Source organism: Manis pentadactyla, chromosome 11, assembly GCF_030020395.1.
Source record: "Manis pentadactyla isolate mManPen7 chromosome 11, mManPen7.hap1, whole genome shotgun sequence".
NCBI classification, from domain to species: Eukaryota; Metazoa; Chordata; class Mammalia; order Pholidota; family Manidae; genus Manis; species Manis pentadactyla.
The window spans coordinates 96,848,982-96,993,160 of record NC_080029.1 but is presented as its reverse complement, the minus strand read 5'-3'; the positions used below and the strand labels follow the sequence as shown (position 1 = coordinate 96,993,160).

The following is a 144,179-nucleotide window of genomic DNA, read 5'->3' as shown; positions in this document are numbered from 1 at the left end:
AGATGCCTGTGGGGAGACCAGAAAAAGGCCCCCGAGACTCCCCTGGAGACCCCAAGTGGATCTGACTGGGATTGGAGGGTCTGTGTGAACAGGTGGGTGCGAGAGCAGGGTAATCAGTTTATGAAAGTTAATACAATTTCACCTCAATCCATAACTGATGAGGCCTAGAACCTTGATAGTTTTGCTGAGAAACTTATTACCCTGCAAGTTAGCAGCACAAACAACCACTGTATTGTGCTTGCATGTTCCATGGGTCAGGAATGCAGAGACAGAGCAGAGGCTGGGGCCTCAGCTGGGAAGATTCAAATCACCAAAGCTGGCGACTTGTGAGCTGGGGGCTGAAATCATCTGGAAGTGTCTTCACTTACATGTCAGCCTGTTGATGTTGGTTGTCATTAAGAAGGAAAGCAAGGTGCAGAATGACCAGCCATCTGCAGAACACGGGCTGGTGGCAGAATGTGCCAAGTGGATGCCACGGACTGCACCCACAGAGGGCACCACACTGTGGGCAGGCGAGTCAGACGCATGAGCAGATCCAGGCTGAAAATGACCATGATGTGCTGCAACCACATGCCAAAACCCAACAGATGAGCTTTCTTATTCCTCTTTCTGGGGCTCTGCCTTTCCTCAGGTCCACTTGGTAGCAGCCTCCAGGTCAAGCAGGATATGGTCTGAATCCCTGATCATTCCTAAATGCTTTGGGAAATAGTTGTGAGACTCTCACAAGATCGAAGTGCATTACTGCTGGAAGGGACTTTGGAAACTACCTTGGTCATTTAAAAATTTTTAAAAATTACTTTAGCCTCCTTTTTCCAAACAAAATGAAAGGTCCAGGCCCAATGTTTAAGGCAGATAAAAGCACAGTCGATCTGATTGAAACAGGGATAGGACAGGTTCAAAAAGCCTTCCCTCTCAACCTCTCCTTCAACACCTGTGTGCAACTTGGAGCTCTTTCTAATGAGGGACATTGAGTCCCAGAGTAGTGAAATGACTTACCCAGGGTCACACAACTTACTGTGGTTGGACATACAGACAGAGCTCAGGATTCTGACTCTCGGAGCTCTTTTTACTTTATAATTAACGTTTTTCATTTAGATCACATAATTAACATACTCATTATAGAAAATATAAAAAGTGCCAACATATGCAAGAAGATAAAATTACCCTTAATCTCTTGACAAAGCATTAAACATTTTTAGTATTGTCATATATGTCATTCCAATCTTTTATCTTCATGTATATACAAATGGTAACCTAGCATTAACATTGTTTTACAACCTGGTTCTTTCTCTTCATAATTTCATGTGAAGATTTCCCATGTCATTAATTTTTTATAACATCATTTTAATGGTTGCATAGCACTCAGTTATAAAGAGGTACCATGATGTATTGAATGGATCTCCTGTTACAAGATCTTTTGTCTATTTAATTTCCTTCTTCCCTTTTGCAACAATAAACAAAATTGTAATATACATCCTTGCACACACATCTTCATGGACATCTGCGATAATGTGATTATAACACATTCCTAGAGGTACCTTTCTGGGTAAAAGTATATATGTGGTTATTGAAGTCTTTTGATACCTTCTGCCATATTGGCTAAGGTTCCTTCTCTACAGCCCCAGGTGCCTTCTCCTAGAAGACCACTCTGCATTGTGTGGTACAGAGGTTCACTCTTGGGAAGGGTGGTGCTCATTGTTTCAAGTTCTCTTTTTGAGATATTATCATAGCAACAATGAGCTGGAAAGAACCTCAGAAGCGGAATGGATCATCTCTCCCCCTCTTCTAACTTACACAGTTTAACCTGAGAGTGAGTGAAGTGAGAAGAAAAGCACTGACAGGAAAATTTCAAAATGCTACCACTCCAGGGTCATTTACAGAAGTAATATGACATACTCATAAAGATGTACAAATGAGGATTCCTTGCTTTAGCTGAAGCTGGGATTTAGGTATATCTGGTTATGTTCAGAGGAAGGGTGGGGCATGTGTGATAAGGAACCTAAGGAAACATAGTTACTTCAAGAATGTGGGAAGGAATGGGAGATTCTGAATACAAGGATGATCATGTCCTGGCCTGTGTTAGCTTCTTGTTGCCACTGCAGGAAATTACCACAAATTTAGGGGCTTAAAACAACAATGTACTCTTATGTATCTGGAGGCCAGAAGTCTGAAATGAGTCTACTGGGGCTAAAATCAAGATGTAGGCAGGGCTGGCTCCTCCTAAGTCTCCTGCGGGAAACCCATTCCTCACTTCATCCAGCTTTTGGTGGCTGCTGGCATTCCCTGGGTTGGGGCCACATCACTCCAATCTCTGCTTTCACTATCATATCACCTTTTCTTCTTCCGTAATCATATCTCCCTCTGCTCCTTCTTAAAAGGACATTTGCACTTACATTTAGGACCCACCAAAATAATCCAGAAATTTTCCCCTCTCAGAATCCTGAATGTAAGTATATCTGCAACATCTCTTTTGCCATACAAGTCACCATTCACAGGGGTCAGGGGTTAGGGCCTGGATATCTTGGGGGGTCACCACATGGCCTACCACAAGGCTAATTGCAAAGAACCCACGTCTAAATTTTAGGTCAAGGAATCTGTGATAAGATTGTCAGGGATAAAATACCCTGACAAGGTTATTTCATCCAAAACTAGATGGTGGAGACCAACATAAGGAACTAGGATCAAAATAGGCTCAAGAGCACGTCAGCAGCACCAGTGCGGCCTCAGTGCTGGTCACTGAAGTCACTGGTACCCACAATATAAGCGCTGTGGCTTAAATACAATACCCTTGGCCTCTGACTCAGTACCTGGACCTGGGGGACTGTAGTAGAACCATATGCTTTCATGGTGGTCCCTTGGCCTAGCCTACTTCCACTTTGTTATACCACAGCAATCTGGAGCAGGAAAGACAAGAACCTTTTAGAAATGTAGCCATGAGGACTAATACTGAGAGCCTGCAGAGGTTGTAGCTATAAAAACCATTTGAGGGTTTGAAGGGAGACCACAGAATAAGTGTGGTAAGGTTGGGCCAGATAAATCCTATGCTGAGTTTCTCACTATTGGCCATTCATATCTGCAGATTGGTGGGCCTGGGGAATGTGGGTTATGCAAACATGCCAGAGCTCACTTGTCTACAGAGGAGCCTCAAAGTAGACATCTGAAAGACTGCCCTGATCCCCCAGATGCGGCCACTGCTTCAACATTTGGCCAGTCTTTCTGGGGAAATTCTTCAAGATCTTTGGCTCATTCTTTTTAGAGAGTCCTGTTGATCACAGATGTTCATCACTCCTTGAAAAAGAATTTATTTATTTCGAAACATCCAAGAATCTTTCAAAAACAAGTTTACTGAATAAGGTATTTGATTAGGTTCTTTTCCTTTTCTTTTATCCTTCCTCTTTTTTTTTAATCAAAAGGAAGTGTGACTGTAAAACAGGGGTAAGCAAACTATGACCCATGGACCAAATTTGGCCTGCTGCATGTTTTTATAAATACACTTTTATTGGTACACAGCCATGGTCATTCATTTACATATCATCTACACTACTTTTAGTTCCTACAACAGAGGTGAGCAATTTTAGCTGTGATTATATGGCCAGAATATTTACTATCTGGTTTTTTATAGAAAAATTTTACTGACCCTGCTTTGGAGCCACATACAATCTATGTTGTCCCTCCCTCCTTCCTTCCCTCTTTCCTTCCTTCCCTCCTTCCCTCCTTCCTTCTCTCTCTCTCTCTCTCTCTCCCCCTTTGTCCCTTTCTTTCTTCCTTTCTGTTACAATTCTTTACAAAGGTAAAAATCATTCTTAACTGTGGAGCTATACAAAAAACAGATTTCTGGCTATAGTTTGCCAGTCTTTGTTCTCATCTAGTTTGACTCTAATTACATCACCTAAGACTATTTTAATTATAGGTAATAAAAAACTCAGGCCAAAATGGCCTAAGCAAGAAAAATTCAGAAGTTTCTCTAATCATCAATGAGGCTTGATCCAGAGATTTGCACTTCATCCTCATCTATTCTCTGTGCTTCTCTCAGCTCTGCCCTCTCCGTAGGTGGGCTGTGTCCTCATGTGGGTCTGTTCATTACAACAGAAATACAATTCCAGTCCCCATACCCTTGTGCCACATCAAAAAAAGAGGACTCTTCCAGTAGTTTTCTTGGAGGGTGAAAAAGCTTCTCTCTCAGTAGCTCCCAGCAAACATCTCACACCTCATTGGCTCATTTGAGTGGCATAGCCATCTGTGAACCAATACCTATAGCCCAAGAATGAACTTCTCTTACAGTCTTTAGGTAACTTCACCTAAATATTACAAAGTACGGGATGGGACTGGTTTTCACAATGGGAGTCCAGACCCGTGTTATGCAAAGCGTGGTCCTTGGAGCAGCAGCAGACAGAAATGCCCTCTCAGGTCCACCCAGACTTATATGTCAGGATCTGTATTTTCACAAGACCCCTAGATGATTCACCTGCACATTCAGTTTTGAGAAGCATGGATTACTCTGCTAGGAAAAGGGAACGATGCTGAGGGAACAGTTGACTGCTGCACAGATTTCCTTGTGATGGTGTTAAATCGATTCTGACAGCATTTTCCACAGAGGAGATCATAAAATGAGTTGAGTAGTTATCGTTTATCAGTTTGAATGTTTTCAGTGACAAAAAAGAAATCTCCAACTCAACCGGCTTAAAGAATACAGAGAGAATACCCTGCATAATGAAATGAGAGCAAGGTCGTTCTTGGCTTGTTTATCCTTTTTAAAGCCTTTTCTTGAAGTCGTCCAATGGGCCTTGCCCCACATGTCATTGTCCAGGACTGGCTTCCATGCCCACCTCTAAGTCAAGGAAAATGGTATCTCCATCACTGGTGTGGGCACTTCTGGATGTGTCTGTGATTCGTGAAAGGAAGCACTGGGTGCCACATCCAAATCAGGCCCCTCAGCAAGGAGGAAGGGCCATTGAGAGCCCGGGGTCAGCCACAGCATCTTCAGTGGGCATGTGGAACTTCCTAGGATTGCTGTAATGTATGCCAGTATTGATGTCAGTATGCTCCATTTCCTGTTAATCTGTTATTATTTTAAAGCTCCCCCTTAAAATAATGAACTTTGTTTCTACATCTTTTCTTTAAAAAATGAAGGGAGGAACATGTTTAATCAGAAAAAGAAAACAGACCAGGAACAGCAGGAACAATTTTCTTATTCAGGCTTCTGATTGAGGGTGACAAAGGCAAAATAAATAAAAAGACACTTGACAGATCCTTTATGAAAAAGGTCTTATTTGTTTCGTGTTTGGGCAGCACTGCTTCCTTTCCAAGGCCTGCAGTTGGGGGTCGGGCTGTCTTTATCAGCCAGCATCACCAGAGGTTTTGACATCATGCTACTTAATCCCTGGGGTACACATTTAATTATCATATTTGGCCTGCCTCAAAATGACATTCTATAGCAAAGAAAGAAAACAGAGTATGTGGCTAGTGTGAAAGAATAAAGCCTGATGCACTTGCCAGTCACACAAGAAAGTCGGGGTGTTTTTCACACTTAGACTTGTTTTCCTTCACTAAGGCAAAATACCAAATTCACTGTCAGTTTGCTAAGAACAAGGCCCGGCACTGGGGTGAATTAGAAGGCAGTTCATTATGCCCAGTGCTGTGTCAATCCTCCATTGATGACATGAGTGTTTGGTAGGAAAGGGAGGACAATCCCGAGCCCCCAGGGGCTGCAGCCAGTGAATGGATGCCCTCTCTTCAGGGCTTTGTTTAATAAGGGGCTCTCCAGCTGCCCTCGGCCCCCTGCCTGTGGCCTGCCAGTCTGTTGTGGTAGAGGGGCCATGGGGGGTTTTGCACTGGCTTTATCTGGTGGCTGAATGGATAGATCCCTCAAGATTTCTTTTGTTCCCATTTTATTAGCAATCTCCCTGGGCAAAGGAGTTTTGGAGAAATGTGGATGTTGGAAGGAGGTTGTAGTACAGATTTCACAGGCATCAGTGTGGTCCTGCTGGCCCTTCTCCGGGCTCCAGTAAGTTTTCATCTTTAAGTCTGGTTGTTTTGGACATTGTTCTTGGATTTTACAACAGAAAAAGCATCTGCTATAATTGAGGATCCTGGAGCTGCCAAGCCCTATTTGGTCTCTTTAAATGCAATAGCTCATTTAATGCGTTCAATTATCCTTTGCAATATGTAGTATTACCACCATTTAAAATATGAGGAACTGAGGCTCAGAGAGAGACTAGTTGAGTAGGTGGTAGATCCAGAGTTCACACCCAGCTTTAATTTACACCAGAGCCTGTGTTCTTTACTGCCCAGGGCTCCCCCCCACCATGCCCCATTCCTTGAGATATGTTTGCAGCCTCCTAAGGAAGGAAGACATTGGAGAGAGTGCAGTCTGGCTTCAGAGGCTAAAGGCTTGGAAGCTACAGACTGCCCTTCAGGTGGTTGTCCCAGTGGTAAACCAAAAACACAGACTTCCCTTCAATACCTCACATCAGCATGTGAAGTGGGATCTTCCTGCTCCAGGATGGAGACATTTATTTATTTATCTTCTATTCCTCGAACCTAATAGTGCCTAACATATGAGCAAAAAACATCAAAGTATGTTTCAGTGGATGGAGAGGAGCGATGAAGGACACAGCAGAGTAGGTCCTGCTTCTTCTTTCTTTTTTTTTTTTAAAAAAAGAGCCACAAATATTGCTTTTAGCTTGAGTCTCAAAATCTAAATTGGTGCTGTGTGACATTGGACAAGGCACTACACATCTCTGAGTTTTAAAGGTAATACTATTGACCATGTAAGTTTGTTGAGAGAATTAAGTAAAATGAGACAAGGAATACAAAGACTTTAGCTCAGTCTCTGGATGGGGCAGGATTTTGATAAATGCTGGCTATCATCAGCATCACCATCACTGGTATGGTATTTTGGCAATGCTGGGGATAATAGTCGCAGGTGTGTTTTTAAAAGAGTGAGGCTGTTGGCTGCCTGGCTGCAGGAACCTTGGTCTGTTTTCTTAAAGCAAGACCACTTGTTGTGTTTCATGAGTCCCAAGAAAGGAGTTTCTTGTCTCTGGGCCACATTGTTCTGCAAGCAGTGGGCTGGAATTCTGACCATGGTGGGCACCGCTTCCATGGATTTCTGTTTTCCACAGCATTTGCCTCTTTCCCAACTCTGTTCCCTGAGGGTTGGCTGCTCTCCCATTCCTGCCCTACCAGAGCCCCATCATTTCAAGAATCAAACATCAGAATATTCCCCTCCCAGGTAATACAGAACCTAACTAGTGTTTTCCCCAATGAGTATTTTGAAACTAGAGATTTGTATGGCTCATTCAGAACCATTTTACCAGAAGAGGCAGCCACAGGGAAAATGACTTAAAAGGACATGTGAAAGATGGACTCAGCCTGTCTTTGTGGTAACAGAAATAGTGCTATTATTAATATCATGCACTTAGAGTGTGCTGCTTTTCCAAGGAGCTCAAAGCATTGCACATATATTATCTTATTTCTCCTTGCCACATGCAAGGGAAGTAAAAGAGAGGAACAGGCAATCTTCAGGAAAAAACAAAACAAGACACTGCTTACTGAAGTGCATTTGGGTTGAACTGGAATGAGACCAAATCATCCCCATCTGATAGGAAGGAAGCTAATGGGTCATATTCGCAGGAGCAGCGGACTTCCTGAATGCCAGGAGAGGTGAGAGCTCCCTCTGAGGGAGACTCTTGCACCTACACCTTAGAAGAGACAGTTCGCTGAGTCTTGGAGACCCCCCTTCCCTCTGGAGCTCTGCGGTCTCCTGGACGAGAGGCTGAGTCCGTGCCTACCCCTTGGCATTTTGTTGATTTCGGCTTCTGACCTTCTCCAAGGGCATTTGTGGAATTCTGCAGGTAGAGTCAAGAGTGTTCCCCATTCCACACGGCCATTCTCGCTGAAGGATATTGGATATGTTTAGGATTCAGCTGCAGAAGAGGCACTGCATGGAGTTCTCCCATTACCCTCATTGGGGGAGATGCTCTGCGGTGTTGTACATCTAAGAAGGTGCCTGCAAGTTCAGGCATTTATTTCTTGTTCTGCGCCCTTAGCTCTAATCTGAAGCATGTCACACTGAAGTGCATCCTAAGTGAAATTTGATTTAACAGAGAGCTAGCAGTCAAGGGTTACAGGCCCACATTTAGATACATATTTTGTTGCATCTGAACTGGAGCCTCGTGCAGGCCTCATTCCCATCTTTGGAGGTGATGGGAACTTTGGCTCAAGTTGGAGGCATCTGAGAAGAAGAGCCACTCTCAAGGCTACTTCAGGACTGTGTGGTGGAGAAATCTGTACATGTCAGATTCTGACAGACTGGAATTCCAATCCCTGATCCATATGGATTTATCCATATGTTTTTGGAAAGTTCTTTCATCTTTGGTGCTGTGTGACATTGGGCAAGGCACTACATATCTCTGAGTTTTAAAGGTAATCTGTCTATGGAGAGGGAATCACGTCTATCGAGAGGGGTGGTTATAAAGGCACAGATGGACTCTTCCTCATGAAGGGGAGCTTGGGATCAGACTGTGGGAAACTGTCTTCTTTTGCTTTCAGGAACAGGGAACTTGGAGCCTTTGGTGTTTTCAGGAAATGGTAAAATCCCTCTAGGAAAATTCCAGGAAAATACTGGCATTTCATAACTATTTGTTATAAGAACATATGTTCATTTGTTTATTCAGTCAGTGAGGCAACAAATATTTCATAAACTTTGAGCCCCGGGGTGAATATTACAGACACGGACATGGGAAAGGACAGAATCCCTGCCCTCAGGAAGTGGTGGCTACTGCGTGTGGCTGATTTTTTTCCCTTGGTGGTGATATAGAAACCCCAAGTGGCCTGAGTAGAGTGCTGTCCACAGTGAAAGCAAACAGCATCCACTCCTCTAAGTTGATGTAGCCCTGGGACTCAGCAATTCCAACTGCACCAATTACAGTGTTTCCTGTCAGGGTTGACCTTTGAGGAGATTGCCTCAATTATAAAAGGTCAACATCTCCTGGTTCTGGCACAAGCAAGTCCTGAGCAAGGTGGTAAATTATAGCCAAATAATCCCATGGAGGTTCTTTGCCTTCACCGTTCAGGAGTGACCCAAGGCTATCAGACACCTTTGTAACATAGTGGTTAAATAGCTCTGACATGCAAGGTATACACTAGAATATTAGCACTTGTCTCTTAATATAAGTAAGCTGTATGGGCTTTTTTATTAGCAATTCAAAATGTGCTTTCATAGCAAGTTGGTGATTGCTCCTAGACGAATCAATTCCAAAGGCCATGTACTTCTCCACACAAAAGTTAAGGTGTATTAGGTGAGGTAATCTTAGGTAGCTTTTAGAGAACTTATTCCTACAGGTAGGAGGGAAAGTGGGCAAAAACATTCAGTATCAAATCCTTGTTTTTCATCTTGCTACTGTGACACAAACTCCGAGAAGAGAAATTACACCCCCTGATGTTATCTCTAAGGATAACAGTGACTCTTGACCCAGATGATCTACCTTGACCATAATAGACCCTATTGATATTTTGGACTACAAGACTCTGTCTCCCAGCACCCAAAGAGCAGAAGGCAGACCAGGCTGGATATTCTCTTGAGAGTGACGAAACAAGGAACCAAAGTTCAGGGAGAACAGTGAGCAGTGAGTTGGGTCAGACCCACAGTGATTCAGTGGAGTTGACTTCCTACCTGCATAGCTTCTTCTGTGAACCAAACCCAGCCCTGTGGTCACACCAGCTATGGAGAGATGTTCCTTGTGTCTCCAGGCAGGACCCTGGTTTATCCTCAGGCTGGAGGCACAAAAGCAGGCTGGGGAATTAATTTTGAGGCACGTTTTCATATAGCTTAGATTTCCTTGCCAGGAATGGGGCTGGAATTTATAACTCTTGCACCCTAGACATTTGGTTTGTTTTTTAACTGTAGTTATCCGCAAAAGATCTTTTGATAAAGTGCTATTATCAGACATCTTTGCTTATTTTTGTCAGAGTAATGCTGGTAGCAGGACCCTTTTGACATAGTTAAATATTTGTGTTGCCTGTTGATTAGCCTTCCAATTTATAAAACTTGGACTTTATAGAACATAGGAAATAGCCTTCAACTTTTGGGCAACAAGGTCTATGGATGAGACAGAATCCTTATGATTACATGCAAGCAAATTTGGATATGTTTATATTTCTGGGGGAAAGAGTTGATGCTCTTAGCAGATTCTCAAAGCAGTTAGTGACCTAGAACATACTAAAAACCACTGATCTAAACAAAGTTTCCTTAACTCTGGTAGTTGACAAGTCACTGATCAAGACTAAAGGTCAATTGCAACCAGAGAGAGAAGCAGGAAGGGAAGATCTGTCAACAGGAGATGTTGATTATCAGACCCTTTGAAAGCAGAGCATATAATCATGGGCTTGGGGCCTGGCTCAGATGGAGAAATGCTGGTTTCTGTGTTGGAGTTCTGTCAACCAATAGACTTCATCCCTCCATTCTGGGTTGAGTTTCTTATAACAATATTTGTCCAGAGAAGCACCTCACTTTGATCACATGTCAACTGTACTTTCACAGAGTTCTCATGGCCAGCAAATCAAAGGAAAGCCTTGCAAATTTGAATTGTGTTGTGTCTTAGCAAGATTTTGAATTTACTTTCACAATATCAGAGGAACACCATCCATGTTACTCAATCTTCTGTGTAGCTAGTAGTGGACAGATAAAAAGCACAAAGCCAATGAGGAGAACTACCAGAACACAAATAATCTAACAAAAGGCTATGGAGAAAAGAAATAACTCACAAAATGAAAGAAAACTGCTTAAAATCTTCCTCAGTAGTAAACTCAGAGAGTTAATAAAATATACTTATAATACAAGACTTGAATGCTACAAAAAAAAAAACAAGAAAAAACAAGAAAAAAGAAAAGGCTCCTAATAATTAAAACACAAATGCGAAAAGAGGGAAAAAAATCAGTAAAAGGATTAGGTCTCAAGAATTTCTTAGAAAATAGAGGAAAAAGGCAGGTGGGGGTGGGGAATGCAATAAGAGATGTAGGGAAAGGAAACATCCAGGGAGTTCATATTGGATTAATAAGCTTCCTAAAAAGAATTGAGAAAACAAAGGGAAGCAAATGACCAACAAGAAAAGAGATTTTTCCAGAGCCAAAATACTAGATCTTCCAATCAAAAGAGCACACCAAGTGCTGCCTCAAAGTAATGGACAGAGATCCCTTCCTAGACACAGCCTTGCGAATTCAGAACACCAGGGATAAAGAAAAGACCCCTAAACTTCTCAGAAAAAAAAAGTTTAAACTTATAAAGGGAACAAGAATGTGACATATCTTCTCAAAAGCAACTTTGGATGTCGGAAGACAATGGAGCAAGCAACTTCCAAGTTTTGAGGAAAAGGATGTTCAACCTAGAATTTTATGCCCACTCAAGTCATAGGTCAGAATAGAAACATTTTAGATATCAAGGACTTAGAAAATGTATATCTCATGGCTGGCAAGTTTGAAGTATCAGACTGAGAAAAGTGGAAGAGAAAGGGTGGCTAAAGAGCAACCGAAGTTGCCAAAATTAGGCTGGTGGGACACCAGTGCCACCTCCGCAGAAGCCTGACCACGCAGCTTGCCTCACTGCTGCTGCCCGCCCTCGACACTGGACGCTCACACTATTGTCTTGACTCAGCAATCTGATCACTGCCGCCAACACCACCATCCCATCCAGAGCAATCATCCTTATTTCTTTGAGTCACTCGTTCTCAATTCAAGTCCTGTGTAGGGAAATCTGACAGGTAAATCCTAGGTGACTTGACCATGGCCTAAACACAGAGGAGACTAGGAAAGTGGGTAGTAGGTATTTTGAGCTTCCAAAATAGTTCTTCCAAGAGGAACTGAGGCTTTGACCCCCAAAGACTCATTCAGTAAAATTCTCCATATATTAGAAAAAAGAATACAGATTCTGAATAGAAACATTGACAAATTTCTTCATAAGAAATTGGACATACTTGGTGATACCTTAAAAACCAAAATACACACTGAAGTAAAAAACAAAATTGGAAACTCCAAGAAAAAGAAACAAACAAAAGTAAAGGAGCATAATGGTCTTATGAAGCCAAGTAAAATGTTGTTTGATTTTATGTAATCGAGTGAATATAATGGAATAAGATACTTGTAACTTTGATGCCAAAACTGTTCCTACGAATGGCTTGGATCCTGAGCTGAGACTTGCAAGAAAAGAAATGTAATCCTGGCTGTGCTGTTCAACACAGCAATGAACAAAATTTACATAACATAATAATGTTACAGGTTTTTCTTGTTGTTTTAGATGTTTACTATCAATTTGTGGAGAAAGTACATTTGCTTGTGGGTGCAGGACAGCATGTAAACGGAAACAACCTCGAAGGCGCCAACATGTAGGTTACTGATGGGAGAATGTACAGAATAGGAGGAAAGGTAGGACACAAATATTTTCATTTACAACGTATCAAGAAATATACTGACAGTCAATGGAACAAGAAGAGCATTGAAATCTACATAGAGGAACATTAGAAAGTTTTACAAAAGAAATTTAAGTATCAAATACTGGAATCATAGCAAGAAAAGAGGGCAGTGTAAGTGACCCAGATCTTCACCTTTCGTATTTGGAAGTCAATAGAAAAGTTTCTGAAGTTTAACAAATCAAGACACAGTGCTACCAGCACACTTTTAGAGCTGTGGTGATAACCTCAGAACAACTGAAAGCGGAGCAGAGTTGAGATGGCTTTTGGGCAGTCGGGGGGGGACTTGAGAGGAGATGCAAGACAAGGGGTGCTGGTTTCCATCATTCTCTCTGGAGTTGTTATATGTATCTATAGCTTTGATAAACATTAAGTTAAAAGCGAATAAATAAACATCTTTGACAAATAACCAAAATGGCATTTATTTCTTTTGCTTCATGAGAAGAAAAAAAAGTCTTATTAGATTAAAAATAGATTAGAAACCAAGATTATTTAAAAAATAGCTTTTTTGCGTTTTCCCTTTTTAATTTTTTTTAACCCAACTAAAGAGCAGATATTTGTGTGTTTTAATTTTACTGAAAATTATTCCAATAAAGATGTTTCAGAAACATTTTAAATGTGTTATATTGAGCTCAATGTGGAATATAAAAGTATAAATTTTCAGACTCTTTCTGGCAAATATGGATTACATGGAGTCAGGGTTTTTTTTCCTTTTTTTTGGTGTTGTTAATCCCTGAATTTCAATTTTAGAAGCTATCAGCAAAGACCTACAACAGAAAACTATATTTTCAAACTAAGAACCTGACTTTGACAGAAGTTGTTTAGTTCCACAATTAATTCTCATCTGTAGATCAGTAGATTGCATAAATGGCAGGTCAACCTTGACAAGATGGAACAAATACAATCATTAGTGAAATCCTAACAATACAGAACAATTGACTGTGAATTTAGGTCAGTTTGTCTCCTTTGAATCACTTTTCCTCTGTGCTTTTTCATACTTGACTAGTGCTTATTGTGATCTTGACATGTTTGTAATTGCTTATAGGCAATTTGGAATCTTCATTTGTTAAAAAAATATTTATTTATTTAAGAGATATGAATGCACAGAGGATAGATAGCATGGTTAACTTGAGATTTTACTATAGTGGAGGACACAAAACAGCATACATATTTTGAAATAACACTTATGGCCAGAATATGGGGTAGGTGGTTGGGAGGGGGGTTGGCAGAGTGGGGAGAGGATCCGGTCTGCTAGAAGAATGGGGGTGGAGTGACTTTCTGTCTCCAAAAGACATGAAAATCTAGATTTGGGGTGAGCATCTCACTAAAAAATTTGAGGAAGGACAAAAGCAGAGAGGAATCCAAGTGTTTCGTTGGGGCATCATTACAACTGGAACTTGGGATTGGCAGGCCATAAAATGTGCCTACAAAGGGGACCCCCTTATGCATACAGGGTGGTACATGCCTTTTTAATCATTAAAGGTCTTCTGTCAACCACCACCTGATTGAGTTCTTGTGCAGCTTCCTTCTTCCCACGGAGCAATCTTTGTTCTCTAACAGAGACACACAGGCTTAGACATACTAGGTTTTCTGGGAAGTTGGTAGACTTGTTCTAATTTCCTTGGGTGTCCTTTATGCCCAACAGTATAAGCGATTACATAGGTTTCCATGTGTGCCTGGTCAGGAATTCATTCTTTCCAGCTAGAAAGCACAAAATAAGCTTGTTTTTGTTTTTTTTTTTAAGCTTTCCAGGAGGCTTATGCTTACAAGTAAGATGGTTTTCTAGTATTCTCACTTTCACCTAATGCTTTCTCTTCAATGTTAAGTTCAGAATTCCTAACCATTTTTTATAAGCACCTGAGGAGAAACTCTGAAGGCAAATACAAAGCCTGCTGGATGGTGTCAGTGCCTCCAGATTTAATGCTCTTGCATTCTGGTGAGCACGTGTTCCTTCGGTCGTAAAGACAGGCAGTCCTCCTCGGAAGGACTGCTCCCTCCTATCTGCAAGGAGGGTCGTTGCTATTACTAGCTACTTCTCACCCACCCTTAACCTCCACCCCATCCCTGGCACTTTTTCTTCATAGTAGGCACAACTTGCTAAGAGTTCTTGGACTTCCTGAATGTCAGTCTCAATCCTTCTCTCTAAGGCTCCTTCATCTTCCCACGTGCTGAAGCCAGAGACCAGTGAGCAATCCCTGATCTCTATCTTTTCATCACACACTAGTCCAAGTTCTACAGGTTTTCTTTTGAGTTCATCCACTGTCTGCATCCCCATTCCCTCAAGCCAAACACCCACATCTCTTTCCTTGTCAACATAGCCTCACTAGTCTCCCTCCTTCCTTCTGGGACCCTGACCGCCCGTTCTGCATGAGGCTGTTAGAATAATCTATAAAAAACAAAAAAAACACGGATTTCATCATGTCACTTGAGCTTAAAATCCTTCAACTGTCAGTCAGTATAATTAAAGTCCAAATTTCTGAATCTGTTTGCAGGACCCTTTGGTGTGGCTCCCGATTCCTTCCCTAGCCTCATCTTGGCCATTCTCCTCCCGATCTCTACACTTTGATGACATTGGTCTTCTTGCACTTAGTTGAATGTGGCCTTCACACATAAAGCTCTTTCTCACATTGGGGCCTTCACCCAGCTGAAAAATTCTCTCCCAGTTTCCATTTGGATAATTCCCTACCATCCACATCTTTCCTGTAATGCCACTTCTTAAAGACATTCTCTATGACTTTCTCTATAAACTGACATATGTGGCTAGCACAGTTTTTCTACAGGACAGCGCTGCTCTTAAGGGTGTGACAAACACAAGGCTAGCCTGGCCCCTGCCTTATACTTGCCCCTCTGTCTTTTCCCAATCCTATCAGCTCATGTCCTTTGCTCTCTGCATAAGCCTCCTGGAAAGCTTAAAAAAGAAAAACAAAAACAAGCTTATTTTGTGCTTTCTAGCTGGAAAGAATGAATTCCTGACCAGGCACACATGGAAACCTATGTAATCGCCTATAATGTTGGGCATAAAGGACACCCAAGGAAATTAGAACAAGTCTACCAACTTCCCAGAAAACCAAGTATGTCTAAGCTTGTGTGTCTCTGTTAGAGAACAAAGATTGCTCCGTGGGAAGAAGGAAGCTGCACAAGAACTCAATCAGGTGGTGGTTGACAGAAGACCTTTAATGATTAAAAAGGCAGGTACCACCCTGTATGCATAAGGGGGTCCCCTTTGTAGGCCCATTTTGTAGCCTGTCTTGGCTTCATCCTCACTAATGTCCACTCAAATCTCAAATTTTTATATTGCTTCTCAGTTGAATCCTCAGAACTCAGAATGGCATGTTTGGGGACTCTAATGATGCTGAAATTGGCCCTAGATATGCTCCGTTTGTTGAAACATTCAACAAAATTATTTTATAGCTACGGAGTGCTAGGTACTGTGGTAAGTATTGAGAATAAAAAATGAATGAGGTGGAGTCCCCTTCTGCATGAAGCACCTACTTGACAAGAGATACAAATATCAGACAGATGAATATATAAACATGCACATTCCATGCACGCATGCGCACACACGGTAACATTGGTACAAACTGCAGTAAGTTTTATGGTGAAAGTATGACTGGACAATCTATGATTTTAAATTCTCTAGTAACTACATTAAAAACGGTTTTAAAAACTAGTGAAATTAACTTTAATAAACATGTTTTATTCAATGTATTACTTCTCAACATATAATCAATATGAGATATTAGTGAAATATTTTCCTTTTATTCCATACAAGTCTTCAAGATCTGCTGCATACTTTACACATACAGCACATCTCAGTTTAGACCTGCCATGTTTCAAGTGCTAACAACCACATTTGGCTAATGGCCACCCAGTTGGATGAGGCAGCCTTAGAAGTTCTCAATGGCTTATTGGTGCTGACCATGAACTTGCCCTAATTTTCTCAAAAAGGGATATTATCATGTAGGTAGGATATGACTGCTTAAAAGCACACCCTCAGCAACTTTAATTCCACTCAAGGCTGAAGGTGGTGGGTTAAGCTGATATGTAAAAGAGGAAGTTTTGTGTAGCTCCAATATATAGAACTAGACCTGAATTTTAAGGAGGCAGATTAAACTCAAAACTTTAAACAATGAGAACATTCAGGAAACAAATGAGATGCCCTATCTTGTTTTTCTTGTCATTCGAAGAGCCGCCTAGTGGCTGATGCCCACTTGGACTGGGATTCAATAATTCAGGGAAGACTTCTATCAGATGATCTCTCAAGTTCCTTTGAATCATGAGATTCTGTAATTGAATTAAACTTGAAACATTCTTCCCACAAAACATAGTTTTTTTTTCTTTCTTGCCTTCATTTAGAAAGCAAAAAAAAAAAATGCTTTTGAAAGCATTTTATTTTCAGACAAAGCACATTTTTATCTATAGTTACACATACAGGGAGACTTTAAGAATTTAGGCAGCTATTCAAATAATTTTAGAGAAAAAAATGATGAAAATGCTTTTTTGGTGAAGAAATAATCTTTAACCTCCCATTTTTTCATTAGAAACCAGGCCTAATAGTAAAACTATTTGTTAGTATAAAGTAGACCTAATGAATTTTTATGCACCACAGCATGGTGGCATCATCGACAATCCTATTTGACAGAATGATCTATGTTAATGATGGTGGTTCACTTTGTAAATGAAATTATAACTACACACTTGTACATGAAATTACAAATTGCAGATAGACAGATTTCCTATACTGTGGAATTCAGTAGACCTGGGAAGTGCTGACTTCTTAGAGTCACTTCTCCCAGAGCATTATATCAGCACATTTTGTTTCCTGTTTGCTGCCAGAACCGCCTTAATGAAGTCTGGTTCCGGTTAGTGCTGAGCACTTGGCCCCCTCGTGCCAGGAAGACAGAACTCAGCCCAGCCAGACAGCGAGGGGTTCTCCCTGCCTTTCATGTGGGAGACAAAAATTTGGCATTTAAAAAAAATGAAAGCATATGAAGAAATAAAGTTGATAATATGGAGAAGAGTGAGATAATGTTGTATGTTGCAATCATAAGCACTCATTTTTATTTTTTTAAATGACTGAGGTTAAAGTTATTTCTAGAAATCTGCAAACTTTCTTTAATTTTGAGATTTTTGTTATGACAGTTTTCAGTGTGAAAGTGCTTTCTATATTTGTGGGTAGTCTGTTATTAACTCTAGGTACTCAAATCCACCTCCGTGTGCTCTACGCTTCTCATTCATGACCCGCCTCCTACTCCATCTGTACATGTTTCCCTCACATATGCATGGGTCCTTCATGTGTGCATGTCCACTCCCTGCACCCCCTACACACACACACACACACACACACACACACACACACACATACACACAGCAGAAAAGTCTGCTCTGTTAAGGCAGCAAATTTGCTCTGTTCCCCAGTGAGGTAGCAGTGTGCCATTGGTGCTATTTATCCCTTTGGACTCTTTCTGTCCTATTGGTTACCAGATTCCTCTACAACTAAATTCAAAACTTCTCATCTTATGCTCAAAGTATAATTTAGGCCATGGAAGAATCTACAGAGTGCTAAATGGTATCCTTGCCCTATTTAGAAATGTTTCACTCAGGTGGAAATGGAGAGAGCCCTTGCCTGTTTTACCCTTACTGTTTAATTCACTTAGCTTTTCACCCACCCATTCATTCACTCATTCAGTACAAATGATTTCTGAACACCTAATTCATGCCATCCACTATAGGAGGAGCATAAACACATTCCATACCCTTATTTAGTTCACAAGTGATCAGGGGACACAGTCATCAAAACACTGACTTTCCTACCATATGACAAACCAGGTAGTGGACGAGTGGCTGAGGAGGGAGTGACAAGCTCTGCCCACGTCCCAGAAGAGATGGCACTTGAGCCAGCCCCTCAAGAATGCTGTGCCCTTCTGGTGCTGGGCAGAGGGTGGGGGCTGGGCACTGGGAGCGCACCGAGTGAACAAAGCAGGCAACCACAGGGCATGTGCGGGAGCGACAGGTGCTGTAGTTGGAGTAAAGGCCTCAAAGCCAAGAGTGGGCAGACTGTGAAGAGCATAAGGGCTGGATCTGTCCTGGGAACTTTCATACTTTTTTTTTCTCTTCACCTTCAGAATACTTTTTAACTTGAGGTTAGAAAGAAGAAGATTAAAGAGTCGTCCAGAATGCTAGACTGGAAAACAGGAGGAACTATCCGGCTACGTTTTGGCAACAGTGACAGCAGGATGGTGGTTGCTTCCTCCTCTGCCTTCTCCCTCTGTAAAATAGCAAGAATGCATCTTTTTGGGATACTTTTGCAAACAATAGTGCATCCAGTGACTAGACATGGGGAAATTCGGGTGCCACTCTGTACTAGTTTTCTACTCAAAACTAAAACGTCCTTAACTCATAGACATAAAGTGTTCATGAGCTGAGCCTCTGTGCCCACAGGGAACCACCCATGTGCCAGCTATGCCACAGCGAGCTCTGGAGATGGCTGCATAGTTTGTCAGAATTCAAGTGACCTCAAAGCCTTATTGTGACCAAATGGCCCTTAGATGAATGAGGATGTTCACACTCAGGCCTATGGCCACAGAAAAAGAAGCCAGTCTACCATCTTTAGACGATTATGTAGTATTTGCAAACTAGCATGCTCATAGGTTTTCCCCTAAAATAAAGTTGTACATGCCATGGGAAAATAGGAAAATCTAATGTGAAATCTGTGCCCTGCACAGGTGGTGATATCTGAAAAACACCACAATGGAAAATGACTGATTAATCCTGTTGACTCTGGAGAGCTAGTATCAGACCTTAAGAGCCAAGCCCACGTGAATATGGCTGTCAGACTAGACCAATCATAGTAGCCATGCTATTTTGTGCATACAGACGCAGCCTGGATCACCACAATAAATGACACCTTTTTAGAAGGCAGCCTGACTTTTGATAAAGCACTTCTTGTACATAGGGTTAATTCTAAACCTTTGTTGCTGACCTAAGCACCCTACTCCTCCAGCCTTTAAAAGACCAGGGGAGCAGGCATCCCGACTTGCAAGCTCACAGCCATAAACATGTTTTTGAGTTCACATAAGCCCATCCCAGAATTATCTTTATGCATTTCAGACAGGAAAGTAAAAGATCAATGAATTGAATTTTGGCAACCTTAAGCTTCTTAAACTAATTTCTCTAAGATCTCCAAAATCTGTCTCAACTTTTCTCCTATCCTTAGATCCCCCATTATTGATCCCTACCCTGCCCCCACCACTCATCCACAAAATTGGTTGCTTTTCTATTTGTTCCGTCTTTTCTCCCTTCCTTAAAAAGTCAAACTCAAACTCTTTTTCTCTTACCTAAGTCCTTATCTCTCTGACTCTTGGCGACTTTGGCTTATTTCTCATATTATTATGGAGGACTTTTTCCCCAATAAGCTCTAAAAAACACAAATAACTGCCCTTCTTTTATGTTCCTTTCAGTAAATGTTTATTGAGTGCCTACTTTATGTCAATATTATGCGCTGAGAAGAATATATAAGGTGGGTTCTGTTCCCTGTCCTCAAAAGCTTACAGTTTAAAAAGAAAACAGTTAGTGAAGTTGATAAGCATACTGAGAAGGCATGGTGAAATCAGTGCTAACTCAAGGTGGAAGCCCTGTGACTTGGGAACCCTGAGGAAAATGGGGTTGACAGTGACTAGGGAGATGAGAGAGCAAAGAGGCTGCCTTTGAACGGAGTCTTGCTGAATGTGAATGAGCTTTGATTGCTGAGTGTTTACAGCACTTGTGTTTTGCACTGCAGCATTTAATTAAACACAATGGGACAGTCTTAAAATATATGATTTGTTTCATGCCCAGTTTTGTGGACTGTGGGTAGGTGTGGTCTTCCTGACAGAACAAACTTCAGTGCAAGTCCTGTTCTCTCTCTCTCTCTTGTACTCCTCAGGCATGCAGCATGTGCTCGGGTAACCCTGGCTGGGTCAGGAGCACATCATTGTCATGACAAGTATCAATAGATTAAGTTACTTCAAACAATTCAGGGTGAAGAAACTGAGACCTCCTTTAAAACAGGGCATGTTGTTTAGCATCATAATAGGCAATGTGATGCATTCCAAAATACTACCGTCCTCTTTAAAGCTGTTTCACCACTAGAGTGTTTAATGCCCCCGAAGAACTCTGTAGGGGCCTCTTTAAACATCAAGATCTTAGTACTTCAGTTTAGAACCAAAGTGACTGGACGTCGGTGGCTGCATTACCAACCTCATCTAGAGACAGCCAACTCTGCCCTGTGGGCTAGTATGGTCAAAGGGAAGGAGCTCCAGAGCAAGTGGGCAAAGCCCATATGGGAAATATGGGCAGCCCTTGCTGCCTCCTATTCCAAACTGAAGCAGACTTTAGCACAGAAGCATTTTTCTTTATTCCATGAACTTGGTACTCAGTAGATGCTTGTTCTCTTACATGGTAAACTGTTCATGGCCTCAGGAAACTCTGGCTTCTTGACTGATGATTTTTCCTAGGAATTGTAACAGCCAATCTTCTTGCTTGACTGAATTGTTGGACAGGATGGATGAACCATTTATGGGCAATCACAAGGGGGAGTCAGGCAGTACTGCAGTCAGCTCGCTCTGCACCATCAGGGCCACATTAGTCTCCGGCCAGACGCGGTATCTTCACAGGTGGCTCCTTGTCCCTGTCACCTCCCTCAACTTTTAGAAGGCAGCACAGCCAGATCTTTGTTTATCAGGCATCTGTACATGACAATTCCCTCTGCCTCTTCCTCTTGCACAATAGGACAGAATCAAGGGTTGTCCACTTGAATGTTTCCTTGTCATATTGCTTTCAAGATTTCAGCTATCACTGTCATAAGCAGTGACCTTTGGATCAGGAAAGTCTCATTATCTAAGGACTTGATTTTCTGAACTGCCAGCTAATGTTCAAGGAGGTTCCTTTCCCGAGCATGGCACTAAGCAGTTTCAGCAAATGGTGGTACAACTGTCGCAATTTTCCCCAATCTGTCCCTAACAAAGAGCTCTCTTCAAAACTGAGTTGGCTTCTTTTCTTTTGTTCAAAAATGCCGGTAAACACAATTAGCCTCATTAACCTCAGTTTCTGTTTCATAACTGAAAATTAGCCTACAATCACTGGTTTGCTGGAAAGCACAGTTGTAATTAGTCTTTGACTGATATGAAAAATCTGCCTCTACTTTAATTTCTCTGACATCTCGGTGCATATGAAAACATGTCTGAACTCTCCCATACTCCCATAAATAAATCAGGGATTTAAATCAAGGTTCTCAAGCTGCAACATGAAAACTGATATTCTTGAGCATAGAAATTGGAGATAAGGAGACATTTGTTGAAGAGGCAATGATGATAGGTAGATGATACTGAAGTCGATTCCCAACACTGTGTGGAATATGCCCATAGAAAGTTGCTAGTATGCTGATGAATCTGGTGTCCATAGGCAAAGCCAAACGATAATTTGCAAAATACGATTGGGGGAAAATGTAGTTACTTCCTTGGCACAGGTGAAGAATCACTATCTCAGTCCTTGAAATCCATACGCTCACCCGGTTTTACAATGCCTTTTCTGTGGGCAAGAGAAGAAATCACATTTCACGAGCAGTACTGGCACCTGTCCCTTTTCCAGGCTAGCACCTGAAGACTGGGCCTGCAGGCCTTATGATCAGACATCTGGGATTATGTATCTCTATTAAGAAACACTCTGGCCATCATCCCCCCAGCAGCTGGTAGCCTTAAGAAACTACCCAGTGCAGGAAGGGTGAGAATGTTCACTTTCTTTCGAGCAACAGACAATCTGCTGAGATAGAGGGAAAGTAATTTGAAGTAGTTCAATCAAGTCTTTGAGTCTGAGTTTAGTAGTGTGGGGTCGGGGGAACCAGGCCACGATGGGCATCTGTTTGGTGAAGCCCATCAATCTGGTTTCGTCACTGAGGTGGCCACTCAAGCACTCATACTAATGTGTGTCCTTTGGGTTGTTGGCTTTGGGGATGGCATGATAGAGATGAATGGCTCAGTGTTCAGAAATCTGAGGCCTGTGGGACCTTGTGTGTGCATACGCAGGGGTGTGTGGTGAAGGGCAGGTCCCTAGGCTGGAGCATGGGTGATTCCAGGTAAAACTCATAGTGTAGTCATCCTCAAGTGGAAGATGAAAGATCTATATATGGCAAACATCTTTGCCTTTATTGGCCTCAGTTTCCCCTTGGTGGAATGAGGAGTTTGGAGGTTTTAATTCCTAAGACTATCTAGCTTTGGTACTCTCTGAGCAGATACTAAGCAAAACCATAATCTCTAGCCTGTACAAACCAGATTCTTTAACATAGACATAATTCCTTTCTTTGTTCCCTTCACTTGCTCCCTACACTACTTTGTTTTCTTAACTCCCACTAAAGGTTAATTTTTGAGTTGTTTCTCAAAAGCCTTCTACAATGTCCCCTGGCACACACATGCTCAAGAACCCTGAATTGTCTCCCTGCCATCATGGACTCTGGCTGGAGGGCTATGAAATGGGGTCGAGCTGCTCTGTCTCAGTGCCCAGACGGCAAATGAGAAATCTTATGATTCAAATCGACGTTCTGTGTCACTCCCTGCACCTCTTATCAAGCCCCATAAGAGTGAAATAAAATAGTCACTAAGTCAGGAAATAATACAGGGAAGTAAAGTAGCTTTTATTAGACACCTAAGGCATCAGATGCAAATAAAGTAATGAGAGAGGAAATTAATATCATCTTCTCTGTGCTCACAGGAGAAAGTGGTATGTGACACTTGACTGAGTAGCATTATCTTTGAAACATCTTCCTTATTCTCTTTGGCATTGTTTATGCAAGAGGCTCTGTCTATGCAATAACCAGGTTGGAAATGGTCATGTAGTTGGGCAAGATAATGGGATCTAATTACTGGGAGCTCCCAGATAGAAGACTCCAAGTTGAGAATTCTGTCTGAAGGATTCCCAGGAAGGTACTGTTTAGGAACAACTGCACTCCAAAGAGTGACTCAGAAGACTGAGGCTCTTATTTGCAGAGACATGTTTTTTGCTTAGTTGCCTCTGACCCTATTCCACCTTCTCTGGCTGCACAGCCACATGCTTTCTCCATTTCATTTTCTGTTCCCTGCAAACAAGGCTCACATAACCCACAGAAAGAGGAAAGAGCTTGGGGTGACAAGACATTCAGGAATACGGACTTCCCTCTTCCTCTGACATTCATTTCTTACATGTTTCTTTTGGGGTAATTAAACACAGAAAGGTCACCTCGCCTCCTGGCAATTACGTGAAGTGGGAGGGGGAATATAAAGTAAAGGCAAACAATCAATATGAGGAAGTCAACACTGTATTTTTGTTTTTCTTCCAGTTTCTTGAGAAAAGGATTAGTTATTTATTGATTATTCACATGCAACCTACTTCCCCAAGGATTTTTGAGGCAGTCCAGTGTGATAACATCTCAGTAACACCTACATGCTACTGAATTCATTTTCTTGGCAAAATAACAAGCCAATACAAAAATTTAATTTGAATGCTTCTAAGTTCCAGTGAAATAAAAAATTTATCTCAGAGAAAATATCTGTATTCACTTGTTTCAATTCTCTATTCCACCATCCAGTCATGTCATATTCATTTCATGACTATATTTGCTTCCTTGTCCTGCTCAGATGCATGTGTAAAGTAGGTGCAATGGTAAGATTTGACTCTTTCCATTTCTTGCACTTTTTTGGTCCAGCCCAGTGAGGGGTGCAAATTATATTCCGTAGCCCCAGCATCTAAGAGGCCTGTGTCCGAACAAACTCTCTGTCAATAGGGCTTCTTGTCTAGAGGACAGCCACCCCTCCAGATCAGCTCCTACGGTTGACATCATGAAACTCTGAGCCCTTTTCGTTTAACCGGGCTGTTGCCTTTCCATGAACTTATCTTGGGCTTTCTCACTCCATGGTTTTATTCACGCAGTTCCTTTGACCTGAAATCCTCCCTTTTGATCACTGCCTGTCACAGTCCTCCTCATTCTTCATGGTTCTGTTGAAAGTCCACTACCTCATGAAAACCTTGGTGTCAATTAACAATTGTCACATGAAAGCCGAGTAACCAATAACCAAACTGTAGTAGATTCTATGCTAAATATTTAGTGTCTTCTCAATTCTACAGGTCAACTGAGTGGTTCCTATGGGATCAACTGGGGTTGCCCATGTTTCCGCAGACAGCTATGTGACGACAGAAAGGTCTGCTAATCTTGGCTGGGCTCTGTTACACGCAAGGGGGTTTGCTCGCCATGAGGTGGCTTATGACAGCCTTAGATGAGACAACTGTGCTTACCTCCACATGTTGCTCTCTCATTCTCCAGCATGTTAGATTGGCCTGGGTCTCATGCTGGTGACAGAGTTATGAGAGAAAGAGGAAATGTGCAAGACCTCTTGAGGTTTGGGCTCAGAACTGGTACACTATCACTTCTGCTTCTTTCTGTGGGCCAGTGCCACAGGGTCAACTCAGTTTCAAGAGGTGGGGAACTAGACTTTGTTATAGAAAGAGCTGCAAAATTACACTGCAAAGGGCATGGACAGGAAGAATAATCAGGGGAAATTTTGGCAATCAATAGACTAGAACTTTTCTGATAGGTATGAAGTGATTTTTGATTGTGGTTTATTTTTACTGTTTTGATATCAGTTTAAAAACAGAGTATTATTTGGGCATTTGCTTTATCTCTTTTTATGAGTCACTTAAATTCAGAGGCTATGTTCTCCTTCCCTTTGGGCCCCAAGATGTTTAATTCAGTGACTTGTCCCTCTTAAGCATTTGGCATATTTAAGAATAGAAATAGTCTACAAATAATGCAAGATGGAGAACATAATCACACAAAATTTTAAATCTGGATGACCTTCAAATGTTTATTCCATCATCCTGTCTTGCAGCAGTATAGAAGTTGTTCTAAAAAGAAAGCCAAAAATAAAAACTGTCTCAAAATGCAGGGAAGCCCTGCCTCAGTTAAACAATGCCTGTTGCAGACTATGCACTATCCATGCAGCCCAACACTCTCGCCTGAATTTTCCACTTTCTTAGCAGAGAATAGCTATTTCCCCGTTTTCATCTCAGCCTTCACTGCCTGCCTTTCTCTTCTCAGCCACGATCAGCCAACACTTCATTGTTGACACTGCACTTGCTTAGCTTTCCAAGTTGGAAACAGAGCCTGAGTGTCAAGAAAAGAGCTTCATGCATAGTGGGTGCTCAATAATTGCTTTTTGAACATAGAGATGCAAAATATTCCTTCCACTTTAGGGTCTCGAGGTCCCATCTAATCAAAGGTTTTCCATGAGAACGACTACATGACCCTGTGGGAATTCTGGCTTCTCTGTTGTCTTTCTTGTCTTCCTTCTGGAAACAGGGCTCCCAAGGGAGTCGTCTATTCAGAACTTCTGATCACACTGAGGCCCCATCCTCTCAGCATGTCCCATCCAGCCTTTTGGCCAGAGCTATATTTGAGGAGGCAAAGCCAATCCAATGTGTATAAGGCTGGAGGGGCGGTAAACTCTCTCTAAAAAGAAAGAAAAGGTTTGAGTTCTACACTGATTCATTCACCTTGAGAGCACTCCACTCTGCAGAATGGAATTAAATTAATATTTCAGGTTTTCATTGAAACTTGTTCACACTGTGACTTTCCCTGTCACCATTTATTTGAATTCTGGGTTTGTAAAACTCAGTACCAGAGAAGGTATTTGAAAATCAGTGTATTCCATAGTTTTCCTGGTTTGCTTTAATTCTCTAGCTAAATCACTGAGAAAGAAGAGCCTGGGGAATAAATAGTTTTTAAAGAAAACTATTTCTATCTTTCACTTGGATATAGTTTTTTTTTTTTAAATAAAAAACCTTAATCTATAATTCTGTGCCCTTTATTGTTAGTTATAAATTAGAATGTTTTTGACCTCAGTTTACAATGCGAGTTATCTTTCAAATTCACCCTGAATCATTTTCTTTGAATCAGTCCCCAGGATGGTTAAATGTACATGTCACCTTGACAGGATCACAGGGAGCCCAGGTATTGGGTAAAGATTGTTTCCAGGTGGGTCTGTGAGAGTGTTTCCAGATGAGATTAGCATTTAACTCTGCAGACTGAGTAAAGCAGCTTGTCCTCCTCAATGCTGGTGGGCATTACCCAATCTGCTGAGGGTCTGAATAGAACAAAAAGGGGAGGAGAGGAGAAGTCACTCACTTTCTCCGCCCTCCTGCTGGTCTTCTGCCCTCAGCCTGGGACTTACAGTGCTCCTGCTTTCTCAGACCTGTCGACTCAGATGGAATTTACACCACTAGCTTCTTATGTCTCCAGCTTGCAGACTATGGGACTTTTCAGTCAGTGCCTTAAAATAAATCTCTTTGTATACATTGGATTGGTTCTAGAGAACCCTGACTTATCACAGTCCCTTATTATGATATGACCGTGGCTTTGTGACTTTAGGACAACTTGATGTCTGGTCCCTTCTGACCATTTATCCTCAACCGAGAGCATTTCTCCATCAGTGGAGGTCAATGGAAGTAATTAAATTGACAGCCCTGCCTGCTGCCTTACCTTTCAAAATGGCTTACCATTCTTTATGATTTTCAAGATTCTATCTTCCCTAAATTCAAGTCTTCCTTGAAACTTAGTCTTTCCTATCAGAAGATGACACCTTTCCATTTTACATTTTTAAAAAGGAAAACATTCTACCCTCTCCAGAATTATTTTTATTCTTTTCTGTAGTCAGGGTCTATTTGAAATTTTACATGGTACTTTCTTAATACTGGCTAGCAATGGTTACCAGACCTGTAATTTAGAGTGATAAATTACTGGCAAAAATCTGGTTTCAAAATGTCTTAAAATAAATGGTTTCAAAACGTCTTAAAATAAAATCAGAAAAGTAGCCTCAATTTCGTTCTGTAATTACTTATTCCTGTTATTTTACAGAGATTTCACCTAACAAAACAGACCTCTCCATTTTTCTTTGTTTGCTTTTACCCTTTGAGAGAAACCTTTATTTGCCAGAGAGTAAAACATTTACTGAGCAATTGCTAAGTGGCTGGCACTTGTATCAGGTACCCAAGATGCTAACATGACTGTCCTCAGGCTGTGGAGGAAACCTTTCGTGCGCCTTCCCGCCCATCAGACCAGAAGCCTGAAGTTCCAGACTAGGAATAATGAGTGAGCCTTTTCTCTCTCCTCTGCTTCCTCTGATTCTAGAATGATGTAACATACTAAACAGGTTTCCTACTTGCCCTTAGGATGCAATTTTAAAGGGAGATCTCTCTCTCTCTCTCTCTTTTTTCCTGCCACTTGTGAATACTAGGCTGTGGTCATTCAAACTTCATGCCTTATCACATTACAGGTAGTATAATCTTTATACATCAACTATGTATGTATGCTCTCTTATTTTTTTCTGCCTGTGCTTTTTCCTCCTCTTAAAATTTGTATTTCTGCCTCCTATCCAACAGCCTTTCCCATGAACTCTCAGGCACAAAAATGCTTTCAATTTTCTATAAGCTCACTTTCTAACACCAATAAATAATCCACCTATCTTTAGGAGGTCTTGCTGACCTTTTGCTTCTTATCAAGGTATCACATTTTGATGCTTTGTCTTTAGTTTTTATATATTTTTGCTTCAGTTCTCTACTCTGGCTTCTTTTTGCCCCATTTTGCTCCCTGGCTGTCTAATTTTGGCTTCTCAGATGCCCGCCTCCTCCTTCTTTTCCTATGCAAAGGCTCCTGCACCCACCCCACTGCAGGGCACTTGGTCACTGCTTACTGCCCCCTCTTGCCTTTCTCCCCAGGACTCTCCTGTCTGCTTGGCTGCTGCTGTCACAGCTTCCCCTGGATACCGGTCATGTACCTCTGTGCCTGCCTGTTTGTCCTCTTGCTCTTCTCTCACCTGCCTGTGCTAAGAAGACTTTTGGGAAATTGGAAAGCCCCTTCACCCACCCCACGTTGTCCTCAGTCCTCACCACCCACTCACTGCAGCAGAACCGTGGGAGTTCACGTGAGGCTGACTTTGTTAGCAATACTGAAATCTGGATGATGCCCTGTGGTCTCTCCCAGGCACTGTATCCTCTGCACTCACCACTCCCTGCCTTCTCTTTATCAGTTACTGGGAACCTATTGCGCCATGCACACAGGCAATTCCAAACTTACAGAAAATTTGCAAGAATTGTAGAAAATCCTCCCATAACTTCTTGACCCAGAGCCCGATTCAAGTTCTGCTAAATGTCTTTGCAACTTCCCTTATAGCAGAAGGGCCACACTAGGACCATCCACGGAGCCTGTTGTCAGTGCCTCTAGTTTTTCAACCTGGTATGTTCCTGAGTCTTCCTGATATCCATGAACTTGCTATTTTCAAAGATTGTAGACCAGTCACTCTGTGGAAAGTTCTTTAGTTTGGGTTTTCCAATGCTTCCTCATGATTGGGTCCCAAATACATATTCTGTGGAGGGAATATCACAGACGCTGTCCTTCCCCCACATGCACCCTGTTCAGTGGCACATTGCTCTTTGCAGTGGCCCAGAGCTGTTCGTCCTGTAACTGGTGTTTGCTTTGATTCCTTTGATTGAGATGGTGTCTGTCAGGTTTCTCCATTATAAAGTAACCCTTTTTTTCTTTGTGATTAATAAATGTATTGTGAGGTGATATTTTGAGACAAAGAAAAATCCTATTCTTCATCCAATTTTTGCCCACAAGTTTTAGCACCTCTTGGTATATTTCTTGCCTGGATTAGTTATTACCATGATGGAGAAGAGGGTTTTCTAGTACCATCATTCCTTCTACATTTTTATTAGTTGATTTCCTATCGGTAGAAAGAGCTTCCTCTCTCCATTCATTAATCTGTTCATTCATTTACTTATATCAATGTGGACTCATGGTTTCCTCTTTTATTTAACATATTGTAATACATTCTAATATTAGTTATTTTGAATGCTTATATGGTCCAAGTTTGGCCAGTGGGAGCTGCTACATATGTGAACTTTTGGCACGCTGCCATCATTCTTCGATCATTTCTTTACTATCACAAAAAAAGATGGTCCAGACTCACCTTGTTCTTTGCTTGACCCAGCCCTGGGAATCATTTATCTATATGTACATATGTACATGTATGTATATTGGTATGTGCATGTGTGTATTTATGCATGTGTATATACACACATACACATATATATCCTATATTTATTTCCACTCTTCTAACTATATTGAAAACCATGATTGCTCACTGATATTTTCAATTCCAATCCAACACCACAGGGTTTATTCTAGCTTCTCCCTTTCCATATTTGTACTTCGCTTCCCCAACAGTGAGAAACCTTGCCCCCAAAATCTCCATTTCCTTACACATAACTGTTCTCCTGACCCCACCTGTCTATCACCCTCCTTGTGGCAAGCCCAGCCCTGGCTTTTGATAAAGAAAAGAAAGAAACCAATAAATATTTTTAAAAGAAGGGAGAGAAAGAGCAAAAAATAGTGTTGAGTTTTTACCCAAACTACATGTGTTAATTCCCTCTCTCTGTGAACTTAGACAATTACTTTTTTACCATTTATGTAATTATTATAGATAAAAATATATATCTGTAGCTATTTTACCCTAATATTTTAATTTTGTTGACAGTATGTTTTATTTCTACCATTTAATCATCTTTGAGAATGGATAGGAACATAAGAAGCCCAGTTTGGTGCTAAGAAGAGAATAATTTCTGTTTTGACCAAAATGGGTTGTTAGGCTTGCAAACAAACATTACCCAAATCTCAGTGGCTTAACCCAGTGAAAGCTTTGTTCTTTTTCATGCTACATGCCGAAAGCAGGTCCAAAGATGGGGACCTCAGGGACCTACACTTACAGAGGCTTCATTCCTACATGAGCTACCAGGATTTCTAGTTGGAGAAAAAGACTATGACTGATGGCACTCTGGCTTTAAAATTTTTCTACCTGGAAGTGAAGCTTATTATTTCTGCTCACATTTCATTGGCCAAAGCAAATCAAATGACTATACTTCTCAGGAGGTGAAGAAGAGCATTCCTACCACAGGTCTTAAAAGAAGAAAGTATGACTAGTCAAGAGGAGCATTTATGGCTCCCCTGGTGGCCTTTGACAAGGGTCAGTCAAGTCCCAACTCTGACTTTGGCTTGGCCTTTTACCACCAGTCTAATCTTGTTTGTTTCTATTTCTTTATCTACAAGGCAAGAAAACCTAACTCATGTAGTTATTATTTAAAAAAATACTAACAGTGCTTGGAAAAATTTAAATATATCAGAAGCATGAGCGCATCGTACTTACCATTTCTAATAGTAATGTCCCCATGTGGCAGATAATCTTCCTGGGAGCTGTGTGACCCAGTGTAGTCCATATTCCAGGTACTGAGGACAATCTTTTTTTCTGAGAATAAAAGTAATAGGTGCTCAGTGTTGATCATTGGCCCAATACAAAAACATACAAATTAGAAAATATAAAAACCCATAATTTCAAAACAGAACAATGTTTACCTTTCATTAATCACTATTTCAATTTTTCCCATGTATAGCTTAAATAGTTGAAATCACAATAATATCTTTTGCATTTATTCAAATCTTGATTTGAACTTATAAGCAATATTTTTATATTTTTATTTAATCTTTAAATATTTTCTCAGATAATCACAAATTCTTTTTAATACTGTTTTTCAAAGCCCACATAATATTTCATAATCAGCTGAACATATATCCATTGTGGGCATTTAGGTTGTTTTTACACACATGATATTCATGGTCACTTACCTCTGCTGAAGGTGAGAGAAGAATTCCTTGTTTCCACATCGTACCAGTGTCGGGCCTCGGATCTACATCGCCTCCTCCTCTCTGCTGCACAGTCCAGGTCCCGGGGTCAGCAGGCTGCGGCCGACTTCACTGGTGGAAGGCACCCCCAGAAGGCTGCAGGACGGGGAAGGAAAATGCCCAGCTGTTTCCCCCTTCCACTCTGCCTTGGCTGCTTTCTCTGGCTGCAGCCATCCTCCTCCTTGGCTCCAGCTGTCGCCAGACAGGACCCCAGACGTGACCCAACCCCTTGGCTGAGTAACACTCCTTCTTACCAGTTCCCTGTGCCGAATTCTCTCTGTTTCAAATACTTGAAGAGGTTTGTGTTTTCCTGGCTAACCTCCCTGTTTATTTACACGGGGGGCCACAACAGTTTCTATCACATATGCTTTCTCCCTGACCCTGCCTTGTGTTCATCAGGGATACTGAAGGATTCAAGAAGAAACCCGTTAAAACTAGTTCAAACAAACAAACAAGAGACAGCCATTGGAAGGATAAGTAAGCAAATTACCCATAGGCAAGGAGTACAGCTGGGAATCACAAGGGAATAAAAGTAGAACTGCTCCCATTCATCCTTCCTCTCTGCAGAACCAAGTAAACATGAAAGAAAGTGGTACCCACGGTCCCGATTCTGCATAAGCTCTCAAACCCAGTGGCTCACGTGAACCCAGGAGATCTCCGTTTCTCCACTGCTTATTATCAAACCTTGCTTATTTCAGGTGTCTGAGACGCCTTGAGTCCCACTAACAGGAGAGGAGCGTGGACGAGGTCACGTGCTCCGCGGCTTACTCAGCTGGAGGTGGTGGGCGGAGTCTCTGAGAAAGGCCCCGGGGACGGCCAGCGCCTCCTCTAGCACCTCTGCCTTAAGCCTGTATTTAGTGGGTACTAAAAAACTATGGACTTTCCGTTTCTGGAAATGTGGCGTATCAGTTTTACCAAAAAACCTCTCTTGTTGCAGGACACATAAAACTGCAGGATACATTATAAAATAACGATAACATCTTTTTGGTTCATGGCTGAGCAGGCAGTAAAGTTAGGAAGCCGCTGGGGCCTGAAATGAAGAAAAGTTTCCTCTGTGAGTGGAGAAAGTGAGGGAAATGGATCGAGAGATGGATACCAGGTTGACACTGGTTATGTTTTATTGTGGAAGCTTGATGGTCAGTATAAGGGAATTCATTATTACTATTCAAACTAAGATAAATATGTATGTTCGCATATATGATATAGTTCATGAAATGAATAAAATTAGTCTGCTATATATAAACTAGAAATACCTTAATCTCAGTGCAGAACTGGCCAAAGCTTGATTTTGAAAGAATAAAGATTTTAAAATATGATTCCCTTGCTCTGTCTCTATTATTGCTGCTACAGAAAACCATGCACAGCTGCAAATCCGCAGGATTTTTTCTGCTCTAATGTAAATATTCTTTGTAGAATGATTGTTATGAAATGCCTCCTTCTGCTTACTGCTATGGGAGGAGGTTACTATAAATTTTCTTATCTTTTAAATGAAAAGAAAGTAATAATCTCTGAGACTCTTATGACTCAAAGGTCTAGAGTCCATAGCCATTTCCTGTGTCACAACCTCAAGTATACTACCTGGCCGTAGCACCTGTGGATGGAACATGTTCATTTACTGTCTCAGTGGGCCTTTGCTATTTAATGTTTAATTCCTACTCCAGTGAACTCACTAGGCAAGATGTGTGCCTGGACCTGGGTCTCTCCAAGAATTGCTCCCTGTTGATTTCTATTCTGCTCCTTTTTTCTAGAGTCTAAATGTCCATTCTCCAGCCCTACAGAGTCCTCTAACCTCTCATCCCATCTCTTTTTAGTATTTTCAGGGAGAAGTTCTCTCTGATCACTCCCAAAATTGGAATAACAGGAGAGCCTCTGCTTTTTATACTTATTTGCCAGGACAGTGTGTTCCTCATGTGAAGCATTTATTTTTTTCTCTCTCACATCTCTCCTATCTGTGCTTCTGGTTATATCGGCCACAACTGGAAGCCATGCCAGGCTCTGCTGTCAGTCATGGCCACTCACCCCCAGTTTGGGTGGCCAGGTGTCCTTCAGACAGGGCATATTCCCAATGTTCCTGGGAACAGCCCTTCCCCAAAGGTTTACCTCTTGCCACTAGTTTTCATGGGACATCTGCAGGTGGTATGCAGGACGGAACCATAAAGGCTGGTGAGAGCCAATTGTTAAATATTCAGGAACTTTGTAAGCTGGTTGTTAAACCATTGGCAGCTTGAAGTCAGTCATGGTGGGAGTATTTACACTATGGAAATTGGCAAACACTATAAATCAGGGCTTCTCCTGCCCTGCAGAAAGCCAGTCTACTGGCACTCCACTGCATTTGTGTAATTACAATAGTGAAATAATAATTTTGTGAATGTGGATAATCAGGAAATTTTGTTATTGAAAACATGTAGAAAATGTTCTTTAGAAAGTTTCAGTCAAAAAGTCACCCAAACAGGTATACAAAGATTCTCTAGAGTAAACAAAAATGCTAAACAGAGAAGAAAAGAGCTGATAAACTGAGGTGTATCAAAATTTAAAACTTCTTATTGAAAAACTCTTTTAAGAAAATGCAAAGGTAAGCCACAGACTAGAGAACACATTCACTATAAAACAAAGAGCTTGTATCTAGAATATATAAATATTTCTACAAATAAATAATAAAAAGACAAATAGCTCAATAATGAAATGGAACAAATATTCAAATAGAAACTTCACAAAAGATATGCAAATGACCACTAATCACCTTAAAAAAGGATCAATATCATTATCATCAGGGAAATGAGATTAAAACCATAACGAAATGCCATTTTACATGGGATGTGGAATAACCAGAGCTCTCCAACACTGTTGGTGGAAATGAAAAATGTTCTAACCACTTTGGAAAATTGTTTGGCAGTTCTTTATAATGTTGAACATACACTTACCCTTTGATCTTGCCGTTTTACTCCTACCCAAGAGAAATGAAAACATACTCACAGAAAGACCTGCACAAGAATCTTTATTGCAACTTTACTCACAATATCTCCAAATGGGAAACTACCCAGATGTTCATCAACAGGAGAGAGAATCTACAAATTGTGATATTTATATAATGGAATATGACTCAGCAATAAAACGAATAAACCATTTATACATGCGACAACATGGATGTGTATTAAAACTTGTTAGGCAAAAGAATCAGACACCAAAAACTAGGTAGTATGCTTCTATTTGTGTGAAGTTCAAGGACAAACAAACTTAACCTTTGAAATCAGAACAGTGGTTTCCCTGGAGGGGATGGAGGTGGTTGGGAGTAACTGAAAAGGGACATAAGGCAACTTTCTGCGCTGATGAAGATAGTCTATGTCTTGATTAAGGAAGTGGTTACACAGGTACACACATTTACCAAAACTCATTGTATATAAATTCAGCTCAGTAATAATATATATAAAAAATAGAAAAAAAAATCTACTCCAAAACAGCAACTTAATCAATATGAAGTGATTTCATCAAGTCTCAGGACAATGAAGAAGTAACATTTTCTCTGGTTTAATGATGAAAAATATATATAGTCAGATGATATCATACAGAGTGTCAGACCATAAGACAAAAATAGCAGAGAGCAGAAAGCAATTTAACCTTACACCATTACACATTTTGCATGAGACTATATTAACACTCTCTACCAATCATTTTATTTCAGCTTAATGGTACCTCAGGAGTAGCAGTTTTATTCCCGGGCTTAAAAAAAAACAAGAAGTTTAGCCTGTTTACTCATATTGGTGGAAATAATAAATCCAATAAATCATCGCAGCCTCCCACACTCCTTGGCTGACATGAAGCTGTTGACTGACAGTGTAGCCACTAGGCTTGGCAGGCCCTGCACTACTAGGCCTGCTAATTGCTGCACGGCCATGGAGATTTGAAGAGAAGATTAGAGGAGAGGAGTTAGGGAGCTGAGGAAGTCTGTGTAGGAATTACAGGTATGGCAGAAGCAACTACGTCAGCATTTTTTAAACTAGATATAGTTAGTCCTCCCTGTGGTGCACTGTTGGGGTTGGGGTACCACTGTGCTCACAGAAAGAAATGGTTTCTGTGTCGCCCATCGCTAATAGTGCTCAGTGGTCATGGGGACAAGGAATCCTCCAGTCCTAGATTTCTGTGTTCCCTTTGGTTTTACTATTAAAGTAAGATAAGCTCCAGCCCATTCCTCCTCATCTTGACAGCCACACCTCCAGTGCCTTCCTGGACATTTCTGAGAACTGAACTGTCACCTGTGAGCACGACCTTCAAACCTGGCTCACTTTCTCAGTCCCCCTTGGCCCCTGAGGTCCTGGGACCTGCAGTGTAAGCACAGCCTACCCAAAGTGGCATGGTCACCAGGTGGACTCTAAACTCAATGATCCGTCATGCTCCCTTGAAGACTTGGGGAACTGTGGGGAGGGGTTGTAGCACATACTAGAAACAGAGGTATTGGCTGTGGAACATCAGAGTTGCTGAACTTTGGGTATTGGTCTCCCTATCACTGAGAATCCTCTCCTGGGAGCCCTGGCTTCCTCATCTCATCGCTGGAAACTATGCTCACCTTATTGAACCCTTTGGTCCCACTCGTCCTTCTTCTGTTACTGAGGGGGGCACAGAGGAAGTGAGAACCTCAATTCACATGAGAGCAAGTTCTCAGTCTCATGATTGCCTTACTGTGCCCAGTAAATTTGGCTCTTTTGTCTCAACAACACTATTCCAGGTCATGTCCTTGCCTCCCTAACCAAAACCACTTTAAATAAAACAGTAGCACCTGCTGCCCTTTCTCATGATTTCTGCACACATCAAACACCTGAAAGCTGAGCATTGCACAGAACACAGTATAACCCAGGGTTCTCTGGTCAGGAAGGAGGGTACACAGCTAATCCGTGTGCTTCTTGCATGCCTCTTGGCTGGGCACTGAGCTGAGCTGAGCTAATGTCTGCCTCTGGCACTCAGGACCCTTCCCTCAGGCTGGCCCATGAGATATGAGCCCAGCTGGGGGGCAGCAGCCCTACACCACAGAGCCCCCCCAATTCAAGGAGCCCATGCATTTGCATTAAGTGCTTTGCTGCTGGTCGATGGCTTTCAGGAGGGCTCTCCTCTCTGATCCTTTGCGAGAGGACTGATAGAGGTATCAAAGTTCCCCTTGCTGCTAAATTTAGCCTCATCTTATGCTTGCTGACCACTGCTTTCTGAGCCCTGGTCTCCTAAAACAGTTTTGGAAGATGCTTTGCCAAACCTTTCCAAGTAAAATAAGAGAATCCCAGGCCATTTGCTCTCAGCTCCAGTATCAACTGCCTTAGCTTTACATTGTGGCGAACTCTTCCCCAAGACCTCTGACCCACAGATGAGGCTGCAACCTGGCTGTCTGGCCGCAGGCTGAGGCCAGCTATAAACAAAAGTGGATCAGCATTTTCAAACAGGCTTAACAAAAAGAATAACTATTTGTAATAGAAGAAAACACTACTGGATGGAGCACTCTCAGAGGGCTGCTTTAGACACTCTCCCAAGCCTTTATCCTCCATTCCTGGTGCCTAATGACAGTATTTACAAAAGAGCTGAGCATGAGCATGGAGCCTGTGAAGTTCGGAGCTTACTGGTCTACTGTCTTTCTTCCACTGCAAGGAATTAAGAAACTGGAGCTGGAGCTGGAAATGAAAATGCACTGGCATTTTCTGCACCAGTGCACCAAGGGACAGCCATGGCTCTTCTTCTTTTAATAAGTAGCCCTAAGAATTGCAGACATCCAGCTCAGCTTGGGGTAACTTTAAAAGCCCCACCACCAGATCCCCACCAAGATAAGCGGCCCCCATGCTGAAGTGTTCCACCATTAGGTACAAGGGATGGCTGGGGCTGATGACAGGAAAAGAGGGGAAATACTTTTATAAAAATGGCATAATTTGGCTCCCTGAGAAAACAAAAGGCAAAATGCAGCTTATGTTCCTTCTTCTCTCCCTTGCTTGCTATCCTGGGTGGAAGCATTAATAGGCTTAGTGCTTATTAGGGTAAAATCAAAATGAGAGAAAGACAGAAATTGCATGAACAATACTACTAAAAACCTACAGTTTGAGGGCTTCCAGATGGCTCATTTGTTTCAAGAAAGGAGATTTAGAGAGTGCTCAAGCCCCTTTCTGTCTTTATTCAGCTTCATTCAACTTCTTCATTCAGAAGAAAGGCAAGAAATACATGGCTAATGTAGAAGGTGTTACCCAAAATGATGGAAACGATTTCATATTTTCACTTCAACAAACATTTATTGAATGCTTATTATGTGCTCAGCACAATGTTTGATAGGAAAAATACTTAAAAGAGAATCATGGATTCTGCTCTTTATGACTCTATAATTTAATCTCTCCAGAGATGAACTGGAGTTCTTTGTAAAAGAAGACCTTCCACTTTCTGGACTGCTGAGACAGGCTCAGATGATTCAAAATGGATCTGATTCTAGAAACACTTATAATGTCCTGTTGGGGGTCATTTCTGAATCTGCAATGGGGTCGCTTGCAGTGATTTTAGGATCAAGCTAACTCACTCGAATTTTGGAGTTGTTTATCTTTGCCATTTCCCCCAACATCCTACCTCTGACTTATTTGTACCATGCTGACATCACTTACATGAATTGCTCACCAAATTTCTTTCCCACATTCAACCTCAGTTTCTCCATATGTGTTGTTATAGAATCATCTGGTTCTCAGGCATTCAGTCTCTTGGCAGACATTCAGGTACTTGAATGCTAGTACGTGCTTGTTTCCAGTCCTTATGGTTCAGTCCTCCGTGTCTGTCAGTCAAGTATATCTGCTTAGTATCTTAATATGTTGTACCTATAAAGAGGCCTTATTGGGGAAAAAAATCCCTGCAAGTCCTCACCAGCTTAATAGTCTTTTTTCCAGTTATTTGGCATTCTTTTCTGTTTAATGAATACAAAGATTTCAGAAATTATGTGCATTTTAATTCAGGTTCACAACAGACTAACGTTGGAATGATTTGCTAGAATTCTTCCCTTTGAAAAGAATCTGGCTATGTGATACTACAAGCAGCTGTAGGTGGCCATGTTTTCTACATTGTACTTTTTAAGCCTATATATGTGTGCGTGTGTGTGTGTGTGCACGCTCTTGCATGTGTGGTTGGAAAGTTGGAATGGAAATGAAACTAGATACTTTTGCAGAAAGTAAGCAATTCCTATTTGATATAATGTATCAGACTAGCTGATGTAGTGTCGATTCATAAGTGACCCCTTAACAGCAACAAAGCACATTACTTGGAAACTAAAAATGATAACCACCTCACCGAGCAAGCAGATATATTTGTTTAGGAGAGGCATCCAAAAGTTGCCTGACCCTCCCAGCTAACCCAGACTGCAGAAGACAGCGCCCATGAGACCCCCTGCCTGAGGAGGGACTCAGGAACCTCTGCTGCCCATGGCCTATGGGTTCTGACAGCAAAGTGAATCACTTCTGGGGCAGACAATGACTTGTTTACCTTTTTACTGAATTGAAAATTGAAGATATTTCATAATAAGTTCTGGGAAAATTTGCCAGATGTTTCATTCCACTGTGTTCTTCTGGCAGGTCTACAAGATAAAATGCTGAGAAAGGCTAATAAATCACGGGAGGTATGAAAGGCTTAGGGACAAAATTCATAAAATCTTGAACTGTGGGAGGACACCTTTTCTCTAGCTGCTAGAATAAGAAATGTCCTTACTTTCTTTGAAGCGTCACAGACAAGCTAAAATAAACCATAGATATCACTTTTGTTCACTTCTTTATCTCCTTCTTTACCCTTCCTTCTCTCCTTCCATTCTGCTCTAATTTTGCCAATCTAAGAATCTCTAAACCCAGAATAGGAAACATCTCTCCTAAATTACTTGAAAAGGATGACCACATGAATATATAACCACAGCTTTGAACATACCTCCAACTTGAGGACTTTTTCACTTGACCCAAGGTAAGGTACACAGGAATAAATCTTGAGATGCTTTAAAATAATAAATTCATTTTACCATGGACAAGTCCTAAATGGAGAGCTTTTGGTTCCTTTTCCTTTTCCTCCTCTTCAGATTTCTGAGGTACTAATGAACTGTGGCACTAACTAGGGGAATATTGCCACTGACTTTATATTGGTTATCTGTTACTTTGGACCACTGTCTGTGTTGTGGTGACTACCATCCCAGTTGTCATAATTATCTATTGTTACATATCAAATCACCCCAAAATTTAGTGGCTTAGAGGAACCAACATACTATCTCAGGCTTTCTGCTGGTCAGAACCTTGGGAGTGGCTTAGCTCGTGATCTGGCTCAGGATGTCTTGTGAGGTTGTGGTCAGGATGTTGACGCAGGGCCGGAGGATCTGCTCCCAAGAGGGCGCACTTGTGTGGCTGTTGGCAGGAGGCTCAGTTCCTACCATCTGCCCCTCTCCACAGGCTGCCCAAGACTCCCTGTGGTATGGCAGCTGGCTTCCCCCAGAGTGAGTGCTCCAAGAGACAGAGTGAAAGAGAATAAGCATAAGCCACTGGCCTTCCATGAGCCAGCCTCCAGGGTCACTCCCTGGGTGCTTTATTCTTGTTAGAAGCCAAGTCATTAAGTCCAGCCCACACTCAAGGGGAGGAGAACTAGGTTCTGAATGGAAGGGTATCAGAGAATTTGTGGATATATCATAAAATCATCTCACTGGTGTAGTAGAATTCCCAATTTGTGTAGTTGGTAGGGAGATATTAATAAACACCATCCATTAAAAAAAAGAAGAAAAGAAAGAAGAAAAAAGAAAAGCACCCTCTGTTCATGTCACTCTTCATCTTTCTCCACTAACTTCCATCCCAAGCCCCCTCTTCATCCCTTACCCATTTTGAAACTGCTCATGGCTTTAACTAACTTCTCCCTAACTCCAGTTGTTGATCTTATAAGTGTTGAGGTCTTACAACTTCCTTAACTTAGGAAAAGGAATTCAACATAGGCAGAGACCCAGGTACCCCTGAAGGCTGGAGTCATAAAAAAGCTATAAATCTGTAAATGCAGAGGACACTTTATGGTAAGTCAAGAGGAGAGAAATTCTCCACAGATGTGATCCTTTTTTACCTGACAACTCCTGGAGTTCTGGGAGGCGTTGCTAAGGCCTCGCAGAGGATTCCCTAGGTTCCTTCTCATGACAGGAGTAGGCAATCTCACCCGTGGGGCGCAGGCACACCTGGTTTCTCACTCATCAGTCCTCTGCAGCAACTCTGAGCTTCCGGGACCCAGTGCTTCCAGCCTCTGCTGAGCAATAATCGCAGTACTAAACCACTCTCTGCCCATTATCATCCAAGGTCTGCCCATGGATATCTTTATGTCCCACCAGGAAGTCTGTTCTGATCAGCCATCTACCAACTTCCTTTCATACTTACAACAGGCGGGAAAAGCAGCTCCAGGGACTACCAGCTCGCACAGTGCCGTCACTCCTAATGGCCTTATCACTCGGCTACCTGCTCCTCCTTCCCAAGGGACCACCAGTAGTGTCTGTGAGCCAGAGAGTCTGGCTGAGCCATCCTATTACCGTTTTATATAAAGCACTTACTGAATTTCTAGAGGGAAGAGGAATCTCCAAAGGGACTTGTCTCATTAAACTGCTGCCTGCTTTCCAAGCATCTAGGGAGGACCTGAGCGGTGGTGAGAAAAGAGGCAAGACCTTTGGGGTTCTTGGCGATGCTAATGCACTGACCTCCGGGCACATGGACAGCATAAAGAGGGGATAACCTCAGAGGAGAGAATGAGAAGTGTGCCTTTCTCCTTTGCTGCATTTAATGGGGTTGAAGAGGAAACAGCAACATATTTACAGAGTGATTAAAAATATGCCCAGTATCAAAGCTTCTAGGTTCCAATACCTAAAAACTCTTTATGATTTTTTCTTTTCTGTCTATCTTGCTTGCTTTTTTGTATAGAAAATTCTCCTTCTGTCTCTGCCCTATAGAATTCTTTACTTAGCCCTAGGTAGATAAGGAAAATGGCTTCTGAAGATGTGGCCTTTTAACAGCGTGAGGAAGAACGAACAGAAATTTCTTTCAAAGACCTCTGGGCAAGATGTCTTTCAATCCTGGTTTATAGGAACCATTCACATGAAGTCTCTGGAAAATGGCTTTTTGCTAAGAAAGCACCACAGAAAAAAAGACAACTCCCAGGTTGACAGGATGCTGTCTGCAGAACTTGGGGACTGCACTCACAAAGGTTTCCAGAGCAGACTGATGCACTGGGGTTCATGTTGCCTGTACTCTGGGTGTCAAATCATTAGGGACTCATTCTACTGTTAGGGCTAAGTTTGCAGAAAGAGAAGAAAGCCCTCAGCACAGTGGAGGGCAGTTAGGGGTTGATTCCTGGAACCATTCTGCCCCAGATGGGACTGGTGAGCTTCTACTTCTTCCTTTTCCAAGTTGTTCAACAAACAGAGGGAGGGTCCAATTCTCCTCCCTCTTATATGGGGGATTTAAGGAAACATGTGCACCAGGCAATCTGAGGAGGCATGTGTGCATCTCGTAGTAGTATTAGTATATCATGCCTGAATGGTAATATCACCTTCCAACACTGAGTAGTGGATATCTACTATGACCTCAGAGTGGGCAAGTAACATTCAGAATGAAATGCTTTACTGACTTTTCTTTCCCAGGATGTAATACCTTCCTTTGGTGACGGTACATAGGGCCACAGTCATGAGGACTGAAAGCAGATATTCTGATACTCCTTCTTTAGGACATCTGGTAGAACTATGTCTCTCCACCCTTTTTGAAATGAGCTGTGGCCATCTGACTTGCCTTGCTCGCTAAAATGGGGGTGGAAATAATTATGCCACTTCCTTTTTTAGCCTTTGAGTTACAACCTAATTCACCACTTCTTTCACCTGCCAAGGTGACTGGCAATGGCCCAATGATGGCTGCTTCCAAAGTAGGAATGACTTGGAACAGAGCCCCTGCCAACTCTGGATGGACATGTCAGGAGAGTGAGAAATAAGCTTTTACTGTTATAAGCCACTAATTGCCTTGTTTGTTACTACAGCATAGCCTACCCTTTTCTACCAGGCTCTTACAAGCCCCTCTGGGAAGAGGGGCTTCTAGTGACAGTAGAAAGAACCCATGTTCATAGTTCATAGAAACATCACTCTAGATGAGGATTTGAAAGAGTTCTTCTCACCTCTAGTCCAAGGAAATATATATTACTTAGGCCATAGGAAAAAACCAAGTTTCCATAAAAATTTAGCTATATATGATTTTACTATGGTAGGATAGAGAATTAACCAATTTTTTCAATTGCTTTATTAAAGTTTATGATTAAACTAATCTTTTAGGCCACAGGTGCAACCTACAGCCGCTACAACATATGTACATACACTATTTCCATTTTTTATCTGAGTGCATTTTATACTTTGAACAAGAATGGGGTGGAAGATCATGAGCTAATCATGCTTCAACAGTGATGAAACCTGGCAGCATTCTCATCTAGAATGTAATTGTTTTCTTAATGTACTCCTACATCTGTCTTCAGCCGGAGAGACTCTGGAAAAGATCTAGTTTAGGAACCTTAAGAGTAAACAAAGGATTGTAAGCAGTGACCTATCACAATTTTATTCTAGTCTAACAGGAAGTAGGAAGTATTGTGTGTGAAGTGTCTGTGAAGTAAGGTTCAATATACATGAGCTATGATTTTAATTATGATTGTTTTAAACATAGAGAAAACCCTTGGATATGTATGGAATTGTCAACCTGGGTTCCCAGGAATAGAGTGTAAGGCAGGGTCTAAATGCAAATACTTCACTGGGGGATACAATTCTGGGCCACAGAGAGTGAGGCAAGGGAAGCTGGCAAAGCGAGCTGGAAGCGGTGGTTTCTGAGCAGGCGGCAGCTCCACCAGAAAACACAACTGCATGCTCTGAGCATCCCAGAGACGTCATGGGGAACCACTGCACCTCATGACAGTTTGTTGCAAGAAGAACAGGACCAGTGTTTTTCTGCTGGCTTCTTTCTGCCATCTGTCATTTACTGGACCTGTCAGGTGTTGCATCACTGGGTACTGACCCCCCACCACACACACACTGCTGGGTGTGTTAGCCCTTCTGGGAGAGGGCCAGTCCCCAGCCTCCTGCCCTGGTGTTTAATCCATGCCCCAAAATGGGGAGGATTTAAGCCATTCATTCAGTGGTGATAGAAAACAAGGCTGAAGCAGCCGGAATTCTCTATTGAGCAAAATTCAAGACTTCAGGACATGTGGGCAGAGCAACCTGGGAGGTACACAAAATGAATCCAACACAGGGAGTTGGTATGTAGTTGGAAGAAGTATATGTCTATATGGAAACAATGATTAGAATCCCTGAAATTTTATATTATGTGTGGGCAATTAAATGCTTATAAATATAGATGGCTGTCAACCTGTTTTGGAGGGCTGTGGCGCTTCCCAGAAAAAGCAGCTTGGATAAGTTTAAGATGAAGACACGACAAGCTGTGTCAGAACTGATATACCTCAAGTGCCCAGATTGTTGGAAATCATGGGGCCCCGATAGCCCCATCTCTGGAAACTCTGAGAAGATAAGACCTGAATCGGTTCTGCAAGGATGATCAGTAAGACTTTGTGGCAAACCTTTCAAAGACAAAGGGCTACAGAGGACACTCATCTTACTGCAACCAGGTAAAACTTGACAGCATACATGCTCACATACACAAACACAAACAAACAACACACACAGATACACACACACACACACACACACACACACATAGATATTAGGTTACTGGTCACTGAAATAATTTGAATAGTAGGTTATGCCTACATGGTACCAGAAACCATCCAAATACCCAAACTGTGGTATCATATACACCAAAGAGTGTAACTTATTAGGGTGCTTTCCAAGGCACAAGTTGATCTGGAAATAAAGGTTCTGTACAGTCAAGTACGGAGGAACTGCCTTGTCCGTCTTGGAACACTAATGTAGCGCGAAGGCTCTAAGATCTTACTGTAGAGCAGCCTGCTTAGTCTCTGTTTCCCAAACGTATTTCTTCACAGACCACTCCTTTCTGCACAGCAAATATTCACCTTCCTAGGAACTGGAAATACTTAGAGAATGCTTAGGCAACTCTGCCTATTGAGAAAGGCAGTGTGATTTGGCAGGAGTTGAGAACTCGGCTCTAGGACTGCTTTTGACTTTAATGCTCTGTCACTTTAAAAGCAAGTCACATAACCACCCCCTCCCTCAGTTTTGCTGTCTTCCAAATAGAGGTTTGTTACAAGGAAACTGTAGTAAAAAGGTGGTGTGTTGCAAGGTCGCCAGGAAGACCAGAAGAAGGAATGGGTGTGAAGGCATTCTGGGAAATTAAAAGGAAAGGATCAAACAAGTGAACTCTCTCTACGCTTCGGATGAATGCTGCGGTCTACAAGTGATTCAATAAGCACTCTCCTTTTTACGGGTGAGTCCTGTGCTGACCCGAGCAGCTCTGGCGCTTTCCAACAGGCTCTCCTGTGGTTCTGTGAGTGCAGAGGGCCGAGGAGAGGAGATCCTGAATGGTTTCCAGGGTGGACTGAGAAAGCCTGGCTGCCAGCTTTCCACCGAAAAGTAGATGCTTAGACCATTTTATTCAAATCCAGTGCTTTGAAGGCCCCAAGTGCTGAATAAACATCACTAACATAGGCGTGTGGCTTCTCTGTTTCAGAGATAGGAAATGAATAATGGAGTTTAGGGCGCACCCCACACTCCGTCCACATCTCTCTCCCTGCATGTTCCTTTTGGGTAGAAATGGGAAGAAAAGTGTGAATCATAAACATCTAGAATGGCAGGACAGGACGGGATGCGGGCTCATCTTTTCTCTCTCCACTGACAGAGGAGGAAACTGAAACCCTGACTGGGCTTATCTGAGCCCTAAGCTGACACCAACTTATCCCTCGTCCAGGTGACTGTTGGCTGTAGAGTGGGGTCAGTTCCCCTTCACGCTGAGCCAGTACTTCTCCACTACACCATGTTGCCTCATTTCCTCCTCCCTGAAGATCTGGAAAAGCTACTACTAGAGACCCACTAACCCCTTAAATACAAATGAGGAAATTTATTAGGATTACATAAAACTTCCAAAGGGCAGCCGTGCAGCAAAGCAGTCTGCCTGCCAGCGAAAACAGCTCTTCTGGAAGGGAGCTATATGGAATGACAGACTGAGGAGAGAGCAGCAGAATTAGGTTGGGCTCCTTGGAAGGAGAGCTTGACACAGGGCAGGGCAGGGATGTGGTTTTGGGTAAGGCCTCCCCTTGCTCTGATCCATGGAAGAAAGGTTCTAGAACACAGCACATTTGTCCCTTTGCCCCTTCCAGGCAAGGAGGTTGGCTTTCTGTATGCCCATGCATATCCCACACTGGCTGTAGGCATCTGGGAAGGGGGCTTCTCTTCCCGGATGAGACAACCCCTGTCCTCCGGGGGAGGTTCTCTGGAGAAGGGGGCAGGAGCTGGGGTGGGGGCACCAGCTGGGATCTGGGCCCAGCCCCCACAGCATCTACCAAATAAGCAGAGTGTAGGTGCAGAAGCAGGAAAAACGTTTACCAGTGGGCAGAGAGAGAAAGTTAGGTCTACTGTCATTCTCTTGGAAATGGGAATTTGCTCAGACCCACCAAGGCTGTACAGAACAGGCAACCAAGGGAAGCCATCAGAAGAACGTGTTTGTCTTTGTTTCCTTCTGGGGTCTTGGTCAGAAAGCTGTCTCCCTCTCAGCTTCACATTTCCTTCAGGGTTTCTCCTGAATTCCAACCATAATAATCTAAGCAAAGACAACAAGAAGGACAGGTGTGATGATATCTCTTGATACCTTGGCAGCCATTCTGGACCCTCTTGCTATCCAGAGAAGCCATGTAGCAATTCAAACATATTTAACCATCCAGGACTTCTCCATTCTGCAGAGTGACAGGGCAACCATGGTTAGTATTCATGGAATAGAAATGGGGTGTGGGGTTCTCCTATCTTGATTGGCAAGTATTTCTCCCATGCTCCTTCTCAGTTCTCTGTGGTAAGTGAATCTGTGGTTCCAAGCCAAGTGAGCCAGTGGAGAGGGCAATATTAATTTATTTGCACAAATGTGTGTCAGCAGTTCTTTAAAAAACAAACCCATTCTTATCATGTGAAGAAAATATTAATTCTTCACTTTGGAGAGATTGGGCCATGAGGCTGTGGCATAACATTTTACTGTTGAGAAAGGCTTCAGGACAATTCTTATTCAACTTTCTCATTTAAAAATGGAGCAAATTAAGACCCAGAGGAGTGGAAATTATTTAGCCAATACTACAGAGCTAGTTAATGGCAAGAACTATATGTACCATTCTTTAAAAACAGCGAGTTAAAAAAACTTATGAAGCTTCTATTGGGTGTCAAATACCAAAGCTTATGCTGGGAGTCAAATGCACCGGGTTGAGGAGGCACCAAGTGGCTGTCTTCTGGGAAGGCGCGATGCACCGTGAATAGCTAACTAAACATTTTAGAGCGTGTGCTCCATTTGAAGCCCTCCAAAGGTACTGGGGGATACTAAGAAGCAGATATAATGAGGTCACCCTTGGGTATTTGGGGGAAGTCTTTACAGAGGAGGGGATATTTATGTTGAAACTTAGAAGATGAATCAGATTTTGAAATTCAGCAAAGAAAGAAATAAGAAGGGTAAAGAAGTCACCCCCACAAAATACACAACCTGCATGAAGGCAGAGAGAGAGAGACAGGAGTGGAATTTTTCAGGGGAAGGTGCCAGTGAATCTGAGCAGCTGCACAGGGGAGCTGGAATGAACTCCAGGGAAGAAATGATGTGTGAGCCATGGGTTTGGAAACTAAGCCCAGAAGGTAAGGAAGGAGAGAAGGGCATGAAAAAGATTGAATTCCCAGAGCAGATTTGACCTCTAAGCAGTAATTTAAACAGCAAAGATTAGAGCCTCTTCACTACAAAAATCTCTCTTTGAACCTCTGCCCAGCTCCCTTTTTAGCCTGATGCTTAAAATTCACTGTTCAGGACTCATTGCTTTGGGTATTGAAGATGTCTTTGCCTTAAGTAAGCCCTATTCAAATGTAATGCCTCAGCGTAAGATAAGTATAATCCATCAGGTGATACCTCCCGAAATTTGTTGACACCTAGAAGACAGCTAGCTGAAAACAAGATCTGGAGTAAAGAAAACAGAGCATGTAGGGGGAGGGACACGGGTGCCAAGAGAGAGGCAAAGGTGCTGAAGGGAGGTTTCAGAATTGTTCCTGTGGCTGGCCCTGCCTGAGAATGGTATGTGTGGGCCAGATAGGGGATCAGGAGGAACTTTTTCTAGCTTAGACACTGATGGGTGTGTCCATGCCCCAGGTCTGAAGACCACAGTGTTGTAAACAGGGAAGTGTCCCTTCAGCCAAGGGCCTCAGGGAAGGAAAGGGAAGCTTTTGAATATGTCCAGTTTATTTGGTTTGAAAGGGGAGAAAGAGGGAGTGCTTGCTCGCACGACTCTAGTTTCTCTTCTGTTTACACGGAAAGATGATGACTCTAACCCGATTTGGATATTCTTAGTGCTGTTAGGAAACTGCTTGTACATACTGCAAACTGATACAGGCTTTACATTACACTTGCTTCAGTCATCTCCAGATATGCATCACACTGATCTCCAAATTTGGATGATACTGCCTTCTCATTCTATAAAAACAAAAATGTCACAGTTACTAAGTGACAGAGCAAAGCTCTGAAGCCATTTCTGTTATTTAACCTTGAGTAATATCTGTCAATGGTAGCCAGCTCCTAAGATGGCCTCAATAGTCATGCCCTTGTTAGTGTCCCCTCCCACATGAATAGGGCTGACTTGTGTAAACAATAAGATATTGTAGAAAGGATGGAGTGTGACTTCTGAGGCTGCGTCATAAAAGACAGTGTGATTTCAGTTTGTGTGCTTGGATCATTGGCACTGTGAGAAGCAAGTTGTTACGTCATGAGGATTTAGGCAGCCTATGGAAAGACCAATGTGGTGAAGACCTGACCTGCCAATAGCCATTTGAGTGAGTCATCTCAGAAGCCAATCCTCTGGCTCTATCAAGTTTTCAAGTGACCGCACTCCCAGCAGATAGCTTGACTGCAACCTCATGAGAAACCTTTAGCCTGTCTCTAATTTCTGACCCTAAAATATATGGATAATAAGTGTTTATTGTTTCAAGCTTCTAACTTTGAGGGTAATTTGTTACATAGCAGCAGACAGCTAATATACTGTCTAATACAGTGAAATTTGGAAGAAAATTTAGGAGAACTAAGAGCCAATATATATTACTTTAGACTATGGGAAGATATGGATTTCTCTAGACATGTCACAATCCTCAAAGATCTATCCAATGATCTAAAGGCCTGGAGGGGCTACCAAAATAATAGGGAAATGTCTCTATAGAGATTTATTCCTCACCAAAATGATAAATGGGCATAAAGAGAAACCTACTCAGACATACCTTGTAAGTTTGATATGCAAGGGAAACTATTGGAGGTATGGTGAGATGAAAAAGGAAGGGAAGCAATGATCACATGGAGAGTCTAGAGACTTAAGTGGCATTACTATGAACCTCAGTGACTTCTTGCTTTCCCAGAAAATGGAAATGAAGTGAAAACTGGAGGATGACTTCCTCCTATGGAGGTAACAAATTTAGTGAGAGCATGTTTAAATAGCATACCTGACTAAAACCATGAACTTTGTCAACCCATTTCTCCTACCCTTCAAGGTAATATTCCAGCTCACCTCCATCAAAGATTATCACTAAACAGAAGAGAACCACTACAGACCTCATGCATTGATTCTCATGGTGGGAAAGGGAAGAAGGACCACAAGCAAAGGCAGATGGTCAACACTGCTCCTAACTTTGGTAATAGCACCCACTTTTCTCTTGGCGAACTACCTCACTTTTCACATCATGTGACCTTTGGTATGATTACCAGTCATTCTGTCTTACTTTTTCTGCCAGAGGTATGTGATCCAAGTCCAGCCAATCAGAACAACCATTTATGAAGCCAGACTGATAGCTTCAAGGATGGGTGTGCAATTGAATCTGAGCCGATCAGAATCTTCCCAGGAACTTCTCTGTCGGTGCTATGATAAAAGATGTTATTTTCCTAACTGTGTTGCTAAGAAGTAGAATATGAGTCTTAAATTGGTAGCAGCTATCAGGACAACCAGTAGAGAGATTAACCAATAGATGGAGACTTGAAGAAATCAGCTGAGATCCTAAAACTACATTTCTCTTGGACTTTTCAGTTATGAGAATAAATAAACTTATTTTTAGACCAAGATAATTAGAGGTGAGTTTCTATCATTTACAACCAAGTAAATAAGAATATTTATTACATAAAGTAGAATAGTTCAAAAGATAGTCTCTTAGAGTTGTAGAAAGGTGAAAGATCTCATAGACTTTCTGAAAGAAAAAAAACTCAAAAAGAAGTAAGGAAGATTGAACAAAAGTTGGTGTGACGACTTAAAAGCTGAAAAGTGAAGTGTCAGAGCATAGAGAAGAAATGGAAGAGAAATTCAACTATTGCAAAGAAGAAATCCACATAAAGAAAATACAAAAAAGTAAAACAAAACAAAACAAAATTGGATTGAATGTTATCAGAGACATGGCTTAAGGGAATTATCATTTTCAAATTACAAGATATAATTTTTTTTAATGAAGAGATAGCAATAAAATGAAAGATATGGAAGGCAAAGGCAATCACAAATATATGTATGTACATATTATTTACTGTATGTATATACATAGATAGTTGGATAGTGCTCATGAATAATAGTAATAGCTAACATTTATATAGTGCTTGCTACATGTCAGGCATTTTCTAAGGCTTTTATTAACTCATTTACTCTTTATAAAAGCTATATGAAAGTAGGTCTCCATTTCATGAGTATTCATGAACTTTTGTGTCCCCCAAATTCATATGTAGAAGTCCTAACTCCCAGTGTGGCTGTATTTGGAAATGGGACCTCTAAGGGAGTAATTAAGGTTAAATGAGGTCATAAGAGTGAGGGCCTGATCCAATAGGATTAGTTCCTTATAAGAAGAGACATCCCACCACCACCACCACCCAGAGAGTTTACTCTCTCTGTCTTCCTCCACCATGTAAGCACAGAGTGAAAAGACAGCCATCTGCAAGCCAGGAAGATGATGCTCACCAGAAATCAATCATGCTGCACCCTCATCTCAGACTTCTAGTCTCCAGAACTATGAGTATTTTGTAATGTCTGAGTCTATGGTATTTTGTAATGGGAGCCCAAAAAGACTAACACAATAGGTGAAGAAAACAAACACAAAGAGATTAATAGTGTATCTGAGGTCACTGAGATTTGAAATCTACTTTCTGACTCCAGGGTCCAAGTTCTAAACTACTATGCTGTCCAGCCTCTCATATGTGATATAAAACAAATAGCCTTAAAATATTCAGAGATATAATAAAAGAAAATTTTACTGAAATGTTAGTAGTAATAGTAAAATACTATATGGCATTTACTATGTGTCAGGCTATACAAAATAGCATACTGTGTCAGCATGAAATCTAATAGAAAATGATCTGAATATATCTAACTCAGGATAAAGGATTTAAAAAAGAATCTTATGGCATCCAAGCAAATCATAAGTACAAGAAACAAATATCTGAGTGAATTCAAACTTCTTAATAACAACACTAATGAGAAACTATAATATAAATGATAAACCACTCATGTGAAAAATCCATACAAAAATAATTTTGCTTGTTGTATTTTTATGTTTACCTTAATTTGCATTTTGACCTAAGCATATTCATATGTTAATTCTTTGTCTCACTACTGTCTGTAGAATACAAATTATGTGAAAATCTCAACTATAAAAATACAATCTGTGATCTGGCTAAAGTACAAAAAGTAAATCATAATACTTTATAAATTATGAATGTATTTTATTACTTATTTAAACATTGAAACACATCGACAGGATCAAAAATAATTACATTCACTTATATGTGATATTTTCCAACTGTTAGTCATATAAAAAATGATTGTTTTACATGTTTTTCTATTTTGTTGTTATGAAGGAATATTTGTCAAAGTAGGAGGATAAAAATAATTTCATTTAACAGTTAGCTTTTATAACACTTAAATGTTTAGGCACAGGGTAAATAAGTTTCCATTTTATTGTTGCCACAAATCTCACAAAAGTTAAGGCCAAACTGAATAGCAGAAATAAAAATAATCATGAGATGGGGAGAAAGAAGAAAATGTGAATTTCCTTATAATCTACAATTTTTTTTCTACCAGCAGCTGTCATTTCACACACACAAAAATTGCATGTGTGTATATGTGTTTAGAGAAGACAAAGACTATCGGATTAGCTTCACTTACCAGGGCACAGTAATTATTTGGCAATTTGTTGAATTGGGGTACCCTGGCTTGATGATATCAGCCTATGTCATCTCATTCCACTTGAGATGATTTGCATCATCCTTGCTGATTTGCATAGCACCATATGCCATGCTGACTGAAACTTTGCACAGTGTGAAATAACTCCTTTTGACAGAATAACCATTATTACAGCAGGTAGGACAAACTGGGGGAAACTTAATCAAATTAAGGAAGCAGTAACTAGACAATTAGGTTTACCCCCCCCACCAAATGCTGGCACTAATCTGTTCAGGATATCTGGAGAACATTTGGTTGGGAATGGCTTGAGGGTCACTTAGAACATTACTGCTGTGTGACTATGGGACCTTTAAAGGGTTCTTACTCGTAAAATGTTTAGGTTTTACTGGTGGCATTAAGTCCTAATTTTTGCCATATTTTGAAAAATGAACATTTTAGTCCATGTATTAAAACCCAAAGGTATAGCCCCAGGACCAAGAATGCAACTACAAATTGCCTTTTCTGTTTAGCCTACTAGCCTCAAGCATTAGTTTAACAACCATGTGTTTAAATTCTAGTGTCAGAGGTTACTGTTCGAATATCTGACAGAAAAAAAGATACTCAAATGATCCTTCTTACCCTCCTCGCCACCTCCCTTCTGTGCTGTCACCATGCAGGCCATTTCCATAAGGTGCAGTGTGGATGCGATTTTACAGTGACCTCATAGACATTCCTGCTCCAGTGGGCTGGCCACAGGATGCTAGTAATCTCTTTGCATTCAGAAACCTCACCCTTTTCCTTAGTCAGCATGAGACGTTTGACTCCTAGACTCCATGGAAAATTGCTGCTTTCACCCCTCTTCAGTGTGTGCTCTTGAAAGGAGCTGAGCCCCCAGGCTGAGATGAAGTGTCTGAGATGTAAATTCACTGAGGCGATGACAGGGGTGCAAGAGGTCAGAGTCCTGCTGGCCAGCTCCTCTGGGAGTGAAGGAAGCTTCTGATCTTGAGGAGGCTGAGCAATTCTGAAGGAGGCCATGGAGGTGGGAATGTTCTTCATGTCTCTTTAAGTTAAAAAAAAAAACAAAACTCAAAATGTAATTGGTGGGTCTGATGTTTTTTTTTATAACCTGGGTCTTTAGAAACAGTCAGTTAAGGTTTTCCTGCTGAAGCATTTGACAAGACAAATCAATATCTCATTTATTAAAAATTAAGAACCCATAAGCTGCTGATACACAAGTGAGAAAGCAGGAAAGCTGTGTAACAATGAAGGCTTGGGGAGCTAGGGGGAAAAAACCATCACGCACATTTTGGTTTCAAATATACCACAAAGTTCAGGGTGTTGTCACGCCACCCTGAATGAATTAGCATAATCAAGTTTGCTCACTTTTTAGTTTATGAGCTGGAGACTACAACTGGACTTGATTTGTATTCTGTTTCTTCTAAATCACAGGCTCCAGCCCAGAAGGTAGAGGAGTTAAAGGAGAGACTTCCAGAGGCTGAGAGAGTAAGCAGAATGCAGACTGCTGGTTTATGTTAAACAGAACAGGAAACAGAAAACATGGCAGAGTGGAGACATTTCTTACTGAATTTTTCATTTGTGGGTTTTGAGTGAGTTTCTTCACGCAAGAAGTTCCCCACTACCAGAAAAATTTCCCTCTCCCTCCCTACACTGTAACTTTGAGAACAATGATGCATTGACATTCCACAAATGCTCTTGCCTGCCTGTTCCACAGCTAAATTGCTGATTGATTCATCATATCAGTACCTTCAGCCACGAGTTCTCAAACTTGTCTGTGCATTTGAATCACCTGGAGAGTTTTAGAAAACATTGACAGCCCCTAAAATTCTGGTGTAATTGGTACGGGGTGCAGGCTGGACACTGGGTTTGTAAACTCCCTCAGTGATTTTGCTGTGCAGCCGAGTTTGAGAATCACTACCAGTGTGGTTACGGCAATGGTTCTCCGAGTGTGGACCTTAGACCTACAGTATCGGAATCCCCCGGGAGCTTGTCAGTCTCCACCACATTAAGCCATTATCTCTAGGCTAAAACGGTCCCCCAACTGGTCTCCCTGCTACCAGGCTCTGCACTTCCCACAGAAGCTGAGTGGTCCTTTCATAAGCATTTCTCAGATTATTACCATAGCCCACCTCCCATTTCAAAACATTCAAATGGCTTTTAGGGAAAAATCCAAACAGGGTGTTGTGAACTTTGGCCTCTGCTTCCATCTCTGGCTCCACTTCTTCCTATTCATTCACCTCACTTCCTCTACTCCAGCCAGATGGGCTCACCCCATCTGCGGGCTTCCTGCTGCCTCTGCTCACCGTCCTGAACTCTCTCCCGTGGAGGTGGAAGAGCCTATCTTCTCCCACTCAAGCCTACACTCAAGGGTCTTGTCCTCTGGGATGCCTTCCCCTGACTGCACTATCCGAAGTGAGTTCTCTTCTCAACCTAAAGTACTACACTGTCTAGGCCTATCACTATCTGTATTATCTTGCTAATGTTTTTTTCCTTTGCACGTATCCCCACTAGAATATAACTTCTGGATAGGAATTACCTTGTCTATTTAGTTCCTATGTTGTAGGCCCTCCATAAATTGAAGAGAATGGTGGCAGAGATATGACCAATGCCATCTCTATTTCTGTGTTAACTTGTTTAGTTTTATATTATTCAAAAACAAAGAAAGTTGACGAAACTGGTTGTGTGGATTGGAAAATACTTGAACCATCAACCATAACCTCTGTGAGCTGGGGCACCAGGCGAGGCAGTGGAGATGGGTTAGAACTATCTGCCTCCACTCTGGGCACCGAGCTCAGGTACAGAACTCAAAGAGCATCCCTGCTGATAATGGATGGGTCATCAGTGTCATAGGAAAGGGAGGAAATGAGATTGAGTCAATAAAATAGCTGATTTGGCCAAGAAAAGGAAAATTTCTCTTCCTGGTTTCATCTTTCATTTGGGTATAGCTCACAAAATATCAGAGGCATGGCCCTGTGTAGAAGGCTGGTGTGAATACCCCATGTAGGGAGACTGACCCAGACGGGAAGTCTGAATTCCTAAACTGAGCACAGAACATTTGGCACGTGTCTCAAAACTGTGCTATGGATTGTCCAGCTACTAAAGTATGACAGAGAAACAGACCACCCAAGAAACACAGAGACTTTGGCGGCAGTGTCTGCCCTCCCTTCTTCATGATCTGTTCCCTCTGCCTCTCTCTCAGTGTTGGAAACAAAGGATTTTATTTTCATTTCCCTCCTCTGCATTTACCCACACCCATGGTTTTAAGGATGATTGACATTGATTCCTCTGTCTCCAACTAAGATCTCTTTCCTGAGCTTTTATCTCCATCTGCCAGATTGATATTGAAAAAATGAACAGCCTTATTGAGGTAAAACTGACATACAGTAAACTACATATATTTGATACATTTGAGATACATATATATATGTATACACACACACACATAATACATATACAGCCACAAATGATCACCACAATCAAGATAATGAGCATACATCACCTCCAAGAGCTTCCTTATGCTTCTTTGTAATTCCTTCTATCCTTCCTTCCTGTTCCCAGGCAAACAGTCTATAGTGATCTACTTTCACTGTAGATTACTTTGCATATCCCAGAATTTAGATAGAGAATCATTCATATATACTCTTGGCAGTCTGACTTCTTTCATTCAGTGTAATTATTTTGAGATTCATCTATGTTGTCCCACCATGTTGATTCATCTATGCATGTATCAGTTAATTCATTCTTTTTTACTTGTATAGTATTCCATTGTATGGATATACCACAGTTTATTTACCTGGTGGACATTTGGTTGTTTCTAGTTTATGGCTATTACAACAAAGCAGCTGTGAAAATTTTTATATGGTTTAATTTCTCTTGGATAAATACCTGCGTGGAATGTTTAACTTTTTAAGAAATTCTGAAGTTGCTTTCCAAAACAGTATACCAACTTAATGTCCACTAGGAGTGCATAAAAGTTCCAGTTGGTCCACATCCTAGTCAAAACTTTATAAGGTCACTTTTCTTAACTTTAAGCCATTCTAATAAGCAGACTTCCTTAGTTTAGAACATTTTTACATCTTACCTGAATCATTGCAGTCTCCTGCCCTCTGCTCCCTTCTTCCACACCTTGTCTGTATGCTACGCTTTAACACCCTATTCAGGGCTATTGATGTCTTCCCCCATTTCCTGCCACTCAAATAAACTAATCACTTTCTATTGAATTTGCCACTCCCTTCTCAGTAGGACATCCATATGTTATAAAAGATGTACCTGGTCAGTGCTCCTATTATTGCATCTATCATTTTATGCTCATAAAATAACACACTCACACAACTCAATAGCCAAAAAAGAAAAGATCTGATTTAAAAGTAGACAGAGGACTTGAATAAACATTTTTCCCAAAGACATACAAATGCCAAACAGATATATAAAAAGATGCTCAACATCATTAATCATCAGGGAAATGCAAATAAAAACCACAATGAGATATCACCTTATAGCTGTTAGGATGGCTATGATAAAAGAAGACAAACAATAACAGGTGTTGATGAGGATGTGGAGAAAAAGGAACCCTTGTTCCCTGTTGGTGGGAATGTAAATTGGTGCAGCCACTGTGGAAACAGTATGGATGTTTCTCAAAAAATTTTAAACCAAAATACCATATAATCCATCAATTCCACTTCTGGGTATGTATCTGAAGGAAATGAAATCACTGTCTTGAAGAGATATCTGTCATCCTATGTTCATTCATTGCAGCATTATTCACAATAACCAGGACATGGAAACAACCTTTGTCCATAGACAGATGAATGGATAAAGAAGATGTGATATATATATTTATACAATGGAATGTTATTGGCCATAAAAAAGAAGGAGCTCCTGCCATTTGTGACAACATGGATGGACCAGGAGGGCATTGTGATAAATGAAATAAGGCAGGCAGGCAAAGATAAACACTGTGTGATATTACTTACATGTGGAATCTAAAAAAAGACAAACTTAAAGATACAGAGTAAAATGATGGTTGCCAGGGGCTGGGGGTTGGGGGAAATGAGTTGAGGTTGATTAAAGGGTACAAACTTCCAGCTATGAGTAAGTTCTGGGCATCTAATGTAAAGCATGTTGATTATAGTTAACAATACTGTGCTGCATACATGGAAGTTCCTAAGAGAGTAGATCTTAAACATTTTCACCATACACAAAAAATGATAATTATGTGAGGTGAAGGATGTGATGATTAACCTTCTTATGGCAATTATTTTGTTCCATATGTGTATCAAATCATCATACTGTATACCTTAAACATATACAATGTTCCATGTCCATTATTTCTCAATAAAGTTGGGGAAAATTTAATGATTTGGGGTGTTCCATGTATTCAATATCTACACAATGACTCACAGTCTTTTCTTTCCCTTAGTTTTTATTTTCTTTTCAAAAGATGAATTAACTTTTCACCATGTTATCTGAGAGATTTAGTTTCTTAAAAGGGGTGGTTACACTGGTTATTAGTATTTTTCTTTCACATATACAACACATATGTATACAGACATCCATATTTGCAGTTTCTCAACAGGTCCTCTCTTATATGGGAATGTTTAATCAATAAGGTCATTTTTAATTTAAATAATTTATTCTCTTCTCAGTGCTTTAGTTACTGTCCATAAACAATACATCTAAATATTACAGGTATTTTTTACCTTCATGAAAAAGTCATGTTAAAAGAAGGAAGGAAAGAAAAGAAAATATTAAACACATTACCCCAATACACTGGAATTCACAACAGCTATTTTTAGAAGTTTCAACCTCATTAACAGAAGCTGAGATACACTACAATTGAAACTGAAGTTTAAAATAAGATCATCTCAATAGATGGAAGGTAGGTAATGAAGCAAGTATATTAAAAATGTTAACGGTACACTATTGTTGGATATATTGTTGTTCACAGTAAAATCCTTCCAAGTTTGTTGTATGCTTAACAATTTCAATGTTGGAGGCAAAAGGAGAAGATAATCAAATAGTTTCCCTTTCTTTATTAATTTCTCCTCTTCATGAAAGCACCATTTATAGAGAAATACAGTATTTGTATTTCTGAGAAATAAACTCAACGCAGGAACTAGCAAAAGATGATTACAAATGATGATTCCATTAAGAATTTCCATTCCTTTCAAGCTTCACGTTCACAATTTAAGCACTTACAACACAAGGGGGAAAAGGATCCTCTGGGTGCTCAGCCCCAGTTTCCAGCCTGAAACAGAATTATTTTGTGGACGCCCCAGGGGCCTCTACAAAAGCTTATAACCGGAGCTCGGGAGTACTTACTACTGCCTCTCCCTACTGGGACTGAAATACAAATTAAGTGGAGATGTAAGGTAGATGGAGTGGAATAAAGCAGATTAATTTGCATCACTCTTCCATCGTTTTCACCTGCCTTTTGCTAAGTCAGGTGTCAGTAACTAGCTAAGGTTTTAATTCTACTCAGTAAAAAATAAAATCGTATGTAGTATGCACATTTCCGGCTACACCTGCTAATAAGCCCTGGACAAGGAGAAATTCTATAGGCACCTCCAGGCTATGTTCAGATCTCCCATTAATTTTCACGACCGAGGCCCTGGTCCTTGTCTGACCTTTCTCACCAGTCTCCTTTCCACTACGTTCAGACCTTCTGAGGCTATCAAAAGTTAAGTAAGCATGGGATCAACCAGGCTCATCAGACAGGTTTCAACATTTCTCCTGCTAGCAATTGTAGGTTCAATTACTACATGCAAAGAAATACACTCAAAATATGGGAGCCCCATTCTCTGTCCTGCCAGGACATCCTGTTACACTTGGCTTTACTAATTGCCATGATTGCCATTTTAAAGTTTTTTAAGTTTAGAAGATGAAGATTAAACAGGAGAAAAAAGTAATTACTTACAAATTTTTCTTCTTTAGACTGTGAATGGAAGGAAATATTCAAGGATGGAAAGTACATGAATAATTATGGTACTTTAATCCTTACATTTCCTTTGTAATAATCATATTATCTCTTCCCCGAACTTCAAGTCCCAAAGCCTGTGCTGCAATTTAGGATATAAATCCAAAGTTCCCAATTAGTATTCTCCATTAGAGCCATCTCCTCATTTTCTCTTTCTCGCCCTCTGCTAAAATTCGTGTTCTTAGCTGGGATCTGTAGTTAACTCAGTACATTGCTCTAGCTCTGAGCCAGATGCCAAGAACACCTTTTCAATCTGCTACCCAGGGTGTTGGCATTGACGTCTCTGCTGAAGCATCAACATGATATTCAGTGATGCATAGTTCTTTCTACTCTAAGGGCAACATTTGACTATTTATAGAGCAGCAAGAGACAGCCTAGTCTTTACCTGCTGACAAAATGAATGTGGGTGAGATGCTTCTACATTCATGGCATTGATACTTGTGACCAGTGATCAGCTGAGTTTAGGTGCAGCTGACAGCAGGCAGGAGCTTACTGGGTCCTTCTCCAAGTGGCCTTTCCACTAGATTTGGGCATGAGGAGACCTTTTCTTAGTCAGCTAAAGGCAAGAAGGGTTCAGGAATTTGTTGTGTCAAAGTTACCATGTTCCATTTATCAGGGGAGCTTTAAATATTTTCTGAACCTCTCACATCAAGTTTTCCCAACCTGGAAAATGAGATAAAAATAGTAGCCGCCTTATATGGTGGTTATGGGATTAAACGAGATAATATATGCAAAGTGCTATGACATTGCCTGGCACTTAGTAAGTGCTTAATAAATAAATAAATATAAATAAAAAGTAGCCACTATTATAATGGTCATTTAAGTGACTGTAGAAGGAGATGTTCACAGGAATTTGTAAAGAAATGTTAAGGTAGCAACAACAGAAAAATCCATTTACTTGATTGAGGGGGAAATAATGAATGCAGAAATAAAAACTGGAGGGAGGAGCAGGGTGAGGTCTGCACAGAGGGGAGACTGACCTCAAATGAGCAGACGAGAGAAGTCGGTTTCAGAAAAGTTAAAATAATTCCTGTCCAAGGTGAGTCTGTCATTCTTAAACATTACAGCTGACTCACTTAGGAGCCTTTTCCGGTGTTTCATGGTCAAGAAATTCTCGCTTATATTCAAGATAAATCCTTCCAGTTGTCACATAAGCCCATTTTATGTCTTCACACAAGATAACACATGGGTAAAGGTTTAACAGACATGAAGAGCTCAGATGGAGCTTCAGAGATGTTGCAGAGGAAAAAGGACAAGTGACATCCATTTCTCAGTGACAGGGAGGAAAGGGTAGCATCCGATGGAGGCCTGTGATAGTGAGCATGAAAGACTAGGGGACAATGATATCCCTGACAAAGAGGGACAGGGGGGAGGTTGGTCTGCTAGATAAGGAGCTAGATTTATAAATAGAAGGTGGTGGCATTACCAGGGCATGGATAGTAAAATCAAAACGGTGTCAGAACAATAAAGCAGAGATTTTCTCTTCCTCTCTGTCCCCTCCTAAATAAGAAGGCAATTAGAAAGAGGGGAGAGGGGAGAATGGTGCAAACAATGAGAACTTTCAGCAATCTGTACATATCCTGGCAAGGTCTACTATTAAAAAATCTCCACAAAGAGCTATTACCAAGCCCTGCTTTTTGGTGTGTGTGGGAGTGGGGGCAGGGACGGTGGCTGGCTTTTCTCTCCCTGTCAGGTACTTTGGTGACAAAGTGGCACTTTTTATTTATTTATTTATTTTTGAGAGGGCATCTCTCGTATTATTGATCAAATGGTTGTTAACAACAATAAAATTCTGTATAGGGGACTCAATGCACAATCATTGATCAACCCCAAGCCTAATCTCAACAGTCTCCAATCTTCTGAAGCATAACGAACAAGTTCTTACATGGTGAACAAATTCTTACATAGTGAATAAGTTCTTACATGGTGAACAGTACGAGGGCAGTCATCACAGAAGCTTTCGGTTTTGATCACACATTATGAACTATAAACAATCAGGTCAAATATGAATATTCATTTGATTTTTATACTTGATTTATATGTGAATCCCACATTTCTCCCTTATTATTATTATTATTATTATTATTTTTTTTTAATAAAATGCTGAAGTGGTAGGTAGATGCAAGATAAAGGTAGAAAACATAGTTTAGTGCTGTAAGAGGGCAAATGTTGATGATCAGGTGTGTGCCTATAGACTAAGTATTAATCCAAGCTAGACAAGGGCAACAAAACATAAAGTGGCACTTTTTTTTGCACCAGTCTTCAATCAAGTGAGCAGCCCGAACCTCTCACAACAACCTCACATGTGCAGTCATTTTAGTTTTTGTGCGCCTGAGTTTCCCTATGGATTTTCTGCGACCCTGGTCTCTCATATTGAAAAAGTAATTAGATTTTCTTATGACTGGTTTTAACAGAAGACTAGCTAGATCATCCAAATTTTGGTTGCTTATTAATAGAACTGCGTTAACTGTAATTTCTCCATTGCAAGAAGTTATCTGATGTTTTATCAGACCTATTTTAACTTGCTGTGCATGTAGCACCTGGTCATCATTTTGCATAAAAAATAATAAAGAATAAAAGTCTGCCTTTGAAATACGTACTTTGATTTGGGAGATGGAAATATCTAGTTGTATGTCATTGCTAGGAAATTAAAATCCTAAAGAGGATTGTGTCCATGAAAAAGAAAGACTGTGAAAGAATGTGTTTTTTCTCTTGTTTCAGGCTTTCCCAGCATACTTGACTATTGTCACAAATTATGGATTTTTTTATATAACTATCTTATCTCCATAATCAAATTGATGGTAAATAACATGTTTTGTTTTGTTTTTTTATAAATAGTAGTTGTTAAAAAGAGGACTGTAAATGAAGGAATGAATAAGTGAATGAATCTATTCTAATTGAGAAAATAATTCAGTCCTCAATCTGTTCATGAGAAACATTAAAATATTATGTGTATTAATGCAAATTTATGGACACCATAAAGTTGCACTTTATATTTTAAAATATATCTGACCCTAATTTATTAATATGTTTAAGAATTTAATTCTTGCTTAACTACTTGTCCTACTACTGTCCACTAGTCACAATTATTTAACAACTTAAACTGACACTTAATAAGTATGTAAATGGAAAGCACCCTAATGTAATACAGGTATCTTTCTAAGTGCCAATTATATGCCTGAACATTCCCTTCAATTTGAATGTGTTAGTAAGAATCTAATTACACTGGTTTATAGCTGATGGAATTATGGAAGGAGAAGATTTCTCTCCTACATACTTATAGACCTCAGTAAGTGTTCCTTTGCAATCTGTTGCTATTCAATTACCAAGTAATAACTGTCTTAATGAATCTAATTGAGATGCTTATTTCAGACTCTGATCACACACAAAAAAGGAGGCTTCACTTGGAGAGCTTCCTCTGGATGGGGCCTAACTTGTTTATCTGGGAAGAAATGACTTCACAGTCTTCTCCTCTCCTCTGGTTTCCATTGTGGAAATTTTTGCAGGTTCAAGGGCATTCATTTCATCATTCATATACCATAAACTCAAGCCTCTCCACAAACTCTTGCTACTCAAGCCCATGCCTACATGAGCACTCAAGCAATCATCCGGCCTGCATTCTCCCCTTCACAAAGAGAATCCTTAGTGTAACTTTTCTCAATGAAGACAAAATAACAATAAAAATTAAAATACCAATAGCTTACAGGTAGAGGAGGCTTCCTGATGCCAGTGCTGCCTAAGAGGCTTTATGTATAGAAACTCGATTAATCTCCCCTAGAGGGATATATGCTGTTATTGTACTCATTTAGCAAATGAAGAAACCGATGATAGTTTGTTTTTTAGACAAGAGCAAATTTGCACAGCTTCTAGGATAGTAAATGGCCGAGATCTTGGTGCAACCCCAGGCCAACCAGCAAATCCTGACTAAACTCACAAATCAAGAGTTGAAATATGTTAAAGCTTAGCTGATGTAACCTATTCATACTTAGGGAATTGAGGGTTCAAGTTCACACATTAAAGGACAATGTCCTGAATCCCCCCGTTCTGTTTGCTGGGGACCTAAACCATGCTGCATTGTTTAACAATAAAAGATAGAAAACTCCAACAAAATCCCTTGAGTTAGATGTTCTGTGTAATATTCCCTCCTCCTTCTCTCTGCTTGTTTGGTACCTTTGTTTGGATCAGCAACTGGGTTTTAAAAGTCATCCGTTTCAAGGTGGTGATAGAATTTGTTTGAAAGAATATGTAAGAGGACAGTCCAAAACATACCATTGTGCTTATTTTCTTAAAGAAGAAATTTAAACTTTATTGGCACAAACATAAAAGTAAGATTGATTCAGGAAACAACAGACCACTGACAGTGCACAATTTCTAGGCAGATTCTGTGAGTTTGCCCCATTTAACACTTGGAGAACTGGCTTGGACCACAGAGCTGCTGGCACAGATGTGCTAAGCCCACAGCCTCACCGAAGGACAAGTTAGCTTCGGTCGGATATGGTCCTTTGCAGGCTGGGTCCTCACAGTCATGGTGGTGAACAGACACCGAGGTCCAGCTTTGGGACTGCATGGATTTTCTTCTCTTCTAAAAATGATGTGGTCAGGTGACTCTTCAGTGATTGCAAGGATTTCTGGTGGAACAATGTCTCTACAGAATTTACAAGAATCTTTAGATACAAAAAAAAACCACCGCTATCTGACAAGAATAAAAACACTATATAAGTTATCTAGGCCTCCCAAAGCACATCACCTTATGACTCAGAGATGTTCATCTCAGCAGTGATTGGTGTCACTGCTTCAGTTATGAACAGAGCCACTCAGACCTGTTCCGGTCCCTGTTCCGATATCTGTGTAGCATTCTTCTCATTTTACACTGTGGCGTTTTCCTCCAGACAGCCACACTGGTATATGCTAAGTCTGGTGGCTTTAAGACTCCTTTTGCATTCAATAAGGAACAGTTTTTAAGGGGCAAGTTATATTTATCCAGTTAACATAGTAACAAAATTATAGTGGCTTCTAACAGAGCAACAACTTCTTTTCTTTGGAAAGAAAAAGTACATAATAGGAGCAAACCATTTACCCTTTTGAGGAAACCCTGAGTCCCCCCAGCTAGCCAGTGGAATTGTTTTTGAGTTCCATTTATGTGCCAAGCACAGTGCCAGGTTCTCCAGCTCAGGGACTTACAGCCTGGAGAACTACAAACCCATAGTTTTTGGAAAGCTCCCAGGAATGTCCTTACAATGATGTCCATGGGAAATTCACAGTGGGGAACAGGGAACACACAGTGGAGAAATGAGAGCTGAACTTAATCCCATCTTTCCTAGACAGAAAAGCCCAGGACAAGGGTTCATATAGACACTCAGTGGTTTTATGCAGAGTGGTTCATGGAACAAAATTAAAGAATTGCCTAGAATTTTTAAGTCTAAAATTGACTTTTTTTTTGGCAGGGAAAATAACGACTATATGTATAGGAGGATCATATGAATTTGAAATCTTTTCATTTGAAATTTTAAAATATTTTAAATATGAAATTATGTAGGTGTATACTATAGTTACAAGCAGTAAATTGAGTAGAGTACATAGAAATCTTTTTCTACAAGGGAATAGATTATATAGTATTTATAGAACACACACTACATACGATACTCTGATATTTTTCAAGATAGTGGATTGTTTGGTTTTGAACTTCTACAAGGGTTATTTATTCAGTTATGAGTATTTTTATTTTGATGTTGCTTTAAGGTGCAGAGGGTCAGCAACTTTTGCAGTGTTTGCATTCTTTGTAAGTTACAATAGGACCCCAATCTTAAAGGCCATCAGAAAGGGAGCCATCAGGCTTTGCACAAGCCGCAGGCATGCTGCTCCTTTATTAACCCTTTGTTAACTGTTGACAAGCAGCTCTTACTTGGAGCATCAGCCCCGAGAATTTCACTTTGTCTCTTCCCATTCTCTGTCTCTCTCTCTCCTCCTACTTCCTTCTCAGCTCTTTACTTTACCTCTTAAAATATCAAAATCAGTCTGAGACTCCCTATTTTGAATCCGCAGAGTTATATGGATAGAGTACAATGATCTAAACTCTGGGTCTGAAGAGCTTGATGCAAATGGAAAGGAAATAATCCCAGGCTATTATGGGAGACCCACAGTGTGAAGGGAGGCTTACAGGACTGAAGGAGAGTTTCTGTAGTTCATTTAACACATGCTTACTGAGTAGCAGTATGTTCTAGAGGGTAAAGCTGTGGATGAGATGAAGTCGTGCCTCCGTGGAGCACACATTCTCGTTGGATGAAACAAGTACATAATATGCCAACAAATAAGACAGTATCTGACAGCAAATACATGTTATGCAGGAGATAAAAGGTGATAGTAGAGCTTGGGAGGAAGGGCTGTTTTAAGTAGGGAAAGCCTCCTATAAGAAGGTAACATTTGAATTGAGACCTTGCAAACTGTGCAACTTCAGATAAATTGCTTAACCTTACTGAATCTCTGGAGGGTAAAATTAGGTTAAAAGCACCCAGTTCTCAGTTTATTGTAAGGACAAAGGAGAAGAAATGTTGCTAGAGGGTAGATATGCTAAGCCTAGATGTCCCCAGCTCTAACTCAGTCCTGTTCTGGGGATCACTTGACAGGAGGGGAACTGATGGGGAAAATAAACAAAATGACCCCAGAGCAAAGACTACTTACTTTTTTATCCCCTTAACTCAGTTCTCCTGCTTCTGTCCCCATTTTCCAAGAACCAGAAGTAGGAAATATGGGAACACAGAAGGGAGATAGATTTTAGAGAACATTAGCTTGTCCTTTGCCCTTGAGTTGGCAACTACCTGTTTCAGGGGAAAACGGACTCACTTCACGACCTTAGCTGTGTGCACAGCCCGGCTTATACTTCAGTCAGACCCTTCCTCACCGGCAGCAGGACAGCCCTGCTTTTCGGTGTGCTGCACGATAGCCCAGGCTGGAGGCTCTTCCCCTGCACGGACAGTGCTACCTAAGGAACGATGGGTAAGCTGTCCTGCACCTTTTTGTGTTTTTTTGTTTGTTTGTTTCTTAATTCATCACTGAAACCCAGTTAAAGTGGGAAATTTAAGCTTATGCATCCCCGCTGGGTTCTTGAGGTGCTTTCATACTGCTCGGAAGTAGGCACTCATTAAATGTACGTTGAATGAATGAATGTTTGCAAAAGGGTATCTGGATTGGACAACAATCATAATTATCATGCTGTGGGCACTCTAATTGCCATTTATTATCTTTCTTCCTCCCTCCAGTAAGCCTTGGCTCCAATGGGAGGAGAAACAATACTTTGTCTTTGAATATAAAGACTAGAAGACCATATATGGTTCATAATAGGCCCTCAGCACATACTCATTTGAATAAATGGATAACTGAGTTACCAAATGAACAATTCTGGCTTCCAACCACGATTTAGGGAAATGATGGTAGATAAGGAGGTCCCCTTATGGAGACCACTTTGGGAAGGACCTTGTACACAAGGTTAAGGAGGTTGGGCTTTATTACTTATTATTTTTGCTATAGGGAATGACTGAAGCTTTTAAGCAATCAGGGAGTACTTTAGTGACCCAGGCTGTTTTAGAAAGATCATTCTGGTGGTTATGTAGCAGATCAATTGTTGTGGTATAAACTCTGATGTACATCGAAGCTATTGCTGCTTTCAAAAAGTGACAATGGGAACATCAGTGAACAAAAGACTCTTGAGTCCAAACATAGATGTGGCTGCCGTAGCTCTATAGTCTATTAATGGAAATAAATAGATTTACCCACCTTACCCAGGATAAGGGTGTTTATAGGGTTGGAAGACAGTGTGTCCCCACAAAACTAGTCCAAACTAAACATGTTCAATTATTTATCATTTCAGTAAAGTGTAAAGTCACAAAGAACTCCTAGATCCTTAATGGCAAACAAGTCCATCCTCAAACTGAGAAAGAAAAACGCTCCCCTTTGCACTTTTTAACACCACTTTGATTCTTGAGGGCCTTTAAAGTACTGGACATCAAATTGCATGATTTTGTAGCCACTCTCAGATTTGAAAGGTCAGACTTGTTTGTTTTTGCCATCTGAGCAGCTGGCACCTGATGGTCACACTTTAACATACAGTTTTGGTCAACCACTTGGGACTTTCTCAGTCAGGGCTATCGCTAAGTATAACTCACATCCATCTACTTGTGCTTTTTGCACCTCTAAAACCATCAGAACACCTCTTTGTTAATGTTGCATCATAAATAATGATCACGCATGATGACATTGTATATATGGCTATGAATTTTTTACAGCTCTTTCCATCAAGCAGTGGAATCTGTTTCCCCTGCTCCCTGAGCCTGGGCTGGCCTTGTGACTTGCTTTGACCAAAAGGAAATGTCAGATGTGATTTTGTGTGATTTCCAAGCCTCTATTTAAAGAGAGAGGTCTTTGAGCTTTCACTCTCACTGTCTTAGAGCACCTTGCACATTGAAGCAAGCTGAGGTTAGCCTCTTTGTGGATGAGAGAGCACATGGAGAGACAGAGAGAAAGAGAGAGAGAGACCAGGTAATAGAAATCCAGCCATTCCAGATACTCTGAGGCCCAAGAATGTGAGGCCAGAAGCAGCCACCTCACAGCCAGCTCAACCAACTGTCTGACTGACAGCAAATGCAAGAGGAAGCCCAGCCAGCACCCTGTGGAGCAGGGTGAGTGGTCCCAGCTGAGCCTGGCCCACAGTGCCAGCCCACAGAACTATCAGAAAATAAATGTATTTTTTCGTTGTTGTCAGCCATTGTATTTAGGGGTATTGGTGTAGATAGAAATCTAAAGATGTTGCCACACCCAAAGGTTCCCATTCCCTTGTTATTCAGTCAAATACTGAAGTAGGTATTTGTGTGAAAAGAGCTTTCAAATACAATTAAAGCCCCCAAGTCAGCTGACTTTGTGATATGGCTGACACGATTATTTAAAATGCTGAAGTGAGTACTTTCAAAGTGGCAAGTTTTTGTCTAGCTTTTTGCAGAAGGGATTCATAGAGATTCAAAGAATGAGGGTTTGTTGTACCCTTGTGTTTTGCCAGTGGGTTTCAGTCCCGGGCAAGTTCACTGTGGATTCAGTGTGACCAAAGAAATGACAGTAGAACGTTCTTGGGGTGAAAGGGTTTATTACCTGGTTTGTTCTCCCGGAAGTAGGTTGAGCACTAGTGTCTCTGCCTCCACCCAGAGCCCTGGGCTGAGCTCTTTATATAGTGACTCAGTCAATAAGAGCTTATTGCCTGTGGTTGTGGAAGCAGTAGCCTAGCAACAGACCAGTTACATCATCAGGTGGTTTAGGTTCACTGAGGATCCTGGCCATAGGAACCCCAACTTCCCCACACCTTGCTGGCTTAAAGATAAAGGGACGACATGACAAGGAATACTGGCAGCCTCCAGAAGCTAAGAGTGGCCCCAGCTGACAACTGGCAAGGGAGCTGGGACCTCAGTGATACAATGGCAAGCAGTAGCATTCTACCAAGAGCCTAAAAGAGCTGGAAGCACGTTCTTTCCAAGAGCCTCCAGATAAGAACCTAGTTTGGCCAAAACCCTGATTTCAGCCTTATGAGACCCTGAGCAGAGAACGCAGGACAGCTTGCCCACATCTCTCTGCCCTACAGAACTGTGTGCTAATAAGCCTCTACGTTTGTGCTAATTTGTTATGTAGTAATAGAAAACTAATGCAAGTAGTTTATTTCATACACATGGTTGATGAATACACCAGTATTTTTACAACCCACAGGAAAGACACGACATCAGAGCAGGGGACTCCAGTGCCCGCTGCCCGTCAGAACCTGTGGGGAGCACTTCAAAAATACCGGTGCCTGGGCCCACCCCGGAGACATGATTTAATTGATTTGATTGTTCTGGTATGCGGCCTAGGCATCCATATTTTTGAAAAGCTCCCCAGGTGATTCTGATACCCAGTTAGAATTGGAAACCACTAATGCAGAACAAATTATATATGGGCAGATAGATGAGAAATGGAGGAACACTCCCACCTCATACTCTGTTATGAGGTAACCACCTTAAAAGCATCTTGGTGACTAATCCTTTAGCACAATGCCAATGTGTGGGGTTCTTCCCCACGCCAAGTAATTCACAGACATCAGCTGGGTGTCCTAACATTCAACTCAGTGCTGACACCATGTGCCTGGAGACAGCCTCAGATTCCACAGGTTAAGGGCTCTCAGTCTTACAGGCCTACCTCCCACTGCAGATGCCAATCTCAAGTTCAACTTGTTACGTGTGCTTCTGACAACTTGTTATAGATTGGCAGTTCCAAAGATCCCCAATCTAAGCTCTATTAATTTGCTAGAGCTGCTCACAGAACTCAACATTTTGCTTACTAGATTACCGGTTTTTATAAAAGGATATTACTCAGGAACAGCCAGGTGGAAGAGAGGCATAGGGTAAGGTGCGTGGGGAGGGCCACGGTGCTCGCATAACCTCTCCAGGTGCGCCGCGCCCACAATCTCCAGGTGTTCATCAACCTAGCAGCTCTTTGAACCCCATTCTTTTGTTTTTTTATGGAGGCTTTGTTATCGATGCATGACTGATTAAATCACTGGCTACTAGTGAGCGATCCAACCTGCAGCCCCTCTCCCCTACCCAGAAATCAGGAGGTGGAACTGAAAGATCCAACCCTCTAATCATTGTTGACCCCACTGACAGCCAAACCCCATCTCTAAGTTACATAGAGGCTTCAAAAAAGCCACCTCATCAACAGCACAAAATATCACACACCTTTTCAATCTTTCTCTTCACAGGAAATTCCAAGGGTTCTAAAACCTGAAGAGCTCTGAGCCAGGAACTAGATAAAGACCAAATATCTATTTCTTATTATAAATCACAATGTCACAGTGACTCTCTCAGTTGGGGTGTGTCTTGCCAGTGGGCTTCAGCCCCAGGCAAGTTCACTCTTGATTCGGTGAGACTGAGAAATGACAACGGAACATTCTTGGGGTGAAAGGGTTTACACCCAACTTTATTCTCACAGTGGCAGGTCAAGTGCTAGAAGCCATCTGCCTCAGGACAAGCCTGTGTGCAGCAAGCCAGTCTCTGCCTCTGGGCCTCTCTGCCCCCACAGCCATCCCAGTCCCTGTCCTCAGGGCTGCCACCACTCCAACCTCTGCTCTCCTACAGCCGTGCAGCCCGGAGCACTGGGCAGAGGTCTTTATAGAGTCAGTAATAATGTATTGCCCACATGTGTGCAGTGGGCAAGTGGACCAGGGCATGTAAGAATCCTGGCCACAGGAACTGTCGTTTTCTCTACAGGGTGCTTTCAGCTGGAAGGAATGCTATGCAGGCAGCAATGGGAAAATAGAACATTTCTCTCTCCCTTGATAGGAGATCTGGATATGGGGGGCTTCACAGTTGGTTTGTTCAGCAGCTCTGCACAGCCCTCAAGGGCCTGACGCTTCCCTGTCTCTTCGCTCTGCCATCTTCAGCGTGTGGGCACTTCTCCCAGTCTGCCGTCATGTTGCCAGGATGGCACCTGCTGGTCCATGCACCATATGCCCTGCTGTCATCCAAAGGCAGCAAGTTTCTCCTCATCTATTCTCTATTAGGGAAGGAAACCTTCCTGAAGCCTCCCCAGACTTTCAGTCAGGTACTTCTGTGCAGAATCAGGTTACATTCCTATTTCTTCACTGTAAGAGAGACTGGAAGAGAAGTCTTTGGTATTTTCAGCCTCTCTCGTGGGTGAGCTCTTGCAGCAAGTTAGGAGAAAGGGAAGGTGGGTGAATGGATGCTAGGTAGGCTACCGACCCTGCTGTTCCCTCACACATCTCCTTATGCTAACATAAGTACTTTTTTGTATGTATATTTACGAACACACATGAATGGGATGTTATCACAGATGCTCTTTACTTTGATCATTCTCCCTCCCACATTGTATTATTGTCATTACAGTTTTGACTCACTGTACTTTATTCCAGTAACAAATGCTTATACCTGATGGTTATCCTTCAGTCATTTTCTCAATGCTTTCATAAAGCATACAAACTACATATAATTATGTGATGTAGGGAGAGGTCTCATTTATTTACCAAAATAGGATCATGTAGCATATTATGGCCACATTTTCAAGTTAAGTTGTCTTGCCAATGGGTTTCAGCCCCAGGCAAGTCTGCTATGGATTCAATGTGACCAAAGAAAATGACAGGAAAATGTTCTTGGGGTGAAAGAGTTATAGCCAACTTTATTTCCAGGTGGCAGGTCAGTCACTAAAATCCCATTCACTCAGAGCGAGTCTGCATGCAGCAAGCCGGTCTCTGCCTCTGGGTCTCTCTGCACAGCCGTCCCACACAGCCATCCTCTGGGCCTCTCTGCACAGTCATCCCACACAGCTGTCCTCTGGGCCTCTGTCCTCAGCACTGCCACCACTCCAGCCTCTGCTCTGCTCTCCTGCAGCCTTGCAGCCCTGCCACCGTGTTGCGCCCAGAGCGCTGGGCGGAGCTCTTTTTATAGAGTCAACAGCCATGTATTGCCCACAGGTGTGCAGTGAGCTAGTCAACCAGGGCCAGGTGAGAATCCTGGCCACAGAACTCTCGTTTTATCCACACAAGTATATACAATCACTTAGTATCTTACTAATCCCTAAATATTATCTATTAACGCCCAACTTTTCTGTTTTCTCTCCTGTTCGACACTTATTTCCACTTCCTTCAAGTTTATGAAAGAGCCCAATTAAGACTGACTAACAGAACTCTCCAGCCTCACCCACACTTTGTTGTTTGGGATGTCAGGGCAACAATTCTCTAAAAGTGTTCTCTAAGTACTTCTCTATCTTTCAACTAGTTGCTTGCACTTTGAGAAGCTTTCTGGGTCTCCCATACCCCCATTTAGCTTTTAGGATCTTTTACTCCTTTCTTACTTTCTTGGTGAAAGTCTGTAATTAACTTTGTCCCTCCTAATCTTCTGGAAGCTGCATTCTCTCCTAAGGGAAGGTAAGACCTGGGGGTGATGTTTTGCATTTCCCAAAATGTCACATCTCCCCATGACTTTTGCTACCCGAGTGGTAGAAGTCCCCTGTTGCAGGCTGGAGAGGAGTTGATTCTTTTCCATGTTCATTCCACCCAACACTGAAGGGAGTTTCTTCCCAAAGCTCTAACATTCAACACTTCTGCCAAGGATTTTTGTTTTGTTCTGCGTTGTTTGTTTTTAGGAGCCATGGTTTTTCTGCTGTTTTTAATCAGAGGTGAACAAAACCAACAGTTGTTAGACAAATTTACATAGGGATTACCTTACAGATTTCTGTCAAATGTAGTTAACCTGAATCTTTCATGTATTTCTTCTAAGCATCTTCCTGAATATATTGGTGTCTGAGTAAGAAAGAAGAAAAGAAGCTAAAGATCTCATTGCTGGAAAAGACACAGAACCATTCAAAAAAGAAAACAATAAAATTGTGATCCTGGCCACCTTCAATTCAGGCACAAGGCAATAACCTGGCCAGACCAGGCCTGAACAGAGCAGCAGGGGTTGGAGCCAGTGTGTCCTCAGTGTGCTGGAGATTTAGAGATTAAAATTATTCAATTATTCAACTGGAATGATTTCATATGTAAAGATGAGAGAATTACTCTCCCCTTAGAGATATCCCTTCATTCCCTGGCAGGAGGTGACCAATCGAAAACCAAGAGACAGAAGTCGAGTTACATGACTAATTAAAAATTTTTCAGCAATTTTCTCTATTGTAGCTTCATTTCTCTCTTTTGTGCCCTAAGCTTATCTTCAGGGAACAGGACCATCCCCTTGAATTGTCTTGGTTGGTGGCAGTCAGTGTGAGAACCATGGGGACACTGGTAAGAAGACGCGATGATCTACAGCTCAGCCCCTAAATGCCAGCTTAGAGGTGGAATTCCATTTTGGCTGGTGCACTGGCTAGGATTATCCAAAAATATCTTTCACACTTTAAGGTGGCCTGCAGCTACAATAAAAGGAAGGGTAGTCACTTCGTCAAAGGAAAACTTGTTAAACTGAGAAAATTCACTTTTTGAAAAAGTGGGGGGAGGGAAGAGAATGTAAGAGTATTTGGAGAAGGGGGTGTGGCTTTCCTGACAGCAGTGACTGACATGCTGTCACCTAGGAAAGGATTTGCCTTACTAATCATTTCATATTTTTTACCAGTTATCATTACCAAAACAATCTCATTGCCCTCACAGCTATCTGCTCTCTAGTCATCTGCTTCCTTCCTGTCCCTCATTCTGGAATCCAGAGAAAGGAGACAAGAGGAGGAAATGGGGCTCTACAGTTTTCTGTGCCCTTGCCCTTGGAGACATGGAGAAGACTGAGGCTGGTGCAGCTTCTCTGTTCTGACTCTCTCCTGCTCTGGACTCTCAGCCTGTTTGGCTGCTGTGGAGGGCTGCTCTGCCTGTCGTAGTTCTGTCCCTCAGAAGCCTCTTTCCTGTTTTTTGATGTTTTTGCCATTTCCATTTTCTACCAGTTCGGTCCAGTGTCACCAGCTAAAAAAGAAATACTCTGTATAGACATTTCCGATTGACATCAGATTGATCATGATCACGGACTCTCCCTTTTAACTCTATCAGATCTTCCGGGAGTTTGTTTTTGGTGGTGAACGGACTTCATCTTTCCTTGAGACCAGATAACTAAGTAAAGTTAGGGGATATTTCCAGTAAATATTTTTTCTTTTTTTGAATCAAACCTAGAGAGACTTTTCCAAAATTGATGTTTGAATGAAGCACATTGCAAAATGATATATTAGTTTTAATGATTATAACCAGTTTTTAATATTTTTGTATGTTTCTTTCTAGACTCCTATACAGGTATACTGACATTAAAAATAATTTGAATTCTATTGCTTTCTTCAGTTGAGGGTTTTGCTATTTTCATTAAGTAGATTTATGATAAATATTTATGTAAATTAAGCAAACATTAAGAGTTCAACTGTTTCCACCTCTCTGGAGGCAGGTTGCCTAGGCAATTGGAAATAATGGCTAGTCAGTACCTATTCAGGGGAAGCAGCCTTACCTTGAGCGGTCTGAAGAGGCTGTCAAGTCAGGCTGAATATTAGGTTTTGATGTCAGTTTTCTGAGTTTCCACAGGTACCTCTAGAATGCCTGGGCCAGGGAATGGTCCTGTCTCTCACCCTGTGATGTCACTCAACTTTGGAGCTTAACTCAAATCCCACTAACACCCGAGTCTGTCAAATTTGCAAAATTCCTCCCAGGGTTCCATTTCCTTTTTACACTTCCTGAAGCTGTTCTCCAAGCCCATGGAATGCTCCTTTACAGATGTTTCAAGAGTTTTATAATCTTTATATTTCAGAGCATAATTTGCAAATGCTATGAAGGGGTATATGCTTCTGCTATGCCTATTAGCATTAGTATTTGCATTAACAGTTGCAAATGTCTGACCAGGCCCTGCCATCTGACTTAGGATAAAACTCTGGAGCAGTCATTGAATTTGCTCCTTCAATAGACAATTTTCTATATGCTTACTCTATGCCTCACAGAAGGTGAGGCAGCTCAAATCATCAAGAAACATTCTCCTTTGAGATAAAGTCTGACTCCTAAAGCTCCCTCAACCATAGGAAGCAGGTGGAAGAATTACAACTGTTTTTAACTCCCAATATGTAACCCCAGCTCAATGTGAAGGAATTCTAAACTAAGAACTAAAGCAAATTCTCCCCTGAGACTCTCTGACAGTCCACAGATGTAGATCTGGCAGGATGCCCAGAAACTTAGATGGGTATAATTTGGACACATCAGGTTTGTTTCTTTTAATATCTCTGAATTCATCCTCTTTGGTTGCTTTCAGCCTACTTCACATCAACTCAATCCAAGGATTTTTTTCCCAAAATAATTGATTTGGCATGTTCATTACAATGGCCCAGCATGTGACTGATTCACTGAATGTTTCATTTTTTTCACTGGATATTTGGCATGGACTCCTGGATACTGTAATTAGTCTACCTTTTTTGTTTTTCCTCATTATACGTGGAGTGCTGGAGAGAGGCCATCTTTTCTGATCGAGTACTGATAGAGTGAGTTTTCACAGGGCATGAGTGTGAGAATATTTGAATTAGCTGTTTTGTGAATTGGCTGTCATCTATGTTTCCATAGTTGTGACAGCCCCGCTGACCTCAATTTCTGTATCTTGAAAATGGGAATGACAAATTTTATTCCTTTCCAACAAAAAGCATGTTGGTGATTAACTGAATAGGGCTCAAAAGTGCCAGTAAAGCCTAAGAAACCTGTCCACCCAAGCCAAGTGCTGGACCTCTCTCAGGTACCAAAGGATGGGCTTGTTATCATAGTTTCTAAATAAGAAAAAAAACAAACCCAAACCCTCAAACTAGATCTGTAACTGATTGGGTGATCAATTGTGAGCCCAGCTCTCTATGGGTAGATATACAAAGCATATCTACAAGGTTAGATATACAAAATGTATAAGGCATGTCTCATCTTTTAACTGGAAACAAATATCCCTTGGAATTGCTACACTGAGAGCTGCAGCCTGACCTCTGGTAGCTGTGGCAGCAGCTGGTGGCTTTCTAGACCAGCACAGCCCAATGTAGCACCTCAGGGGCACTGGATACATTCCGAGTGCTCAGAAGCCAAATATTGTATCAAGTGGCTACCATATTGGACAGCACAGATCCAGAACCTCTCCACCAACACAGGAAGTTCCAACTAGTCAGGGCTGCTTGCACTGACACATCTTCTCTCTCACAACCACTCTAAGTGGCCTTAAGTCAGTCTTTACAGTAGAACAGATGAGTCCATCTCACACGAACAAAGAACAGTCCCAAGTGACAGTGGAGAAGTAATGAATGCCATCTTTTTATACTCTCCTTCACCCAAACCCAGTGAAGAAGCTAAGATAAACCAAAGTGCATACTGCAAAGAGATTTATCAACCAGTGATCAACACTTAATTTTAAAAAGAATTATGTTATGAGGCAGGGTCTAGAAATATTCTGTTTTCCTTTATATGTGAATCCTAATTGATTCATGGTCTTAATGTCCAGGATTTGACCCCCCCTCACCCATCATCCCCTTACTCTTGATTCCTCCATAAATTACAGATGATTTTATTATAGGTCCATTTCCTCCTTGTTTATGGTATCACATCTATTTGATAAAGAATGCAACATGGCAGAGATTTTAAGTGTTTTAAACATTAAATATGCAGAAAGGGTAAACATCAAAATACAGACCAAAGCTAAATGGCTTAAAGTGCATTGTTTATCATAGGGCCTTATTTTATTGCTAATCTTACACATAGCTCTCATCTAATAGGGAACGGCCTCACACATCCATAAAAAGCCTACAAATCAAGCTATTAAAAGACTAATATTTAAGCATAGCATTCATAAAATAGGTAATGGAATTGTAGTTGACAGATGCCATAGAACTGTCAGAGAAATGGATGTCAAACCATCTCTTTCCAAAAATGAGAAAAGTGAAGTTGAGGTATAGTGTTACAAAGTTACCTGAGTAGCAGTTGGGATTACAACCCAGCTCCCAGACCTGGACCTAGGGCTGTTTTGGAGACCTTGTTCTCTGCCCTTCTCTGACAGGGAGGATGAAGGATGTGAGTTGGGAGAGGAGGGAAGAAAGTCGGCTTCTTAGGTTGCAGAAAGGCAAGTCCTCCTCGTATCTGGCCAGTATCTACACCATAGAAAGCCTACTACCTTTCACGGGAGGTCCTTGCTTTTTAGCCTGTAAAACATCGCAGGTGTTCCACCTGGCTTTAAAATTGCCATTTCTCAGACTCAAACACCAATCAATGGGATTGCTGAAACCAGAGTACTGGTTGCCTATCCTGGGTAATTCCTTTGCTTTTTGCCTTTACAATGTCTTCCTTATGAGACACTCCAAGTTTCCCAACCCTATTTCCCTCAAATGGCATCTGGGCATTTTTCTTGAGGACTCATAGACATGGTTTTAGAGGTCTGTAAATCCCCTAGAAAGGAAAATGAAATTTAGTTCTCAGTCTGTATAATTCATTAACTTATCAAAGATGTCAACAATCAAAAAAGGCTAAGGTCTACTGTAAAGAGAGAAGAGAAAGATGTACTTTTCAGAAGGAAAAGAAAATCACTGAGCACAGGAAAATTGGTATAATGACCATAAGGTATAGTAAACACCAATTTAATAGAAATAGGCAATGTAAATGAAAGAGAATACAATGCTTAAGAAGCCCAAGAAGAAACAAGATTGAAGATCCATTTCCCTTGTCTCTTCCTTCATCTGTCATAACCTAAGAGTTACAAATCAACTTCAGTGAGTCAGGGAGATGGGAGTCACCTTGCGCCCTCTTCTGCAGCACTGCAGGTGGGTCCAGGCTGACGCAGCTTTCCTGAAATGGTGAGGGAAGGTTTAGAAAGCTGAAGTCAAGCTCCATGACAGGAGGCAGTGCCTTGCTCCCTACACAGCTGTAGCAGTGGTTGCTGTAAAAAGGGGCAAAGAAGCCTTCTATCAATCTTTTTCCCTCAGGAAAGCACTCCTGCACACTCTTCCTCCTACCTCTAGACGAGAGCATGCCATCCTAGGAATGAAAAAGGCCCCCTGATACTGTGGAACTAATACTTGAAATGCAACATTCCTAGTTAGATGACATCGTGAAAGAAACCAAGGTCTAAGACGGGAACATGATGACTCAGCCTTCTGAAGAAATGCTGCAGGGGCCCTTGTATGAGAATGTGGCCATAGAGGAGGTGCAGGTGGGCTTTGGTGGGGAGCAGCAGCGAGAACCCAGAGTGCAGGGATTGCTGCAAGCACTCCTGTTGCCTCTCCCAGGATTGTCATGACACCCTCACCATCCACGGGAGCAATGACAGCAGCCGCCAAAGCCCTCCATGCCAACGGAAGAACCAAATGGAATTATGATTTTACCTTCCATTCCAATACTTGGGGAAGATATCTCTTAGTACATTCTATTCAGTTAAAACCATGGAATTGAAAAATTCCATATACCAAATAGCAAGAAATGTTCACAGGGAACTCTTTATCCTGATATAAATTTGGCTAAAATGACATTAAAATTTTCATGGTGGAATACAAACCATGAATTTTAAAAACATCTGTTGAACTAGATATGTGGACAAGGTGACCCCTGGTTATGTCTGCCTGAGGATTTGACTGTTGATGCGGCACAGTTCACAGTTTTCTCAATCATTTCTCAGTTTTTCAGGAGCTCTGCTCATCAATATCAGCCTTCCCAGAAGAGAAGGGTAGTATAAGCATGAACCAGGTGGCAAATATTCCAGATAAGAATATTTTGGTACATTTTAAGAGAAACTTTTCCTGGCATTGATTGCTTTAAAAATATTTTTACAAACATAATACAAAACCTCTTTGATGTCAAGAGGCAGGAGATAATGATTTGTATTTTTATTTTGACTTTACATGCGGTGTTAAAAACCCAAAGTACATATTATTTACACATCCACAATACAAGTTTACAAGATATCTATACATGTTAAAGTACTCTATAAAACAGTATAGAGCCACTTCACTTTAGGGTTACTTTTTATGCCGTACCATTAAAAAAGATACAATCTGTGTTTACCTTTGCACAAATGGATAAAGCATTTAAAAATTAAATTAACAGGATAGAGACTAGATCTTTAATGTTAGAAATTTCAACATAAATACTGATAGAACTCACATTACAAACTACAAGGCAGCACAATGTTACAAAATGTTATCCGGGTTCACATAAGAGTTACTGTTCCATTTTCCACACGCTGGGGTTAATATTGGTAAGGTGAATTCAAACACATTTGTCGGCGGTGGACTGAGTAGTGTTTGAGTAGTGTTTATTGTTGGTTGGTTTAATTTATTATTAATCTGTAATATTTTAGTTGCAAAGCTGAAGTGTTTCAAGAACAGAAGTTCTAGCTTTTGAGCTTCCAGAGATCTCAGGGAATCACATTCTTTATAAAACAATATTCTCAAAGGAAAAGAGTAACTGTATCAGTATTCTACATTCTGTATGAAAATGCTCTGTTCTTCTGTAACCCATCCTCCCCCAAGTGATATATATCATCAGTGTCATCACAAGAAATCAGTTGAACTTATTTGACTAAGTCAGGAGCGTTCCTCTGCCTGTGATACTTTCTAGATTAGGTTCAATAAACCGTGGTGTGGTATCCAGCATATTAATTGAAACAGTCATCAGGGTTGCACATAATTAACTAAGTGGCTTCTGCAAAACTATGAATAAATGACTCTATATGGTTTCTGCAGGTGTCATGTTACCTGGGTAACCTCATCTGACTTCATGTTTTCACTGTTTAATCCTTAGGGAAGCAGGAGTGGAATGTTTTCATGACAAAAGATGTAATGCTGCTATCAGGGTGGTTTGCTTTACAATTAATTGTTCTAGGTTGTTTTTATGGTTTTTAAAGTCTTTTCAGGTGCTGGCTGAAAAACTTTTACAACTGGCACTCAGTAAATGATGTGCTATACTGAAGACACTTGACATGTTTTAATACTTCTATCATTCTCATGAATAAGGCACAAAATGCACAGATTCAGGTAAACTCACATATAATATTTACAGTATATTGTCATTACCTGCATGACTTAGGAAAAAACTTTCATATAACACAATGTAGACAACATGATTGCACCATTGTTCAGTTTTCATAGACTGTTTTTGCTGAGCCAATTACAATTCCTTTCACATTTCCTACTTTTGTCTTCTTTTTTGTTCTGTTCTTGTTTTTTTCTATTTTAATGTTGGGGTAGGAGGAGTTAAAGGAAGAGAAATCTTACTTAATGGGAGAAGCTAAACACAATCAAAATAAAATCTTGTTAGTGTGTCTAAGGTTAAATAGAGTGATCCAGGCTTGGGCTCACAGTGGACAGGTAAATTTTACTGCTGAATACTGGTGGATAGATCAAGGATACCTCTTAACATCTCTATCTCCTTAAGCTGGCAAGGTTGAATAGAAGTTTTAATGAATAGCAGCACAAAATTATTTAGAACTCTTACATTCTGGCATTGGGTACCAATAAGTCAAGTTATTCATTTTGATGGTCAAATCAGACTTGACTTTTTTCTTTCTCAAAGCTGAACCCAATGGACTGCTATGGAAAGATGTTATTGTCTCTTGTTCAGTCATACTCAACGTAAACAACCCCAGAGCACAAAAAGATGCAATGGGCACCTAAACAAATCCTACTAGGTACAGCACACACACACACACACACACACACACACACATGCACACACACGCAACACAGTTCATTGGTGGCCTGAAAAAAATGCCACACATGAAAAAAATGCTACAGTTTGGGTCAAAGACTGAATTTTTAGCAAGCTGTTTGGTAACCTGTAAGTTCATTTCTTTGAGACATTACCATTGTTTTTCAACATTTGTGCAAGAGGCAAGGTGAATGCATACATATTAAAATGTTCACATTGAATGGGAAGACCACACGTAATGGTAGTCTAAATTGAACCCATTTTCAAGTATTTGCTAACAGATGCTTCTGAGTATGGGATCAGCTCTTCACACTGCTGAGGCAGCCCCTCAGAGCCACACATCTCTTTAGCTTCTAACAAAAGAAACGGAATGCCCAGCACCTTCCTTTGTTTCGAGGCGAGTACACAGAAGCCTTGCTGCCATCGCTACACGTGGCAAACTCTGTTGTTGCCAAAGTTAGAACGAGTTTCTTTGGCCACTTGGTTCTCTTAGAATACAAGCGAGTCTCATCTTAAGATACCCTTACAACATCATCCTCTCAACAATATGGACAGGATAGAGCCACACAGGAAAGAGCACATGTGAGGCCTAGTATGTGTATTTGTTCAGTGGTCTGACAGATGTGGTTTGAGGGACAAAGGAAGGCTTTGGCGGCACATCAGGTTTTAGAGACGGTGTCCTCTTTAGTCCCGTCCTAGGAAGGGTGCCATTACTGGTGTAGCTGCTCTGTCTGGAGAGGGAAGGCTGCAGGTGAACACTCACTGGTGTTCCCTGAATATAGTCCACCTTGGCCCCTGTGGGGGTGGGCATGTACCCTCCACGGTTCATACTGGGCTGTCTAGATAACAAAACCCCATTTGGAGAGTTTAAGTTTTTAGGCATAGCAGATATAGAGTGCCTCTGGGAGGAATTTTTGTGATAACCCCGTTGTCTTTCCAGAGACGTCATTGGGACGCCAGGAGTGGTGGGGACGTCCACTCGCTTGGTTGGGCTATTTCTCGGGAGAGTCGAAGGAGGCGAGTACAGTGAGGCCTCCCGGTTAGGGACCTTGGGCGGGACCTCGGACATAGGTCCCACGGGATCCAGCATGAGGGTCTGGTGGGCCATCTGGATGTCTCCCATGATGGCTTTGGGGTTACTATTTGGGTCATTTAGATGCTTGAGAAGATCATTGAGGGTGTTTCTGGAGTCCACAGAGCGCCGGTGATCTCTTTTACTGGATGACTTTGTGAGAGGGTGGTCAATGTTTTGAAGCTTCTTTTCAGCTTTGTGAGCATTGGAGTTTGAGAAAGACGTGTTGTAGTCATGGGTAGCATTAGGAAGAACAATGGCGCTGGGGATATGCCCATGACTTAGCGGGGAGTGGGGTGGAGGGCTGGAAGGAAAAAACTGGGGGGTTTCTTTCCTTGAAGCCCCATGGCCATGGGACTTGTCTGAGTGGCTCTTCATGGCCTGCAGGGTCTTCTGGTGAAGCACAGGTGTAGACTCGGGTGTGGGGAGGGCTGCCAGCTCAGGAGGTTGGCCTCGATGGTCCATTACCATGGATTTGGTATCTCCGTTGGGTGGCAGCTCTTTCCGACTGGTCAGCAGATTACTATACAATTTGGGAGAATCGATATTCTGTTGATATTCCTTGACTGGGCTGTCAAAGAGACCGTTCAGTTTTGCAAAACTTCCACTGGAGTCTGTGCAAGACTGGGCAGATTCTGCATCTTTATGGATCTTTCTGTTTTTCCGAACAAACATGTCACGGTAGCAGTATACCGCCACACCTGCAATGAACGCACCCAAAACAAAAGCAGCAAAGACACAGGTGATGAGGACATTCATGTGGACCATTTGGTTGGACTCCCCAGACTGGACTTCCCACCGTACACCTGCAACAGACACACAGGAAAAGAGTCTGAGTGAGGGCTTCTTGAAAACGCTATTAGCCAGCAGGTGGCTTCCACTGAGCCAACACTACCTTGACATGTCCATATGCTTAGCTTGGAGGGTCAGGTAGACTCTCAAGTTCCAAATATATATTTTGTAATCACAATAGGATCCCCAGAGACATATGACTGCTGCAAATGCCAGGATGACTAATCTCTCACTGATCTGTATTTATCTTTTTTCTTTTTTACCCCAAACTTAGTTTTTACATGACATTTGAAATACATGATATACCTAAAAATCAGAGTTAAAAAATGTTATCTTTTTTCAATTTTTAACCTCATGAAATGTTCTGCCTCATGATTTTCTTCTAATTCATAAAATCAGGATTAAAAGATCCCTGCTGGAATCAGGGAAATGTGTGAATTGGCATAAATATATATTATGCTAAAATAATTATGCTAATACAATTACGCTATCTTAATTAGAATAAAAACACATAATTTGTTCACAGACTGAAAAGCATCTGCTTGGTCATTGTTAGCTACAAATACAGACTTCCATGTTTGCTTCGATTTTTTTTTCATTCCATCTTGGGGTGAAGCACTCTTGAATTGCCTGCTATGAAAGAAATCCCGACAGTCTAAGGAAATACACTATGTACTAGTTTAGTAATATCAACCAATTATCTTGAGCTATTTAAGAAATATTTAAATTAGACTAGAAGAAGAGCGAATTAGTCTACAATTATTGGGATTTTTAATGCAACCACAGACATCTAACTGAGTCAAAGGAATGTTAGTTTAAGAGGTATCCAAGCCTGTTACATGCTAGAAACACAGTTATCCCAGAATAAGGTAAGTCAGAGTGATTCTGAAGATTCTGTTGCTTTAGGTTAGTGCTAAGGCCTTTGAACATTAGTTGTTTTTAATCAGTGTTTGGAGTTATGGACTACAGTGGAACTGTAAAAGACAAAGAAAACTGGAAGGAAATGGCATTACTAAAGGAAACAAAGCAGAAGGAATGATTATAAAATTGTTTACAATGAAAACATATAAAACCAAAATCAACAGATGTAAATCATAAATGACAATGCACTGCCATGAAAACTGATTGGAAACCTGATACCATAGTTTAGTAAACACTGAAGAATTGATTTTTTTTTTCCAGGGTAAAGTATCTGATAAGCTCAACAGGCAGTTGTTTTATAACTGCTTCTATGGGCTCAAAATGATAGTCACAGACAAGCACTCTGTCAAGTTTTATTGCTTGTGGCATTCAAGCCACTGAGCACCTTCCATAGCCTCTCCACACTGCATATGGAATTGAAGCTAAACGAAAGGCTGGGAAAGACTCCTAGACAAGATATCTGATACCAGGATATTTTGCAATTAATGAGTTGGTTTTTTAAGTGGGTGGGGTGACCCTCAAAAGCCTCTGATATTGAGCAGACTCTCAGCCTCTTCAGGCAGAAACCAACACAGATTAGATTGTCTGAGTGGCTGGTTCACTAAGCGTTCCTTTAACAGCTTTCCACCTCTCCTCTGCTAAGGAATGCACTTTGGCAGAACCACAGAAAAGCGACTGCAGCTGGTGGAGGAGGTGGCAGCCGCAGCAGCAGCTCCTCTGTTCACCTCTGGAAAACCTCAAGTCCATATGCTGCTCGGAGATATCAGGAATCAGGTTTCCACTCAGTGAGAGATAAGTGCCCTGGTGAGGCCTTACCCTTTGGGGTACCCGATAAAGGATCAGTAAAATCAGAAGTGTTTGGGTCATCTTGAACTACAAATTTCCGGGAGCTCGTCAGTTTAGGTCTCCAGGGATCAATCACTTTAGGTGTAATTTCTGGGATACTTGCCATTGTGGTAACAGAAGATGAAGATACCTCCATGTCTGTGGTGGCAAACAGATTTTTATTAATGTGGGGAGCGTCAGTAGATTTTCTGGCTGGTCTGATGCATTTTTAAATTTAAGTAAATTTTATAAGAAAACCTGTCCTGGGATATAAAAAAAAAAACACACCCAAGGAGATTGTGCCAAATCCCTTTCTTGCAAGGGAAAATAAAAACTACAAATTAACAACTAGGACATGATAAGCAGATTTCAGAATTAAGGGCACTCAAAACCCTCCTACTTAAGCCCCTCTCGTGACTAATGACACTCATGGAAAAGGTAATACAAATCCCAGAGAAAATTGCTATTTTCTCATCTTTCTGGGAGACAACATCCATTTCATTTCTTTTTGTGTATGTTTTTTAAAGTATGTTCATGGACAGTTAGAAACTGTGCATCCTTCAATGGGGAGCCTATGGTATAACTACATCAGAAATCACCTAGTTAAAACCTGTGCAAACTCTTGATTTTGGACTTGATAAAGCAGGTAGTCCTGCTTGACCATGAACCTCCATCCATCTGCAGATAATTCACTGCACTGAGGGCTCCCCATCCATGGTAGAGCACAGCAGCAGGGATGAACTGGCCCATGCCTTCCAAAGTGCCCAGGGAGTTTCTTCCAAAGAGCCAGCAGCAACTCATGCAAAGAAATGGCATTTACAAGCTGAATGAGGATGTTCTGACACATTATGATCTGCCATCCTTTTCTCCCCTCTGAGGAATGAAACTGCTGGTGAGTTTGAGAAGCAGCCACAGGACTGGGAGTGACACCTCTTAGCATGTTGATTACTCATTTTTGCCAAGGAGATTTGCCCTTAAAATGTAAGCATATGATTTTAGGTTAAAACTCTGGAGACCCCGATTCAGACCAGTGCAATGGTCACAGGTGGAGACCCCGAAACAGATACAGACAGAGGGCCATGGAGAGCCCATCGGGCACCTTAATACACAGAAACCAGCTTCATTCAACAGGAGACTTTTTCACACCACTGAGACCACAACACTCAAAGATTCCCGGGATTACCGCAAACCACTCAAAAAAAATTCTCTGAAATTGATAAATACACATTTTGGGGAAATGTGTATTTGTTTACTAGGTCTTAGGAAAGGTGAGGAGAGAAGAGGGAAATAATGAAAGTCTGCCATCCATCATATATAGATGGCCAGAGGGAACATTCACGATGCACAGGGATGAGAGAGAAGAAAGCTCGGGTGGATGTGCGTGCAGCTGGAATGCAGTCTATGTTAATCCATTTGATTTTTCTTAAGGGATGTGCCTTGGTCAAGGATGAACTGTTAACATGCTCCACAGGGGTGAAGTGCTGAGTAAGAAAAATTCTTTTGGTACCATCACTGGGATTATGAGTCAAAGCAGAAACATGAAGGGCTGCCAAACTGCGCAAAAGGAGGGGAGAAGGGGCTGAAAATGCTGAACTGAAGGAAAGAAAAGGTTGTTAATTCAAAAAAATTAAAAAAAACTAACCAGATGTTGGACCGCCAAATATTTTGTAATCTGGTGTAGTTGAAGTAGGCAAAATTTCTAAAAGAATTAAAGGAACAAGTAATCAGTAAAAAGTAACCAAAAGAAAGCAAAAATTTATGAATTCCAATTAACTAAAAAAGTCCAAAGAAAAGTCTATAAATCAAAAGATTGACCTACTTGGCTAGACTACCTTTCTCTAGATTTCCTACAAAGTTGTAAATGGTGAAGGGGAAAAAAAAGTAAGATTCTTCTCTAATGTATCCCCGTGACCAAACAGCTCAGCTTTTGCGAAGTTTAAGTTAAATGCTAGGTGGTATGTGTCCTGAATCATTAAAAGGCTGGTTGTAAATAATGTTCATGTGCAAATGTGGTCAAAAAGAAGTACCAGGAGGGAAGGGAAGATTCGGTCTTACCATGGCAGTCCCCTAGGTGGGCTGTGTCTCCGTATTCCGTGTCTTGTTCGTACCCTCCAGCGCTGTGGTTACGGAAAGCAAAGAAGCCTTTGGTTAACAGCCTTCACGGGAACACAAGTGACACTCAGAGCAGAATCAAGACACAGACTGATTAGTGAGGATGGGCAGAGAGAAGAAATGGACATTTTCAACAGAGCTTGTTAAAGTGAGTTTTTCTGTTAAACATCTGTTAACTAGAATGATTAACAGAGCGAAAGAGAATTATCTTTTCTCTACAATTATTTCCCTTATATCTACAATATCCCTTCCTTCTCACAGTTCCAGATTTTCCTTTTTTTAATTATCCCATATCAAAAAAAAAATTGCATCATTGTAAGTTTTCTAAATTTTCTAGCCTCGGAGACCCTGGAGAAGACAGAAGAAGATTTGGAGAGGATCTTGGCTAATGTGACAAAGTGTACTTACAGCATCCCTGGGGTCACTCTACCACAGGCCCCCTGGCTCAACCAGCCACAGTACGGGTCCCGAGAGGCAATACAAGATCTGTATAAAATCAAACAGAACACAGCTTGAATTTTCTCATCATCAAAAGTAATGATGCTTCAAGACCCAGGGTAAGTAAAGAAACATCAGCTTACTTTTTACATGATCCATAATGCTCACAGCGACTGAGGGGGATGCGAATAACGCAGCTAGAGAAAGCCACGTACAAAGCGTGATGATCTTTATCCAACTGTAATGAGATGACCTTTCTGTCCTCCTCATTCTCAGCATTACACCTATATTGTGGGATACATTTTGAAGCTGCATGTTTAGTAAGTCAAAAGCTACATGAACTAAACAAGGCAAACTGGGTTTGGCTGCAATTGCTGAGAGCTGAGAGGTCTTAAGGAATATCCTTGATCACAAATCAGGTGAGCACACAGTTTGGAAAGTAATAATTATGTGAGTCAATCCCCACTGCTCTTCTGCTCTGCATGGTTGGTTGAATTTCAGGCTGGACAAAAGGTTTTTTTAAGACTGCTTTTCCATTCTGATGACTGAAGGAAATCAGTATCTATGAAGACCATGTTAGACTATAAGGAAGAAAAAGGATGATGCTTTAATGTGTTTAAATCTTCCTGTGCTTAGGTGTTTCTGAATTTCTCCTTAGTCTCTATTGCTCCATTTTTCTCACCTATTTCTTATTTGTTTTAATGGCCCCCAAAATCTTTTATCTCAGTGGTTAGAAGAATTGTATTGTGTCTATGTGTGTGTGTGCATGAGCTTGCACCCAAATGTCTGTTGCATTATAGCATCCTGAAATATATCTGCAAGGTAAGAGGCTGCTACTAAAATACTTTTATTTTCCACAGGTAAAACATAAGAGCTTCATTATTTGTAAACTCATCAACGGACCCCCCTCCCAGCCCCAGTGGGTGCAGAAAGACAACAAACCCAGGATTTATTTCGGCGAGGAAAGAAGCCCAAAAACACTAATATGCCAAGCCACTGCTAATTTAGAGGCCCAAAAATAAATGACTAGATGAAATACATGCCGGAAATTTTGGGGCTGTGCTGAAGAGTGTTCTTGTAAAATATACCTACTTTGCATGGTTGTATGCTTCAATCTCTTCCAGTAATACGCTGTCATTCAAAGAGAAAGGAGTAGTCTTTGCCAAAACTTTAAGTACCACACCAGCTTCAGAGCCAACAAAGATGACTGTGTAGTTCTGGTAGGGCCCAGCAGTGTGGTCAACAGCAACGGCCATCAGTCTGTACCTGCCGGAGGAGGTGGGCCAAGTCAGTGGGAGGCCAGCTGGAAGAGGATGGCAGAGGACCACGGTCTCCTACAGTCTTACCTGATCCGAGTCTTCGTGAACCAGGGCTCGTCAGCAATGGGTGGGACGGCAGAGTCCATCAGAGGATGGGATTTGATGAATGACAAGGTTTCATCCGGGAAATCAATAGAGGTTTTATAAGCTTCGGCAAGGCCATGCTTTGCACAACAGCCAGGCCTGAAAGGAAAACAGGGTTTTACCCCCCTTACAAATTGTATCTAAGGAATAAGTGTCCACTCTGAAAGAAGAGGTCAGAAGAGAAAGGGCAGTGAACAAAGCCAGGGTAGCCATGCTATGCCCGACTCCAGCAGGTTCCGCACACTCACGCTCACTGGGTTTTATTTACTGACTTTCTGTCTGTGGTGCTGCACGGGGGCCCTTTCCTGCCACGGGAAGTCAGCCCAGCTGCTCGCTGAGGATGGATGCTTCCAGGGACCAGAGGGCTTTGTGAAAGACAAGAACCTGTTCATCTTGTTCCTTTACCTTGGCTTTGGTACTTTGTCTTCAGGGACTGCTGTCCAAACAGAATCTGGAGTTTTCTGCTCTTTAAACCGTCCTTTGAATACTTTTTCAATGTCATCCATGCTAAATGCACAGACTGCAGAACCCGGAATGCTGGAAAAGGGGAAAACCATCAGGAAAACCATCAAGGGACAATGGGCCCACCCGGGCCCCACTGGCAAGCACAGAATGTCTTCTCACCTGTTGAGCTGAGTGGTAAACACCCCAACCACAGTGGGGATGCCGTTGATTTGTATTATGTCTGTGATAGACTGCAGAACATCAAAGTAGAAAAACGAATCTCCAGGGACAGAACAGTTAAGCCGAGCCTTCAGAAACGAAGTCCAGTGTTTCTCCAGGACCCGCTGGGAGCCACCCATGTCATTTTTACATATGCGGGCCACACGGGAATACACAGCCTGCCCGAGGGACAAGAGCAGAGGACGTGGCTGTGAGTGTGGGGGAAGATGGAAATGGAAGGCTGCTACTTACAGCAGGGACAAGGCATGCTAAAGATATATCTGGTTCCCAAGAATCCAGCAGCCTTCTCTCTAGGGATCTGGACAGTTGACAACGTGAACCAGGTTAGCCTGTGAGACAAAAAGGCCATTTTCCTGTTCTGGCAAACAAGCTCCCCAAGAAGCGAGCCACTGAACTGTCTGGCTGGGTGGAAATCATTCCCGCCCTTTGTCTCCCACTTTGCTCCTCCTGTTGTTAATGGAATATGCCGTCCTTAAACTCAGCATAGAAGGCTAGTGATACTTTACAATTATATGGGCTTCTACTGCAGCACTCAAAATTGAACAGGGCTCCTACTTTCTATCCTGCCCGTTGATGCTGAGAAAGAATAAACCATCAGTAGATTTCTAAAGAGTTAAGGAAGCATCCATAGCTCAAGGATGTCTGTGGAACACTGTCTGTCATGACAGAGAAAATGAAACTTCCTCAAGGCCCAAGGTCACTGTTCCCACACTAGCCATTGCTCAGCGTTTTCCAGTGATTATTCTTGTTCTAATCAACTCATGTCTCTGTACTTGGCCCTGAATTCTCTGAGTGCTGGGGAACATGCAAAGGCCACAGCTCTATCAAACTGGGCTCAATCCCACACAGTACAAGTCCACATACAAGTCAAGCATATATACTTGCCTTGCCTAGATTATTATGTTCTACAGCAATTTCTCGAAAGAAGAAATAGACATAGTTTCCATATTCTATGGCATGAAGAAAGTGTGGCTCTGAAAGAAAAATCGAAAACAAACTGGTTCCTAAAGGATAATTCAGTCAACCTAAGGCCCTGCCTGCTAGGCATGACTGACAGAAGTCACACAGCTACTCTCTAGCCAAAGGGAACTCCGATAGTTAGCCAGCAAGGCTGGGGAGTCCCAGTGTGGGTGTGCTAAGCTGCAGAGAACCCAGAGTCTTTACTGTCAGCTAATGGACTGTAAAAAGCCTACAGGGAACGGAACTACAGGAAAGGTCGGAAAGGTCTTTGTTTCAACAGATTTATTCATTAACCTATTTAACTAGGGAAGAAAACCTCTTAGATTGAGAATAAGAAATCTTGATTTCTAGACTCCAATGAACAAAGTGACTGTGCAGATATAAGCTAATAGATTCTTGCTGTTCACTTTCCAGGATAGGTAGATGGGAGTTGGCATGGAGTGTTGGGAATGTATAGAGTTAGGCAACTGATACACATAAATGAGGTTCCCCTATTTTTTCGAGGTCTCCAAGATAAAATCCTGAATGAGTCTACTTTCTTGACATGGCTACTACCTCCTCATTCCCTTCAATGCTCCCATTCACAACCAAAGCAGCTTGCACGTACAATAAATAAACACTATAAAGTCATGCACTGAGCCTCCTGCTGCCCATGGCTCCTGTTCCCACTTGGCCATCCCACAACCCTGCTCTTCAAAGGTACCTTTTATCCATTTGGAATCGTATTTTATTGTACGAAGGGCAGATCCATCGCCCATGCTTCGATAAATAACAGCATCACTGGCCAAGAAGTCAGCCACTGTGGCAGAATATAGCTTCCCATCTGAAACCAAAGTTATAATTTGGGTAAAATAGCCATAATGATCCTGTAGTGTGTTATCCTATATAGTGTGTTATCCCCTGTGCAGTGCTTTTACCTGTTATCCGGACATACACAAATAAACCTAAACCTTCTCATAACTAGCCTGTCACAGGTCAGCTCAAGTAATTACCTCATTTTACAGATGAGGAATCTGAACCTCAAAAAGTTAGGCAGCTTATTCAGGGTCACAGCCTAGTTAACAACAGAGCCAAGTGTCAGAATGCTTATAATAGGTTTACTATTAATACCTTTTTTTCCAGGAATTTTTTCATAGCCTTTAGACTTTGAAACACTTATATCAAGGTAGCTATTCTAGTTATGAGCTTCTTTCTTCCTTTCAATTCCTTTTGCAACTTCAATGCCATTAATCATTTATATTCATCACACTAAAGGATCTTACCAGCAAAAAGGGCAACATTGGTTTGTCTGGCGTCAAATGGGCATCTTGCCAGGCCACTAATTTCTTCCCCATCATACTCTAAGGTATTCAACTACAAAAGAAAAAATAAATAGTTGGTGTCACATCTGTTCAATGTACCTGTCTGAAGGCAATACTGCTTTATTGGTACTGAAATTGTGTTTCAAGAATTCTTCCATACCATTAGAGATCAAATAAATTACTGGTTTATAGCAGAAAGGATTCAACTCTAACAACCTCTCAGTGATGGAAGAAAAACTGATGAAAGAAAGCACACCACATAAAGTGTACTTACCCTATAGTATCTACACATGGGATTAAATGCGTTGGTACCGCATACAAAAACCATCTCATCATTTCTTGGAACAAATACTTTAATGAAGTTGTGGCATTCATCCTAAAGAGAGTAGCAATCACATTAATCTTAGACATCCCGTACACTGGCGCTACAGGGGCAAGCCCACATGAAGCCTAAGTGGGGCAGGCACCTGTCTGTCTTACTCACTTTATGTTTGCCTTTCATGGCACAGTTTTCTCGGTCCTGCTGTCTTGACCGCCACGTCAGTTTCTGTATTAATCAAGCAAAACCAAAGTTCAATATTTTAACTGAAAATTTTTGGAGGGGAAGGGGTCATTTTCCAAGTTCTGAGGGAATGCAAATAAATTTACCAACGATGCTTGCTCACCTTGCTCGGTATGACTTCTGTTTTGGGGATTTCATTTAAGTTTACCGTATAAACTTGATCCCTGTTGGAAACAAGGCCGGTAAGTCATATCATGTGAATGCATAAAAATGTTAAGCTGTTTCTTATTTTTTTATTCTTACAGATCTGCCTTTATGGTGTTCTGGAGATCATTTGGATTCCTCTGTCTCCAGCAAAGTCAACAAAGAGTACTTTTTCATTAGTGAGATGCTTTTATATATTATGGTGGTTAGGGAGCAAAGAAAGCTCTTCTCTTCAGGCATGGGTCAAACTGCTACTTGGTATTAGCACAGACATACTTCTAATATTTGCTTGAATAATTCCAAGTTAAAAAAGAAGAAAGAAAGATTTTTTTCCCCTGCTGCTTTAGGAATAAGGAATGGTGTATGATTTCTCAATGGCAGTAATAAAATAGCACTGCTGAAGGCTTTGGCTCTGCATTTTGTTCCTGGTACCCAACACTGACTCTTCTCGGTGAATATTTTGGCTACTTGCAACTTTTGATCACAATCACATATTAGTTTTTCATGAACTAGATACATTAATGCAAGCACCACAAGAGAAAAGAATTTTAATCTAATAAACCCACAAGAGGAAAATTACCTGCCAGCAATATAAAGTGTGTCTCGAATTTTCAGCATCAGCTGAAAGTCCAGCCTGTGCTGCGATTCATTGCCTGAAGGGCGTCCTCTGAAAACCGGATATTGCCTTGAATCTGCAAGTAAAAATGGGCTCAACCATCAGTCAGGATTATGGAGCTGAAGAATCAATATACAGCATTGATTAGCTGTATATATTAGTTGTAGAAGGGTTTTAACTAAATTCCTCTCTTCAGGTCTTGAATATAAATGAATAAAAGATGGTGAATGTCAGGAAACGAACGGTCTTTTAGTTGTAACTGAACACATATAACCTATATATGGATTGCTTTATTAAAGCACCTCACAAGACTGTCCTGTTTTCTTCAAACACTAGGAAAGGATTATGGAGAAATTAATATGCAAAACAACTTTAAGACACATGAAAAACCCTCTTTCTAAAAATAAATACACTTAGAAAATCAAAACCTAAACAGACTCCTTTTAAGAAAAGGAGAATGTTCTTTAAACTACTTACAGTGATAGTCAACAGTATGAAGGGGTTCATCATCTTCAGGAAAGCTGACTGCCCTCAACTGGGAAATCATCAGGAGCAGCACGTGGGCACAAAGCAGGAAGAACCTCATGGTGGGCCAACACGGGTCACAGCAGCCCCTCCTCAGAAATGCCACTTAGCTACCTGGAAAATGGAAACAGGTTAGAGAAATCTCTAGGCTGTGACAAAACTCACTGATTTATAATCAGCTCCATTTGCAGCACCAGCCCTCCCCAATGCCTCCCTCCCACCGGGAGCACCGGCAGTGCTGGATGAGGTATCTCTGAAAACAACAGGGAAAAGATGGCAGCATATGCCAGCCCTGATTAAAGCATCAAACCATACTGAAGTTTTAGGCAAATTTGCAAGAGTTTTTGAGGTAACCATGTATGTCATCCCAGCAAGATCACCAGTACCACAGATAAAAATGCTGGTTGTTGACTTGCAAAAATGGGCCAAGTTGGGATTGGAATTTTAATTAAACTCCAATCTGCTTTCCTTCTCTCAGCCCTGAAATACATTCAGTAAAGCTTGCCTCTGACCCCTGTAAAAAGACCACGCTGCCTCACAAATCTCCGGGGAGCTGATGCTCCCGTCGCCCCCCATCAGACCTCTGCATAAGACATCACCAAATTCCCAGCATTACTCAAGCCTTAGCCCTAAATACTTTAGCAAAACAGTTCTCCAAGCTTAGTAAGACCAATATGGAAGCAATGACACAAATGACCTTGAATCAGGGTGAAAGAATTAAAAGAAATGAAATGATTTCACAATCGATCAATCAAGCAAAGCAAGCAGGGATGAATAGCACAGCTGATACCAGCCCACTGGGGAAGGCCTCATTTTTTCATAAAACCATTTGGACACAAACCAATATCCTAAGTATGTCTGTACTCAGCCTTATTGAACTTTAGAACCGTAGGGGGCCGTAGGGACCATCTAGTCCAACCCCCTCATTTTTCAGATGAGAAAACTAAGGGTTGTAAAAATTAAGGGACTCACTGCATTTCATGGAGCTATTTAGGGCCAGGTAGGGTCCAGACTCACATCGCCTGAGTCCATACATGCTTTTTTCTTCAATTTAGATGATGAAATAAAATGATGGGGGTTCCCCCCACCCCAAATACAGTATTAGAAAAACTCTTTTTGGGGTAGTGGATATATTCATTATCTTTATTGAAGTGATGTTTCACAGGTGTGTATGTGTAAGCTAAATTTTATCAAATTGGTCACTTACATATGTGCAGTATATTATATGTCAGTGTCTCAACAAAGCTTATAGCATTAATTGCACAATATTAACTGTCAAAATAAAAGAAATCTTTAAATGTTATTATTAATTTATTAAAAAATAAACTAGAGTGCTGCTGGGCCAATGGAATGGGTATTTTTATGAAATTGTAGAATCTCTACTTTGCAACAATACCAGTCCCTTCCTCAACTATAATTGTCACTTACAGCTATGGTGAGTAACTGAGCAGTAAAACATATAGCTTCACCCTGTTGTCTCGTATACCTAAGAATTTTAGGGGAGATTGTGAGAGTCACTTCAAACTCTGGGGGAGTCCAACCACTTGACTGGGTACTTACTATGCCTCTTTTATCTTCTTAACATCACACCCATGTGCGCTATGCAGTGCTCTTAATATTTGTCTTTTTAACTGAAGTAGAAGCCAAGTGTATGTGACTTTTAGATCTTAGTCTTGAAAAAGAATAATACAGCAATGCAATTAATGCAATGCAATTAATCCAGCAGTAAACTAACATATTTAAAATACCCCGCAAGAAGCATGGTGGAGTGGGACCTGGGGTAGCATCATTTTGTACTCCAGTTCAGAGAGTTTGGACTTGGGTGGCATTCTAATTTAGGCTTGGATGAAATTCCACTACTTCCTAGCTGACTGACCTGGGAAAGGTTCTTTAATCTCTTTGAGCATTACTTTCTTTCCTTATAATATGTGGCTAATGCTACTTTCTCCATGGGCGAGAAAGAACTAAATGCCAGGCACATACAGATTCTGAGCTATGTGAGTCCTTCTCACTCATTTCCTACTGGACTCTATGCATATGACCAAGCTGACCTTAAGAATCTGAGCAGGATCTCCTAAAATATTAAAGCTATTAGGCTAATTCTTTTTTTCACAAATGGGTATTTAAAAATACTAAAGAATTATTTTAAATTAAATTGTACAACACGAGCCTACTTATCAAATCTGGAAAAGAAAGGAAAATCAATCACCAACAATTCAGCTGTCCTAACGCCATAACCGTGATGTTCTGGTTCTAGTCTTCTTGCCATATGCATGTTATTTTCCTTCACAACAGGATGACCTCTTTCAGTCTACCACTTCTGCTGAAGCAGCATCTTCCTACTCTAGCTATTCCACAAGGTTTTGCCATTTGTAAAGACCCTAGAAAGTTGAAGCAGTATAAAAATACGAAATGTTGCCCTAAGCCCTCAATTCTGCTACGACATCAACCCCAAACTTCATCCTCTGGATGGAAAGTCACTAATGTTTCTGCTGGGTATCAGGGAAAATAATCAGAGACACCAATCAATCCTAAAGAATCTTAGAAATAGCTGTGTGAAAACAAGAAGATAATTCTGTGAATCCTTCTCCACCAGGACAGGTAATTGAATAGCTCCCACTACGGGGGCAGAACCTCGATGCCCTAGAGAGCCGGGCAGGGAGGTGCCCTCACCAGGAAGCGTGTCTCTCCCAGCTGTGATTCCAGCTTTGAGAAAGGAATCGCTGCTGACTCACTTGCAAGCACCAAGCTGCCGGCTGAGCTATCATTTCCTATAACTCCTTCATCTGACATTGCAAAAAGCAATTTCTTCCTATACCCCATCCCACCCCCCCACCAATCTCATCATCCAAAAATAAAGCCCCATCACTAATTGCTTCCTGTCCTTGCATAAAGCTTTATTTTAAAAATATTACTTTCAAATTTGCCATAGAAATTATAAATGGAAGCATTTAATATAAAATATATATCAGAGTAAGGTGGAGTAGGGGAGGGAAGGACCCAGAAATACCTGAGAGAAATGTATCAGGAAGGAGATGGATCTGCATGTAAACCCCTCAAACTATTTAGCTTTTACCTTAGTTAGGGAAGTTATCTCAGGATTCCAGGACTCGGTATCATCATGAAACTAGTTATGCTGAATGAGGGCAAGACCAAGAGGCAGAACAAAATATTGGGAAGAACACAGATTTTGGAATTAGAAAAATCTGAGTTCAGACTTGCTTGTGCCATTTGTTTCCTGGCTCAGGGTCCTTGTTTACATTAACTTAACCTCTTAAAGCCTCAGTTTCCTCAAATGCAAATAAGGAATAATGACCTTTACTTCCTCATAGGCTCTTTGAGGATTAAATGAGATAATCTGTATAAGGTATCTCACACAGAACCTGGCCCATAGTAAATCTCTAGTAAATTTTACCTAGTGAATATTATCATGACTATTTACTGTTACATCTTATTGGGCAAAAATGCCCCAAAAAGGGAGGAAGAAAGATTTACTCTTTCGTCTTGTACAACTATTTGCAAAATTGCTTATGCATGCCATTATTACAATAGTAAGGGTGTTCTTAGAGGATTACAGCACAGCTGCATAGACAGAGATGCCTCCATGGTGGAGGAGGGCCTCATGTGCAAGCTTATAATAAAGAACGTATGTACATGGGGTTATTCCTTTCAGCCAGAGAACAGGGATACTTTAATAAGTTTTTGTCATTTTTTAGTAGTATATATAGGCTTCTCCCATACATTCCTGATGTTAAAGCCTAAATAAAATGAGGAAAACTCTTAAGAGGAGTTTAGAGCTGACAAGACAGCCAGGGCCTGAGTGGCAGGATCCTTAAGAGAAGGAGATATGAGGAAATGAGACCCCCACTCAGCATTTCATTTCACATTACGGGGGGTTTGCTAATTCTTAAGCTGTATGAAGGCGAGTGTAGCTATAAAGAAAAGCCAAATTGTGTCAGTTTCAAGTTTAGGACCCACCAAGAAGGAGGAGTCCTAGTAAATATCCAAAGGCTCTCTTTGTACCTCTGAAGATGTGCACCCTGAGGAAAGGAGGGAAACGTGAGCTAGACCAAACCTCTCAATAACTCCAACTTGATTTCCAGGAAGCTAAGTACTGGCTGGGAAGGATGTAATCTCCTCTCACTCTAGCTACATTTAGAAAACATAAGGTGAATCTTCTCTAGAGAAAAATAACATCATCCAGACACTATAATTCTTTATACAAAATGCTCAACATTCAAACAGCAATTACTAGATATTCCAAGAACTAAGAGAAAAAATACAATAGAAAGGCCTGCAGGAAACCCAGATAGTAGAGTTATCAGACATAGACTTAAAAAATAACTGTTTATTTTGTCTAAGAAGAAAGATGACAAGATGGTGAATTTCACCAGAGATCTGGGATCTAGTAAAAAGCACCAAATGGAAATTCTACAACTAAAAACCACAACAAATAAAGCTTTTTCATACATGCGCTTAGCAACATAGTTCTTGTAGTTGAAGAGAATAGTGAACTGGAAGATGGGTTAACAGAAAATATCAGGCAGAAACATGGAGAGCAAAAAGGTTGGAGAAAACAGAGAACACAGTAAGAGACACACGGGATCTTGTGAAAAGATCTAACATGGGAGTCCCTGAGAGTTGAAAGAGAGAGAAATGGACACAAGCAATGTTTGACAAGACAATGGTTGTGCTTTTTTCTTAACTGACAAAGGACTTGAAGTTCCACATTCAATAAACTCTAAGAACTGCTAAATACGAAGAAAACACATTTAAACACATCAGTCAATGGAAACATCATAGTCATGTTGAAAACAAAGACCAAAAAAAAAAAAATGTTAAAAATCAGTATACTTTACCTTCAAAGAAGCAAGAACAATGATGACTTATCAATAGAAATGATGGAATCCAGTAGACCATAGAATGACATTTTTAAAGTGCTAAAGAAATATAATTTTCAGGCTAGAAAACTTCTAACCAGTGAAAATATTCCAAAAAAGGGAGGCAAAGTAAAGATGTCTTATACAAACAAAAACAGATGGTTGTTCTTAGTAGACTCAAACTAAAAGAAATACTGAAAGGGAGTTCTTAAAGTGGGTGAGTTTTACAGGGATGGCTAATACAAGTTCTTTTTATGGTACAGCACCCGAACTTGAAATTAATGAATCCCAGGTAGAGAAACTGGCATATAGTCTGTCTCTCCCTGAACGTTAAATTCGTTCAAAGGAAATGAGAACTTAGAATTGGAGGCGGCCTACTCTATTCCCACCCCAAAGAAACCAGAAAGAGCATATGCCTATTTAGAAGCTCTCCCCTGGTCCTCTGCTGGAGGTGCCAATTCTTGAAGAGGAGTTGTTTATACTCTCCTATTACGTCTACCTCATGATCAAAAAGTGGTGCGGGTTCCTCCTGGTCTCCCAAAGACTCTGCCACACTTGGACCTACATGTTCTTACAAAACAATCCTGGCTCACTTGGGGTTCTACCTCTCCTCCTCTCTTTTAGCTGATAACTTCCCAGTCACTTTCTCTAAGAAAGACTCTTCAAAGATATTAGTAGCCCTAGTCCATGGCTGCTCTGGGTCGGGACTTGTTATCAGCTACTGATTCTTCACCTCAAAAGTCCCAAAGCCAACTATTTCATGCTTTGATCCCAATCTCCTGTCCTTCCAGCTTGTTGGACCACTTCACCACGGCTGTTCTTCCTTCTCATCAGGGCCTTTGGCCTAACTGCTCTCTTTTCTTCTAATCCATTCGCTTTCCCCAATCTGATGTACGCTTTATCCATTTAATTGCAATAATAATAGTCAATATTTTCAATAATACTTTTGTTTAGATTATAGACACCTTCATCCTTTGTATCCTTGTCAGACTTCCTTGGAAAGTTCTTTCTTCAGACGAACTCACCCATTTGCCTGTGCACCTGCCCAAGCACAGCTGAGCATCAGAGCATGCACGCTGGGGCGAGGTGGTAGGACCATCAGAGTATTCTTGATCACTGACTAAAATGAGCACCATGAAACTCTATGGGGATCCTACATTTTTCTCCTAGATTTTCCCACCCCCAAATGAACAAGTTTAAAGGTTCCCCATCTCTTCAAGGCCCTCATCTGTGCTCTCTCTCATCACCCAACTACATTCTTTCACCTACTTCCCATAGAAGATAGAAGCCATAAAATGGGAACCTTCTCCATCCCTACTCTGTCCCATCACCAGCTCTATCAACTTACTGCATCTGCCTCTGGTTTTTCCTTTGCTGTTTAAGAGTTTTTCTCCCCAACTCCTCTCCATGTGCTCTAAAACCAACCCCTTCTGTCTTTCCTGGAACAGAAAAAAAAAACATGGATATATTTCTCTCTCTTTAGTATATTCTAAAACTTTTTATATTAAATACTATCCATCAGCACTTAAAATTGTCCAAGTTTCTCTCACCTCAAAGAAAAAGGCAAAAAAGCTCCTGTTACCCCAGATCCTTCTCCAGCTACCATCTATCTCTTTCCTCCCCATTCACAGACACTGAAAACAAGCTTTTTATTTTCACTGTTGCCGTTTCCTCACCTCCCACTCATTCTTCTACTTCCTCTCAGCAATGTCTTCCCATAAAGACACTGCTGGCCTCCAGGTAGCTAAGCGCAATGGATGATTTCCAGTCCTGTTTCATGTGATTGCTCACCAACACAGTTGGCTGTTCACAGTTTTTTAAGATACTGCCATTCTTTGGCTTTCCTTGTACCAGATTCTTCTGATCTTTTACTAATCCTTCTGTCTGCCCACACTTGTCTCCCATTCATTTCTACACGCAACAAGAATGATCTTTTCAAAATATAAACCTTATCATATAATCTCACAATCCTCCATTAACCTCCTATAACTCTTAGGAGAAAGCCCTGACCTTTGTCATAGGGCCTTCAAAGCTCTTTGCATTGAGTCCTGCCCCTCTCTCCTCAGTATTAACTTGAGCATCTCTCCCTCTACTTGTGGTTCTACCGCCCTGGCCCTATTCCTGGCCCTGGAATGTGTCATGCCACCTCCTTCCACCAAGACTTTGCTCCTACTTTCCCTCTGGATGTCCCTTGTTGTCTCCCATCCTTGGCCTAGTTAAGTCGTCCTAATTTTTTCAGAGCCTAAGGAAAATTCTCCTTAGTCCCTTGGGACAAGCAGGTCTCCCACTTGTCAATACTTGAGACAACTGTGAATGAAGGAAGAAACTAAAGAACTATTCAGGTGCCCTCAGTCACCACAAGCCTTGCTGAATCTCTTGGGGCAAGATTAGCATTTTGGACTCCTGTCTAATTTAGGTTTATTTAATAGGATTAGACAAACAAACAACAATTGGCGGCAGACCCAAGGCAAGCAACCTCGGTTCTACCCTTCACTCTTTTAGTCGAGCATTTAGCTGTCAACTAAAGGTGAGAATGAGAGCGGAACACAAGCTGTGGCTTACGGGGCACCATTCACTCTGCAGTCTATGGAACCCTGGGGCACACGCCTCACACTGCAGCTTATGAGAATGCACCCTGGAGCTACAGAGGTCACAGGTCTACTACCTGACAACCCCTCACGACAAACCAGAAAAGGAGCAGTGGGTTTAGGTGGATTGAAAAAGAGCAAAGAGAAGCAAGTTAACTGCTGTTCCTTGGAGCCTACCAAGGCCCAGAGGTTGTACCGGAAGGCCAGTTACAAAGGAGGTTTAGGTTTATAGATCCTAGGTGAAGTGTTCGCTGTAGGACTGTGCCCAACATCAGAAATTAATGAGAATGGCCTAACAAGTAGGCTGACAGCACAACCTTGGAAATACAGTAAGGTGAGAGGAAGAGAGGATGAGCTGCTACTGAACACACAGATTCCAGAGGACCCCTAGAGAGAGCTGAAGTGGGGTACCCAGGGCCTTTGAGCAGTGTGGGCAGCTCCTTGCATCCAGGCCCACCAAGCAACTCTTGGCTGATGAGGTCTCTTGGAAGAGCATCAGCTCCTTCATTCAAGGGCTCTCTTCTGCTACCCCACCCACCCCTACCCAGTCCTCTCCTTCACACAGGCCTGGGGACCAGGTGCCATGTATGAATAAATACATGCTCTCTTACTTCAGGCCAGGAAGAAGTGGCTGAAAGGCCCTTGACTCTGAGACCCTTCGTCTCTCTGGGAACTTGGGTGCCCAGGTGAGGGCAGAAGCTTCCAGCATTGTTCTGTTAATGACATGTTATAATTAAACACCTAAAACATTGCCCCATGGCATGCTGAGGAAATGACAAAGCAGTGCTCTGACTCACCCTCCACACCGCTGGGGTCCTGCTGATGCCTCATAATCTGGAAGGTATGCCTCTAAAAGAGCAGGGCGTGGAGCAGCAGCTACTGCGGAGGACTGGGGAGCGGAAGCACAGGGAGCGGGTCAGGGGTTCTTCTCCCACTGACAGTGGCAGCAGGAGAGGAAGGGCCAGGCATCAGGAGACATGGGGTCACGCGCCTGCTGCGTCATCGCCAACAAGTCACTTTCCTTCTCTGGTCTGGGTTTCTTCATGTAATAAAAGTAGGGTAAATGGAAAGTGCAGGAAGACTTTTTCTCTCAGTCTACGATCTGTCTGAGGGCTGTGGAGGCAGTCCCCTACTTCTCCTACCTACTCAGATAAACATGCTCCACAGGTTCTTTCCCCTTAATGTGCAAGCCTGTCAGAACAGTATTTGCCTTGATCCTGAGGCCGCCTGTGTTATCTGCCTGTCTCTCACCTCCTTCTCTAGGCAAGCTTTACTTGTCTAGCTCCTTTTCAGCAACATTCCCAAACGCATCTGAACACACCACTCTTGGCTGGGTTCTTCACGGTTCCATTCTGGATCTTCGGAGAGTCACCTACAATGCATCCACTTTTTTCACTACTACCAGTTAACTGATAAATCCCAAACCCACAGGTCCAGCACAGACGACATCCTCAGCTCCAGATCCTGCAGACCAGTTCTCCACTAGACATCTTTTAACCTCAGTGAAATAGAGGCAATTTCAATTCGGAAGGTGCAAACCTGAACTTCAGATACTTTGCCTTGATTTGTCCACAATTCCCTACAGAGTACAGGCTCTAGGCTCAAAGTGCCTGCATTCAAATTCATGCATGGTCACCAGCTCTGTGCCCTTGGACATGTTACTTCACCTCTCAAAGTCCTAAGTTTTCTCACCTAAAATGAGGATAATTGCAGCACTAATACTATGATAATGATTCAATGAAATAATCTATGCAAAGCACATAGCCAAACCTTTTGCATCTTACAAGGATCCAATAATTACAACTATTATTATTGCTGTTGTTATTGGTATTTCAATATCCTATTCAGTCACTTGAGCTTTAAAACTGGGCGTCATCCTAGATTTCTCCCTTTGCATTATCCTCTCTTTCCAGTCTGTCAGTACATCCTATTGATCCTTTTCTCTTTGTTTTAGAACCCGCTCTTAACTGGTTTCTGCTCTTCTAGACTTTAGTTCATTCTCCATAAAGCCACTAGAATGATCTTTCTGAAGCACAAACAGCATTATGTACTTGTTCGTCTAAAACAATGTAATGGTTCCTAAAGGTCTATATATTTGATGGAGTCCGAATTCATTTCCAAGATTTACAAGGTCCTCCCCAATCTGATTCTCGCCAGCTTCTCTGTTTCAGCTTCCAATGCTCCCCCCCCGCTACCTTCTCCCCTTTCCTGTTACTCCCCTGCCCCAAATCCCTCTCCCTTGGCCACACTGCTCCCCCCAGGATAGCCACTCACACTATGCTGCCACGTAATACTTCTATTAAAGAACTTATCACTTGGTACTAACATTACTTTCACATTTTCTCTACTAAACAGGACTGCTGGAGGGAGAGAGTACATCTTATTTGCCCTCTTTAAACCATCCAGAAGGTCCTCGGTCAGTATTCAGTGAATAGATGAAGAAATAAACATGTGCAAGAGGCTGTACATGTGACAGGACTCTGCCAAGGCGCAGGTGCCACGTCACGAACACCTCTCCACCACTGCCCCAAATATCTAGAGTTTTGAGGCTACCATTGTGCTCCTACAATGTTGGCACACAATCCTCATTCGCCTAAAGTCCTTGAGTTTCCAGGTGCTACAAAACCAAGAGGTTCTTTACAAATGGCAACAGATGTCTCTTTTCACATCTACCCATCATTAACAAACTGCTCTTTGATCTGGGAGAGATGGGCAACACAGGCCAAAGGCAGAAGTGGTTTTTGTTACCCCCCCACTGAGATTCCTGCTCATTTTGCAGCTTTCCAGTAACAAAGAAAATGAAAGTAGAGCTGTGAGATTAAAGAGCAGGGTATATGGGTGTTTTGCCAATGGGTTTCAGCCCCGGGCAAGTTCGCTATGGATTCAATGTGATCAAAGAAATTGACAGCAAAACGTTCTTGGGGTGAAAGGGTTATACCCAACTTTATTTCCAGGTGGCAGGTCAGTCACTAGAATCTCGTTCACTCAGCGCGAGTCTGCATGCAGCAAGCCGGTCTCTGCCTCTGCGCCCCTCTGTCTGCACAGCCGTCCTCTGGGCCTCTGTCCTTGGCGCTGCCACCACTCCAGCCTCTGCTCTGCTCTCCTGCAGCCTTGCAGCCCTGCCACCATGTCGCACCCAGAGCACTGGGTGGAGCTCTTTATATAGAGTCAACAGCCATGTATCGCCCACAGGTGTGCAGTGAGCTAGTCAACCAGGGCCAGGTGAGAATCCTGGCCACAGGAACTCTCATTTTATCCACAATGGGACTGGCACAGGAGGAAGCCAAAGCAACTCCCCACGACCCAAGAAATAAAAATAAAATAAAATCAGCCTGCCTAATGGCTGGCTGATCCCTGAGATTCTACAGGGGGAATTTTTTTCTTTGGCTGATGGCCTTTTTTCCAGTTATAAAGTAGTAGTGCTAGAGCATAACATAAGCCAGAAATCAGTATGATTACATTTATGAGATCTCTTCTTGGGGCTGTTTCTGATGGAGGAGGAAATGAAAGAAAGGCAGCACATATACCATGGAGGAGAAGGGCGCGCAGCAGGGTCCGGAAGCCTGTTGTGCTCTTTACTAATGCCTCACTTTTATAATCAGTGTCTTCCTAAAAGCTGGGTCAACTTTCTTTACTTTAATTATATTTTACATGCATGAGGAAAGCTGGCTATGTAAAGCAGTTTTCTGAAAATCAGAGCAGCTCTTATGCAAAGTTTTCACTTTAGGCCTGGGTTCTCCTAAAGCCAAAGCACGCCGGTATCTTCAACGGTAATGCTTCTGGTGAAATATTAATACTTCAAAAAGGAACTGAACTTAAAAGGAATTGGGCAGGAAGAAACAGACAACAGGATCTAACTTGCCTTTGCCAAATTCTAAGCAAATCAGAGCAGATTCATAATTCGACCTCTGACCAGAGCACAAATTCTAGTGACAACTCGCCTACAAGTTTGTGCCTGTCCACCTTCACTCGAACTGGGGAACATTTTAAGGTTAAATTGTCCTAGAAACAATCCTTATTTAATATGAAACAGCACAAGAAAGCAATGAGAGGCTGAGCCCCATGTGTAAGCAGAAAGCATGTGCTGTCCAGGCAGATGACAAAACACATGAACTTCTTAAGAGATGAAGATGAGGACTAGCTTTGTGAAAATATACAACATACAGGCCTTTGACAATTGAAAAAGAAAAAAAAGAGCAGAAGATTTGTATGCCAGAGATGAGCACCGCAGTGCATCCTTTCCTCAGGGAGGACTGCAGGCTGACCAGTGACAGGAGAGATTAAAAGCCTTCTCCTTTGTGATCTCCTCCACACCCGTCATGCCAGCTGGGCACGTCTGGCCTCCAGGAAAGGAACCATTCTGGACAAAGGACGGGCTCAGGGTTCCAAGGGATGACTGAGATGCCAAAGGACTCAGGCTGTCTTTGGAACATTGGCTCATTCTCCCAGATGACCTGCTGGGGCTGCCATATGGCCGGCACATGACATTCTGTTCAGGATAATAGGACCTGGGTCCCTGCCTGCTTCTGCCCTCTGGGCTGGGATGACAGAAGTAGAGCATGTCTGCTCTGAATCCACTGGCTTGTCTGATGCCACTGCTGAGAAGCCATAGCTTTCAATATCCTCCATGGTGCCTTTTCCAGGTTTTCAAGTATGAACGATACCAAGGCAAGGAAGGACTAAAGACGGGCTGATGCAACTATTGCTGGGAGAGAATAAGCAGATGAATGAAGGGACCTCTGGCCCAAGAGTAGTGAAGCCGGCGCAGAACCCAGATGTCATAAGTCCAGTGATCAATGTTTATCACCACTGCCAACAACAGAAATTCATTCTATATTAAGGAGTTCGTGTCTTCCTGTTTTATAGTCTGCAGACCACCTCATCAGAGGTTCCCAGGTGATGTCATCATTCTGAACAGTTGTTGAAGGGTATACAGAAGGGTTAAACTCTAATAACCCAGAGGAAGAAAAATGGTCTTAAGTTTTAAAAGCTGAGAATTCTTGGCTCAAGTCTTGTGAATTTTCAGTTGCCAAAAATATGGCCATTGTATCTGCCCTCTGTATTTGAAATCACAGTAACAGTTGCTTGTCTATGGCAAATGTAGAGAATGATTCCTAATTGTTCAGAAGGATTTAAAGCATTACCATTATCTACACTCCATTAGAAAACTCAGCTGCACTCATTTTTTAAAATGCACTTCCTGGGCAAAGAGTACAAGGGACTCCATACAATTGTTGAAACTTCCTGTAAACATACATTTATTTCAAAATAGTTTTTTTAAAAAGTGTGGTCCTACTGATGGAAATGAGGTCTCTGGTGATTTCTGTTCAGCCCAAAAGCCCTGCACTAAAAATGAAGCTGTAATCAAGAGTGAGAACGATCAATACCCAAGATTTTATGGCCAGTAAAAGCTCTGCCAAGGGCCCAGCCTGGGCCTGAGTGTCAGTTCACCTGTGACTCACCTGCAGACCTCTGTCTGGGCTCTGTATCTGGTATCTATGAGCTTTTCAAATCTTTGTGTCCACGGAGACAAAATGGGAGTTTACATAAATTGGTGCCAACTGCCGATTTTTACTCAATTGGCTCAATACACAGAGGGTGTCCACAAAGCTGGGCCCTTCCTCCTTTGAGGGGTGGAGCCTGACTGAAGGACCAGGGTGGCAAACCGGGGCTCTGGAGCCAGATGCCACTTAACTAGACATCTGTCCTGGTTATCTGCTCTAGACCCCAGCTTCCCTGGAAGGCAGGGTCAGCGCTAACAGCTCTCTCATAGAGCTGCTCGTATGTGTTATGCAATCGGGCAAGTACCAGGAAGTTTGTGCAAGGCTAAGGGCACAACCCTGAGGAAGGATGTGTGATTCCAAAGCTATTGCTGGAGACAATGATGCTCCAAACATTTTATTACCCTTATCTACATTTATTCTTGTCTCCCTTTATGAATTGCCTCAGGGGGTGCTAAGCTTCCCCTGGGCATCAAACACATCTGGAGATAATAGGGAGTTCAGAAATCTGGATTCTACTTCTGACTCTAAGCCCCTAAGCTTCAAGAAGCCAATGGAAAGCCAGGCCCTCTACTCCAGCTTCAGTTTCCTCATCTATAAAGTGAGAGGCAGGACTAGACCCTCCTGATCTCTCAGCACCCCCTGAGTCAATAGATTTTATGATTCTGAGTTTGATGCCTCTGGGAAAAGCCTTTTTATCAAAAGTAAAATGATTCCCCACTCAAACTACTAAATGTTTCCTATTGCATCTGCATCACCTAGGATACAAAGTGCAGGTGCTCCCTCTGCACCCAGACAGCAGAACATGGCGAGTGCTGCCTCTGATGTTAGCCAAACCACAAGCGCATTTTGAGTACAAACTGACTGATGGCATTGAACACGGAATGAGTCTCCATTCGCACTTATGAATGTGGGTCTGGCACTCTGATGGGGTCCCAGATGGATGGCAGGGGTGCATTTTCTCCCTCACAATTAGGTGGCTTTGGGAAATACTGCCTGGAAGTGGACTGCAGCCTTTAGTTTCCCTGGACCCAGCGGTCAGGAGTTACAGGCCCTCCTACAGGTCGGCAGATCCTCCCAATTTCTTCTTTAAATTTTGTGATATGCTTGTGGGAAGCTCGTGTCACACACATCAGGACCTCGAGGTTTCCCAACCTCTTTCTACATCCCCACGTGTACTTCGTGGCTGATGGAGGTAGTTCTTTAACTTCTGTGTGTGAGAGTGGGCCCCCAGCTCTCAGTGATACTCGTTACTGACCAGGGCTTGAGCAGTGAGCTTTTTGCTTTCAGAGTATCTTATGCTTTTCCAAGCAAATATGCCTTATCTGTTTTGGTCCTTAAAGTTTAAAGGCAGCAATGATTACCTCCAACTTCATGCCAGCTTCACGAGGACAGAAGTTACATCTGTTCTGTTCTCTGCTTTATCTTTATAACCCACTATGGTGCCTGGTACCCAGTACCCATTTGGAGAATGTTTGCTGAGTTAGTGAATGGATCTCTGCTATACGGTCAAGTTAAAGAACTGCTTATGGTTAGGCTGTCAATAAGAGGCTACTGGATCACCTGTCCCCAAGTCCTCTGCTCTTTCTACCAACTCAGTGGCTATTTGCAGAGAGGTTCAAGATGGATTTGTGTAGACAAAACTAAGAATGAGGGTCTACCGTGACATTCAGCAGAGACCTTACAAACATGAGGTCCAAGAGGGGCCAGAGGACGGCATTCGGATGACGCCTCTCCCAGCACCCCGCGCTCTGGGTGTATGGATTCACCCAATTCAGAAACCAGGCCTGCCTCTCCCACCCTCTGCCTTGGCATGCACTGCGCCCACCACCTGGAATGTCCTTCTTGCCCTTCCCTCTCCAGTTACATGGCCAATTCCTTGTCAGAGATCACTTCTCACCAGGACTTCCCTCTTCTTTCTCCTCTGCCACTCAAATCTGGGCTCTCCATTACCATACACAGTACCTAGCACACAATGTTGTATTTCCTCATTTTTGCAGCTCCCTCTCCCCTCTGCCAGCCCCACACTGTGGGTTCTTTTAGTGCAAGGATTGTATCTTTCCTGTCCATAAATAAGTTCCTAAAAGAGTGGTTGGTACAGAGGTTTTTAATAGTTGTTGCTGAATGACCCATTGTGCGCAACACTCTATTGATCAAGAGAGACAAGGTGACAAAGCTCCAATGAGCCCTTTCCCCATGGCTGGTGAGCTGCTGGTGACAGGGCAGCATGAGTCACCGGTGACGAACACACACACCCCAACATGACATTCGCTGCCCTGTGTGTGCAAGGCACTGTCTTGTACAGCTGCTGATCTGAGCACAGCAAGACGGGCTTCCGTGGATTTTCAATGGCAGGGATGGGCATACAGAATGGGCAATGCTCCAGCAATACACTCTGGCCCATTTCCTACAATGACCAGTGCCTCTGACCAGGGCTCCAAATTCTATCCCAGCCACAGAAAGCAGTAGAGAAAAAAGTGTTGCTTTACACATGCAAACGGGCTGAACATTGTGGAAAAGACTGAGGGAAATTAGCCTAATTATCTTTGGAAGAAAAAGTGTGGTTGGCTTTCCTGTCACCACCTACCCTTATTACAGGCTTGGCAGCTCCTTGGTAAAAAGAAAGGATACATAAAAAAAGGAAGGGGGAGCATTTGGGATCTTCTGTAAAAAGCATACAGGGACAAAGTGGGGTTGCAACCAGAGTAAGCAAGAACTCTACCAGGTCTTGGGAAAAAAGACAGGACGGACCTCTGGGTTTCTTCCAGAGCCTTGTGTCTTTGCCAAGCTGGGGAGAAAGGGAGATATGCCTCTTTCATGCTGTGCATGCTGAAGGGCCCAGAGAGCCTTCAGGGCGGGGGCAACTCTGGTTCAAGCAGCCTTTACCATGGCACAAGTCTCGGCCGGTGCGGGTGGGGGCTCTGCTTTGGGAGGTGCTCTAATCAAAAGTTCCCAGGCCCTGGGCTCCATCCCTGGTGGGCGGGTGATACCTTCTCTGCATGTGTCTTTCTGCATCATCCACCTGCCCAAGGGAGAGGAGGCCGCTGTGAAGGACCAAGGGGTCCCACAGCAAGGGCACCATGCGCATGAGTGGGCTTCTGCGGCCTCGCTCCCTCCCAGGCTGGCCCTGTTGCCTCTGCTGAGGAGGTAAGGGGGCTTCGCCGCTGACTAGCTCACCAAGGTATTTTAAAGGGACAAGTGAGAAAATGTGAGTAAAAATAATCATAAATCGTAAAGGTGCTATCCGAGTGTGAAGAAGTATCATTATTACCAGCGCTTTATTTAGTCGTTGTTCGCATCAGCATGGTACACTGACATAGCTTATGCTTTTGCTCAAATAATTAACATTCCTATTTCTATGGAGGCAGCTATCCCACAAGTGGCCAGCCCCATGGGAATTCCTGCCGTCTGCTCCTGCTGTTCTCTGGACCTGGAATGCCTTCTGAGGCCTCTCCGACTGGCGATTCCCTTGGGACCCTCATCAGTCTGAGCCCTCTCCGTGTCTCTCACAACAGTCCATCCATTTCACCCATGGACTTACCATGCGGGTGGCACTGGCCACCTACTTGCTTGACTTCCTGGTTAGACTGTAAGTTCCTGAAAGGCAGGAGCTATGCCTTATTAGTGGAAATAAATTCATGGGCCAGCACATGAAATATTTCCATGCGCACTCCCCTGAGGGAGCAAAGTCTGCTTGAGAACATGCTCACTGATTATGAGTGGAGTTACGGTCACATGCACAAGGTGCAGACGACAGTGGTCACAACAAGCCACAGCTGACCGCAAAGGAGGCACTGAAAGTCGTCCTGCGAGCATCCCTGAGGAGCTTGGCGCCGTTTTCCCAAGTTTGTAGATAAGGAAATAAAGAGATAATCTGCCTTTGGTCACAAATCTGAATAGCAAGATTAAAGTCAGTTTGATTCTAATGTCTGTGGTCTTAATCACTACATCAGAAAAAGATCATGCACAAAAAAATGGAAAGGAGAGGAGAAAGAGGCATTTGTAATTTATAAAGAAAGGAATACTGTCATACTTTTGGCTTGATTTTATTATTGTTTTAAGCTCTGAGTAGCACTATTTCCCTGACATTCCTTCTAGTCTTAATGACCTAGCAAGTAACTGCAGCAGACAAAGAAGTAAATACAAGTTTCTATGAAACAGTACAATAATGAGAGGATTTCCACGCAGGACCCGAGCCAAGATCCTGCCTCCCTCGGTCTTGGAAGCTGGTTCCCACCTCTCCCTCCTACCTCCACCTTTGAAGTGGCAAGAGTCTCTTCTCTACCATCCTTGACCCGACATCAAAGCCTGGAAATTGCTTCCAGGGACAACAGGACAGGGGTGTAGCAGGGACCCATCCCCACGGTCAGAGCCCCTCCTTGTTCAGGTGCTCTGGTGTGGACACAAAATGAGGGTGGCAGGCCCAACAGGCCCCTTTGCTTCAAGTTAAAGAGGTTTCTTGGGAATTCTTTCCTTTAAATATCTGGCAGGCCAGGCAGAGTGGATATAAGTGGGAGGCATGTAGGTAGGTAAATCTGCACCTCTGGGAAACCTGTCTACTTTTTAAACATTTCATGTTCAATGACCAATATCATAACAATAAAGAGGAAGTTCTCATCTAAACCCCACCCCAACCCCATAAAATGGCTGAAAAAAGGGGTGTGAGTGTGTGAAGCCCGAAGAAGGATTCATGGCCCTTGTCTCCCTGCCTTTGAAAAAAAACACCTTCACACGATCCAGTGAGGAAAAGGCTTTAAAAATATTCTGGCTCCACCACCCATTAACTGTGTGACCTCAGAAAAATGACTTTACCTTGCATTTCTGTAAGAATTCAAAATAATTGGGCTTATCTTAAAGGGTTGTTTTGAGGGTTACAGGCTTACTATACAGAAAACCTTCAAAGCTGCCTGGTAAATAACTGCAACAAGTGTTAGCTATTAATCTGGGTTACTGCTGTTGGTATTAGTATTAGCCTCACTATTTTCTCTCTGCTGTTTTCACTGCCCTGTGACAATCTAAACTTTCCAGTGTCTTCTACGTTCCAAGTTCTCTCTTGGAATATTTTTTGTAAGATGGGACAAGGAAACTGCCTCAAATAACTTCTCTTTTCCTGGCACTAATAATAGAAATACCTAAATCATATAATCAGCAACCAGGTGGTGGTCTTATTAATACAGCTGTCAGCACATTAGAAGTTAAGTGTTTTGCAGAATAAATGCAAAACATATACTTAATGTCATTATTCTTCTTGAGATGCATCACACACTCAAGCCCTCCTCTGATATCTATCTTAATAGAAAAAATCCATGACATAGATGATTAATAGCACTGAGACCTGGCTTCCTAAGGAAGGCTGGGGGGTAGAAGAAACACTGCTAGATGCTCAAGTAGTGGCAAAGTCAGCCCATGAGAGACCAGACTGAATTCGTGGTTGTGGGAAAGGCGAGTTAGGTAAATGGAGAACTCACTTCTAGAGCATTCTAGAAAGCAAGGGTGGAGGTTAGTGACACAATACCTCCCAGCTCATGGTGTTACAAGTATCTAGATTTTCACCCTCTCAAAGCCTTAGAAATACTGCATGGCAGTTCAAAAACATGGTGCCCAAGTAGTTTCATACTGTTTCTATTTAAAAGTGGGTGTATTCCTTTTGAATATGGGATATGACTGCTTGAATAAGAGAATATGGTAGAAGTGATGTGTCAGTTTTGGGGCTCAGAACTTAGTAAGTAGGCAGTTTCCATTTTCTGTTTCTTCAGACACTTGTTAAACCAAGCCACCATAGCATGAAGAAGCCCAAGCTGCATGGAGACACCTTAATGAAGAGACCCACAAGGAGAGGAATGGGGTCCGCAGCGCTCAGCCCTAATGGAGCTTCCAGATGACAGGCAACAGCCAGCAGCCCATGCTGCGAGTGAGCCATCTTAGAACTGCACCCTACAGCTCCCAGCTGAGCCACCCCAGTTTATGCTACATGCAACGGAGATGAGTCTCTGGCTGAGCTGTGCCCAAGTTGTAGATTCATGAGTCAAATAAATGATTGCCTTTATTTTAAGCACTTGGTTTGGGGATGGTCTATAACGTAGCTTGTATAACTGATATACTTCATGTTTGGGAAGAAACCTTCCTGGATCCTTTCAGGTATTCTATCTGGAAATACTGCTATTTTTTCTCTCTGTTCTTAGATCAGTTGAAGACTGAAATTAGCTGTCAGAGCTAGTATTGCACAAACCAGGGAGCCTTTGGGCAGAATGCAGATATGTTGTGACAATCCCTCAGCAAGTAGTCAGATTGTCTTTCTATGCATCAAGCAGTATAAAACTTGTCCCTAAAATGTCTCGTCCCAGTCTCAAAAAAATCAGGCTTCCTGTTACAAATCATAGAAATGCAAATTATATCAACAAGGTACAATTTTACACTGGTCAAATTAGCTGCTTTTTTTTTTTAAATGATAAGGTTTAACACTGGTGAAGTTGGAATGAAATCGGTATATTATACATGGCAAAGTAAGCTAGTACAAGCATTTAGGAAACAATTTGGCAGTGTGTAACCACATGCTCCCATCCATGCACATCAACAGTTCTAATATTTGACTCAGGAACCTTACTTCCAGTAATTTATCCTAAGCAAATAATCTAAAGTAAGATGGATAAAAAAGAATCTTATTAGAGGAAGATGCTTATTGTAGCCTCATTTATCATGGTGAAAAAACTGGAAACAGGTTAAATTTCTAAACATGGAGTAGTTAAAAATAAAAATATAATGCACCAGCCTCATTTAATATTATGTAACCATTAAGATGATAATAATAAGACCAGCAATCCTTAGCTTATGGTGTAATACTAAGTGGGAAAAGAAATCAGAACATAAGATTGTATGTCCACTGATTACAATTTTATAAAAACAGAGATACATATAGATAAATATTAAAAGGAAACAGATGAAGACAAAATAAGTCATTTTATATAGTGGTTTATATTAGTTTTTCCCCTTTTTAAAATAAAACTCTATTTTATTAATAATTAAAACAGGAAGGATGGAGAGATGATCCATTAAGAAAAATGAAATCATCCTCCATCCCAATTAAGAAGAGCATTTATTTGGTGAAGACAGTTACTGCCTGTCTGTTTACCAGAACCAAGAACTGATACTTGGATCCTATGCAACGTCTTTCTTGAAATATATAACTTACCTTACATGGTAACTTCCTAGATAATAAGTCTTCTATCATTTTATGTCATAGTTATATTCTGGGTGTTCAGTAAGAGAGAAGTAGGTAATTCAATGAGTACAGTTAGGTTAGCATATTATATTTTTGGCTTTGTTCCTCTCTCCTTCCAACCTCCTACTTTTTCCTTCCTGGGCTTCCAAAACATAGAGTGCAAAAATAAAACCAGCAACGACAGTTCTTATTTTTAGAGTGAACTTCAATCTGATTTTCACAAAGATCCATGCCAATTAAAAATCACTAATGTTCTCTTGGTGCTAGTAATACAGTGATGGTCTTCTGCATTAAAAATTAAGAATTGCAGTCACATAGGAGAACAAGCCTGGCTTAGACTTCGCAGTGGGCAAATATACACCAGCAAAAGCACATGGAAAACTATTTGCAATTGTGTATTTGGATATTTAAAGCCAAAACCATTTTTACCCTAGTTGTTCAAATATTGGCATTAAGGTCTCCTTTCTCCACTCTGAAAATATGCAAAGGAAAATGGAGAAGGAAGACCTGGCTCATTCAAATCTTACACTTCTTCTTGGAGTCCCGTGAGTGCAGTGGCGGGAAGCAAGGATGCTTTCTCTGCCACTCTTCTTGCTCCTCGTTGGTGGTCGCCCTAGGGCGCCACGACCCGCAGGAGTGGCAATCTAAGCATTATGTAGGTTTTACTTGACTGTATAGCAAAACATTAAGTACATGTTTCCATAAACTAATTTCTAAGTGGAACCATTTACATTTTTCCTTAAAGGTAAATGGCTGCTGGAACACTGAATCTATTTCAGAATTTGGTCTCAACGGGCCATTTTCTTAGTCATAAAATAAATACCTTAGCAGTAATTCTGCCTCTAGTTGTTAGGGCAATAATAAGTCAGACATAGGTTCTCTCTGTGGCCCTTTTCAAGCCAGCCCACTCAAATGCTGGTACAAATGGCAACACCAGCTTGCCAGCCACTAGGGCTGAAGAACTCTCTTGGCTGCTAAAATGTCAACTCCCCTTTGCTTCCAAGGCTTCCAAGCTAAGCATCCTATTGTGCACAATGAAACAGGCAGAAGTCAAGATGTCCTTTGCCAGGATAAAATGAAATTAGGTTAAATTAAATCAACTAACTATATAAACCCCTGAACCCGATAACTTTGAAGACACCCAAAGACATGATACTTCTGGCTCTTTAAATCAGAAAAACTTGGCCATTCTCTCCTTTCTGTCTTCCATACACACTTGGCCATTCTCTCTCTTTCTGTCTTACATACACATCTACAGACTAAATTATTTGAGTTGTTTAAAAGAAGTTACGTTAGCGCCTCTTGATCAGTGCCAAAGCAAAAACCGCTTAATATTTAAGTGAAGAAATTTGTAGCACTAAGCATTGTGGCTTTGATCTTAATTGACTCCTGGTACTGTGACTTACACTGGAGCTGTCTGTGGGCTTTTAACACTACAGAAAGCTCCCTATCTCTTCTTTGCTCCAACAGCCCCACAGCAGGTTTATCAAGTGAAAAGGCCCACTTACTGATGCAGATGTTTAGGTGGGTGATTAAAGACACTTTGAACGCATATTCTCTTGTGATCTAAAATTTGCTCAAGCAGAAGGTGGCTTTAGACAAACCTGAAGGTGCATCTATAAATGATGATTGCTGAATCTCAGTTAATTTAGAGATGTTTTTCTTTGAAATGTATGTATTGCAATTTGCTGGTGACCTCAACTTGAAAAACAGGAATGTATCTGAAGTCCATGCTTACCATTAAGCAGCTGAAAATTTTCAGATGAAATTTGTAACAGTGCTCTGAGAAGTGTCAGAATGACTGAACTGGAAAAGATCTTGGTTCCCACACTGAGTAAATGAAGACTCGGCAGTGGCACCCTTGAGGAGACTGTCCCTGTAGACCACCGTTAAGTACACTGGCACCTTTTTTAAAAGTTAACATTGAAACATAAGACTACATGGCATCTGCCCAGAGCTGGCATTCACTCAGCATACATTGCAGGGTCTGTTTTAGTTGATCAGTGCCCATGCCAGAGGGCTGGCTATATACAAAATTGTCACTCTGCAATAGACAAAACTTCTAGGATTATAAATTAGAGAATTCTCAAGGATGCCAATATTTGTATCTTAGAGTTTTAAGGCCTTGGATATAGATTTTTCTAAGTGTGGCAAAAGTATCAGAGTGAGTTAAGTCTCCTCTGGGATATTAGCATAAATCTATACAGAGGAAAGGACAGACCAAATGAAATGAGCAGCATCATGCCAGTGCTTAATCACTTTGATTTTATGCTATCAAACTGCCAAAAAGCATGCAGGCCTGGTCTAGAAGTCAAAGGATTCAGCTACATAGCTCAACTTCTCAAGAAGAGTCCTGATTAAAACTTTTTTTTTTTCTTAATCCTCCATGTCCGAAATTAGAGTTTTGAGAATGTGGTTACCACAGTTACAATACAAATCCAGAGCTGACATCCTTTTTCACTGATGTCCTTCTTTCCTGAAGTGTAAAGATCACCAGCAGTAACCCCAGAGTCTATTTTGCCTCAGTTTAGAACCAAGAAAAACAAGGCCCAGGAAAGCAGGCGGCCTGAGTTATGTGATGCGGTGGCAACTCAGACCCTTAGAAAACGTGACTTTTACCAAGTCAGGTCTGCCTACTCAGATCAATACAAAATAAATGGTATTGGTGACAAGGAGCAATGGGGACAAGCTACATGACCTTCAGGGGCCAGAGCAAAATGAAAATGTGAGGCTTCTTATTAAAAAATTATTAAGAATTTCAAGTTAGCTATAGCAGAGCATTCTAGGCACAGGGTCAAGTGCAAGAGCACAGGTGACATATCCACGAAACTGACCTTGGGTGCAGTTTTGGCCCTTTGAAGGCAAAGGAGAGAAAAGGCTCTTTGAACACTGAAAATGCTCAAAAATTATCTTTTGCGTGGGCAAGTGAATGAATAAGTGAATGAGTGAAGGAGTGTGATTAGAAAATTACTAAGACCCAGGGTCAGGTTGAGTCAGCACCGTCAGTCACCATGAGTACTTGGTCTATTATTTAAGTGTCACAACCCATAATCTGAAAATACTTCATAACATAATAAACCTTCCCATCCCCAGCAGAAGTAAGTTGCCAGAACCATGTCTAAGACCTAAGTGGCAATCTGTACATGTGGTAGCATTACTGTGCTTTTGCTCAAAAATGCCAACTTCTTACCAGGACTACTCTTGTATTTTTGCTGTCTCTTTCTGCATCTAGAAGTAGCCTAGCCATCCAGATATGTTTTATGGAACATATCTATGTGCAAAACGGACATGGCCTTCAGAAACAAATATTTTGTACATTACCAGGCATTCTTGATTTAAAAACACTAGTAATAGTAACAGAGCTACTGCAATTTATCAAGTTGTTATTATGTCAGACCATGCTAAGTGCTATGCATAAATTTCCTTCTAAAAAAGATCTCATGACATCTCTGTGAGATAGATATATTATCCTGGTTTTCCAGTGAGGAAAACAAAGCTCAGATGTTGAATGGTAGAACCAGAATTTGACATTAGGACCATTTGGACTCCTGGAAACTAATAGTTCTTTGGAAGGAAAATAGTGTAGGTTGGATATACAGAGAATAGCAGGACAAGGGGGCTACTGCTTACTTTCATTTGATAAGGCCTGAGTGAAGTTTCACTTTGGTGAACAAAAATGCAATCATAAAACACTGAAAGTAGAAATTTGAGGTACTGAAAATCGAGGCAGTTAATTTTACAACTTATTGCAAAGGCAGATCAGTTGTACAAAGACAGGTAAAGGAGGAGCCTCCTCACCCATATTTTAGGGGCCTTAGGACTGATTTATTGCATTATTGTACTAGGGAAAGAGGTTTAACAGTACAGAGTGAAGGAGGACTCAGAGACAGGCTAATATTCCATCTCAGGTAATCTGCAATATATTTCATTAAGGGACAGGAAAGATTTTTAAAAAAAGGGTAATTTTCCTCAGTAGATAAAAGAATTACAATATGTAACAGAAACACATGAAACCTTAACTTCAGAGCTTCAGGAGTTAATGACTTTTTGAAGTAGGAACCATGAAAGAATGCGAATATATAATCATGAAATGTCTCAGAGTTGAAGAGAATAGAGTCAGTGTTTCTGTTCCTACCTCTCAAGAGACAAAAGTGCCTTCATAATTATGGCTTGTATTTACTAAGCTGTTTCATTGTTAGTCTGAAAAAAATCAGTGAGAACGTTTGATATCTTGATCTGGGTGATGGTTACATGAGTGTAAACACATGTCACGATTCATCAAGCTGTACAGTAAGATGTGGATTTTATTGTATGTACTTCAATAATTAAAAAATTTTTAAATCCATCACAAAACGAATACAAGCAAACAAACAAGAGTTCGCAAAATGTTCACCTGGCAGGGATATCTTATTTCTCATTTAAAACAAGCTACAAAAAAAAAAAAGAAGGAGAAAGATATGAGGAGCATAGTGAAAGCAAATTCATTTTATATATTCTGTCCACTTTTTTGTAGCATTGTTCTCAATGTCGTATCTTTTTATATTTTTTAATTGCCTAATTAAATGAAAATTCTGTTCTAGGCTTGCAAAATTTTTGAATAATAGCAGAAAAGTATTTCTGGCCAAACACCTAAGTTTTATAGCTTGAGCGCATTCATGAACATGTTTATGTAATGTACACTGTGTATACATTATATGCATATGTAACGATGTATAAATTATAAATAGTTTGTAACAAAATGCTGATTTTGCTCATGTACCCCCTGGTAAGCCAGTTCCCTCCAAGTCAGTTGTGGTGCTCCCGTTCTCCTGCTCCGCACTGCTTTAGGCATCAGCATGAGCAGGTGTCATGATTCTATCCGTGGAGACTGAGAAGTCTGTTCCTTGGACAGGTTACTCAGGAAGACTTAGTCTCTTGATCTACTAGATTCTCCCCTGGATTGTGACAGTTTTATAGGGAATGTGAAAAGAGCTAGCCAACAAGAGGCTGAGAATGGCAGCAAGAACAGAGAAGGCACCTGAGCCCTTGATGACATTGTTGAGCAAAAGAATTAACCAACTTTGGAACCACCCCATCAGAACTTCTTAATATGTGCCTTAAAATATTATACGTCTTCATTGTTGAAACAATTTTGTTTTGGGTTTTCTGTTACTTGTAGGCCAACCCAACATTACTGAGCATCTATCATGTTTGAAGAGCTATGCTGGCCAATTTCCATGCATTACCTCTAATGGATTTCACATCTCTTTAAGATAAGGGATATTTTCTTCATTTAATAGAAAAGGAAACTAAGACTTGGAGAAACTGATGATATCCAATTTCTCACATCTGGTTAGCAGATAGGGCAGGATTTCAACCTAAGTCTGTCTGACTTGGAAAGTTACCACTTAAAAGCTCTATATGTGTTTGTGTATATGTATGGTGTTGTTGTATTTTTATATATGCCCACACTTTTGTACTTATGGTGAAGGTGTTATCTGTGGTAGCACAGTCATTTGTCACATTATTGAGTCTTTGATAAAATATTAAAAATAGTGGTACATAACTGATGGTATATGCAACAAAATTAAGCAAATGACAAGAACTGGGAAGAGTAGCCATTCCCAATTTTCCTTCTCCATTGGGAGTTACTCATTTTCCTTCTCATGGGTCAGAGAGTTCAAGCTTGGTTGTTGTGGCTAGCTGACCACATCTGCATTAAATATTTATCAACTTGTATAAAGACAATTAGTGAGAATGAGTGTTTAAAGGGAAATATGTGTCTATGGAGAAAATACTGAATCAAAGATGGCAATTTGCTGTATAGGGACTACCACGCATCCTCCCTTTTTCATCAAACACTTTGCTAATCAATCAAGGCATTTCTTTTTCTCCCTGACCTTGCATGTAGCTCCTACATCCAATTTCTACAATTCAAGCTGCAGCAGCCGCTGCCAATCAGACGGATTTGGCTCTCTGCTTTGAAACTCATTTGCCATGTCTATCCTATGTGTTCAATGGGGGATGGCTCTTTAGGGATGTAACTGAAATTACAGGGAAATTGTGCAATGGTAGTGTATCAATTCCTGAGAGCTGAATGAGGTGCAATTACTGCTAACTGGAAATATTATCTATGCATTTCTGAAAATTGAGTCTAAAAACTATATTAGCAGCAATGAAGTTTAAGTGATCCCAAAAGAAAAGGGTAAAGTGTTGTAAAATGTAAATGGCAATAATAAATTTGAGAAGTTGGACTATTTGCATGTCTGTATCTTTACACAGAGAGCTATATGCACATTCATGAAGTGGATTCACATTTTCTTTTCATAGCCATAAGTTTTGATCCTATTATCTAGGTAATTAAATACAAAAATAAATATAGCAGTAACAATCCTACTACCAGAAAGAACCTTGGAGATCACCCAGTCTCTCTGCCGCCCATCTCCACCGCACTTTGTTCTAATGAGAAAATTAAAGCCAGCAAGGCCAGTGCTTTGTCCATAGATATCTGACTGGCTAATAGTTGAGCCAGGCTGTTTCCAGACCCCAGCTCTGTCCTCCTACTCCTTTTCCAAATTGCTCTGATAGCCTTTTCAATGATGGACACACATACTAAACTTTAAAATTCTATTAAACCTCAAGAGATTAGTGAAGTGTGTGGCAAGGAGAAGAGAGAGTGATGAAGTAAGAAAGTGAGGGAGACATCTCTGCTGACTCTCCACAGCTCTGTGGGGACCGAGCAGAAGGCAAGCTCCCGATCTTGTGACTGAGCAGAGGACAGCAAGCCTCATGAGGTGAGACAGTCTCGGCTGTTAGCGGGTGGGGCAGCACAGTCTTACTGAGGAAGCCCACCCGACTGGCCGAGAGACAGGGCCATGGCCCACAAAGGATGTTTGGGTTTTCTCTATTGCCTTTAGTCAGCCATTCTCGACTGAATGGGTAGCTCCATATAGTCTTCCATTCCTATAGTCTTCCAAAATGGTCCCCGAGTCCCCAAAATGCCCTTGTTTATTCAGTTACCCCATGAAAAACAACTATGTTCAGTAAATTCATTTAATCAGGTAAATGATATTTACCCTCACAAGGAATAAATGAATGACTATATATAGTAGGCTTAATACAAAGTAGGACATGAAGATCAATAAGGTTAATTTTTGTGTTATTACTACTATAATGATTACATTTAAAAGCTCCCAATTGATTATTCTAAAAGTAACAGGGCCCTCCTTGGCGCTTAAGTCCTATGAATTCATTGAATTGAGGAAATTTTATGGTAAGTGGTTGGAAGCCTGAGTTTTGAAGTCAGACAGGCTCAGACAGTTTTTCAAGCAAGTTATTTAACTGTGGTAGACAGAACACTGACCCCACCCCTCCCTAAAGACGCACACACTCTAGTCCCTGGAACCTGTGAATATGTTCCTTTCCAGGCAAGAGAGACTTTGCAAAAGTGATTAAGGATCTTAAAATAGGGAGATTTTCCTGGATTATCCGGGTGGGCCCAAAGCCACCACAAAGAGCCCTTCGAAGGTGGAAGATGGAGGCAGAAGAGTCCAAAAAGGAGATGTGGCTACGGAAGCAGACTTTGGAGTCATGGAGTGACAGGCTTTGAAGATGCAGGAAAGGACCTCAAGTAGAGAAATGAAAGCAGCCCCTAGAAGCTGGAAGTGGATTCTGCCCTTGAGCCTCTAGAAGGGACACAGTCCTGCAGATACCTTGACTTTAGCCCAGTGGGACCCATTTGGGCCTCTGACCTCCACACCTGTAAGGGAGTAAATCTATGCTGTTTAAGGCTTCTAAGATTGTGGTAATTTGTTACAACGGCAGTGGGAAACTACCTGATGCTCCTTGCACATCTGTGTCCTCATCTATAAAATGGGAATAAAAAAGTATGTGCCCCAAAGGGCTGATACGAGGATTACATAAGAGAATACAAACAAAACACTTCAGGACTTGAAAGTGATTAAGAACTCAATAAATTTTCACTGTCATTATGTATATGGTACTATTGTACTTAGTAGGGATTTATACATTGCTGATTATAATTAGTGATTCCATAAAATGTAATTCATTGTATCATAGCAATACCTCATATTTGAGTAGCACCTATCCGTTTTTTACAAAGCACTTTCACCTCTACTGTCTTATTTGATGCTTATTATAATTGTGAGTCCACAGATGAGGAGACTGAGCCTCCCAGGGGAAAGGATTTCTCTAGGTCATTCAGAGAGCATGCCATTGGCCAAAACTGGAGTCCAGGTCATCTGATTCCAAATACAGAAGTAGACACTCAATTTCATCATGTCGCTTATGGAAATACATGTGCATGGTATGCAGAATCTTAATATGGAACAAAAATAACACCAAATGATGATGGGGTTGCTCATCACACCCCAGACCATTTCCATATGATCCCACTCAGCAGTTTTCTGCCAGGGCCCCCAGTCCCTGCTTCTCCAAGCACAGCCTGAGTACTCTCTCTAATGCATCTAGTCAATTGTGCAAAGCACAAGGGAAAAAATTCCATCCTGACCACAGCAGGCAATCACCTTATGCCCTGAAGCATGAAGTTTGATTACCCTTATCTCAGTTTATCATTAAATCAAAAACTGTTGCTATGAATACTGGCCTAGAACTCCATTTATGAAATGATACAGGCCAGTCAGCAGAAATAAGTTGAGTGCCCTTTTTCTTTCTTAATTTCTGCTCACTGTGGAAATCTTTAGCGAACTGGAAAACAAAAGCCTCTTTAGCTTTGAGCAGATTTTATTACCTTCTTCACTCTCCCATGAGCTAGTCCGGATGCCTTCAGCTCCTATGCCTTCTCCCTCTGCTGTATGGAGGTAAGAGGTTTCAGATCTACTACCTAGTGGCCTGCGGAGGATAAGGTACTATCCTTGAAGTACCTTACTTGGATGGGAAACTACACCTTAGCAAGATGCCAGGCAATTTACAGGTACATCCATGGTTGAAATACTCTTGTCTACACTAGAGCATTGCTTTGTGATGAAGGGACTGTGGAGTGTGTGAGTCACCTAAAGTGCCTGGTAAAAAGGTACATTCCTGGGCCCCATTCCAAACTTAGAAAAACAAACCCACTGGTACCGGGGCCCTGGGAATCTTCATTTAAATCCTATATGATTCTGATGAACTGCAGTGATTGAGGACCACTGGTAGAAATCAAAGATGTAGTCAATGACGGGAATGATTTAAGAGTGTGCCTGCATTTCCATGGTGTTACTCAGGTTTTAACTTGAATAACAGATTGTTGCCTGAGGGGCAACCAGCATGCAACACGTGCCAGTCATCAATGTTTGTCCACCATCACAACCAACACTGGAAGCCAGAAAGGGCTGACATCTGGGTCAGGAATATTCAACTAGGCTTTGAGGTCTTGGGTAAATCTCTAGGCCACTGGACCTCTCCTGCCAGATTCCTCGTTCCAGTCTGGCTGAATCTGCAGCAAGGGTCATGGGTGGGGGTGGAGGGAGGGTAGCTGGTGTGAAACTGGCTTCACAGTCTATAGATCAGTTAAAGAGATATAAAACCACAAGTGAAAAAGACAGCACAGTGTAAGGGTTAAAAGCATGGTCTCTGGAGCCAGCCAGCATTTGCTTTTGTTAAGACACTCAGATATAAATACACAAACACACACACATAGCACTCACTATCCGCCAAACACTATTCTAAATGCTGTTCAAATATTAATTCATTTGTGTGTCACAACCCTACCAGGTGGGTACTACCACCATCATCTACTTCTTATGCGGTGAAATGAGGTCTCAGAGAGGTTATGTAATTTGCTTAAGATCACACAGCTTAACACACAGCCAAGACTCAAACCCTGACAAGCTGGCTCATGTTCTTAAAACACCTTATTGCGCTGCTTGTCATCGATCCAAGTTGCCTGGTTCCACTACTCATTAGCTGTTTATCCTGGAAAAATTACTTAATCTCCCAAAACTCAGTTTCCCCCTTTGTAAAAAGAGGTAGTTATTAATATTAGTGCCCACTTCAAAGAATGCTGATCAAATCATTTAATATATGCACTTACAAGAGTATCGGGCATGGAGTAAGCATTCAATAAATGCTGGCTCTTGGTCAGCTATATTAGTCCTATACTCTGAGGGGCAGTGGTGAGGATTAAATTAGGTAACATATTTAAAGTGCTAGGCACGGCGCCACAGCACACGGTAAGCACACAGTAAGTGTTAGCTGTTATTATTAGCCAAGTTGAGCCAGGCCCGTTTATTTTAGGTCCTGTCTGGAAGGCAACTGTGCTCTGTGCAGGGGGAGGCAGCAAGCCCTTCACTTCAAAAAGTAACTGGGTGGGAGCCAGACTAATTACCAGACTCAACAGGTTTTCTGCTTCATGTCACTGGAATATTCCTGAAAAGTTCCTGATACTGAATTTTTATATACCTAATTCTTTTTCCCCACTGACCTATTTTATAATTTCTGATTGATCTCTGAATGGCAGTGGTTCTTCAGACTTAAGGGTCTTCTCTTGGACTCTCTGTCATGTAACTATTAACTTGTAAAAGCCTTAAATACACCAAAGAAAATTGAACCACTGGAGCAATTCTTGGCAAAGAAATTGGCTTAATCATTTCTTAATGCAATTTTTCTCATTTTATTTTCCCTTAATTATATGTTCTAATAAGCATGTTTGTATGACACAGAACTTCTGGTCTTCCTCCCCATGAAGCTTATTGCCTCCACTATTAAATATAACCACAGGTTGATTACAATGTTATATCAAGGGGTTAATGATGGCTTGGAAAGCCTCAGACCCAAAAAGCCTAGCTTGGAGTAGGAATGTGCATGGGGTGGGGGTGAGAGAGTTGGGTAGGTAGATTGTGGGGAGCCATGGATGGGGGAGTTTATCTTGAAAGCTCAGACCCAGAAAGGAGTGCTGAATCGCCACAGCCTCTTAAGTATGGGGCTTTCCAAAAAGAAGGATTAGTAACTTTCCAAGTTACTTTTTTGCTCTATTGGGAAAAGACCATCATAGCTCTAACCTTATTCCTTGCAGCTTACCAGGAATGACAGGCTGTATCTGAAATATTATAAAAAGGGAAACTCAATTTAATGCATTTACTAAAATATTTGCTGCATGTCTACTGTGTGTCATCCACTTTGCTAACTTACGGGGGTAAACAGGCAATCTAGCTTCATGGGGGAGCAGTCTAAGGAGCTCCTAGAGTCCAATGCGTATCATTCTCAATTTCAACACATTTCTATGTCTCTACCACTTCCTAGCTCTACATCCTTTTCCTCCCATATGCATGTGCAATTTATTCTCTATTATAGAGTCTTTGTCTGAAGTCTTTTCAAGTTAAAAAAAAAAAAGATGAAGCTGAGGAAGCAGTGACCCTCTAGTTTGGTTTTGCTAAAGAACTCTGTAGGGGGAACCAGCTTGCTGGGTAATTTGAAGCAAATCAATGTTAGCCCCTGTGATGCTCCTGTGTAACGCTGAACCAGTTGGCACCTAATGTGGGGGTTTTAGCTCTGATCACGGAGCAATCTAGTGAATCGCCATAAAATTGATCCCATTTATTCTGATGGCTTAAGCTGTGGGCCATCTGCTGAATGGCTAAGTAGAGTAGACCAATGACACTCAATAAATATTTGTGGATTGTATGGTGAACTGCCTCTTCACACCTGAAAGGCAAGTGTGTCCTTGGTTAGGACTCAAATGTGGATAACTGATTTAGAGTCCGACCCCCACCTCACCCCAGGGCCTTTGCCTAAGCTGTTCTCTATGCCTGGAATGCCCTCCCTCTTACCACCTCCCCCGTCACCCCCCACTGTCCACCTGTCTAAATCCTACCTAGTTCAAGGTTCAGCTCAAATATCAGTGGCTCCACAAATCCTTCCCTGACCACCCAAGCCAGAAATAGCTTGTGCTCCTCTCATTTTCCGTAGGTCTGTGTGTACGTTTTCTGGCATTTAAAACAGACATCATTGTATTCTGGCTGTGTACAAACCTCATCTTTTCTATACCACTGAGTAAGACTGTTGAGCTCTGGAAGTGTGTGTCCGCTCCTTTTTGAATCACTTCCCCTACTCTGGCACTACTTGTATAGAGGAGACACCCGGTAAAAGGTGGCTGAATGAACAAATGGTTACCCCAGCAATGACAAAAACAGAAACAGAAAATTCTTTATTCCTTCTTCTTCTGTAGCTTTAAAATATGTATTTACTTGATCTATTAATTACCCAGGGGAAGTCTGGGGACTTACTGATATATGTCAACAACTCTACACACCAAAAAGGCTTCCAGAGACCCTCAAAAGGACAAGGGGTACCTAGGCCGGTGTAGACACTGGGGGAGTCTGAGTCCCTGGTTTGCTGACAGCCAGCACTTGGGAATGGAAGTGTTATTTTCTCAAAGGGCTTCATCTGTTCTGGTTCACATGTGCCAGTTGGTCGGCTGAGTAGAGACTCCTGACTTTATTTTTAAATACAGACTCCAGTAATAGGCTAAGTGATGGCAGATCTTCCAAGGCCTTATTACGCATGTACCAACATATTGGACTTTTAAAACCCAAATTTCCTTCCCCTGAACATATGTTGAAAACCTTTACATTTCAGCATTATATGGAGTGGTAAAATATATATTTTTTCACTCCCACAGGATTCCAGAATAAAGAACAACAACAAAATGCTGATATACAGGTGACAATGGTCTGATTACTTGTATAGCTAAAAGGAATTCTCCTGCAATCCTTTGAGAACTGAATTCTTACGAAGAAAAATGTATCCTACAATATAATACACAGTCAAATTTCAGAAACACACTTTCCATGGTGGTGCCATGAATGCTTGCACAGCTGCAGCTCTCACTGTCTTGGCTGATGGGGCCCATAAATACTCCTGGAAAATGGGACAATGATACATAATGGATCTCACCTGCCAAGATCAGGAAAATGAATGTCAACTGCACCCTGATGCAGAGGCACTTCTTGGTGGAGAGTAGTGAATATTGCCATTTGTCCTATGAAACTGTCATTTGGACAGGAAAGTCTAACATGGAGAAAGACAGTGGGAGAAGATGCTGTTCTAGGAACACTTGAAAAGAAGGGTGTGCCATAATGATTTGGCCAACAGTTATAAAAATGAAAGAATGCAACAATATGATTTAGTTTAGAAGCATACCCATACTGTACATATCATTTTGCTTAGAATAAAAATTTCCCTCAAAGTATGACTCTTATTGAAAAACAAAAGTCAGAAATATCAGGGAGTCAGCAAATTGCAGGGTGGTCCATGGTCCCAGAAACAATTCTGTGCAGGGCTAGAAAGGTGGGCTGAAATGGGAGGCAGACTTGAGTTCAAACCGTGACTCTGCCACCTCCTGCTGGGTGACCTCAGGAAAATGACCCGACTTCTCGGGTGCCTGAGTTTCTTTTCTGATAAAGCAGTGATAACAGAACCCAGCTTACACAGGTATCTGAAGGTTACATGATATAATCAGGATCAAGACCTTAGTACAGTGCCTGGAACTGAGTGAGCAGACCAACAGCATGGGTGAGGCGCGGTGGTTGCCTCTTGATTTCTCCTCTTCCTCTCCCTCAGTCACCCTCACCATCATATCCTCCCAGCTGCGCTGTGGGTCATTTCTTAGGAAGTGTCAGGGGAAGAGGTAAGAAGGCTATGCCCTCCAGAACACGAGGCGGGCTCTCCTTCCCCCATCAAACTCCAAAAGCAGTACTTCTCATTATAAGAGGTTTCTTTTTAAAGCTTGACATCATGACTTAACAAATGCAGCTACCTAATCCATGACGATCTTGCCTTAACAAGCAAGGACTACTGTAGCAGATACTGGATGGAGTAAAAAGAAGAAAACAAACAAAAACATGGGATCGAAAGTACTGGATAATATTAGACATGGGTCCCAGATTTAGGTACATCACATGTTCTCGGTAAAAAGGGACAAAACAATGACCTGTTCAGTTCTCCAAAGGACTAGACAAGCTCTTTTTTTTGGTTTTTAGTCATTTAGGATCACAGGTTAAAGGCTAATTCATTCCTCTCTTCTCCTTTTCAAACAAGCTGAATTCTGAAGGTCTAGGATGAGTGGTGTCTGAATGGCTCCTTCAAATTCTGTAATTCTGGTGGTTTAATAATATCAAGCCTAATGAGGCTTTCGTGTGGCTCATGCAAGGTTGGGGCAAGTCCCCTTGTCTGCACAGCACAGCACTGCAAGTCAGCAGGGGCTTTCTGCAGGTGAAACCCCAGATCTGGATGAGGGGTCCAGCACAGGTTGCCAAAAGGAAACTTCCCGTTCTGGGTGTTAACTTTAGTTACCACAGCCAGACAATGCTGCCAGTGGTGTGGAAGAAAAAATTGCTGTAGCCAGCTGTGCTGTTCACAGTCGGATGGATTCTGTGTAGCTCCAAATGGTGATGGAGCCAGCAGCCTGTTGTAGCCAAGGACAGGATGATGGATGATCTACAAAGTGTGTCCAAGTAGAGAGAATGGCAGAAGTTCACTTTTGGGGTTGTTAAAATGCTAATCTGGGTGAGTTAACAAAAGCTTAATAGAAAAGAGAAGTTTGAGAAATAAGTACACCTCATGTGGTATCTATGTGGACCACTGATTTGATCGCCCTTGGTTACATAAACAGTTGCTTCTCAAAGTGAGAACATTTCCTAGTTTTCCTGTTGGGAAGAATGGAAGCAGCTTCAATTACCAGTGGCACCACCACTGTTGCCAGAATCTAAGCAGGAAAAGTCAGCCCAACAATAGCCATCCGAACTGAAAAGGGTTATGGTATGCTCAATATAGTTACATGGTTTTTAGTCTCTCTAAGTGTCATGGGAGTAATTCAAAACACACTTTTTTTCCAACTGGAAGTTGGCAGCTGTTCACAAAACAAGTGGCGACCTAAGAAACTGCCTTTGGTAGATTTTAATGCTAAATCTCCATTCACATGAGCCTCAGAAAGTGAGATCTCCTGCTCGAAGGGGAGTTTCAGTATGTGAATTACACTAATAGTACATTGAATTATTAGTGTTAAAGGCAGGAAGGTTGGCTTACTGTAACTGGTGTGGATAATCTTGCCTTAAAGTTTTAGTATGAAATAACATGCTTCCCCCCAAAAAGGGTGCATAATTACATTTCTCATCAAATGATTCATTTTGCCATTTTCTATTTCTTTGCATTTTTACTAGTAAGTTGAACATACAGACACAATGTCTCCCTCACCTGGTGTTGGAACAGTGGCTAGCATAGCTCCTTGCAAACGACAGGTATTGAATAAATACTGACTGGTTGGCATACCCCAAGTGCCGTTTGCTTCCTCTAGAAATGAATCCATAATGTGCAGGCTTAAAGTCTATTAATTGAAACAAAAGGTAATATTTTATCCTGCAATATGCTAAGGAAGGTGTTCACCTCCTATGGTTATACCAATAACAGTTGGGCATCCAGCCAGCCTCTTAACTCTGCATAAAATGCATCAGAAGGGTGAAAGATGGCCCCATTTCAGACGCATTTTTCACTCTTCCTAGCTTAGTGAAACTCCCATGCAAGAACAATGACTAAGCTAATTACCAAGGTTTATGATGATGGAGCAGCAAGAAGTGAAGAACTTCCTCAGTTTCAATAAATCCTTAACAACTGTGAGCATTTTTGTCAATCAAAGCTCTGCTTCCTGCTTACTTGCCCGGGTGCCTCTCAAGCAATAGAAACACCACGCAAGGATTCAGGGGCCCACTTACCCAGAGCACAATTACTGGGCAGAATTCATCCTGTGCAGCAAGCAGCCAATGAACTGAAGTCCATTGGATTTCTCAGTTGCTCTCACTCTAAGGACTAACAGGTTTACGTCACAGACATCTTTTCAAATCCACCAAACCAGGGGAGACATGACCAGATGGTGCTATTAGAGGGCACCAAAAAAAAAAAGAAGAGGGCAGAATGCCCACTATCTACATCAAACTCGAGTCAACCAGCTGTTTGATGATGAGGAAGTTACAATATTCCTGGCACACTGTTCTGCATCACAGAAATGTCCCTCAAAAAAAAGTAATCTATTCAGCATCCCTAGGACAAATGAGGATAGGTAGCAATATTCTGTAGGATCCAATAAGAAATAGTAGCTGGTAGTTAATCTAACTAAACGTGCCAGTGGAAGAAAGTGATCTGCTAAACAACATATTTTGGAAGTCTTAGGGTTATTTACTTAACTGTCTTTCTGAGAGTACATTTCCAGGGACCTAAATCAAAACAAAGACACTAACTAGAGGACAAAATTCAGCTATGGCTGGGCTGTACTTTGTTTACGTTAGGATGTTTTAAGTTCATGGTAATAGAGGTCCAAATCTCAGAGCTTCTTTGGCCATTTCTGTTTATCTAAGCCAGGGTAAATGTTTGTGTAATATTTGCCAGTATGACAGAATATGCCTGTCACTCACTACATTAAACATGACTACACACAACTTAATTTCCTGAGTTAGAAACCTAAGAAAGGAAGGGGATTTCTTTCTAACAAGAATAAACCAGCATCAAGACCTATTTGTAAAGCACCAAAGGATAGTACAATCTTCACCTTGAGCTGAGATTTCTCAATTCTACATGAATGAAACCCTGAAAAAATTTGTCAAACAAATTATCTCTCATGTTCCGAGGGACAGAGATCAAATCAGCTCAGAAAAATGTTAAACCTTTCCTTAGGGCTTTAGCCTTGAAATAAACAAAAGAATCTACTTTATTGCCTAAAGTGTCAAGCAGAGGGAAAAATAATCCTTATAGAGCACCTATACTTTTTACTTAAGCAAACTACAATTCTGAGTAGCCAGAAGTTCTTGGGAAAATTGCCCTAGACATTTCTTTTCCTAAGTAACTGGAAACACAACTGCTTTTTTAAGGGAAAAAAAGCCTTTGCTAGTAGTGGTGGACGTAAGGACCAATTACTGCCTAGAAAGTCTGTGTATCTATAATAATGATCTACTGTCCCTTCTGTGAAAATCACCCAGCTGAGAGTGGTGAGGGGCGAGGGTGCTGGAACTTGGTTTACTGACCGGTCACCTCAGCGCTGGGCGGACGCTCCAGAGTTCCTCTAGTGCTGTAATTATTACCGCTACTTCATTCCCCGCCTCGCTCCGCTCTTTACAAGTTCAGGATTTAAACAATTACCTGACAGCAGCGGTCCTGACAATCGATTTAGTAGAAAATTTTCAAACCCAGTTTTCATCCACACCTTCAAGTCCTTTACGACCTTTCATTTCAATCCAAGAGTTAAACACGACAGAGAAAGCTTTAAGCTTTAAGCCCTTCCAAATCACCCAGGGCGGCTGCTGTATCAGTTTCCGCAGACCAGGAGCAAACATCACCGCTGTCAAGACGGGAAATTAAAGTTCCCCTACCTTCCTCCTCACCATCCCCCTGCCAGCGGCTGCGACGCGAGCGGCGGCTCCCTCCGGCTGCAGGACGCCTCTCGCCGCCGGAAAGGGGCTCGTGCAAAACTGACTCTTCCTTATTTGTTTCCATCCATAATTGATGGGTAGATGAGAACGTAACACATCTCGGCGCTGGGCTCTTGCCGCTTGGCGGAGACCCTGTCCAAGACGCTTCCGTAAATCATTTCCAGCCCGAGAACAAAGCACGGAAAGTTGCGGGGGAGAGTGGCCCGAAGGAGAAACCCGGGCGCCGGGAGGGAGGTGGGGGCGGGCGGGGGGCAGCTCCCGGCCCCGGGGCCCGCCCGCGGCGCGCTCGGCCGGCAGGGGGAGAGGAAGGGTGGGAAGTGGCCGCCCTCCGGGCCGGGGCCGGGGCCGGTGCCAGAGCCGGGGGAGGGGTGGCCAGCCTCCGAGCCCCCTCCCTTCGCCGCCGGCGCTACCCGGGGCCGCCCGACCGGGGGCGCGCTGACGGGCAGCCGGCGTCCGCGGTGAGCGGCTCGGCTGCCGGCGTCCGCGCTGCCCCCTGTATGCTGGCGCGGGCGAGGGCTCGCCGGTCCGCCTCCAGCCGGGCCCCGCGCTGCCCGACCCCGACGGTCCCGCGGCGGCTCCGGGCCCTGCAGGCGGAAGGGGGCGGCCTTGGCTCGCGCGTCGCGCTGGCTGGAGACGCCGTGCCGGCACCGAAGCGGCCCGGGTTGCCCTGATAACGCGCGGGGGAGCGCGGAGCTGGCGCTGCCTGGCAAGAAACTTTTGCTTGCTTCCGCTTTTCTCCCCCGAGGTGGGTGCCCAGTGGGGCGGCCTCCGAGGCCACGTGCCCCTCACCCACGCCCCCAGCAATGCCAGTTTGACGGGTCCGCCAAATCTCTCCAGCCCTCTGCGTGTCCCTGGCACGGCAGGCGGAGAGAGCCGCTTGGAAAGGAAATCAACTCTCCAGTGACAACACACGCGCGCGCGCGCACACGCACACACACACCGGCTGCGGATCTGGGATCTGGGGATCTGGGTCCGATCCTCACCGGGCGCCCAGAGCATCAGCAAATTTTTACAAGACGGTCTTACCTCATGGGGGAAAAGGCTGGTAGGAAAAAAATCTTGTCATGGGCAAGAAAAAAAGAAAATAAGAAATAGAAATACAGATATATTTCCTCTGTCTCTTTAGGTCTTGGCTTCCTCGATATAATCCTGAAACTCGTCACCACCAGTCCTCGCAGCAGCGGCAGCGGGACGGCGCGGGAGCAAAACAAATCTAGGCACGGCAAATGGTGTAATTCGATCCATCTCCAAGTCAGTCGGTCAGGCGAGCCGGAGCCTGGTTCCCTCCCCGCGCCCGGCGGCTCGCGGCCCACCCCCGGGCGCGGACGGCAGGAGGCGCGGGCGGCTCGCCGCGCTCGCCCGAGCCCGTGGCCAACGCCGCCTGGAGGCCCCCGGCCCGGCGCCGCGGCCCCGCTGACCCCGCGGTGGCCTCCGCGTCCCTCCTCCCGGGCGCCCGACTGCGCACCCTCCCTCTCTCCGCCTCCGAAGAGCGGCTCCTTCCAGCAACTCCCTGCGAGCGCCTCAGTCATGCAGCTCGCGAGGGCTGATGCAGCCTGCGAAGCAGCCTTTTCGCTTTCCCTCTTTTTCTCGTTTCCTTCCTTTCTTCACAGCTTTCCTTCAGGCATCCAGAGGACAAATCGGTGCAGCCCAGAGGAGCTGCAAGTACAGTTGCTCCGTGAAGTTCTGCCTTAGTTTCCTAAGCTGCGATGTATTTTTTAAGCACATCCTTACCAACCCGCCCCATTTACCTTTGTTGTCCCCCCACCCCCTCTAATTTCTCTATAACCACTAAGCAAAACAGCTGGGAAGAAGCAATCAAACATTGCTTTATCTTTATAAAATACAGAAATTGCCTACTAAAAATCCCATTTCTACTCTGAATGAAAGCCATTCAGTACAGTATAATTTCGCAGGCTAATGAGCCGTTTTTACAGGCAAGTGTGTCGTGTAATATGTTGTGGGAGAAATGAAAATGTCCTTGAAGTGACATCATTTAAAACTGACTGCCACAGTGAAAGCAAAAAATAAAATAAAATAAAATAAAAAATTCATATATTCCAAAACAAGAGGATTTTAATCCAAACTTCATTTCCAAGAACGGGTTGTGTTTTATTAATTTCCAGCTGAATTATGAATCCCAGAGGGCTCTCATGGGCTGGGGTGAACCATGACGCCCCTACTTAAAGAAAAAGAAAGAGGAGAGCTTTTTCGCCAAACTTAAATTTTCATTTGCATGTGGTTAATTACCGTGAAAGAGAGAAAGGGGCAGAAAAAGGATTTTCCTTTTCTCAGTGGTTCCTGCTTTCTTCCCAGCACAGAGTTACATGTTTAAATGAAGGAAAAAATACCGGTGCTGAGTTGTTTCTAAAACTTCCACTGACAGCATTGAAAAGGAACCCAAGAAAGGCACCCTCAGGCACTGCTGCAGGACTCACCCGGAGAACGGAGTCCTCACTGGGTAACACTTTGTTACCAAAAGGAAGAAGGAGGCAGGAGGAGGGGGAGTCTTTTAAATATAAACTCTCTTCCTGCTGTTCTTCCTATTCGAAGAAAAGGGTAGGGGGCGGAAGGAACAGCTTTGGCAACACAGCTCTGTGATTTTTCTGTTGTTGTTAAGACTTTTGTTGGCTGGCTGGCTGGTGTGTTCTGGTCGTGCTGGGCTCTGACATCACTGCAAGTTACTTGGCAGTCAGAGCCCTTCCCCAGCCAACTTCTGACCCAGAAAGCTGTTCCTGCTTTACTGGCATACAGTCATTCCGTGTTTTCCCCTTCCAGGGAGCAAGCCCCGCTGCAGGCAGAGGGCCCTGTACACTGAAAGAAGATGCAAAGGGGTGCCCCGCAGCTTGAGGAGAATCAAATGCCACCCACCTGGAGGCACGAAGCTTGACTTGTCCCAGGTCTGCAGTAACAGCAAAAAAATAAAAATTCATTTCTTTAGATTCCTGAATATTTGTTTGAAATTCCACGATGGCCAACTTGATAGAGCACCACCCCAGAGATGGCAGTTTACCCTAGACTGAGTTCTTAAATTCAGGAATAAAATACTTGTAGGTTGCAGAAGGATATGCTAATCAGTCATTTTGAGCCAAGGATTAGACATGTTTTCAGTCTAGACCTCAGAGCCAATCCCTATGTTTAATCCACTGGGTGTGTACAATCCACTGACATGGGAAGAATGGTACCCTTCCTTTATCTTCTGGTTAAAGATCAAAATATTACTCTTAAGGACTCATCATTTATCAGGGACCCAGAATCTGGACCGTCAGGAAAATGACACCTTTTATTTGTATTTTAAGGGAAAGAAGTGTCAGGAAATGCTTTTTCTCCAGTTTATTAGCATTTGGGCCTTTCAATTGATTTTATACACTTTTAACCTGTTAGCCTTTTTTTCACTTCTCTTCTCCAACTTTCCCCTCCTTACCTTATGCTTCTGGCCCTATCATTGCCTGCTTCTTGCAGTTCCTCCCCATGTCATATGGTTTCAGGTCTCCATGTCTTTGCTTATGGTGTCTCTGCATTCTCGGGTACTCTTTCCCCATAATTTCATGTACTTTAATTTCTGCTTTTCTTGCCTTTTAACAAAAATTTCACATAGGTGTCAAATTTCCCTCATTCCACAATTCCCCGGGATGGATGTAAACACCTCTCTTCTGTGCTCTCCTAGAAAACTCACTTACACAACTTGTCAAATTGAAGGGAAAACATCTGTTTGGAGATATCTTCCTTGCTGGCTGCTTCTTCAGTGCAGGGATCTTGTCTTATTTACCTGGACAGCCCCAGTGCCTAGCACAGTGCCTGGCATTTAATGGGCAAAGATCCTGTTAACAGATCTGATCATGGAACTCACAAATTCCTCCCACTCTTCTGTGTGCTAAACCAGAGAGAACAGTCATCTCTAGATTGTATGCTCCTCTGGAGTAGGAATTTAGTCACCTGTGTCTCCAGCACAGTACCCAGGTAAGGATGTTTGCTGAATGAGTGAATAATGAAGGGAAGGAAGGAAGAAAAATATATGGTTCTTTTCACACCCAGAAGAATACTTATGGAGTTCAATGCTATAGACAGTTAGTGATTATGCTTTAGTGTTATCTGCATACATTTCCCATCAGTGATAAGTAGTAACTTAATTTACAGTCTTTTTTTTTCTTTAGGAGTGAAGTTCAGAATTTTATTTCTATTTCTTATTCCCAATCTAGTTTTGAGAATAAAAGCTATCTGAAAATTATAGAAACTCTGTGTGTAATGGTCAATGAAAGCTTACCAATCATGTGAGAGGACAACTCCATAACTATTAAAGTTAGTAAACAAAGTTAGTGGTAAATATATGCAAAACTCTGTTCTAAGCATTTTACAAATATTAACTCACAGCAATTCTACAAAGTACTATTACTATCTTCATTTTATAGAAGAGGAAACTGAGGCTTAGAGAGGTTAAATGACTTGCCTAAGGTCACACAAGTGGTAATTAAGTAGATCTGAACCCCACCTCTCAGTTGTGAGAGGGATTCAGAGTGAGGTCACACTTAATAGCAGTAGTTCATATCAAGGTTTTGGTACACCAGACGGCCTTGATTCAAATTCAGGTTTCTTCCCTGTTCGGATATCTTACTTAGCTATACTGTGCTTCAGTCTTCTCATTTGTGAAACAGGTTTGATAAGAGTACTTCAAGTGGACTGTATGAAGACCGAATGTGATCATGCATGTCAAATGTTGAGCATCTTACCTGGAACACAGCAGGCACTGAATAAATATTAGCCAGTGTTGTTATACAAGCCCTGAAGGCAGTGCAATCTTGGAATCCACGTGGATTAGAAACTTAATCCAACCTCACATTAAATGTGAGACTCAGGGTGAGAGCATATGGTACACAATAGATTTGCAGTACATTTGTGTTTCATTCCAGCTCCTCATTCCCTTATCGGTTTGTGTATGCCTATTAATTCAGATACACTACTCACTAACCAGTTGATATGAAATAACATTTTTTATGAATTTCAATGAATAATACCATTTAAGATGTAGCATTTCATGTTTCAAAATAGGAAGATAGAAGTACTGAAATTTCAAAGGTAGCTGCAACTTCTGTGATTACTTTCATTTGGAATGCACATACAGTATTCCTTGCGTTCGCACATTATAGAAAGTGCTTTTGTGGCAAGGGATTGCTTTCAAAACTAATCTAAGCGCTCCATGACATGATAAATCATTAATAATATAGACCCAAATCTCAGCATCTGCATGGGCACAGCTGGCCCATGTGTCAACAGTCTGCATATGAAAGTTACTCTGCCAAGATATTTCACTTTAATGAAAAATATTTATCATGGTAAATCTTAAACCTCAAGTTTTACTGACATAATTCATTTCTATTATTATGTACTATGATAGTATGCCACCACAGCTATGCTTCTGTTTGGAATGATAAAAATGTGCTTTTTTTTTGTCATTTTGATTCCTATACCTTAGCATAAATAATTTTTGCTGCACACTCTGAGTAAAGAAAATGTACCAAGCATTTATGGAAATAACTATTCAGTTACTTATCTAACTTTGCTGATAACCCTGCAGGTGCCACTGTGTGGAAGGACACTGAGTGTTCAAGCCAAAGAAAAAGAATCAGTTTTTTTTTTTCCATCAGAAAGATGAATGGCAAACAGCTTTTAATGATACTAGCTCTTTTGAAAACAGAAAAGAGAGAGCAATGCTAGCATCTTTATCAAAGATTTTTTGAATAAACAGAAGCAACATAAACTTTTTGGAGGGAAGATCATATAAGATGATACCTGAGATACTCAGAGCTGCTTAGCTATGTACCTGGGATGGAATACTTAGGATACAGGATGCTAGCTAACATCCCAACAGATGTAAGGAAGCTGAGACTCAGTGTACATCCTGACAGCCTTCTATCCACAGTTACAGTAACCAAACCTCTGAACTTGAACAACTGGGGCTGAATAACATCTATTAGATGTTAGATGTCTTAACCAAAGAGAAAGATAATGAAAGTAAGCAAACATGGTAGACAATTAGGATATTTTAGCTATTTAAAAAATATGTACACTTCTCAATTTGTTTTTAAAAATAGTCTTCCCTGCCTAGCCTTGTTTGTTCACTTAACCCGATGTTTAAATTGAAATCAACAAAGGGAGAAGAAACTAACTGGGTACCAATTACATCCCAAGTACTGGCCAGCCACAGGAGTAGCACTGAATTCTTACCACAGCTCTTAAAGACAGGCATCATTTAGGAACAAAGAAACCCAGGCTTGTTTAAGTCAACCATCTTGCCAAGGTTTTCAGCCCTAGTAGATGATGGAGTCTAGAGTCTAATCCAGGTCTGTTTGGCTCTCAAAACTAATTTTCTTTCTAGGACCATGCTGTGAAAAATGAAAAGGACATAGATTTGAAAATATACGTCATGGATAACACAGGAAATAAAAACATTTAAAAACCTCCAACTAGATGCCCAACACTAGGTTAAAAATGTGTGCTTCAATTTCTAATTCTCTGATAGTTTTTCTTGTTGCAAACAAACTAATGTCAGGGACTCTGAGACAGCGTTTATAGTGTAGTTTAAACCTCTGTAAATTATATGTCTTCCATTACCTATGTAACTCCTTGGAATCACTTATAAGTAATGAGAAAAAAAGACCTATTTAATAGCATGTAAATTTATATTAAAACAAACCTCACTGATTAAGCTACAGATGTTTCAATTAATGGCTAGGGCCATATGATCACACCTTTCCTGGTGGTGGTGTGGGGTGGGGAGGAATCTTAATCACTGAACGCTTTCCACTTGAATGTCTGTATATTTTAGATGTATAGAACCAGTTCATTGCCAGAAACCCGTAGTGCCACCTATTGCTTAAAAAAAAAAAAAAACCAGATTCTGGAATATTTCCAAATAAAGGCACATAAAAGATATATTTTTTTCTTTCCTTTTGCTTTCTCCGGATGTTTACTATTATGGACATCTTATTAATATTGAATATATTAGAGTCATTTTGAAAAGACACTGAGAGTCAATATGAAAAGGAGTGAAGGATAGTATGTGTGTGGGGGACAGGAAGAAGTTGACATTCTGGGATAAAAATCAATAGCAAACACTACCGGTGTTCTGCTGTAACTATAGGAGTTGTCTAAAATCCCAGAAGCCCTATTAACCTGTGACGAAGTGGCAAGGCCCAGCAGCACATGGCTAATGAGTGTTTAAGTCTGGGTAGGAAATACGTTGTTACTGAGGCAGATCCACACAAACGAGGTGAGAAGAGGTAATGCCTTACTGCCAGCCCCAGTCAATGGGGTTCGTTTACGCACTAGGAGGGGTCTTGAGAGAAACCTAAAATTTATCTAAACTTTGGTTGGTCCCACAAAGTAATCTGCCCAAGTTCTCCTTGCCTCAGATCTCCATGGCCTTCGAACCTAGAACCTATCATAAGTTGACAGCAAATAAAAACAATTAAGGCCTATACATTTTTATAGGACTTTTTTTTTTTACCAGGTTGGCCTTTACCATCAGGTTAGATTTAAACATTATCCTATTCGCTTACTATAGTCCAGGATGAACTCTTCGATGACTGTCTTCTAAAAGCATGAATTGAATTGTATGCTAAAAAAAATCACTTCAAACTTATGTCATTAAGGGAAACTTTAAAAAGAAGCCTCACAGTTTGCCATTGTCTGAATTTGTTATTTCAGTTACAAAGCTAAAACAAGAAACTGGCTAAAAGCCTGTCTGGAAAATCCAGAAGGACTACTTGGAGGTTTTTAATAGGATTACACACTCTTAAATTAGAAGATTTTAATATTATAGTTGTATTTAAAGGTTGAGTTTTCAAATCTTATTGTATTTGGTCCCATAGACACATACAGCACGTATGTATGTATGAGTATATGTGTGTATTTTTCCTCCAAGAATTCCTGTTCAAAGGCTTTGTGAGTTATTTTACAATATTAAAGTCTCTGGAATTGTGCTCATAAACTACCCCAATATGTTCTGAATTTCTGGGTCATAATTACAGAATAAACAGATTCATTTCTCATCACAAATTTTAATTAAGAATCCCAGTTGTGCAATTATTTGCTTAATAATACCTACTTGGTGTCCAAAGACACTATTAAATATGTTTACTCAAAAGTATGCTTTCTAAAGGAAGTTTCTGTAAGTCAGTTTTCTCATTTTTAAGTCATCAAATAGAGGAAAACATTTACCTCCTATTTAATGAGATAAGTGGGGATTCAGGAGACAAGGATAGTCTATAATTGCTGAGAATAAATTAATTTAATATTAAAGTCTAATCAGTCATGATTGCAGGTCCTTATAAATATCAAGCTACTGAACTCTGTGATGATCTTTGTGTAGCTCATTTGACAAGCCTACCTGATTGCCTATTCATCGGCTGGGCCTAGAAAAGGGGGTAGTGGAGGCAATTATTTGCCCCATGTTTATTGTGCCTTTGAAAAAATTATCCCACTCTGGGCTAACGATTCCTTAAATATGCTTTTGGTTCCCAGATAATAAGGGATCAGTCAATTTACTTGTTTTTGACTTATTTGCCAGCTTTTATGTGGATGAACAAAAAGTGTAAATAAATGATAAATAAGCAATCCATTTTGATATCAGGTAAGTGTGCAGCCTATAGAAGGAAGATATTTCTAGAAATTTCAAAGTTAACTCATTCAAGTTAAATCACTAGAAATACACAAGGACTGAGACAGACTGTGTCCCTTAAGAGAGTGAGTTCCAAGGGAACAGGGGACCTTGCAAATCAAATCAGGGCATTACAAAATCCCATCAAGGTGACAAGGAGTTATGAATGTAACTAAACTGGAAGAGAGCAGGATTATTCACTCATTCATCCTCGCATACATTCATTTCACCATTTGTTATTAGTAGCAGCAATCTGCTTTGTGTAAAGCACTGTGCAGAGATAAATGAGAAATACCTTGCATTTAGACAGCAACTGAAAGTTTGAAAAACAGTTTTATCATTCAGAGTCCTGGCAGGGGACAGATGGCACAAAAGACTTGGGTAATTTGAGGAGCCTTTAATAAAGGGACTGTTGGCAAAGGTGTGGGTAGAGTGCAAAGAAACCTCAAGGGAGAGTTACCCTGGGGCCTGACTACCCCTAGGACCTAAAGAGCTAGAGAAAGGAGCAATTAGCAGAATCTGGAGATGCAGAGGCCATGTGGAGGAGACCCCCTTGCTTAGAGGTCAACTTCTAGAGACACAGAGTAGAGAAAAGGGGCAGAGAGTGGATCTGGGGAGCAAATAGAAATTCACTATTTAATTTTATTTTGATCCATAAAGAAGACTAGGTGATAGGGATCCTAATTTTGCAAATGAGAAAGCTAAGGAGATTTACTTATCATTAACTTACTTATGTAGCAGAGCCAGACCTTGAACCTGAGTCTTCTGAATCTAAGTCTGGTGCTTATCATACTGCCTCCCTACTCCCTGCTTTCTGGACTTCCTTATTACACTTATCTCACCATATTGCATTATTAGCATGTTTTATCACTTACTAGGCTGAGCTTCTTGAGAGAGATGACTAGGCCTCTGTATCATTAGTGTCAAGAATAGTGGCTGGGACAGAAACCCTGGGGACATTTGATGGATGGAATAATGAGTGAGAGAGCGTTCAACCTAACTGGAAAGACAGATGTCCAAGAGGCTAACTAACATACATGGCAGAATGCTGTAAATGCTTACCCAGAGGCTGTAAAAGCCTTCATCATGTGGGGTCATCTGAGCTGAACCAAGCACACTGAAAGACAAGTGTCAGACGTAGAGAACTATAACCAAGTGATCTTGGGCTGAGGGGACAGAAAGGCAGGAGAAGGTGGGAAGGCATGGTGGAGATGGGGTACGATTGGCATTCCTGGAGGCAGGTAGTAGGAGATATGACCGGAAGGACATGATAAGACCATTGTATTGAATTTCTGAATTGGCACTCACTGAGTATGATTATTTTTGGTGGTGGTGGTGGTGGGTTTAGAAGTTATAAATTTTTGAGGAAAAGATGATCATCTAGGTTGTGCTTATGAGAAACAGTGCTCAAACCAGAGGTAGGAACAGCTTAGAGAAGCAGGAGGTTTCAGACCCCTAGTGCAGGGGTCAGGACAGAAGATGCCCTTAGTGGTGGTGGAATCAACAGAAAAGCAGGGACACAGACCAGAGACATAGCAGAGTAGACTGATGTTTGAATGTCAGAGGGAGGAATGTGGGAGATTTTTACAATTTTCTTGGTCTGGCCCAATTTAAGAAAAGTTGAATTATCATAAGAGATGGAGACACAGGAGGTGGAGCAGGTTTGCAGGGGGCATAATTGAGTTTGGTTTTGGATAAGTAGAGCTTAAAGTGCTGGCATGGTGTCCATGAGGGGATGCCCAGCAGCAAATTGGAAATGGTTGTTATAATTATAGTTAGTGGACAGGAGAAATGTTCTCTACCAGAGAAACACAAAAATCTAAATCAGCCAAATACATACAAGAAAGTAAGAGGAAATCCAGTTCCCATCAAATGACCTCTGTTAGCCTATATTCCCTCCCAGGTCTCATGTGCTCAGAAACATCAAGGTGAGAAAGTTTAATTCTTCTCACTCCTGGACTGTTTCCTCCAACACAGGCACCAGACGGTGGAGGATTGTGGAGTTATTCCCATTTCTCACTCATATCTTACACAGGAAAATCGACCTGGCAATTCATTGTATTTTATCTATTACTTTTTGAGCCAACAGTTCAGTGATATCCCTTCAGCTTGATACATTTATGAGAAATGCTAATGGATAATTTTAAGAAATTTTGTGAAATTATCCCTCAAAATGTTATTTTAGAGATGTTAAGGGAACTTTGGTCTTTCTTAGTGGAAATTTTGGTCTTTCTTCTATGATGAGAAAAACGTTCTAAAACTAACTTACTTTAACCATTATCATTACATGAAAACTCTTCAATTAGGCATCCTTAGGCTCTGATTATCAATATTTGCTGCTAAAATCTAAATGAGCTTAGAGAAACATATTTCAGTGGCTTCTCTTTCAATTGTCTTGTACAACATGAACATCACCATTTTATTTGACTTGAAATGTTAACATGAAATATAATAAGAGCGGATCATTTCAGAGGAAGAAATCACACCTTGACAGCCAGATGATAAAATGCTGTAACAATAAAGATTAGATCACTTCCAATTCTCTTTACACAAATTCTGGAAAAAATAGACTATGACTTTAACTCTTCAAGCATAGTTCTCCTTTAATTTAGTAAAAGGGAAGTTATTTAAAGCGGGTGTGGGGGCCATGAGCATTATGTTATTATTTAATGGTTAGGGTGAACTTTGAAGTAACAGATAATTTATAATATAAGATTTGAAAAATGGAAACTTCATTTTTTCTTACGGTGATTAGATTCTTCATTTATATAACGTAGGCCATATAAAAACATGTAATGTTCGCCTAATAGTTAGGGGAAGAGAGAGAGGAAGGAAAAGGGGCAGAAAATAAGTAGAGCGACAGAGTGAAAGAAAAGGAAGGTAAACAAGAAATCTAATTAAATTTCATGGCACATTTCCAAGAAAAAGATAACATCTTTAGCAACATCTGCAGTTTCAATTTCTGAACTATAGGTACTTACATTGGGAGGAACTTTCTTTTTTCCCTTCTGTTTTATTATTTGCCATTAATGGAAGGAGAAATAAAATAGATTCAAGTATTTGTTAATTTCATACAACCCTTTCAAATTAAGCAGAATTGTCACACAATGTATGCTTAATTTCATAAGAAACTTTTGTATTAGAAACACCACTTCATTACCCTCTATAAACATTTTGAGAATCTGTTTTAGTTTATGTTTAAATTAAAGGAAAGCAAAGGTGGGGATAAACTACAAAGGATTCTTCCCTCATCTTTCAAGCTGACTTCATAAGAACAGTAATTTAGTGCATATACATCTGAGCAATCCAAGAGTAGAGATGGGACAAATCTACACTTGTATTATTCAGTCAAATGCATTAAAAAAAGTCGTGTTTTAGCTTTTGATGAATATTTAATATGCCAGAGAGCTCTCAAGATTCCACTTTAGCAGTGAGATCTTCAGCAGTTTTCAGCAGAGCCTGAACTGCTGATGCGGTCTCCTGAGCTACCTCTAGAACTTCCCTGCCTCAGATATTCCTTAAATTGCACAAAGGTAGAACAATACATCAGCCTTCTGCACAAACATTCCCCTATGTGTGCTCTGTAAATGAGGCAGATTAGGGAAAGGACTCTGGGACTGAGGTAGTCCTCACTCTAGAGAAGGAGCAGGTTCCCCGAGGTGTGAGGCCACAGGAGTATGGCTGTCCAGCAAAGGTTTCTGGCTTCCTGGTAATGGCCTTAAGCCTCGAGGGCTCAATAGAAGGCCAACATTTTCATAGTGTAGCATAGAATGTGGTCCTGATTTCAACACCCTCTCCCTTGCCTCTTGATCAGTACAAGTCAATGTGGGACAGGAGCCCAGGGCTCAGACAGAGGACTGGTTTTAGATATTCTTTAGCAATTCAGAGGGACCGGGAGGGAAAAGCACTGGTTGGGCTGGCTGGCCTGATGTGATTAACAGGTGATTTTCTGGTTGAAATGGGAAATGAGGAGCTTTTGAGTTAAAAATCAGGGAAGAATGAATTCTAGAATCCTCTGCTAAAGATTATGAAAATTATTAAGCCATGTATTACATTATTCAATTGATTTATTAGGATAAGTGCAAAGAGCATAGGTTTTGGTACAATTTGTTTCATCTTGGTACCCTAACAATTCCAAGATTCAGTTTGCTTCTGTAATGTTGAGATAATGTTTAACACGAGGTTATTGTGAGGAGTAATGTTTGTGAAAAAGTAAAGTTATAAACTTTATAAACTGTAAAACACTATAATAAAGTTAGACATTACTAAAGTCCAGTGGCCAACCTGGTAGGCATGTCAGAATCACATGGGATACTTCGTTAAGCGATATGTGCCACACCTGCCTCCCTTCCTTCCCTATTATGATGTGTTGCGCCAGAGTCCTTGTCTCTCTCTCATTGAGTACCTCTGCTTCAGTAATCCACTGTTACAGCATCCCATAAATTCCTCAGAGTAATAAAAAGGGTAAAAGTAACAGCCTGCAGAGTGAGTGCTACAATGCAAGGGACGTATTGGTGTCCCTAGTGCCAGGAAAGTCTGGCTAAATATATATTCATTGAGTGGACAGTCTGCGTGATCACACAGAGATGATTACCAGACAGGTGAATGTATTTCTACTACTATAGTACATCTTTTAAGAACTTTAAATACCCCTTGGATATAGTGCTGAAACAAAACTAGAATAGGGTAATTCTCTCACATGATCAAAATGTAAACCGCTCATATAAAAATCTAACATAGTTTTTTTTTGTTTCTTAACTACACCACAAAACTTTTTCCATATCAGTACATACAAAATTTTCCCTTTCTTTTCAGCTAAATAATATTTTTGTTTTTGTTTTTTAAAATTGTAGTATAGTTGGCAAAAAATATTGTATTAGTTTCAGGCGTACAGCATAGTGATTCAACAATTATATACATTATGAAATGCTCACCAACCAAAGCAGTTCTTAAAAAATAAGAATTCCTTTTAAAGAAAAAAAAAGCCATGGATATCAGTTATTGGTTACTGTTATATACCATGACTTTGAAAGTGCTACAAAAAGCAGTAAGTCAAATAAATGAAATATAATAATAAATATTAGAAGGAGGCAAGCATTGTAAAATTTTGAGAAAAAATAAGAGAGTTTAGTAAGGTTAATCATTTGTAAAACAATGCAAAAATCACTAGTTTTCCTATATGCCAAATATCACACAAATATTACTACAGCATAGAATGGGAAAATATCCCATTCACAAAAGCAAACTAAATATAGATTACCTGAGGATAAACTTGAAAGAGATGTGCTGGATGTATATGAAGACAACTATGATGATCTTCAGAGAACATAAGACAAGTAAATGGAGATTTTATTCTTACATAAGAAGTCTCAGTATAATAACTATGTCCATGACCTCTAAATTAATCTCTAAATATGATATAATTATAATTAAAATCCCAATGCTTTTTTTTTTTTTTCGGGTGGGGGTATTGAAGCCTGCTTTCCAAAATATTTCGAATTGTAATATAGGACTAATTTGGATAGCTTCGGACAAAGAAGGTTTGTCTTGCCTACTTGTGTACTAGCCTGTATTTTAAAGCTGCAACTGACATAGCGTTACAGTGATGGGAAAGGTGTCCAAGTCAATAGAACAGAGTGAGGGATAGATACTAATTTTTAAATAAATTTAATTCATTTTAGTAGCCAAATCAAAATATAAATACAGTAGCATTTCAAGCAACAGGGAAAGGATAAATTATTAAATAACCAAGCTGAAAATAACTGGCTCCATTTTGGGGTGGGGGAAAAAGCTGGAATCCTGTTTTGCT

At 41.6% G+C, this 144,179-nt stretch overlaps 1 protein-coding gene and 1 long non-coding RNA gene across 10 annotated transcripts; both read right to left on the bottom strand.

The window, feature by feature from the left end:
- Positions 1 to 15,702: 15,702 nt before the first annotated feature.
- On the bottom strand, positions 15,703 to 31,983 carry LOC118931752 (uncharacterized). 3 transcript variants are annotated; one of them, XR_008992600.1, is made up of 5 exons: positions 31,861 to 31,983; positions 31,204 to 31,356; positions 30,728 to 30,826; positions 26,454 to 26,611; positions 25,192 to 25,977 (listed from the first exon to the last, which is right to left on the bottom strand). It is a non-coding gene; the product is annotated as an uncharacterized LOC118931752 (long non-coding RNA). The 3 variants fall into 3 exon arrangements; XR_005032484.2 differs by lacking the exons at positions 25,192 to 25,977; positions 26,454 to 26,611 and adding an exon at positions 15,703 to 18,732; XR_005032485.2 differs by lacking the exon at positions 26,454 to 26,611.
- A 45,943-nt stretch (positions 31,984 to 77,926) lies between these two features.
- SEMA6D (semaphorin 6D) lies at positions 77,927 to 130,865 on the bottom strand. Of its 7 annotated transcripts, XM_057488784.1 has the most exons (20): positions 130,744 to 130,861; positions 129,313 to 129,849; positions 92,071 to 92,232; positions 91,558 to 91,669; positions 90,937 to 90,997; positions 90,756 to 90,818; positions 90,546 to 90,647; positions 90,233 to 90,323; positions 89,674 to 89,793; positions 88,896 to 88,984; positions 87,951 to 88,168; positions 87,732 to 87,863; positions 87,270 to 87,425; positions 87,016 to 87,189; positions 86,067 to 86,207; positions 85,894 to 85,971; positions 85,429 to 85,490; positions 85,016 to 85,072; positions 83,365 to 83,532; positions 77,927 to 81,641 (listed from the first exon to the last, which is right to left on the bottom strand). In XM_057488784.1, the coding sequence occupies exons 3-20, from the start codon at positions 92,177 to 92,179 to the stop codon at positions 80,353 to 80,355; spliced, it is 3,222 nt and encodes a 1,073-aa protein (XP_057344767.1). In that variant the 5' UTR covers positions 92,180 to 92,232; positions 129,313 to 129,849; positions 130,744 to 130,861; the 3' UTR covers positions 77,927 to 80,352. The 7 variants fall into 7 exon arrangements, with proteins under 7 accessions (XP_057344767.1, XP_036780378.1, XP_036780374.1 ...); XM_036924483.2 differs by lacking the exon at positions 129,313 to 129,849 and having other exon boundaries at positions 130,744 to 130,865; XM_036924479.2 differs by lacking the exon at positions 130,744 to 130,861 and having other exon boundaries at positions 129,428 to 130,193.
- Positions 130,866 to 144,179: the final 13,314 nt, after the last annotated feature.

Bases quoted from the DNA above. Each gene is read 5' to 3' on its own strand.
- SEMA6D (XM_036924483.2), bottom strand. From the start codon at position 92,179: ATGAGGTTCTTCCTGCTTTGTGCCCACGTGCTGCTCCTGATGATTTCC. The intron at 91,670-92,070 runs GTAAGTAGTTTA...TTTTACTTGCAG, and splicing joins TCATACTGTTGACTATCACT to ATTCAAGGCAATATCCGGTT. The intron at 87,426-87,731 runs GTAAAGGAACAA...TTTTCCTTTCAG, and splicing joins GACAAAGTACCAAAGCCAAG to GCCTGGCTGTTGTGCAAAGC.